This window comes from Clytia hemisphaerica, unplaced genomic scaffold (assembly GCF_902728285.1).
Source record: "Clytia hemisphaerica strain Z4C2 unplaced genomic scaffold, Clytia hemisphaerica genome assembly, whole genome shotgun sequence".
Lineage (NCBI taxonomy): Eukaryota > Metazoa > Cnidaria > Hydrozoa > Leptothecata > Clytiidae > Clytia > Clytia hemisphaerica.
Window position 1 is genome coordinate 253450 of NW_027104591.1, and position 108039 is coordinate 361488.

The following is a 108039-nucleotide window of genomic DNA, read 5'->3' on the forward strand; positions in this document are numbered from 1 at the left end:
ATTTTGTATCTTCTGTGGAGACCTTGCAGTTACAAGTCTGAAGAATATGCTGCCGATCTAGCCGGAAGACCTGTTTAATCTGTACAGGCAAGAATGAGAAGAAATGAGAATTTTTCTTATAATAAAACACCTTATTTTCAACAAGACAGACCAATTGACAACAATTTCCCAACAGAGGAATTTCTGTCTTCCGTTTGAAGAAACAAGCAGACATCTTGATTCCGCTCAACTGTCTACATACAGAAATGCTGAATCAGCTAAATTCCAAAACTGTCTTCAGGCGACTCCAAAACAGGAAAGCGATTTTCGTGTTTATTTTGATACGCCTCAAAGTAGGTTGGAAACGAAGACGAAGACGGTATTTGCTAAACAGTGGAACCGAGGCAAACCAGACATTAGCGAGTTTATTCATCGGAGGATATCGAAGGCAACGGTAAGTGAAGTTGACGCAAAACAAAGTCGAAAGTTTATGTACGGCTCTAAATCGCCTTTGCTTTCCTAAACCGGCGACGGTATTTTGGTATTTTTACAGTCGTCGAGAAAAGTGGACGGCGATGTCAACTTTGCTTTATACCGTCTCCTTTGATTTACCTCAAATACAACTCGGTATTCACGTTATACAGGCATGCAAGTTATACAGTGAAATAGGTGAAGATTAGTCTTCCTATGAAATTGTAGACAACTAAACCAAAATCCGGAAAAATAATTCCAGCTCAAATAACAGCTCTCCCCTTCCGATCTGGCGCACAACTTCGACGCACGCGACCAAAATAAGTTTGATCAAAGAAATTGACCGCGCGCGCGATTTCTATTTTGGGTAGGCGATAACGGATACGATAATTAATGAAAAGCTCGTTACATTTTTAATGATGAAATATAAATTAGCAGCTCGTTAATTTTTGTTTGGTTACCACCATTTCCTTGTTTAAATGAAACACGTCTACCTTCAGAAACAATTCATATAGCTAATTATCTTGACTGGGATGAAAGAATCCGAAAAAATGACATCATATTGGACTGGAAGCATAAAATTTTCAAAAATATTGATGTTCCTGTCAAATACGTGTTGTGTTGTCTTCCAACTTCTGTGATAAATGACCTACTCCAAAATAGAAAACAAATGCTGTAGATATTGTTTGAAGATGTAAACGAGTGGGCGATTTTCACAACAGAGAGATCTTAGTCTTTTATTTCTTGACGTGCATTTATATCAATTTTATTTACAAAAGTTTCAATTAAATTAATATCTACAAAATAATTAAATAATTAAAAAAATTTACACTTACAGAAGTGCACTAAAAGGGCTAAAGATATACCTTATATTGCTCTACTCCCGATGCCCTAACTAATCCTTGTTTAGAACTATAAGGAAAGTACTTCAAATAGCTGAATGAATTTCTCAGCTGGCCCTGACCCTTTTATATTTTAATTTTCATCGGGAAATCGGGGAAATATTAATCGGAATCAGAAGAAGATGAAGAATCCGATTTTTTGAAAACGGAAGTGATTTTATTGAAGATAGATTTGTCTTTTTCATCACTGCTGCTTTGTTCATCTTGAGGTCGAGAATTTTTCTTCTCCTTTTTCGAATGTTTCTGTCCACTTTGTTTCGAAGAAGAACTTTTCAGCGAAGAACGTTCAGAGTGACGGCTACCGTTATTGTTTTTATCATCACTATGGCTACCTGAATCTGATTGGTTCGAATCTGAACTTGATTGACGGCGCGATTTCAAGGAGCCATTGAAACTACTATTAGGTCGACTGTTGGTTGATTTTTTGAAATATTGACCTATGGACGCATCTGATTCTAAAGAGTTTGTTCGGCGGCTTCTACTGCTTACACTAGCGCTTTTCGCGCGTCCACTCTTCGGAGGTCTGGGAGCCATAGATGGTGGTTTTTGATCACGTGGTACTGGAGATTTTTTGGTTGGCTTTTGTACAAGAAACACACCAGGTTGTGTTTTGTGTGTTGTGGAAGAAGGAGGGTGAGCGGTTCGAGGTCTGTTTTTCTTCTTCGCGTTGTTTAATGTGTGTTTTTCTTTTGTGGAAATAATCAACTGAAGTGGAATAAATGTTCAACTCAAACTAAGCACTAGTACCAGAATTTCAGCAAGCAAATTTCATTATTTTGATGTTACGCGCGCTATTTGGCAATACTTTTAGACTATTTGAAAAAGAAACAACGCAAAATTCTCTCCAAAAAGTCACTTTTTCTTTCATTCAGCAGACCATAATTTTTAATGATTTATTTTTCAAGTACAAATAAACAGAGACGCAGAAAAATAGGGTTGGCTCCGAACTACTTGTATGCGGATTCAAAAATTTCTTGTAAAGAAGGGGAATGGGTTGACAAACCTCGTCAACTTTACTGCGTTCATCTTCTAACTTGCGATGCAATTGGTGGATATGTAGTCTCATCTCGTCCAATTGCTGTTCCAGTTTTTCGCGCTTCAAACGCTCGTATTCGAGTTGTGATTCAAATTCACGAACAATCCTGTAACGAATACATCAAGAAATTAGGAGTATCTTCAACCACACCTTGATAATATTCAATTAACAAACCAAAAGATCTGACGTCAGAGCAAGAGCGGTGTTACAAAATGAACGCTGCACTGACAATTCATGATATAAATCACTGCATGTCTTCGACATCACACCGTAGACCCAACAGCTGATTGGTTGTAAGTGACGTAAAATCAGTCGATACGTCACTTGCAACCAATCAGCTGTTGGGTCCGCGACGTAATGTTAGAAGACATTGCAATGGTGCATATCATGAAAACATAATATGGAACATGTTAAGACCATGTTCACACGTTACGGTTCCTCGATCCGTAACGAAAATCATACCGAAGCGAAACGGAACAGTAACGTGTGAACATGGTCTAAGACGAAATAAGGTAAAACTTCAAAGGGCCAGGGATCCAGATCACTAACTTCGAGTGTTCTTTGTTTATCTTTGCTCTCTGAAGGTCATCATCTAAAACACCTCCAAGCTGAGTGAAATTCAATTTGGCGATCTCCAGTTGGTCGGTCAACTCTTTTAGTTTACGTCCAGCTCTCACTGAAGTGAAAAGAGAGGGAAAAACAACATTAGAAAGTAGAAACGAAGATTGCTACGATTGATTGGGGATTGTGCTTTTTCACTAATTCTCAGCTCCCGTCATAAAATCTCGTGAAATACCTTCTATAATTCGAATCTCTCTGCAATTCGAACTAATTATCGAGTTTACTCTATTATCCAGGGGCATCAAAAAATTTGTAAAAAACCTTCATAGCCATGCAGTAAATTTGCATTATCCAGGGGTAATTTTTAGAAGGTCGATTTAATGCTTGGTCTAACAGTAAAACAGTTGTCCCGGATTGAAAAATCGAGGGGTATGTCATTGGAAAAATCATACATCTCGTCCGTCCCCTCCCCCCATCAATGGACTTTTTCTGGAAAGGCCCATTCCTTGAATTTCCAGTTTTAGTGAAGTGCTTTAGCGATTGAAGGTCTTCGACTTAGACCTCTCCAACCTATACAAGTAAGAGAGAATAAGAAGAACAAAGCAGAGCTTGCGTGCTATATTGTATACGTCATCAATCAGTATCATGTAGATCTCAATATTTTCTTACATTTTGCATCGTTATCAATGAATTCTTTTCGGAACGTTTCGCTTTCTGTTGATTCATCTTCCATTTCTATGAAAGAAAACAGAAAATTGTTGTTTTAAACCAATAAGCCTCATTGTCTCTTCATGTGTCTCTTCACGTAGAAAAATCTAGTAAATCTGCCTTTCTCGCCTGTCGAAATACAGTCGACTCTCGCTAACTCGAGCTCGAAATCTCTCGAATTACAGAGAGATTTGAATAATAGAGAGTATTTCAAGACGCTTTCTCCTTGACGGGGATTGGAAACAAGTTTAAATTACAGAAAGATTCGAATAATAGAAGTTCGAATAAGCGAGAGTTTACTGTAGTATTCGAAGTGGTTGAGAAATGGATAACAGGGATTACATCCAATCTGACCAATCGGGGCAGATCTATCTACTGATATGAAAGGAACATGTAACTGCGTTTAGAAAACATTGTTTCGATTTTTTAGATTAAATTATCTAGCCATCAATATTACGGCCCGTCCCGAATAAAAAGTATTAAAAGGTATTCTTGGCTCCTTTTGAAGACTTCATTTCTAACCAATCAAATGACTTCATTTTGCTGTGAGAATTGGACCTACCGAAGACATCTTCGACGTCATGACCAAGTAACTTGGCGCATGCTAATTTCCCGAATCGCAATGCCACATCCTTCACTGTCTCTCCTGCTCGGTTTAATAACGATGCTGAGGAAAGAAAAATAATCATTTATTTGTGATCAAAAGATGAAAGTTTGATGGGAGAAAAATACCTTGTAGCAATAAGATTGATGCGGTATATTTTGCGAAAGCTAAAGAGATACAGATGTCTACATTGATATTAAAATAAAAACCGTCATCAGTCCTAGTTAATGCGTGTATTTAATGGATGGTAACATCCTGGCCTACTTAGTTGATTTTATTTTATTCTCTATCTTTACATGTAACCTTTCAATGTAAATGCAGGCAAATCAATTTCATCTGCATTTTCAAACATATATATGATGACTTTCGTTTTCCGGGGGTAAAACTTACTATCTGCCCCTTTATCGATCAGCCATTTCACAACTTCGATTTGTCCGCAACCTGCCGCTGAAAAGGAAGAGCAGTAGGTTCGTTGATAAAATCTTTGTCAAGTTTTGTAGCTGCTCCTACGCCAGGAAGGGAGGGGTAAAGTGCATTTTTTGCGTGATAGTGGACTGCAAAGTGAGAAAAACGAAGTTTTTCCAAAAGATACCGAAAATTATTTTAAAATTTGCACCTTAAAGGAATCAATCAACTAGCTCAACTTTGGCTGAAACATTGAGAACCTTTTTTTGTCAGCATATACGGTCGCCTCTTTGAGCCCTTCCAGATTGAAGCCATAGCCATATTTTGTATGGCAGAGTGGCAATAGCCAGTTCGGAAACACCAATTTTATTTCATGGCAATTTGATGCAGATGACTTTAAGGCCGGGTGGGTCATTGCTGTTAGTAAAATGTTGCAAGTTTTGATTTGAGTAAATTATTTATTAACCATAATATAACCAACCATTTAAACAGTGTTTTCAGTAACTTATTATGAAAGAAAAGCCGGAACTATCACAAATATCATGTTGTCGATTCTTGTTGCTTTTATCACCGGCAAACATGCTATTCTTGAAGATCAGGATTTCTAAATCGAGTATCCAATAAAATATGTTGTTTGTATTCTTCTCTACGGGATAAATAGCCATTTGCGAAGTAAGACTCCCCTGACCCTATGAGTTGCTTAGGTTTTTCTATCAGCAATGAGCGAATTTGAACACGATAAACGGAGGGCGAGAGTCTCGCAGTAGGCAACGACATATTGAATAATCTTTACATATGATAAATCAGAGGCTAACTGATTCACTCTCAAGCACAAAAACACCCCGAAATTTGTCCCTGTAAAAATACCCTAAAATTACAGCCCCGCTGGAGAGTTGACTTTTATTCAACCTTGGAACAATGGAATTTCTATATTCATTTTATCACCGCTGTGGAAAGTTCTACCGGGGCTGTGAGGCAGGGGTGTACGAAACAGCACCTGTTAAAAATAGAAAAATAGGCAATTTGGCTTTTTGTAAAGGTACAAGGTACAATATTGAGTGTTTTGGAGACAAAGTGGCGTGTAAGAAATTAAAAGAACATTCTATTTCAAATATTGATGTCAGAAGCTCTAGAGATGAATCAAAAGTTTCAATACCTCATTTATCAAACTGTGATTTCCCATTCAAATTCATTCTGCATGAAAATGAAATTTTGATTGATATGAGAAAAAGGTTTCTTCATTAGAAATTTATGAATTTGTAATCAATGTATATCACACTCCGTGAATCAAATCGCCATTCAAAAACTCCCTTTGTGTGAAAAAGAAAAAGAAAATGCGCAAAACCATGAAATATTTCTCCACTTGTGATGTAACAGTTTTTTATTGACAAAATGAAGAAGAAAATTTGAGGCAGCCTGTTAAAAAGCATCGTGAAACTTCGTAAAAGTTTGACACGAAGTAGACGAGTCAAGTGTGAACATTAATTGAATGTATTTAGAATGTCTTCATCAAGGAGCAGAAGTGAACAGCATTTGGATTTTGGACAATCATCAGACTCCAGTCATAGTATAGATTCAAAACGTAGCAACGAATCTTCAGGTGGGCGTTCCACCCATACCATAGAAAGCGCCCAAGAAACAGGGCGGCGGATTATTCTCCCGAAACTGATCGAGGAGCAGGTGTACTGGTTACGGTTGACAGGTCTCATCTTCTTTTTCTTGGAGGACATTTACAAAGACTTGTTACACAAAACTGGAAAACTTCCTACAAATCCAAAAGAGCTTTTCAACGTGCTGTGTAAAAACAAACATCGTGTTGAAGGTCTCTTAAAACGACAGAAGATCACGCAACAACAATATGACTTGATCTACCCAAGAAACAAGAAAACGGAGACGTGGAGATTCGATATTACCACCTTCGCTTTCATTGTTCGTTACTTCACGAACATCAAACCGCGTGGGGGCTGGAAACTAGTGAACAAGTTAGAAAGAGGTGACAAAAGCAAAGGAGCGCTTTTGATCGAAATCGAACATTTTGTGACAGAGAACATCGAGGGTAGCGAACCAATCAAAGGGTATTGTTTCGAAGAATTATGGTCACATATCATCTACTTCTTAAAAGCTTTTAAATGTAATATATCCGATGTTAAGGAATTAAAAACATTGACTTTCGAGAACGGAGTGGTCCCTGAAAAATATTGGAGATGCTTGATGAAGGCGCAAACATTGTATTTATCCGATCATCAAAAGAGAATCTACCAAGACATCTTAATTTTACAATTTGAAGATGAAAATTGCGAGAATAAAGAAGACATTGCAAAGTTGTTGGAAGAAAGCAAAATTACGAAAGAACTGGTCATTGATTTTGCAGAACAGGTTCAAAGTGGACATTTAATGGGAACAGATTTGTACTCTCGAATGAGTGACATCAACAAACGTTTAGAACAATCAGAGACGGAGAAGAAATTCTTGAAGCAGATGATCACATTTGAACGTACGGCGCATGCGTGCAAATCTCATTCGCATCCACATCACCATGGTGACAAGGCGACTGCAGAATTTGAAGATTCAGTAGATGCGTCTTTTGAACGGCCAGAAGTTGGTGAGTCTCTTCTTCTTTTCTCTATTCCCGTAAAACAACAATTACTCTTTAAAGTTTAAGTAATGTTAAAAATATGATTCATAACAAAAAAGAAACTTATTTGATGAGAATAGCGGTCTCGAAATGACCGAACGAAGAATAAAAGTGGATTCGGCATTTTAGGTCAATAATCACTTTCCCGCTCACTTTATAATATATCGAAAAAATCTCAGTACCCTTAAACTGTTTGACCAGAGATATTACAAATAACGCCAAGTCATATAGAATATTTTTAAAACATTTTCTCTTGATTCCACAGATATACGAGAGAAGAGCAAATACAGGGACGCTCAACGTAAACTGAAATCGTCTTATGCTTCGATGCTGTCACGTGACGATACAGATAACGACTTCGATTGTTGTTTACAAGCTTATGAAAACCTGGAAATGTTGGTCAAAACACAAAGTCGTGAAGCCAGGAAGGATGCTCAACCTTTTATTTCTTATAAAGAAGATTTCACGGATGAGAAAAATCTTTTTGCACAATCTAAAAGTGTTTTGTTAAGAGGTGTTCCGGGATGCGGGAAAAGTTATTTAATCCGGAAAGTCATCTCAGACTGGGTACATGGTTGTTTGTACACCGAAGTTCAGTTCATGTTTGTAATCGATTACAAAGAAATGCGAACGAAAGTGTACGATAGCATCTCTGATTTGGTGTCCATGATGTATCCTGCTATTTTCAAATTGCTGACGTGGCAAGAAATGACGGCCGTTCCGAACCAAGTAAGTAAGCTTTTATATCTAAGAAGGTTTATCAAAAAGACCAAGGGGAGGGGAAGTTTATTACTCGCTATTATCTTAAGCTTGCAGTAAGCTCTAGTTAACTCTCGCGAATTCAAAATCGAACGAGAAGCCTAATTTGTTTGAACTACAAAAAGATTCGAATTATAGAGAGTCTTTTACTGGGGTTTCCCTTGACGGCAACTAAGGATTAGTTCGAATTATACAAAGATTTACAATAATAGAAGTTCGAATTAGCAAGAGTCCGTTGTTTTTTTGTAGAGTATTGTCAACAATGCATTTTTGTTTATTCTTAGGTCATGGTTTTGATTGACAACTGGGAGTTGTATTGCAATTACGGGTATATCCAGCCCGAAGAATCCGAGTTCATCCGGTGCATGAACGCCGCGTTAGAGCCAAAAGGTGTTTTGAGTTCACACCGAGTGCTGATCGCTACACGACCCGAATCTATGGATGTCATCACAGACAACATGGCGCAAGTGAATTTCAGTATAGTTGACATACTTGGTTTTAGTGAGAACACAGTTGCAACGTACATTTCCAACTTCTACTGCTATAACCGGAAAATGCATAAAATTGTCAAGCAGAAACTTCAAGGGAATGAGCTGATGAGAAACGCAGTCAAACTACCCATCAATTTGTGGTCCTTCTGTTGCGTACATCAACACAACCCCAATGTAGGTGCCGTGACCTCACTCACTGAGTTATATTTCAACAAATTGGTGATGATGTTACAAGAAAACATGCAGGAACCACGAAAAGCGTCAGGACAAGCTGGAACCCGGTTGTACGATAACGGGATCATTGCATCATCCATGGTAGAAGCTGCACAATGTTCGTACCAATCCATGACCACAACTACACACGTACAGAGTCCTATGAAACCCATCAAAGAACTGTTAACCAGCATATATCTCTTCATGCTGAACGCTTCACCTCTGGACATTTTGCTGGATTCTAAATTCAAAGGTTGTTTACCAACACTGGCTGCTCTTCATGGTGCGTCCGTGTCAAACCCGACTCCTTCCACCACCCTCACATCATGCTTCGTGCAACGGTTGGACGTTCCGCACAATGCTGATTTCCTGAACCAATTATTTGTCACGTTCATGGCTCCGTACAAACGCGTCCGCGAATATCACCTTGGGAACGAATTCCTTCTTTTTTTGCAAACGTATTATGAATACCAAGGATATTTGGTTCAAAACCCACAACTGAAGAACAAAACGGTTCACATGAAGTTCCATGATATGCATCTGTTGGACGTCAGCTACTTGATCCATTTTTTAAACCATGAGCAATACCAACTGAACGTACAATCCATAGAAATACACACCCATGAACCAATCACTAAGAAACAGTTGGAACAATTAACCATCCATCTCCTGACCATCCCTAAAGTCACCATTGATATCAAATCTTTCGGTCAATCATCAGAAACGCTGTACCACGTTTTTGAAAATTACCATGATACCAGGGAATTCGAAGTTCGAACAAAAGAGTTACAAATCACTCAAGCGTATCAATATGATTTCCAATACGCCGTCAATTTTGATTGGTTGGTATTCCTCAACCATTTTCATTTGTCACTCAAAACAATGGATACCTCGTACCTGATTGGTGGATTAGAAAACGTGCTCCCAAGAGGCATTGCGACACGGCAAGGCATCCATTTAACACACTTCAAACTGACATTACGTTCGCAGATTGAAGCCATTCCAAGCACCATTCCAAGCACCATTCTGACGCTCATCAAACATTTCATGTGTTTGAAAGATTTACAGTTGGTTTTCACACAAGCTGATAAAGACGAAGACTACCTCTACATCAGTATCGGAAAAGCACACCGGACATTGGAGGAGATCCGGAAAATTGAATTACCGGTTGTCAAGTATTCCATCTACAAAGCCTTGCATCAAGAAGATCAAATCATGCCGAATAATTTGCAAAGGATTGTCATCCGAGGTGATTATTGTTCCTTTGAGTTCATCATGAACGCTGAAGAGAAAAATAAGATCGCTCTCGTTGTTGATCGAGATGATGAGAATTTTGTGGATGTCGAACTCATGACTTTTTGAGCAATCTGATTGGTTTGCGATGAGATAAAGAGGTTTTGAATACACACTGAGAGGTAGCACTTTGTTTGGCTAAAAGTTAACATCGCTTTGATCAGATAGAGAGCTTTCCGAATTTCTTTTTTATAATTGACAAAAAAATCATTTCGATTGTATTGGACATAGGTCTTTGGATATTCAAGAAATGAAATATCCCAAAAGCAATTCAATTCGCTATATAATACATCGGTCAAAACTAAAATGGCGAGACATGAATTTAACGTGTACAAATATGAAAGTATTTTTCACACAAAGGAACAGTGAATACTGGAATACTGTCTGTTGTAACGCTTTCTCTTGACACGCGAGAAAAGTAAAGAAAAGTAAGCGAATCATAAGTATTGAGAGACAACACGAGGTTCCAAAGCTGACATTGTAAGGCTTTATTACTGATGGATTATTTATTTTATACTTTAAACTGATTTAAAAAAAATGTAAATATAATTTTAGAATGTACACAAAATGAATTTAATAAACCTTTCTCATTCTTTAGACTGAGAAACATCCACGACTTATGTATTTAGGCCACAGGTTTCTGTAAGGCCCAAAGGACTAAATGGCGCACTTTAAGCTTTTCCAAGGAACAAAGTGAATATCGCAAAAAAATATCTCGAAAATCCGCGTAGCTTCTGATTGGTCAAGCGCTGAAATTCTATTGTAATCTAACGTTACCTCGGAAGGATTTGCTACCAAACCACGGCACACTTTTCAACCAAAGAACGCCATCTACCCCTTCGGGGTTTACAGAAAGCTGTGCTTTAGACCAACTAACTAAGAATCAGCTTCGGTAGCGTACGAAGGAAAATACTTCTAAATAGCCCACAAGCTTTTCTCTAAATGTTTTCTCTTTGATTGAGTTTGATCCCGAACTATATTTTTTGAAGCAATCCTTTCCTCCTTCAACCTAAGAAATCCTATGTCAAAAATTTAAAAGTTAATTGAGTTTGGTCCCGAACCAAAGTTTGTTTGAAGCATTCCTTATAGTAAGGGGTTCAACCCTACGGTCTTAAAGGTTTTGTTTGAAAATGAGTTGATACCTTTTGCTTAATTGCTAAATTCTAAATTATAAGCTTTTTCAAATTGAATTGACATGGATGTGGAGCAAGATTGGTAAGAAAAGGGAAAGGAAAAATATCTTTTTGTCAATTCAGCACGAAATCGAACAGCGAACAATAATAGGAGATATTCGGCCTGATATAAAACACGTGTCTGATATGAAACGGAAACGCTAAACCTTTAAAGTCATCCAAACGAATGAAACCATACCTTTATGTAGAGGAGTGCTATTGCGATCGTCTCGCTCATTAATAGAGGCTACCCCAGTTTCAACAATCATTTGTAGGTAAGCGAGATCACCTTTGAATGCACTTGTATGTGCTGGGTACGAAAGATCTAAAAATGACAAAAAAAGTTACAAAAGAACATCATATTATAGGCTCAGAATGAGATAGGGGAAGCTATTGACTGGAACGAACACCCTAAATGATGAAAAAAAACTTTCGTTTCCAAAAAAGTATGATCGTTGCAAATATTCGAAAGTTTTTGTTAAGGTAGTAAACATATTGACAGTTATTGACAACATTATGAAGTATATCCTTTTCGAAAGTTTAAAGACAACGGAGACACACCTTCAGCAGTTTCAGGATTGTCGACGTCATATTCTAAACAGATAGAGGGAGGAAGAGATTATGAAAATCACCTAATATTGGATCGAAGTACAGCATTGTAAATGAGGATATTATGTGGAGTCTCCATAACTCGGGGAGTTATTCCTCTTTTCGAATTATGGAGCAAGGTTTATAAAAGGCATTGTTAACTAAAGGGACCATAAAACCTGTTCGAGTTAAGGAGACGTTCGAGTTGTAGAGGTTCGAGTTAAAGAGAGTCCACTGCATTTCGTGTATACACAAAACTTAAACAGACTTTCAGAAAATCCATATCGGAAGAGGGAACCCTGGGTTAACAAATGTTGAAGAGCAGCCATTCAAAGAACTTGAAGGCTTAATCATCCACAAAAGAATAGTTGGAACATAAAATGATTATTGAATGAATAATTGAAGTAGTGAATTTTATACCTATAACTTTGAGGTAGTCTACGCATTCTTTCTTGTAATATTGGATGGCGCAATCGATTGGCTTTTCACCCTACAAAGATGAGATGGTGATAGATTACAAGCATGGTGAGCATGATGTTATGAGAGATTTAGAGGGAACTCTTTTGTTGATTTCAAGGGACCTAACACCAACTTTGACTTTATCTTTCATTTTTTTTCTTCTAACTTTTCTTGAATCTTTTTATTCCATAATATCCCACTTATCTTTTCAACAAGCATCTATTTGATTCAAATTCTATCAAAAGTTAAAGCCTTTTTTGTCTCTGCTACAGATCATATTGAGAGATTTAGTTATATCTTTGAAATTACGAGACGGGGTAGTCTGGCATGCTAGACGATCAAATTTAAGAGAGTAGGTCTTGTTAAGGAAAGCTGAAGCAAAGTTTATTCAAACTAACATTTTCATGTAATATTCATCGTATTTTCAACAACTACATTACTATATCAAGAGGCAAGCGAGTAAATAAGTAATTCGGATACCATATCATTCCTGGCTTTGATGATTGCATTGATATTTTTACACGTGGCAATAATCAGCTTCAAGCAAAGCACGTGACCTTCTGATGCTGCCAAGTGTGCTAAAAAATGTTTTGTCCTTCATTAAGCTAAGCTTATTCCTCAAGTTATGCGTGTAAAAAGCCTCAAATGCGAATTAACGAGCCTCCGTAAAAAAAGTCAAATTCTATTAAATATTTTTCGCGAATTAGACCCTAGCCTAAATTTACAGCCAAGACAGCCTTACCTAGACTATTTCCATTAGGATCAAGACTTGTGATGTCACAACCCCATTTAACCAACAGCTGAAAATAAGAGAATACCTTAGAAGTGTCACTGACCACCAAACAAAAGCTATCTTTGCTTACCTGGGCTTGGGAAATGTTCACCTTTCCTTACCAGAAATAAAATTAGGAATTAATGCGAAGGATATGGTACGAATAAAACTCCAAACCCATTATATTAAAGGGAAAAGAGCAAACGGTTGACTGAAAAAGAATTTCCATCATCATTCTTTTTCCCCCTTAACCACACTTTGACAGATCTGAAAACAAATAAGAGGTGGTGGTGGCTTCCAAATAAAGAATAAGGATAAAGGATTCACCCCCTCTCTCATTTGGAGGTTTATCATTGTCTAATACCTGAAAACAAGCAGTTCTTCCGTGATAAGCTGCTGTGTGTGCCGCAGTCCATCCCATATTATCTCGGGCTTCAATGTTCTAATAAAGAAAAAGGTTTAGGTATGAGTTTAAAGTGTGGAAAAATGTAACTTTTAGAGACTAGAGTAGTGTTGTGCTGTGTCGAAAGAAGTTAATTAAAGAAATTTCAAATCTTAAGAGATGGAGGAAGACGAAATCAAAACGTATCGAAAACAAAGAACAATGCAAACATGATTATTTTGATTATTTTAAATGTCTTACAATTTTGTTTTGACACATGATATTTAAAAATTGCTTTGTTTAATTGAGTCTGATACATTAGGAAAACATTTGTGTACATTTTATGACTTTTATACATCTTCAAACATTATGAAAAGAGTGTGTTATGAAAACATACGATGCCTTTACGTAGGATTTCTTGAAGTGTCTGACTGTTTCCATGGGATGAAGCAAGGTGTGTTGGTGTTTTTTCTGAAAAAGAAAAGGTATAAAAATACTGTGTGATAAAAATATACACCTTGCCTTCTTCAACGACTCCTGCATAAACTAAAGATCAAAACAAAAACAAATGAGAAATTTTGAAATTTGAAATAAGAATACCCCTAGAATCAACCAAGTTTAAATCAGCTCCGTTTGCTGCCAATGCCTAAAATGTGAACAAATTGATATAAAAGATGATGATATATATATATGGTGAAGATCAGAGATCTGACCTCAAGGAGAGAAAGTGTTGAAAATACGAAATAAAATAAAGATGAAACATAAAAAGGCACTAATATTTTTATAATTATACGTTTTTTTTTCCATTTTTTTGAATTTTTCTAAATATATAAATCAAACCAATCAAACATCCTGTCAAGAAATGAGAATTTTATGCGAAAAAGAACCAACAAACCAATAGACATAAAGTTTAAAAAGCCAAGCAGAAAAACACAAACACCAAAACCCACTCAAAAACCCAACCAATGCAATCTGGAGTCCCTGACTTGCGACAGGTGCAGCGGCTTTAAACATGTTTTATGGACGTCCAACACTCAGCCTCCCCCAGATTGCATAACCCTGAACCGACCCGCAGTCCAAACAAACTAACAAACATAGAAAAATAAACAAAAACTCCCACACAAATACAAAGAAACAAAAAAGGGTAAACAACAGACAAGAACAAGAACAAGACTAACGACAAAAAACACAAATTTTTTAAAAAGTAGGCCCAGAAACCCGGTTCGACACCTAAAGTCCGTGCAGCCGTCTGTACGGGAAAGAACGAAAAAGAAATGACTGAGAAAACTAACATACAATATAAAAAAAAAAAAAAAAAAAAAAAAAAAAAAAAAAAAATGTTTCAATTTTTCAAAAATGCAGTTGCGCTAAAAAACCATTTAAAGATTCTCCGAATTTCATAAAAGTCTCTGGAAATCTATCAAAACACTTTACTATTTTGTTTTCGCAAGAAAGATCTTTCAGCTCCCTGATTGAGCATGCGCTTGAAAAGTTCTGAAATTCTGGGCAGAACATCTTCAAAAAGAAGAGTGCATCTAGCAATGCGTAGGACCTCAGAATATATAGAGCTGTAAAAGATGATTGATGGTAAATTACTATCTTTATGTGGCATTCTCACAATGAAAAAGGGAAAGGCGTCTCTCTTGTCAAACAATTTGTAGCGAAAGATGTTATTTTCAATGCTTATATCTAAATCCAAAAACGTTGCATGTGTTCCATGATGTTCAACTTTCAACTGTAGCTCTTCCGGATATATATCATTATAACATGAGAAAAAATCATCTCTATCATTAATAGCGCAAAGGTCATCAATAAATCTACCAACTGAATGAAAATTGTATGCTCTAGGAGAACTAGTAGATATCAAATTTTGTACATATTTAGATTCGTAATAATAAAGAAAAAGGTTAGCCCAAAATGGAGCTGGATCTATTCCCATCGGGATACCGATGTTTTGTCTGAGTATATGATTACCAACTTTGAAATAGCAATTCTTGATTAAAAATTCAACACACTCTGATAAGGAAATGTTGGTAAAAAATCTGTTATCTTTTCCTTTTGCTGTCCAATAGACTGAATTTGCAGAAAATCCAAGTTTATTGCGACATGCCCCATCAAAAACGAAATTAATGATATCTGTCAAAGTTTTTACAAGTAATTCATGAGGAAGAGTGGTATAAAGTGTAGCAAAATCGAAGGTAGAAATTCTTTGTGCTTTTTTCTTTGCATTTATCCGATTTAGATGTTCAATAACCGGTGAAGAATTTTGAACCACCCAAAATTTGCTAAACCCAGAAAAGAATCTTGATTTTCTGTGAAAACTTTCAACATGTTTGTAGAGAACTTTAAAAACATTTGAAACAACTGCGGTCAACGGTTTGGTGCTACAAGTTTTAGAGGCTACAATAAATCTGAAACCAATAGGATTTTTATGCATTTTTGGCATCCAATACATGATGGGAAGAGTTTTCATTTTTTCTATCAATCCTAAACCAAAGCGCTTACACATTTCCTCATTTGTATTGATGATGGTATTGAAGTCTATGTCACTAGGCAAGTATGTATTATTGCCTGAAACCTCAGCAATGAGTTAAGTTAGAATCGATTTGTTAAAACGATATGAGGGGGGGGTGTCAGTCATATGACAAAAAGAAATTATCAACCAACCTGCATACACTTGCTGCGACCTCTGATGGCTGCAATATGAGCTGCTGACCACCCATCTTTAGATCTTGCATTGATATTTGCACCGTGCCATAACAACCAATGCATACACTTAAATAAAAAGTTGTTTCAAAACATTTTCCAATCATCAGTTCGAAAATTTTAGACCTAGAAATTTTACAGATACTCCACATTTTTGAATGGTGAAAGCTATATACTTTTAATATGTATAACTATTTGACATAAGTCTTTTGAAAGATTTCAAAGGGTTTGTCTACGGATTGATATATTTAAAACCGCTTGTATTCTTATGAAAAAATCTGTACCTCAAGGGATCCGAAATGAGCAGCCCAATGCAGCGGTGTAAACTTGAACTTTTGGTCACAAACATCAATATCTTCAGCCCCTTGATGAATTAATCGTTGAAGTTCAATCACATAACTTTGTTGAATGGCATCCTTAGTGGACTTACAAATGGCTCTCTTTCCTAAAATAATAACAATAACAAAAATATATAATAAAAACATAAATCGCATTGATTCCAATACACCGATTTCGAATTAGATTTTTGCCATCCATATCATTTATAGATCTTAAAAGCCATCCAATTATAGATTGACTGGTCTCTGTACTTGATTTGACGCTTTTGTTCTTGCCTGTTTGAGTAATGTTATTCTTAAGATGCATAAGTTAATATTACATTACAGAAAAAAATTTGATCGCATTCCATTGGTTCGATTGCGATTTTTGTTCAAAGTTGTTCGATTGACACCGTCTGGAAATGGTTTACGCAGCTCCGCTCGCAGCTGTACTCTATCATTTTAGAATTTTGGTGATTTACTCGCTGACAGAATTACAGGTAAGTAAAACAGCCTGGTCCGATAATAAGAAATCATCCAAGATCATAAATTTCAGTTAGGGAAACCATCCAGGATCCTGCCATTCTATAAGCCAGCAAAAACTGAATGACACTTGTAAGCTAAAGTTCTTACCATTTCCCATCGAAAACAACCAAAAACATTCCTACTTCCCAAAGCCGGAGACCAAAACAATTTATCTTCTAAGATTATGGTGCCCTTTTGGATCTATTGTTTAGGCCATCTAAAATGGCGGAAATAGTTGCGGAAAGACAAAGGCGACCGCTGCTTCGAGGGTGGTAACGCCAAAACGTCCAATATGATCTTCCAATAGAAGGCAAGTTAGTTCCGCGTGAGTTACGTCATGCACTCCACCGCAGCGCACAACGAAGCGTGTTTCAATGAATATCATTAATTATAAGAATATCTTAAGTGCTTACCTTCAGTAAACTTTGAGTGCTTCATTGAAAATGAAGAAGGTAAGAAGGAAAAAATGCGCTGGATAATTTTCATTGTCTGTTACATTTGATCAATCATCGCTGAAAGTTTGAAAAAGTTTTTCCAACGCAAAACAAAATTTCAGCCAATTAAAAGCAAAGTGTGCTTATACTTACTATGTTTGTTACATCGACTAGGCTAAAAAAAGTGTGAAAAGACACAAACGTCATTCTTTAATGAGTGATGTTATAATTTTTTTGATTGCGGCCGCGTACAGGAACTCGCCAAATGTTCCTAACTGAATTTCAAGATGGCAGGAATTCAGACATTTCTTGATTGCTGCTGGACGTGTAACCTCAAAGTCAGGTTTATTTTGATTTAACTTTGTACTTTAATGACCAGCCAGGTCTTAATTTGAGGGCTATGCATGTTAGCCTCCACTGACGCAAGTTACCTGACCTCACGGTAGTCGGTGGCGTGGTACCGGGTGACCCACGAAAAAGTTCAGACGTTTCCCGACGTCTTGAGGCCGAACAAATGTCCCAAAGTGCTTGGAGTTTGATATTTAGAAAGTAGATATCCTAACTTAAAATTTGTACCATCACTAAATTTGACCAACTTGTTCTCTACTTATGAGCTTTTAAAGTCAAAATTCACTTTTCGAAAAGTGTAAAAAACACGTAAAAAAGAGGTATTAAATTCATGCAATCAATTAGAAAATCACTTACAAATTGACTTATTTAACGAGTTTTATGACATTAATAATTAATGAAAACACCTTTGAAAGTATTTTTGTTTAACACAAGACTAGTTTTTATAAAAATTGGCGCTTTCATAGATTCTTTTCAAAAACTGTATATCAAAAACATCTAAAAATACCAAATTTGATACCCCTTTTTTACGTGTTTTTTACACTTTCCGTAAAGTGATTTTGACTTTAAAAGCTCAAAAGCAGAGAACAAGCTGGTCAAATTTAGAAAGTGATAGCTCAAATTTTAAGTTAGGATATCTACTTTCTAAATATCAAAACTCCAAGCACTTTGGGACATTTGTTCGGCCTCAAGACGTCGGGAAACGTCTGAACTTTTTCGTGGGTCACCCGGTATGATATGAGATAGTACAGTCAAAACTACAACTGCTTAACTTGGGACTATCTGACAAAACATGGGATGGCAATTTGACTACTATTTCACCCAACCTCCAAAGTCATTTGATTTGAGTTAATATACAGCGTATTAAAAATTACACGATTTCTCTTTCGCACCAAGTAGGCTTTTAAATCGAAATATGAAAAAAATCTGTGGTGGAACACCACACATGAATGTCTGGAACGAAGAAGACCAAACTAGTGGCAAAACAATGGAGCGTTTGACGCCACTCGCGCAGCAAGTTACACACTTGTTATTTGTTAATCTCATCAGGCTATAGGCGGTTAGGTGGTGGGCGTTCTCTAATTTCTCCAATCAGCGTCCAATCACCAGACGGTGTCAATCGAACGAATCGAACACTGAATCAATTGAACGCAACCGTATAATTGCAATTCGATTGTCGACCGCAATTGAATCGCAATCGAATATTACCCAGGATTTTCTGTTCGATTGCTTCGATTACGTTCGATTGTATTCCATTACGTTCAATAATTGATTCAATTATATTAGATTTTATTCACTTTGGTAGAGAGCGGTATCAAATAATTTATACCTGGAACGTCATTGAAGGCAACGTCCCGAATTTCGATTATGACGAAAGTAAAGGAGGCATTTCCTGCCATATAAATCAGAGATTGGGGAGAATTTGCAATCTAAAAGCTGTCAATATCAAACACAAAAATATCTGGAAGGGAAGTCTTTCCCAAGAGGGCTCTCGATTATTCAACACCCTTCCCAGACCAATAAGACATTTGACAAACTGCCCCAAAGAAGTATTCAAAAAACACTGAGACACCTTCCTCACAACTGTTCCGAACGAACCTGCTTGCCCACTATTTTAACCTTAGGCAAGCTGACTCCAACAGCCGCATCGGACTCAACGAGTTGGATGAGCTGTTCAAGCAAAAGCAAAAAAGAGGTACAAAGAGGTAGGTAGGTAGGTACGGTACTTAAGCACTCGGCCGCCCGCTAAAAAGCCCTAACGGAGTGATCCAATTTAATTTAATCAAACTCATCAAACATAATCCTAAACGAACGAAATCAAAGATTATTCGAATGCAAATGACAATCGAACATAGTTCAACTATCAATCGAACCAATCTAACCTTACTCAAACGCAATCAAACACAATCGAATATTACCCAGGAATCGGCCGTTCGATTGACAATTGTATTGAGTGAGATTCCATTACGTTTGACAATCGAATCGCAATTATTCGATCGCGTTCGATTACGTTCGATTGGTTCGATTGCGATTTTTGTTTGAAGTTGTTCGCTTGACACCGTCTGGCAATCATTTTGAATGAAAACAAAAAAAGTTAAAAAGGGCGCGCTATGAGTGACAAGTTATCGTCGTGACATATGTTATGACAGAAAGTATGATTGATAAACTTGGTGGAGTTATCAAAAAAATTTGTTGTTGAGATTTAACAGTAGGTCGAAAAGGTAAAAAAAGTAAAAAGTAAGTGAAAATTTTGATTCTAAAAATTTCGGTCGCCAACTGGGCAGGGTTTAAGTGAAATTAAAAATACAGGCCAGATATCAACATGTCCCAAAAGTTAGAGCAGTTGACGGTAGAATTTTAGCAGTGAGGTAAGCCAGAGTGTTTTGAAGTTTTAAGATTCTTACCTGACATTACTACTTCCAATTGTTAACTGGAAACGTAACGATACGACGAAAAACTTTCAATTCAATTTCAAGCAGTTTAAAAAGTTCACAAGCTTAAAAATTCCATTTTCGAATACTTGGTGCCGCCATATTTGTTTACAAATTTTGATTTCTCATTACAGTCGGATGCTACGTGAATGTAAGTTCGCAGTCTGCTAAATCTTAGGGGTGGAGACAAAACGCAGAACGGCGGAATGCCGGAATGCCGGAACCGGAATAGCTGTTCCGGCCGGAATAGCTATTCCGCGGAATATGATTTTTTTTATTTTTTTTTATTTTTTGTAATACCTAATAGCTATTCCGCGGAATATGATTTTTTATTATAATAATAATCTTTCTCTTTTATCACCCCTGAGGGTATATCTATATATACATAATCATCCATAATCACCCATTACCACCCATAATCACCTATAATCAGCAATCGGCTACCTCATTGGCTGTTTTTCGTGTATGGTATATAAAGGAATGCACTCGTGCACTCGCTTGTGAAGTCATTCTAATACACCTTTCCCGGGGTGTTGTTTGGGATTTTATGTTTGAGTGTTTCCCTTAGATATAACTAAGATAGAACTAGATTAATTATACCTCACGGAAAATTTGACCGGCTAAAAACGCCGTACGACCCGGCAATCGTCCGTACGGGGACGTCCTGCAGCGCACCTTGCGCGGCCCGTAGCCCGGCGACCGGTAACAGTGGAGTGATGAAATCTCTCTTTCTCCAGAAAGTTTCAAGTCGTGAGACCTACCCAGTCCGGCGGTCATTCACGGTCCCGTACGGGTCCTTTACGGTCTCATAGCGCCCTTCCGTCAACTTTTCAGGACTTCAGACCTATTTTTTCGGAATCTGCACCCAAAAAAACATGAATCATCAAAACCTGGATAAAAATTTTAAAGGTGACTTTGACCCGCTTCGATCCGGGGATCCCTAATGCGTGAAACCAACGCTTTAAACCACTGGACCAACTTCTAGCCGAGTCTAGGTAATGTTCTAGTTGGTGAGTTGGGGAGTTGGGGAGTTGCTAGTTTCGAGTTGGGGAGTTCGTAAAACTTTACGGCGACCGAAAATTTTCTAATTTAAACAAAAGTAGCCCAAAAGTACAAATTTCAAATTAGCCAGTACCAAACATATTATTGACTTTAAGATCATGAAAATGGTAAGGTGCTGGCTAGCAAAGCCAAAATACTAAGTACTGTTATGTGATTGTCATAATGCTGACAACATGACACGTTCTTGTAAAAATATTGACAAATCTTTAATACAAGATTGTCAAACAAATTCCCCAAAAATATTGATCATACGCAAGTGATGCTTTGTATAAAAGGATATAAGTTGACAGTCTCTTCGCCTCAAAAATTCTTAGAGATAGCTCATAGAGCTAGAAAAATAATGACACTTTCTTTTGTCATTTTATCATTGGAATTGACACTTTTAATAAAAATTTTGATCACATTATAAAATACATGGTTCTAAGTCACTTTAATCAAGAATTATTTTATACTCAGTGATGCAGGAATAAAATGGATATGAATTGACAGTAGAAATATCTTCCAGCTCTCAGCGCACGTGTTTAAGGCAAATAAGCATATTACAGGTGGTATATGTATTATACGTATTATATGTGTTATATATTACTCTCATATTACATTTACTTTCAAAATCGTACTTTTGATGTATGTTATTCTTTTTCGGTAGCCGGTAATTTTTTAACTCCCCAACTCGAAACTAGCAACTCCCCAACTCGAAACCAGCAACTCCCTAACTCGCGACTAGAATAGTTTCCAAACTCCTTCTAGCCGTGCTTTACAGAAATTTTTCAGCGATGTCATACCTTCGTTAGCTTGACTTGGTCCAGATGGAAAAAAATATATATCATATTCCGCGGAATACAAAATATAAAAAAAAATCATTATTCCGCGGAATAGCTATTCCGGCCGGAACAGCTATTCCGGTTCCGGCATTCCGTCGTTCCGCCGTTCAGCGTTTTGTCTCTACCCAAATCTTAGGTCTTGTTAGACGGTAACATTTTTGTGTAACATTTGCTAACATTTCTAAAAATAGAAGATTTCAAAAATGTGCTCAAGAAATGTTAACATATGTTACACGCAAACATTTTGTGTGTAACATTTGATTTTTTTTATTAAAAAAGAGAGAAAAAGAGAGAAAAAGAGAGAAAAATCGGCGAAAAAACACGTGCGCACTTGAAGTATCCTTTTAAATTCCCTTTAAATGGCGGCATCCTTTGATTCAAAATGTTAACCATCGAGAGCAAATCATTTTTTTTTGATTTGCTATCTGCGCGTAACATTCGTTAACATTTGAATGTTTCTGAATGTTAATCGACGTTACACAGTAACATTTTGTACAACATTTGCTATTTTTAGAAAATGTTACACAAAAATGTTACCGAATGTTATCGTCTAACATTAACAAGACCTTAAGGATTTTAATCACAGATCTGTAAAGCCCGAAGGGCTAGATTTGCGGCTTTTATCGAAAAGTGAAGCCTAGGTTTGGATTTCCTACCAAAGTCACGTGACTAAAATATGCAATTTCACCGGTTTGAGAGATGTTTGCCGGCTACTTTTTTTGATCTTGCGCTCCGAAAACAATTAAAATGCTAGATCCTATCCATCGGCACGAAATTTAAAAAGTCAAATTTTTGCTTCACTTTTTTTTGCTGGAGAAAGCAAAATAGTGTATTAATGCTGAACCGGACTGAGACCTTAGCCTGTGAAGATGTGATCCGTGTGTGTACAGTTAACCTCCAGGTAGGTCCTGGTTACTTCGCAACAAAACTCACCAGGTTTCAAAACGGGGGCGGGGGCGGGCACTTAGGCAAAATTGGGTATGGGACGTGCCGCTGCCGCTGGCCAGGGTCCCTTTTTTAGGCTCTGAAGATATCTGACAGGGTCCCAAATCTACTAATTTTCAAGATGTGTATCTGACATAGGGTCCACTTTTGGTTGTTTGGACAATTTTTCAGGATAAAAATTAGAAAGTTTTTCAGCTTTTCGTCTACTTTAAGTCATTTTTGACACTTGTTGGGGTGGAAATTGGAGAAATTAGAGTTCACCTTATATTCTGGCTTTCTAATTTTTATGATGGCAATACCATCATTGAATTTGCTCGCCTAGCACCTATGGCGTACCATCAGTGCCAAAAAGATTATTCCGTATTCATTAGAAATTAACAATTTTTTTATTCTAGAACTTAATTGTGTATTCGAACAACCATTCAAAAAGAGTTTCTAGATTATCCAAAATACACTTCTGGAATAGAGAATTAGATGAACTAGTATGGGATACTTTTTTCTAGCAATCCTAGCATGGAAATCTTTTTTCTAGCATAAAAAAGCATTTTAGCATTAAAAAATATTGTGGAATAAAAAAAAATTTCTAGAATAAAAAAAACGTGTTTCCAGAAAAGAGAATGAGTTACACAGTGCCAAAAAGGGTTTCCTCTGACTCAAATTTCTAAGACTATATTTACACAACGAGCACATTGTTTTCTTCAAAAAATCGGAAAACCCATCTTCGATCCGACACGCGCGAAGGGGGGGGGGGTCACACTGGAAAATTAAAGCATGCTTTATTTCGTTGTCATAGAAACAAGTGATTAAAGCAGAAAATTTATATGTGACCGCTTCATGTTTTGTTTATTTCTTTTAAATTTCTTCAAAGTTTCGACCCCACTTTAATTTTACTTTAGCGGCTTGTAGAGGATTTTTATAATAGGTCCATTGTTTGTTGTGTAACAAACTAGGATTTTTTCCGCACATGCAGTATGGAAGAAAATCAATTTTTATTCTTTCCCGCCATTACGAATAGACGCTCTATTTATTTCTCAACTCTTTTTAAGTTGCCGCCTTCTGCTTTAATTTTTTTGACTCCGAGGAAACCAATATTTAAAGCATGCTTAAATTTTTCAGTTTGACCCCCCCCCCATTAAGTGTCTTCTCGAACTTGTATGCGTGCGTACACATGAGGGGGAGGGTAGGGGTCGAAAGAAAATGTACGTACGCAGAAAATAAATCCACAGCCCTTAAAAAGAGAATTATTATTCGCTTGTTCTTTACGAAATAAAATCAGCCTTTTCTCTCTCATAAAAAAAAGGGAAAACCCAAGCCTTTTGAAACTGATTTTCAGCCGGGGGGTGAATGAAAAAAGTACGTAATTACCAGGGGGTATAGCCATTTGCGTACGCTCATTCCGTGAAATATACATTACGAAAACATTACGTAGTGACAAAGCAAATGAAAACATTGAATTTTCCTATTCACCCAAAATGTAATTAAATTATTTAGTGTAGAAGGTGCTTTACAGTGGAAACCCCTTTTAGCCCTGCAATGCATCATTTTTGGCACTGTTGAAAAACTTCATTTTTGTCAATAATGCATTGCGATAAATATTGCAAAAAACTTTCCTGGAATAACAAAAATACTCCTCCCGTTTCTCTTTTCTAGAATAACGAAAAGCAATCTTCCAAAATAGAATTAAGTTTTAGAATATGAAATTTGAATTTTCAGGATAAAAGGCGTGTCTGGAATAAAACTTTCTTTCCACAGTAAGAAACATTTTGCTAGAATACAAAACGTCGTTCTAGAATAAGAAAATTACCATTTAGCAAATAATCTTTTTGGCACTGATGGTACGCCATAAGCACCTAGCACAGTTTTCTGTGAGCGTATTTTGATCGCTCGGCGTAGAAATGTCGAGAAGAGAAAGGAATTATTTTACGCGTATTAACTTTTGGGAATTCTCAATCAGAGATGAACAGATAAACATAAACATATAATTGTGTCACGTCATAACGTCTTGAGAAGGGGTGAGTAGGTGTAATCTGGCTTTCTCGCAAACAGTATATAGTAGAGAAGATTTAGCCGAAGTGCGATGCCAACGGTATCAGTCAATATTATAGTATAGCCCGAAGGGCTAGATAAGCGGCCTTGGTCAAAAAGTGAAGCTCATCTTTGGAAGGATTTCCTACCAGAGTCACTTGACATTACAATAGAATTTCAGCGATGGACCAATCAGAAGCTTCGCGGGTTTTGGAAAACAAAAGCAACAATATTTTTTCCGATATTCACTTTTTTTTGCTGAAGAAAGCTTAAAGTTGCCTATCTAGCCCTTCGGGCTTTACAGATATCTGTGGTATCACTCCCCTCACTCTCCTCCTCTCCACTATTCGTGCAGAGTCTCTTATATCAATTCTGATGCTTTATAGAATAGGATATCGGGAAACATGCAATTATTTTTAGCTTTCTACAGAATTATTTAAGACCGATGTCTGCACTATAAAGAAACAGTTAAGTCGTCCATAACCATCTTACATAACAAGTAGACTGGTGTATTTCAAGTATTAGATCTACACGACAAAATATAGGCCTTATTCTTTTTTACAAGTGTACACGTTTTTTTTTTTACTAGAACACCTAAAATTTGGCTGAGCCTGGATGTGCTTATTTTTTTAGCAATTTTCAGCCTAAAATGTTCTTAAATGCGTTCTTAATTTTTCAGACTACTCTAAATCGACAATATGATACAAAATAAAGAGCACTTAAATTTGGCAAAATTTGGACAATATTCGACTCTCGACTTTTGAAGATCCACCCCTAAATTCGGTTAAAAATGCTTAAAAAGAGGGAAAAATTGTAGTTTCTCGTCATTTTTTTCCAAACTGAGGCTGGGCATGTTCTTAAGATGTTCTTAATTTTTCGACGAATTTCAGCCTATATGTTCTTATAAACTAGGTTCTAATAAAAAAAAACGCGTAGAAGTGTTGTTTAAAGTAACTCAATGAAATGACACGCCAGTGAAATCTATACAAAATTCTCTATCTTTTATTTTTTTCTGAAATCAATAAAGCAAAAGACTAAAGGTTCAACCGGTCAATCCAAAAAAGTTCCCAAAATATTCAGCATCAATTTCGGAATAATCAATTGAAAGACCTAGAACAAATTAAAAATAAAACTTGCATTAAAATAATAAATATAAAGATAATAGACCTTAATAATATGTACAAAAAAAAAAATCTGAAACAGTCGCAAAACTCAATGCGATTTATGTAAAGGAAGTCCGATGTTTTTAGCTTCTCCAGTCGCACTGTATGCTCGCTCCTTCAGGTGAATGATATCGAAAGATACGGTGTTGAACAAATCACCGACTCGTCTGGTCTGTTCATTTACTTCATGTCTCAATTTCGAAATGTTCTCGTCACAAATGATGACGTCACCTTCAATGTTCTTTTCCCGCCAAAATTTAATATTTGGAACAATTTCGTTTAGCTGTTGTTTTTGAACCATGATTTTATTTTCAGATTTTTGAAGTTCATCTGTGACTGTATTCAGTTCTTTTAACTCGTTAGCTGTTTTAGCGTTGTTATTTTCTGTTTTGACTTCAGAGAGTGCAGCCTGGAAGTTCCCTTTGAGGCGATCCAAGGCTAGATGGTTCATTTTGACAGTCTTGAAACAATCATCACATTCCCACAATAAAGCGTTGACTTCGGATTTTAAGAGAGCGAATCGGAATTTATTATTTTCTTCTAGATCGCTTGTTCGTAAGGATTCGATTCGTGTTATATCATATTTGACATTTTTCAAGATCTGAATGACGTCATCCCAAATTTCATTGAAAGTCTCATCAGAATTGTTAATCTTTTTGACCAGTTTCTTATCTTTCAATATGTATTCAAATTTCGACATTTCTTGCAAAAATACGTTTCGCTCGTCATCCGAGTTTGCTGTTTCCGCATCAAGTCCTGCTCGGTCAAACATTTGTAACAATTTTTGGAAAAGCGGGAATGAGAATTCCTGAGAATAAGTCTCTTTCTTGCCAGCTGGGAAAATGGTTAGATACTCTCTTTCAGTGATTTGTCCTTTGGAGCGAAGGTCGTCAAATTCAGATTGATGTTTTTGTAGATGCTTGTAAAGTTTTTCCGGTTCTGTTGGAAGACCAAGACCACCGGGTAGTTCGTCCCTGTGATGGAACGCTTTGAAGTAGAGCTCAAGTCCGGCATGATTGATGGCTGTCATGATGCGGATGTAACTCTCGTGCGATTGAAGAGCACCACTGACTTGGAAAACCGTCATCTCTTCTTTTGATAACACAGCTTGGTGCAAATCTACAAAATAAAAAGCAACAAAATTTGACATTTTTATACAGTAGACAGTAGACTCCCTTATTCGAACTTATGTCCCAGTCCCAGACACAAGGAGAAACTTTCTACTATCCGAATATCTCTGTAATTCGAACAAATAAGATATCCCGTTCAAGTTCGAATTATAGAGTATCATTCGGCAAATCTTCCATAATTCGACTCCTTTAATATGGACATGAAGAGGCTCGAGTTTTACAACGTTATAACCCCTTACAGGGTGTATGTATCGAATTGCTTACTTCCCAAATGTATAATACAAGAGGAGTTATTTATCTCTTAAAGGAATAAAATTAAAAATATTGATTGAGCTTGTACCAAACACCTCACCTTAAGGATTTACAGAGGTCAAGTACACAACTTTTCTCATCAAAACTAAACTACCGTTCCACCACCGAAAACAAAAAACAACGTATTGACCTTACTGACAAAAATACAACACTTATTGTGGGTATCACCAAATTTCTTTCTTCCAGGAATTTAAAATGACATCAACAACTTTCAATTACCATAACTTAAATGGAAAGTGCAATTTTGACATAACCAGCAAAACTTTTCCTGTTTCTTAGCAAGTTTTCAGCATGAAATAACTTTCTCTTTCTCTTGATTTCAAAACATAACAAAAATTCAGCACAGTGAGTGAAGCCTTGAACTGATTTACAACAAAAATCCAATAAAGATTTTGACATCAACTTTCTCTCACACGCCGACTTAAGATTGATGATATGAACTGCTCTGTTCAAAATTGGTAGAGATTAAAAAAGTTTACAAATACGTCAGTTTGTAATAGCCTCGTTTATGCTGTTAATTTTGTTAATGAAAACGATATACGTATAATTGACAATTAGGTTTTTTAGAATGCTGATTTCAGTTATTTCGAAGGTGGAAGTAATTAACTTTGAAGTATTGTCCTGTTTATACAAGAAAGTGGGATATACATACAAAGAAAGTTTTTTATAAGAAACTGTGATATCTTTTGTTTCTTACATTTATATTCGTTTGCCAAAATAAAAGTAACAAATATTCGAATAAATGGACTTATACAACTCGACATGGAATACACGTTTTTTTAAAGCTTTGGGATGTTCTTGACTTTTTGGGTTTCAAGCCTAAAAATGTTCTTAAAATCACCATTTCGTAACCATTTTTACCCATTTTGCTCAGAAAACGGGTGTTTTTGAGTCCACAAAGCCTTATGTTCTCGTATAGTTTGCTCTATTATAAAAAAAACGTGTACTAATCACCACATACAACCAACTGAACCTTGTCAATGAAAGTCTTGATTATATTGAACAGAAAAAATTTTGTTCTTACAGTCAAAGAGGGAGGAGGGAGAAAATACTAGAAGATAGTCGAAATGGGATGTGCTTAGAACAGTTCATTCATAACAACACGATATCATCAAGAGCGCAATATACTTCTATAGAAATGACCAATCAACTGATATTTGTTATTTTCACATTTCCAAAGGGAAGAAGTATATTGGGAGGACGAATAAAAATTACTGAAGATGAGGTAATTTGGTACTGGGGCCTTTTATAAATCATCTATGCACATTGAATTTGTATTTTGTAGTGTACAGTACTATCTTTACTGAAAGATTACCAAAAGTATTGAGAACAAGATGTGAACATACCCTCGATGCTTCGCTCTCAATTATTCTATATAACACTCCCAGCAAACGACTCTATCTCGAAATCTTTCAGGTGCTTCCACGAAAAGCCAGGAAAGTCAAAACGCAAAAAATACAAACTTCTTTATGAAGCTGTTGTGGATTTCCTCAATAAAACCGTTTTAGTACTCTCAAATCTACAATAAAAACATTTTTGAATTCATTTTTGAATTGAATTAAAAACTTTTTGTATACTATTCTCCATAAATATTTAAACTAAAATTCTCTCATAAATCAACTTGTATAATGACGTCATCAATGTGTTACTATGGCAACCATTGATAAAGCTGAATCAGCATCTGAAAGATTTACACGTTTTTTTTTTTATTAGAACCTAGTTTATAAGAACATATAGGCTGAAATTCGTCGAAAATTAAGAACATCTTAAGAACATGCCCAGCCTCAGTTTGGAAAAAAATGACAAGAAACTACAATTTTTTCCTCTTTTTAAGCAGTTTTAACTGAATTTAGGGGTGGATCTTCAAAAGTCGAGAGTCAAATATTTTGCCAAATTTAAGTGCTCTTTATTTTGTATCATATTGTCGATTTAGAGTAGTCTGAAAAATTAAGAACGCATTTAAGAACATTCTAGGCTGAAAATTGATAAAAAAATAAGCACATCCAGGCTCAGCCAAATTTTAGGTGTTCTAATAAAAAAAAAAACGTGTACTTCAAAACACAACGGTCAAGAGACGAATTCATCGTTTTGTATGTTCACACAACTCTAAGCCAAGGAGGTCAAATTGATCATTTTAATCCAGTGATTTGAAGCTAGAAAGCATTAGTATCTCTACCGACGATCCAGACTTTTAAGCTCAAACAGACAGACAGACAGTTTTAAGCTCAGAGCAAAGGATACAAAGAGGGCATATTTGTTTAGTTTTTAGAAGGGACTAGGGGTCGGAAAATCATTAAAAAGCAGGCACTGAAGGTTCAAAAAAGAGTCAAAGATAATAGTTATTATAGTGAAAGTGTTCATTCGGATAGTCTTAATCTTCCCAGTCTCACTGGAACTTCGTTAGAGCTGTCGATAGTCGAAATCGTTACTGTACCTCGTCTCAGCGAATACCGAGTTTTTTGCATTTTCCCTACTCAGTGACCAACAGATTTCTTTCCTAGCTAATGAAACACAAAACTTCCACGAAAGACATGAATTCGTAAAACGATAGAGTTTCACCAAACTGTAATACAAGACTTTTACCAGATATTTTTCATTAGTATACGAAAACATGTATAATACTAGTTTCATGTTATTACCTGAAGATTTCCTAGCCATTATAATAAGTAAATCAAACACGTTTTTTTTGCTTAACAAACAAGAGTCTTTGAAGCCTGGTCTATACTACTCTTGGCAACTTTATTTGGCAAAGAATCATAAAAAGACAAAGTTTGTTTTTTTGAACGACGATATTTTCGAGCAATAATGAGAGTATAGAAAACATGCCGAAAGTTTCAAGTAATTCGTAAAAGCATTAACGTAAATTGTTTTCAATGAATGAAGCTGTAGGGTGGAGTGCAAGCAAGCAAAACAAAAGAATACAGTTCTTCCTTTTCCCGTACACTTCAACGTAGAGAGGCTTTTTCAAAAATCGAATTTCCTTTCCGAGAAGAAGGAAGATGACAAGAATTTCTTTTATTCATTTGTTCTTTTGCTTTTTTTCGAGTAAGAAGAGAATTTGTGTGAAACTGAAACATTCATATGCTCGCATTCAAGGAGACTGGACTCTAATATTTAGAGAATGGCCGGTAAAATTTATTTACTACCCGTAAGTTGGTCAAATGTCGACATCTGTCTTCTGATTTCGACACCCTTAATCCTTAGAGATAGGAATAATAGGAAGGTTGGAATCACTGATGGACAAAAGATTTTTTCCTCTCTGAACATTAAGCAAAGACAATTAGTCTCAATCAGCGATTCCAACGAAGGATGTCGAAATTAGAAGACAGATGTCGACATTAGACCAACTTACGGTAGCATTCAAAACAGAAGGAAAGTCAACACCTCCTCTCCCTACAAAATTACTGATCCATGATTTGTGAAACAAATACTTTTTTGGTGATTGATTCTGTAATGGATGGAATAAATCACTAGATTCTACACAAAGCATGAAGCCCCTCTACAGTATAATGGTGACGAAGTTAATTATTTTATTCCTTGTTGCAGAATACTTCTGAAGCTCTCTAACAAATCTTGTAATCGTAAAACTAAAAAGTGAGTGTACAAAGAAATGTCCGAGAGTCAAGACACGTTCTCACCTCTTCGACTTTTGAGCTTCAATCGATAATAACTCGAATAAAATTCTTCTCGATTGCCAGTCAAGAACTTCAAATAAAAGCCAAAACCTTTGGCGCACATTTCAATGAGGAGTAGTAACACAAGCTCTAATAAACATTCAAAAAACTAAATTGTAATACTTCTCTCAATGATATCATGAACAATTAATATAAATTAGGAACTGCATGATCACTTATTGTCAAATAGACAATAAAGTAATTATCTTCCTGCTATTTATAAGCATCTAAAATTATCGTTTATTTTAAGAAATATGGTGACTAACAACAAAAAGACGTGATAAAAGGTTCTATTTAGAGATTCAAAATCTAAATAAAGGTCGATACTCTTCAAGCAGCTGAAAGCTAAACCTCAAAACGAAATATACAGTAACTGTTTTGGTCGAAGAGGCGAACATATAATACGACATTTTCCCGAGATATTTACAAGAACAAATTACTTCTAATACAATCTCTACAACGACAATTCGTTACGAAACACGAATGGAAATCTCAGGAAAAGGATCGTGAAAGCCATTAACAGGATTACTAACTCGTTAACAAATGCGTAAAACTCATTAACTGTAATACCAATATAATACGGAAACAGATTCTATTCATCTTTTCCATGCTCAGAAACACACTTTTTATTGAATTTCCGCACTAAACACTTCCTGCGTACATGCGGGTAGGCGGAAACACCTTTGCCACCATTATTGTTCACCAGTTTCCATGGTAAAGAGGTTTTTTGTCAGCATGGGTAGGGTATCAATGTAGCCCTCCAATTAATTTTCGGAAAGGCTGATTGCAGAAACAAGACAAGAATGAAGAAATTGTAAAACTGACAGACTCGCTAGAAGTTCAACGAGATCATTCCAGTTTGAAAATTCGTAAAATGTCTGTTACGAAATTCGTTACATTGTTTGTTCATCCGGCACGAAAATTCAACCCGACAATATTCCACTCTAAAATTAGATAGACTTTGGAAAGAAGCTAAGAATTAGCAAATATGAATGGCTCCATATCCTCTCAAAGTTGAAATTTCGTAGGAAAGGCTTTTCCTTCATTATTGAAAAACCCTGAAGGATAAACAGATTTATTTTTAACTCAAAAAGTCATTTTCGCAAAATTCATATTTTGAGTTACCAAGATTTAATTCAATTTTACATTGACAGAGCTGATCTACCAAATGGTATGAAGAAAAGGGAAGAACAACCTACCTTCAAAACTCTCTGTTTGAAAAGCAGAAAAGCAGCTGGTTAGATAATACATTCTGACTCATAAAACCTCCTTATGATGCTCAGGTAATAAAATATCATGTAAATTTTAACGTAAAGAGCTTCCGTGGTGCAAGAGAGAGATGAAAAGTATCTTGTTAAGAAGAAAATATCAAAAATAATTATTCCTCTCAAGAATGTATTCATGTGTGGTTCAAATTTGGAAGAAACTTAATAAATCTTTGATGAGAACACACCTATAAAAGTGAACAGTGAGGAGTTTCACAGTTACATATTCAATGATTTGTGATTGATTTGAAATTGTTTGTTTGCAGGGTTTGAGCAACAGGTGGTCGCCCATGGATTGGAGTAGAAAAGGAAAAATAGCCCCTTGACTCTTTAAAGGTTTTAGTACTAAAATTGAAACAAACGTCGGCAAAATGTCTGAGGGTTCCGAAAATAAGGACTATTGAGAAAAACTATTGAGAAAAACTATTGAGAAAAACTGCTGAGAAAAAAAGATGCGTTTTCTGGGTTTCAGAAATTACAACAACCAGGCACGGCGGAACAACCGTTAAAATGGGGAGGCTGAAGGCTCAAAATGAGATAAAATTTGCTAGGATTTCAAGAAAAATCTCATTTCCCGCTTCCACCGGGCCTAAAAACAACCAAATAGCCATACAAATTTTTCGTAACAAGAAAATAAATGCCACCGCTCACCTCTTAACTTCCAAACAAAGTGTTTAATGACTTTTCCCTCTCTCATGACTTTGGTACTTTGATTCCAACTAAGAAAGTTTCACAAATTGTTTAATGGTGGTAGCAACAGAATTCACTTTTCGACGCGTCCACAACCTCTGCTGTTCAGTACAAGAAAATGTTGAACTAAATCAACTGGTTCTGCTTTATCTTGATTGTTGACCTCCTTTAAATTTCCTCTCAAATGGAAAAAAAAAAGATCAAAGTGAAGTAGCCTTTGTTCTTGGAATGTACCATGGAAACGAGGCTGGTTATATAAGGTGGTCATTATAAATGACGAAAGAAGAAGCTTTTAGTCTGACTGACGAAAAAAGAAAGAATTAAGATAATTAAGAGTATAGACCATTAATTGAAGTTAACGACCATGAAACTTATTAATTACTTTGAGTAGCCATTATATATTGGGCAATGAATGTTAAAAAAAGGACACTAGAAAAGACGTTATGTGAATATTCAACGGGATTTGAAGAAAAAGTTCGAAATATTTTGGAAATAAAGTCCAGAGGAAGACCTACATGTACAAAATGCTATCTAAAAAAAACTGTATAATCATAAAAATATTATTAGTCCCTCTATTTTTATGTTTCATTTTTATTTTGTTGAGCGCTTTCAACACTCTTTTCCCTTGAGCTCAGATCTCTGATCTTCACCGTATAATTATAAAAATATTAGTCCCTTTTTATGTTTCATCTTTATCTTATTTAGTATTTTCAACACTTTCTCTCCTTGAGGTCAGATCTCTGATCTTCACCATATATATATATTCATCAAAACAACTTTGTTAAAGACTACAAACACCTTGATAATACCATTGCAGCAAAATAACTCGACATTCAAAACTAGTTAGCACCGAATCGTTCCCATTCTCGAAGAAATTCGTGTTTTATGGTATTCTGACCAGATAAATGACGTCACTCATTTTCAGATAATGATCTAGCTCGTGGAGATAAGTTTAGAAGCATGATGGCCGTTGACAAATATTATAGGTATGCGTATAAGTAGAGCATGACTATTGTATACGTTGTGATGTAATATCTTCATGAAATTACGTCGGTAAAATGTGAGGAATTCAAAAGTTCGAACATCCATTTCAGTTCTTTAGAATGAGACATCTTGAAGAAAAAATGGTCGAATCAAAGTATTACGCTTGAGAAAAAAATTTTCTACAGTTTTCATACTTCGCTGCAAATTCGACAGAATTTCCTTGGCTTGCACTGAAAAGGTCTGCTGAGGAAGTTGTTGAACCAAAATTGTCATCTGAAGTCGTCTCTCCATAATTCGAGCAGAAGGGGACTCTGTACGAGATACGGAGGGTTAGAATCACAAAAAGGGAAATTAAACAAAAGATAATGACTTAAGACCAGAAAAATCATTTGAGTTACGGAGATATTCGAGTTTCGAGTGTTTGCGGCGGGTTGAGTTTGAAGATAGTTTGAAGATAGTTTCAATTTACACACTAAAGAAAGTACTAAACAACCTTTGAAAATTCGAATTTCTCGATAAAGCCAATACACGTTTTTTTTTTTATAAGGAACACGTTTATAAGGAACTCGAGGCTGAAAATCGTTCAAAAAATAAGGAATTGTTAAGGAACTGCTCAGGCTGAGAATAAGTGGATTTGAAAATAATGTACCTTATTGGGACTAATTTGACCAAATTTTGATCTTTCAAGGGGCAAAAAGTTCAAAATTTCCTATGTAGTAAGGAACTCGATAAGGAACTTTGAGACTGAAATTCTCTGTAAAAATAAGGAACGCCAGGCTCAGAGCAAAGTTAAGGTTCCTTATCAAATAAAAAACGTGTACATATACTAAATAACGATCTTACTTTTCTTTCAGCCAATCATTTATCAACCTTTCATCTCAGTCAAATTTAAAGCATAAAACAATTCATCATTTTTGAATACCAAACTAACCGTAATCATCCATTCGCATAATTTCAATTTTTTTGCGTAAGTGATTGAGATCTCGTCATCATCATCATTGACTATCATCAACTTCCCCTTTCAAACAAACATCTTGTTAACAGGCCAAACAGAATGATTCAAATTCTTTTAAATATATTATTTCTTGATGAATACAAACGCTTTCATAGGGACGCAAATTTAAGTTAAGTCTTGCTGTTGAATTAGCAGAAATATTTCTTTTTGGCTAAATATCCATCGAAGATGTTACCTATTGAAGTGAAGCTCTAACATTCAAACAGTAAAAATCAAGAACATTCAAAAACTTTTTGCATTCCTGGATATAGTACATTCACAGTGAATCTTTTGATATGCAAGAATTTCTTATATAAAAACTTGTATACTTCTCAAAGAAAACACAGACTAAAAATGACACCCGTAGAACAACAACAGTAAATCGAAATTAATTAGTGACGCAAAATATGAAACTTGGTTGATTACTAAGTATCTCGTAATTTGATCGAAGAATTTTAACTTGTAGACTTCACAAGAACGCAAATGATCGGTATGTGTTTACTGTGGATCCTAGATGAGTTAACCCAATCTCCCGCCCAATCCCTAGCAGATAAATTTTCTATATGAGCCTACCATATTTAACTCGTGTAAATGCAATCCTCAGAGATATATTTCCTACATACTAATACAAATTCAACAAACCTGATCTCGGACCCATAATGCAAATTTCAACTTCGACAACAATTCACAAACCAACAAAAAACAAATATCTTCAAATGGTTTTCTTACTTTCACCTCTCACCCAAGATTTAATTATTATTTCAAAAATTGCTCGACTCAACAAATTCAAACTACATATAACTACAAATGTAGCAATAAGGAACCAAATGTTAGTGCAATATAGCAGCAGTAGATAATATCTGTGATCTGTCATGTAATGTCAATGAATCACCCAGCGAATGACAAAATGTGTGATGACAAACAAACAGAAGAACGGATGACGTGATGACTTAATGACGTCAATATATCATTATTTATCTATTGTCATTCTTTATTACTTTTATTGTTTTCGTGTGATGGGGATATGTAACAAGTATGCTAAGCTAGCCAGTGTGAGCGGGCTTCCATTGACTACGTGCTCGCGTGTTTCTAAAGCACGCACACAGCGATTAGAGTAGGCTTTAAAGCTATCACGCTATCTTTTATGTAAACTACTACTTCCCGCCCGGAGAAAATATTTCTTCTTTTTAATACGAGGTATCTTTTTTATGTTGAAATACCACAGCAAGTCTCAATGAACTAAAAAGTTGATCCAAGAATCAATGAAATGGAGCTTATCATTATGCTACCGTATCCAAACCTAAAGCATCATACCCGTACTCACCCAATTTCCATTTCCAAACCAACTGAAAGAATTTCAATGTCAAATTTCATTCGATATTGGTAGGGTCATCACACATAGGCGACAAATAGATTGACATGTAATTGTTAAAAACCTAACTCAACTAAATATAGGAATTGAATTTGCAATAACTTTAATAATCAAAAGATGAAATGAGTCAAATTATAGCTGGACGATTTATAAATAGAACCATAATTTGCAAATACACCTACCTCAAACCTTGTTTAGATTCAATGCAGAAACGGATAAACGTTTTTTTATAGGAGCGTCCGCAATTTGTCTTAAAAAAATATTTGGCGACATTTTTACCCTTTACCCTTGCTAAAACGGCTGATGAATCACTATTTGCTTCGTTTGTTACAGGCAGAGAAATTATGGCTAAAAATAATATGCAAAACAAATCACTAGTACTGTCGGAGCATACTTTAGAAAAAAAGGACTGGAAATAATGAAGGAAATGGAAAAGATAGATCCCGGAACCTGAAAGTCTTTCCGTTTTATAAAGCAGAAAAAGTCATTATTTTAGTGGAAATCCCGCCATGGTTACACAAAGGTAGTGACAAATCGAAGAAGGATGGAAAGGGTTTAAAAAAAGACGTAGAAAAAAAAACATTTCCTCAATTTCCTTTAGCTCAAACTTAATTGGTGAAGTTTGCATTGAAAGTGGATTTCAGATACGATTATACAGGCGATTTTTTTTTTTATTAGTTCATGAAGAGACCTTTTTCAATTTTTGGCAGAATCTTCCACCTCACTCCCAATACCAAGGTATCGATAACCCTGTGTCACAGTGACCAGATGATAATTCTAATGTCAGTGGAAAGAAAGTGAAGAGGCTAGTACCTAATGGAAGTAGAAGATCATCCTTGAAAATTACAGCACGGCGATTATGGCTTACAATCCAATCGGAGATGGTGTAGTTGAATTTCAGAGTTGGTCCCGAACAAAGTGACTTTTAGCCCCCCGGACAACGGATTCGGACAAGCATCAGTTGACCCCCCAGACAACCCAAATTACCCCCGGAAAGAGCACATTTACCACCCGGACAAGGCAAATTTTGATGATTTTTTTCTAGCCCCGGACAATATATCCTCCACCCCCATATACGGACATTTTCTGGAAGAGCCCATTGGCTAGATGGAGTGCTTTAAAAGGTTTTCCAAGCAAAAAACATAAATATTGAAAAAAATAATGTCGGTATTGCTAAAGCACACCATCTACCCTTCTAAACCAAGTCTTTGAGTACAGGTTATACTTATGGGGATACATGAACTAAAAAGCCCTGGACAAGGTTATGTAACCATAGAGTCCATGAAAATGCCTTCAACTAGGTCACGCATACAAGATTACGTCATTCGAATAAAGATTATGAAATGGTTAGATTTAAAGGTAGACCGTCCCTTTAAAAACATCTATAGAGAGACCACGATAAATTTTAAACCTTGTTAAAATTCTTGCAGGATCAGTATGTTGAAACCTGATCGCACAAAGTGAGAAGTTGTTTTGAAGTATTTTGTCATCCATATCTTACAGTGGTTTTGTGGTCTTCAGCATAACAAAATGAGGTCATTTTTCTCGAAGTAGTAAGATTGAATCATTGGCCTTACAAAAACTACATACAATGAAACTTTTCGTTATCAGCAACTCATTTCCTGGCAATTAGTAATTCGAAATTAAAAGATGCACTAATGAATTGTGGTATAACAAATATTATAAAAAATTACAGTGTTTACAATGTGTTTGACCCTTGAGAAGTTTCAGTAATCTTCTACAGATACAAAAAAACTCTTGAGCTCCATTCGAATTGAGTCAAAGATGTTCATATGAATACGGATATACATAGTCCAGAAGCTGGAGCTCAACTAATTTTTGTCTTCAATGATTCTTATTGGGGAAAAAGTAGAGCCGTCATTCACAGCGCCATCATTCAAATCAGAAAGCGAAGATAGTATACGGCAGATTTTCTGACTGATTTTCTGATATACCTGAACTTAAAAAGGTTCAGAAACTAGAAGTAAATGAGGGGTAGTCTGAGTTTCCCGCAATAGCACATACTGTAAAAAGCAAAATTAGTATAACTGGATATAGGTTATTTTTAGGTTCATGAATAAATATAATGATCTCATAAACGTAACTGAATGGCTTGTAGCTTTTCAGGAACTTATAAGCTTACAACAAATCGAAAATTGGAAAAAGGATAAACCCCAGATCACGTACGACAGATTTGCAACAAAATGAACTTTTCGTCATAAAGGGCTCGCATTGTAATCCGATTTCTGTTGCGAAGAAATCTGATTTGCTGATTACGTTGTCTACATATAAAAATTGAACAAGAGAACTCTTTGATAGATATTGTATGTAGCTTACAGGAATCCCTGTCAAGAGGCGATCACTTTGAGAGAGAATGTTGGCGGAGGAGAAAGGAAAAAGGGTCTTGGTCTAAAAAGATGAAGGTTTCAAAATAGAAAATTTCAAGCAAGCTTACACATTTTGTTTCATAGAGAGAGAGAGAACAAACTATATAAGAACATAAGGCTTCTATTGCCAAAATATAAAGAACAAGTTAAGAACATTTTAAGGCCTTGCGGACTCTAAAACACCCGAATTCTTAGGAAACTTGACGAAAATACTAACGAAATAGTGAAAATACGAACATGTTAAGAAAATTTTTAGGCTTAAAAGTCAAATAGCATCCGGAGGCTTCAAAAATTTTGGATGTTCTTGTTTAAAAAACGTGTATTTCCTTAATAAGAGGTAAGCATTTTAAGGCTAAACTTCGAAATGAGTAATGCTTATGTTCATACACATCCAGACAAAATCAAAACAAAAAAGAATTTCCTTGTGTACTGTAAATGATTGTAGGAGGTGATTATGTGAAAGTAATACGCGTGTGAAGGTATACATGTCTTGTATGATTCATTATCGACCGAAAGCATTTGAGTAAAGTTGCAAAGTGAATGGTGAAAAGTAAACAAATATCCAATGTTCATTCAAAAGAATAATGACGGTCGGAAAAAAAAAACAAGGGCTTACTACGACAAAACCCACGTGGTATAGAATGACTTATCAACAAAAGAAGGAATACGCTGCTCCTAGGTTGTTAAAAGCGCGTAATGAAGAGGACAGTCAAACAAAAAATTCAGTTTTCACTTTCCATTAATGACGTCAAGACTTCTATCTCACTTTTAAATATCAGAGCTAACTAATACACTTTTTTGAGAATTCATGCAATGAACAAGGGTTTGGTCTAAAAAGCAGGGTAGCCAATAGGGGTAGCCAATTGGGCTAGGTTGTGGGATACCCCTATTTACCCAAAATTTTGAAGCCTAGTGATTTAATTTGTGAAAATACAATACTAGAACTTTATAACAGTTATTTAAAGAAATCAGGTTCAAATTTGCTCCATGGCTTTAGTTACTGTAGTCATTTTTGTAAAAAGTACTAAAATCTACTTTTGCTTATGGAGCATGGTCACTATCTTGTCTTCCTTCCAGTCACACTTTGAAAAATTACAGACCAGACCATTTTTATAGTTTAAAGGTACAGAATATTTTTGGAATCCCAACTTTCTAACAGAGACTCATAATGAAAAGCAGAACAATGGGTAATCTCATAACATCAAAGGATAATTTACTTCACACCTATGGTAACTTAGGGATTTTTAACTCGCAAGGAAATTACATTTGATAATTATATGTAATCAGAAAGTGTATGTTCAGATAGTCCTAGAGAAAACAAGCTTTGACCATGAGTTAAGTTTTTTTATCTTTGAATATCTTCAGTATCATAAATGAATAATGTGAATATTTTTTCAAAGTTTTACCCCCTGGCTCTAATGAAGACTCTCATCTAAAAAGTTTCTACTTTTTTACTCTGGTCTGCGAAATACATTGCTACCCTGCTTTTTAGACCAACCCATCAACAAGTTTATTTTCCTCATAAACAATTTTCTTATTGATGCCTTTACAGATAGTATATTTACAACTAAATACTCAGATGGAGTAGTAGTGCTTATAAGTACTAATTTCAAAGCAAAGCCCCTACAAAATTCTGAAAATATGTAAAAGGAAATCAGAGAGACTCACGGTAATCAGACGAAGCTGAAGAAGAAGAAGAAGAAGAAGATCCATTCCATTTCAATGCTGGTAACGCCCTCCTGGTTTGATGGAACCACTCCCTAAAGATGATTAATGCGCTTGCTTTCACAGTCTCCATCTTTGCTTGAACGACTGCCATTCAACCAATCAAAATGTAGTAAACAAAACCGAAGATTCGACTGTTTTCACAAGATGATACTTAACAGATCATAAGCTGAAATCTAGCCTTTGTAATAGTTGCAAGAGTTGGAAGCTGATCCTTTTTTAACGGTCAGTCTATGCGAGCGTTTGATTCTTACAATGTGATTACTATTACAAACTTCAATCCAATAATCCTTCAAAATCTTGTTAAACGACTTTACTCCCTAGTGAATGTAAGTGTGCGAAATCAATTATTTTTCTGCTAGCAATACACTAACAGAGGTATTTATCACTTTATCAATAGACGACACTTATCTTGGTCATCAAACAAAAACAAAAGAACTCGTTATACTCAGAACAATAGAAGAATACAGTCACATCATAAAACACTTAAAATGTTTACTTCTCTCACGTGTTCAGCCGCAAAACAGACGTCACTCCTTTATACGCACTCGTGGTCAATTTTCTCCAACAAATTCCTTATAACTCTTGATTAAAAAACCAGGAATTATGTCCCAATAAAATATATAATTTATAAACTCTTACCAAATTATATCTGAAAGATTCGTACGAAACACACACAGAAGACGTCAATGTTAGATAACCTTTATCAAGAATAAAATCTCTAATCTTTATCTTTCTGAAAGATATGATAAGGGTTTCAAATAAACCACGGCTATTCAAACCATATGGACTTTAAAAAATGTGTGTCAAATGACTGACCTTCGATCAAATTATAGTATCCTTTTTCATGACATCAAAATGAAGAAAAAAGGAAAATAGTTGCCCCTCCTATAGATGTAAGCACTACCACATTGACGAAAAGAGTTTGTAGTTCAAAACTCTTTGCAAAGAAATCTTTTAACATTGTCTTACTTAGCGTTTATATACCAGGTTATAATATATCTCTTTAGGTAGTAAAATTCGAGTAATTTCAAAGCGACTTTAGGGAGTACTGCGAATCGATTATAATTATTAAAGTACGGTAACTGACTTTCTTTAGGGCATGTGAAATGGGAATTTTGACCCGTTTAGCTTTTGAACAAGCGTAATCTTGTCATAAGTAAAATATTTAATCCTAATTGCAACAAAAATGAACAAAAATACTATTTTATCACTCTATTAGAATCTTTCAAATCCAAAAAGATACTTTTAACACCTCCTTAAAACATACTTGATGAGAGGAAAGACTTTTATCAAGTATTGCTGCAAGAAAAGGTACACGTTTTTTTATAAGAACATCCAAAATTTTTGAAACCTTAGGATGTTCTTAACTTGTTTTTAACATTTTGGCCGTCGAAGCCTTATGTTCTTATATAGTTTGTACATTGAATGAAAAAAAAACAATCCCATAAACTTACCATGGTCAGAAAGGCTTTCAATTGCCAGCAGTGAATCTTTGCTTTGTGATCTACCAGCTGTGGTCACAAATTTCTGCATTTTGAATAAGTTGATCCCTGTTGAAAGAAATTGTGAAAAGTCTGGATATTACCGTATAACCACCAATAAGATTCAACTTATAACAAAAATTTAAAAAGCCATGTGTGTTCAAAAAATACATCGACACTGATCAAATTGTGTAGAGACTTTCGCAAACATTGCAGTTTGGTATCATTAGACAAAATTGATACAGTAGTAAGATATTGTAGTTTATTATCAGTGAAATGAGGAAGAGGCACTTTTTATAATCAATTATTTTCATCAAACGTGGGTTGTTCTCTAGTGAGCTAATTGCAGTTGTCTATGTCAAGTAATGGTTGTGTGAATATAGAAACTTCATTTTCGCAGGTTATAATTTGAATGTGCAAGCTCTGTGAATTAATGGTATACTGAGTATCTGTCTATAGACAAGGGTCAAAGAAAACTTAAAAAATACTAGGTCAATTTCTTTAAAATGTTAAAAAAATACAAGATTTTAACCTTACTCAATGGGATTTTAGCTATCTTTCTTCTTCTTCAACAAAAAGTTTTTTCAACTCCAACATTTATCAATTGAAACTCAAAGAGCTTTCAACGAATTTCTTTGATTGTTGAAAAAGAGAGCAGGATTTCTTTGCTTTGAGAGCTTGAACACTCTCTGTGTTGACTCAGCAAACATAGTTCTGTTGTTATTTCAATAGTTGCTTGGAAAAAGATAAAACTTTCTTCGTGAAATATTTGGATAGTGAACATGGGATAACATTGCTCCATTTTCGTTTCATCTAGCTTCAGTTCTTTTAATTTTGATTTTGTTTACTCTGGAATAAAGTTGAATAAAAAGTATCAGTATTTAGTGCCCTATCAGTAAATAGATTTTTAGACTTTGATGTCTAGATTTAAAGGCAGTAGGGGGAAGAATCACATAGATACACGTTTTTATCATAAGAAAAAAACTGTACAAGGCTTTCATGGCAAAAAATTTTAAAAATAAGTTATCGAATAAATCGTTTTCGAAAAATGTAGGAATGCAGGAAGACTGAAAGTCTTCCAAGCAGATTTTCTCTGTCTGGTTATAATCGTTACAGTCTTTTTCTTGAGAAGAAAAAAAATGACTAGTTTTATAATGACGTCATAGACCACACAATGTAACTTAGGATTAAAAGAGTCACGTCAACTTTTTAAAGGAGAAACAGTCGACCTATTTGTTTCATTATATGGATGACTGGTAAAACAAATTCTTCATGAAAACCCAAAATCATTGCATCATATGTGAGCATTTCAAAATGTTTGCCAATATAAGTGAATCCTTAAAGTCAGAAAAGTAGATTTATAAACAATTGTAATCCCATGCATATTAAATTTATTAATTGTGTCAGAATGCGTGACTGTCAACTTTTCAAAAGCTCGATAGTTATTCTGGTAGTTATAAACAACAATACATGTTTTTTTTTTATAAGCATATAAAAATCCGAAAACAGGCTCAGAGATGCTTAGGTCGAAAGCTTAATAAGGCTGAAAAAATGCTTGAGGGATGCTTATATCCAAAGCAAAAATTTAGGGAAATACTAAAAAGCCTTAAAATTCCAGCCAAAAAAAAGCCAAAATCAGGAAAAAACATTTTTCGTAGGCTCAAGTAATGCTTGCCATATGCTTAATTTTTTTCCATATCTGAGCCTAGATATGCTTACAAGTGCAATGCTTATAAAAAAAACATATCAATAAAAAACTACAAAAACGTGAAAAAAAGTTATTTACAACAGATTGATAAATGTTCCTAAAATAAACCTAAGTATACTGCAGTCAAAGATCCCAGAAATCATCGAAACCAACAACATTTTTGGCAACACTTTTACTACTCTCCCATTGAGAAGAGCCGTCACTTTGAAGCTGTCTTTTGAAATTGCAAATGCATTGAGATTGCAGTTCACTGGAGGTCGAGGAGGTATGAGAATTAAAATAACTCTCCTCCAACGTATTGCTAAAGTTTATTGGCGGTGGAGGTTTATCACCAATGATCAAGCTTCCTTCAGTTTTATTACAAGCAAAGACATCATTATTCTCCTCGCTTAGGAATGGGTCCAAGTTTGTCAGACAGCTCTCTTCGTGCAATTTCATCAATACTGTTGATTTCTCATTGCTCTTTCCGCTCTCATAAGTTGTCTTTGGAATATTGCTATTTACAGAATCTTGTGTCTCCTCTTGAGTTTCACCAAAAAGATCGAGGTTGCTGAACATATTTTGCTCATGCAGTTTCTTGAGGAAATCTTTTTCTTTTTTATCATTGATGTTCAATTTTATTTCGTTCGTTATTGGAGTAAATTCATGCAATTTTTCTATTTGTTGACTTTCTTCATTGAAAGGCTCAAGATTGGTGAAACTTTTTTCATGCAACTGTTTCAAAAAATTTGATCTACTACCATGATTTTTAATTTCGATATTTTCTTCAAGATCATTTGAAGCTTGGAGGTCAGTGAAAGGATCCAAAAAACTTTGTTTGGGTCGATTTTGAAGATCTGGACACAAAGATTCTTCTTCAAATAATTTATGATCACAATTCTTTATTTTTGGATTTTCTGCACTCATGGATTTTGAACTTTTCGAAAACAAATCTTCAGAGTTGAAATCTTGAGGTGAGTCTTCTGATTGAGTAATTTCTTTTAGTCTGCTTTCGAATGAAGCTTTACAACGATTAGTCTCCTTGACTCCAAACTCTGGGGTTATTCTAATGTTAGCTGGGATACTTTTGTCATTTGCATCCGTAATTTCCGATTCATCATTGCAGGAAAATAAAGGGTCAAGATTAGTGTGGCAACTTTCCTCGTGCATCTCCCTCAAAAAAGTATTCTCTGCGAAATCAATATTTTTGCGTAAAGATGGTTCATGATTATTCACTGCTGTTGGGGATTCGTCAGAGCTTTCGTCAGAAGAGTGGAATTGCAGTAGTTTGGTGTCAAATGATTTCATATTTTGTGAGTTTCGTAACGATACGACTGGTATAGACAGTTCATTGTCTGATATATAAGAGTCATCCTCTTTTAGCTGAACGTCTGTGTTCAAATTTGGTGGGATATTTTCTTTTCCGGGGTAAACATGCTTCTTGCCCTTTTCTAAAGAATAAAATAAAGAAAATATTAGACTTGACAACGCTACACAAATCTCTGATCTGAATTAATAACAGGTAGTGATCCTTACTATTTGACTGAATCGGGGTCCCATAAGAAGTGTATCCAGTAATAAAGCTGACTAGTCCGTTATGTTGTTTTCGATTTTTGTTACCAACAGCAGAATTCGAATGTTTTACAAGCGAACCGTTTGAAATCTGACCTAAACACAAAACAACTTGGCAGACTAGTCAATTTTTAAGCCAATCTATGCATAAAAAAAGCTATTTGCTGATCTTGCAATTACAATGAACGTATTCCTATTTGAATCAAGCCATTCCTATATAGATTGTCATAAAAAAGATGACATATTATAAAAGATGTGCACATAGAAATGTGTCACTGGCGCTTTCTTGAGCTCTTTGGTCAAGCAATAGAGATAACAACATTGCATAGCCTTAAAACTTGCATAAAGACAAATTGATAACAGGGCTAAATTCAAAAAGTTTTTTATCAGAAAAAAGTGTAACCACAAGACAACTCTGTAAACAAACTAAAAAGCATATTATATGCGTTTATCGCCTGCATTTATTGCCAGAAACCAAGCACTCAAAAATGTTATGAATGTCAAAGAAGAGCTGACTTGGTGGTTGCCAAGCCACTTCAAATGAGTGTGACCACCTTCTTCCAGTGAAAACCAAAGAAGAAGTAAATTATGGACCAAATTTTTAGAAAAAAAAATTAATTTAAATTCTCTTGGCAAAACGGACTAGTGGAGTGCCGTGTCACCTGTGTCTTAGATATTATACCGGCTTGTTATCCAGAAGGTAGAGAAAGATCAAGTCCACTTTAACCACCTGAAAATGCGAACCTCTGATATGAATTGATAACAGGTAGTGATCACCAACTACTTCTATTGGCAAAATGGACTTGAAAAATCTAATCGAGCGCTGTATCACTTTAGCCACCAGAAAACGCCAATTGTCCGGGCGGGACCTACCCTTGCCATAGCTTTGTAGCGCCTTGAAATTTTCTCAGGGGTGTTATGGCTTAGCAAAGAGCTCAAAATGGACCTGTTAGAGTATTCTGTAGGCATGGCTAAAGGAACTAAAACTGTGCTCCACCACCAGGGGTTGTATTGGTTCCTTATTAGCTCAAGGTTTAAGTAAGAATAACCAGAGAATAGTAACTAAAGAAGCACAACCATGGTTTGCCTGACAGAAAAAATTCTGATTTTCAGCCCTTTCATTTTGCTAAAATCACTTTCTTTATTCTTATATCTTTGATGAGACAATCTTTATCATTTTTTATACACATCCATGTCATGGATCCATTTGGGTCGAGATGCCTTGGAGTTTTTACAAGATGCTTAACTGATTGGTTATTTTTAAACAATAGGGATGACGCGTTCTTTAGAAAATAAATAAAATCGTTTGTCTCAACATTTAACGACCAACAGAGTCATCAAAGAACTTGCAAAAAGTCTCGCTTGACCCTTTGGGTTCACTATCAAACTGGAAAAGAAGAAACATGTAATATATAGGCCTTTTGCTAGGCGTTATACCATTTAATTCTTAGTTATACCAGCTTCTGTGCACTAGGCTAAAAGTACATACATAATTGCTAGACTTTGTATTGTAACCCAATGTTTGTATGTGTACTTTAAAGGCCATCATATAGATGTTTAGTTATTAGTTATAATTTAGTTAAAAATTAAATGCACAATATTGGTAGAATCATTATGTAATGTTTTCACATTTTTACCACTGGAATCAAAATGGTATCGCATCTAGTAAAAGGTCTATTGAAGTGGAAAATTTTAATTGCGAGCAAAGCGTGCCAAAAATAATTGCTTTTCTGGGGGGGGGTATGAGGAACTAGAAGAATTCTAGTGTGGAAAGTTCGAGTCATAACATTCTTAATGGGTATGTTAGAATTCTTTTCATTCTCAATGGGCCATTTTTTAACTACAGCATTCCAGTGGGGTGAGTGGTTTGTCTAGTTGGGTGGAAAAATGGGCTATTTTTGGAAGAATCTTTCACTGGGGTGCCCAGTGGGGTGGATCCCAGTCACTGGGCCAGACACCCGGGGGGGAGGGGGGTACTAGGGTTGCGAGCTGACGGGGGGTGCCGCCCGACTTTCTAACTTTGAACCCTTACCAGGACTAAAAAGGAGAAAACAAAGGAAAATTTTGGGAATTTTACGACCCTTAGCGGGACTAATTTGACCAATTTTGAACAAATTTTGATTTTCAGGGGGGGGGGGAAGTTGAAATTTTCCTATTTTTCCGACCCTTACTGGGACTGAAATTTGATTTTCTGATTTTTCCGACCCTTAGCGGGACTTTGGAAGTCCAAAAAAGGTACCCTTAAGGGCGGCACATACTGTACCCTCCATTTGCTAAAGTACCCCCCCCCCCCGGGCCAGACATAATTAATCAAACAGTTCAACAATTTCCACAATAAACTCTTTTTGGAAAATTCCATGTTAAGGCAGATATCCACTCTGTGAGCAGGAGGGGTAAGACCATTAAAAGTGCTCAAAATAGAGCCTGGTTTTCTACTTTTAGGCAGAGAAATTTTGGTGCTGATTGCATAAACATTTTTTAAGAATCAAATAAACCTCCGATTGCTGCCTTTTTGCGCCCGCTGGCAGAGGCCTATTTCTATCCATTTATTTGCATAAGCCTAAAAAAGCTAACATTGCAAATAGCACCTAAAAAGCGTTGTCTTCAATAAAATTTGACTAATGTAATCAAACTAATGGAGCTATTCCCAAGGTCTCTTTAAAACAAAGTTTGATTAAGTTCCATTTTATTAATCCAACATAATCAAACTTTATACCGGGTGTCCCAGAAAAAAGTTCTCCTCTTTGAGATGATTTTTCTCGAAAAGTATTGGGAATTTCGGAAAAAATCTTTTTGCATCGTAAAGAGGAAAGGCTAGCTTAAATTTTGATGTATCATACATTAAATTCTGATCAATATTCAAAAAGTTACAAAGAAAAAACCTTTTTGTGATTTCTAAAAATCGTCAAAAAACGTCAAAAACAAGGGTATCAAATTAGGCCTTTTCTAATGTTTTTGCAGAATTTTTTAATGAAAAATTGCCAAAAATTGCCTTATTTTTTCAGCTCTTCATATCATTGTTTTACATTTTATGAAAATTATTTATCAAAACCATTATAACTATTGACAAAGTCATAAAACTCTTAAAAAGAGTGTCATTATCGAATTAATTGCTTAAAATTTGATACCTTCGTTTTTGACCATTTTTGACGATTTTCCAGGATTTTCTGAAATCACAAAAAAGTTTTTTCTTTGTAACCTTTTGAATAATGATCAGATTTTCATGTATGATACATCAAAATTTAAGTTAGCCTTTCCTCCTTACGATGCAAAAAGATTTTTTCCAAAATTCCCAATACTTTTCGAGAATATTCGTCTCAAAAAGGGGGACTTTTTTCTGGGACACCCGTTTTTTTAAAAAATTTGTGAGTATTCCATTAAAGTTCAACAACCAAACTTAGTCAAACAATAAATAAAAAAAAAGTTAAATTAAGTTTGACAAAGTTTGATTGGCTTGATTTATTATATTTGACAGTCTAGACTTAAAGTCCTATATCATGATTAGAAACTAGGCTAGTCCTACCCCTTTTATCTTTGCGTTTGTATCAATACAATGCTGACAAGTTGACACAATACATTGACAAATAATCCCTGTGAGAAGTTTATATCGAAATCAACAACAAAAACAAAAGTGATCTCTTCTACTGATTGCTTGGTGGCGCTCCTTCACAGACTATTCATTTAATTTCCACGAATAAGATTGTCACATTTCACACAACCCTTATTTTTGGCACCAGTCCCTTGCCTGGTGGATGGCTGTAAAATCCCAGCCTTCATAACACCTCTTTTATTTGTTTCAATCTGCGATCCAAACATGTAGACTATTTGTTGAATCTTCAATTCGCTGAAGAAAGCGGAAATTTAATGCGAGAGGTAGATTTTCAACAAAGTGCTGTAAGATTCATTGAATGAAAAAAGAACTTAAAGTCTCAAATATTTTCATTTTGAAGAATTGTATGTGCAAAAAAGTGAAACATGGAAAAAAATTTTTTTATTTTTTATTTGCTAAATTAATTTTTTTTTTTTTTTTTTTTTCTTTATTGAAACAAAAACACGTGTACACTACGAACATATATTACAAAACATTACTTAAACATAAAATATAGTCCCTCCCCCGGCTAGGAACTAACGTTATATCGCCAGAGGTACTAGACTATGTAAAAAATAAATAAATAAGTAAATAAAGGAAAAAAAAAAATCTTGGAGAAGGAAGCTACAGTTGTTAGGTAAGAGCCTAAAATAAAGCACCACTAAACCTTCCAGTTTCGTTAAGAAATTCAACAACAGAACAAAGAATAGATTTATTTAGATTTGAACTCAAACTTTCATCCCCATATAATAAAAGCCGACAGAAAAAAGGAGGGTTAAGCGGCGGATGAAAAATAATGCCTAAGGTCTGAAGTTTGTCGAACAAAGATTGTCTTGCATGGGAATATATAGAGCAGTGCAGAAGAAAGTGCTGAGTGTTTTCAACAGAGTTAGTTCGGCAACCACAGAAAGGGTCTAAAGTGTCGCGGAAGCCATGTCTAAATTTATGCTCGTTGAGATGGCTGAAACCGACCCGAAGTCGATTAAGAAAAATCACTCCTTGAATGTCAGGAACATCAAAAACATGAGATTGCTTGGGTCTCAAAAATTCATAGATTGCTTTTTTGAAAGTTTTAATTGAAGGTAGATCTCGTATATTACCTCCCAGAACATTCCACTGAGATATGCAGTACGGAAAAAAAGTGTTACGGAAACGCTCAGTTCGTATATTAAGAGGATAAATAGGATTTCTTGTTCTAAGGCCACCTGGTGCTGTAAGTCTTACCGGCAGGTAGTTACGTAAATACGAAGGGGCTAAATTATTGATAATTCCATAGAAGAATGTCATTCTTCTAGCAAAGCGCCTGTCAGCAAGGCTTTCAAGACCAAGTTCTGAATATAGTTTTTCTTGAGACGTTCCACGAAAACAATTGAAATTAATTGAAAGGGGGTATGTATTTAGACAATAAAAGAGCGGCTAGTTCGAAACACCGGTCACGGGTCACAGGGTACAGGTCATGGGCATACAAATTACAGAAGGCGTTGTGGTATAGTGGACATCAACCTTGATTCCTGTACAGGCGACCAAGGTTCGATTCCCACTCACAACGGTTCACTTGGCAAGTGAACAAACCTTCGCCTTTCCCCATGCCATGTGAGGGAAATTGGGTAGTCAGTTCAAGGTGCTGACGAGATGCTTACTCAAAGCATCTATAGTTGCGAGAATGGGCTCCAGAGCCTCCTACAACTCAACCACAATAGATAGATAGATAGATAGATAGATAGATAGACCGGAAAAAATATAAAGATACCATGATGTATAATTCATAACACGTAATACATAACACATATAATAGTACTAGTATAATATGTCTCAAATAATTATATATGAATAGTATTATCATGAAAATTTTTGAATAATATGTCACCCACAAATTTTGACAAAATGATATTAAATAACAAAAATATTGTCAAAATCATGAAATATAAGGCCTCTGAACCAAGGTCGAGCTGATTTTATTTTGGTTTTGAGTGGTTTCATTTTCAAGCCAACATCTTAGCAATGGGGTGCTTGCCCATAGTTACAGGGGTTTGTGCAAAAAACTAAACTTTTCTAGGTTTCCCTTTTTTGCACCTACAGTACGTATTTTCTTCAAAATGAAAATATTTAAGATTTTAGGTTCTTCTTTTATTCAATGATGTTTTACCGCACTTTGCTGACAATCAAACTCTCTCATCAAATTCCCGCTTTCTTCAGTAAATTGAATATGAGAAAAACATAAACCATGGACACGATCACAGATTGAAACAAATATATGAAGGGTGGGATTTTACAGCCAACCATCGTGCAAGGCACTGCGAGGCCACGGGTGCCAAAAAGAAGGGTTGTTTGAAATGCGGCAACTTCATTGGTGGAAATTTGATAAACAGCTGGGAAGGAGCGCTGGGAAGCAATCAGTAGAAGAGACCACTTTTGTTTTTGTTGCAGATTTCAATATAAACTTCTCTCAGGGATTTACTTGTCAATATACATGTACACATGTGTTGTCTCGACTTGTCAGCAAATGTATTGTTGTAAAGGGAAAGATAAAAGAGGTAAGACTAGCCTAGTTTCTAATCCTGATATAGGACAGTTAGTCACACTAGGAAATCTAGCTTTCAGAAAAAACAACATCAGTCATCTACAGGATACATTTCAACAACAAGAAGGAGAGTTACCTGAATCAAGTTCGCAAGACAATATTAATTAAAACTTGAAAGTTGGAAACAAAATAAAACGTGCAGCAGCCAAAATCAAACAACCAAGATTTGTCATTCAATTCCCAAGATAGCGCTTCGATTTTTAAGGCCTTGTCTTTACGCTAAAGTAAAAACAATTACGCACATGTAAATGGGTCATTGTTTGAGGTCAGGCAAAATTTCCGGGAGATAGCCTATCCGGCAGTGCACGGATCTAGGTGGGTTCTGCCTCCCCCGTAGATCTTTTTCTTGGGAAGTTGATCTTCAAATTAGTTTTCAAGGTTGGCTTGGCTCAAATTTTTTCATCTATGGCTCAAATTTTAGGCAATTTCTCAAAGTTTTTGAAAATGTTAATTTCATTAAAAAGCGCCGGGTTATTTTTTCATGAATCCCTTTAGAAGTTTTGCGGTGCATTTTTTTGCTTGAGAGTCAAGTAAACGATATAGCGTTTTTGCAGCATTAAGGTCCGAAATTTTCTAACTCCTAAGTTCTGGCTCTTCTTAGTGGCCAGCTCGGCTATATCGGGAGGTCCGCAACTTTGGCTCTCTTGAAGGATGGACCGGTTCCGAACACCGGATAGGCCCCGCTTATTATGACCGGTCCTTCTCCACAGAGGGCAAGCGGACATCCCATTCTTCAATTTCAGTGAGATCTTATTACTGCTACTCTCTGTTTTTAAATGAAATTTTAAATCAAAAACGAAAATATATATTATATTGTGTATATATTGTATTATATATATCATATATATCATTGTAAGGATGCCACATGCCGATAGTAACATCCCATCGTGCATTTTTTATGGATCCGTCTTTTCAGAAATTTTACGGATAGCACGTAGCACACTCATGTTTGAAGATCTGACTCCTAGAGTCACTGAGCTTTTCATTCGAATGCGAAACCAGGGTGCTTCAAACGCTTTCTTGAAGAAGCAAGTTGTCAAATGTTTTTCCAGGTTTCCTGACTGTTTTATGAAGTATGGGAAAACCGTCGAAGAATTTTTACATATTTTCAAATTGTGAAATTGTTTCTTGTGTATTGTATGTGTGTTTGGTTTTTTTTTCTTTTTTTTTTTTTTTTTTTTCTGTCTAAAGAATTAGCATTAGCATCGGAGGTATTCATTTCCTACTTTTCTTTGCCCTGTGCAGTCCTCCCGTCGCGGCACGCCGAACCGAGTTCTCGGCCAACTTACGATTCTATTCTTTTCAGTTTTTGTGTGATTTTTTCTATTTTTATGTAAGATTGTGTTTGTTACAAATGTTTGTTTCACCTGTAGTGTACGCGGGATAGTTGGTACAGTGTGTCTTTCTGCCCTTTTGTACTGTATTTTGTTGTAGTGTCTGTTTGTTGTCTGTTATTTATTTGGAAGCTGCTGGTCAGTTCCTTTTTCTACTATGTTTTCCGAAGGCGACTGAGTGTGGGCCCTTAAACACGTGGAAAGTCACTATGCCAGTCACAAGTCTGGGACTTCGGGTTTTGTTTTGTTTGTGTATCTCTTTTCTCTTTTTTTTAATTTATTTGATGTGTTTGCTTTTGTATTTGTCAGTGCGACACAAACAGCCATATAAACAAAACTCAACATTCTCACAAAAGTTGTCTTTTTGATTTCCCAAACATTCGTCTCAAGCGTTCCCTTCCACAATAATTTATGTAATTACAATTGCGGTCAGTCCACAGTCGGCTTCAACATATACACGTGTTTTTATTTACGTGACCGAAGTGCCTACTAAAACAATCCGGGGGTAAATAGCGAAGCAACACAGCAGATTATTTGTAAGTATCTTTTGGCATTGACAATCAAATACAATATATTATACTATATTTCCTTAATTCAAAAATCAAAAATTCATTTTTCATTCGCGAAAAATAAAAATAAAAGAATAATGAATTAATATTACATACTAAGACGCCCCCGTCTTTTACTCTCATTTAATTTCCAATCTCGGCACGTGCAAAACGCCCGTCCGCCCAATATCCACCCAATCAGCTTAAATTCACTTTAATTGTCCTTTGACATTCAAAAAATAGTATGTAAAAATTATGAATTTATAATAACTACAAAAAACAAAAAGTTTGATACTTCATTAGTGAAATATTCAATAAATTCCTGGTTTCAATTTTCAGTGGGCGTTTTTCTAGGACTTCGTTTATCGCGCAATTTTTGCGTCACACAAACTTTCTCGGCCGCTCGTAATAATTATACATTGCCAAATTTGGTTCTCCATTGTCGAGTCAGGATCAATGGTGACGTCACCTAAGCATAAAAAAGAAAGGATTTCGTCAGTTTTATGCATATATTAATTTGCGAGATATTCTATTCGCCGTGCGAGCGCACTTTTCGTAGACTAGTCGGAGTACTTTCTTTTACTCGCGGGATTGATGGTAACTTTTCATCTTCGTTATTTTTAAAATGAAGCACAACCGCAAAAAAACGAAACTTCAGAAAGTTGCGTATTTCCAGTGAGTAAACGACTCTGACAATTAACAAAATTGATGATGATGATTTTTTTTCGGTCAGGCCAATGTCTCGTATTGGGGGTTCTAGTCTTGAGCCCAAAGCCTACGCAGGATTGCAGCGTTTGGGTAAACGAGACAAAACTCTAAAAAAGCTGGTGTTTTGACGCGCTTCCGTGCTCTCGAAATATCGCGGTTTGAGACGCACTGTTTGTCCCCATTTTGTATGTATTTTGATGAACTTACGGAAGTGTGTTTATCAAAAAAGTTTTTTGCAATTCATTGTTTCTCCACTATTACTTTTCTTCTATCTTTATTTGGATTAGGTTTTTCTTTCACATACCACTATTTAAATTCCCTTTAACTTTTTGCTAAATTACCCTCTGTTTCGGAATGATTAAAAAATAAAAAATACCAAAAAAATCGTAAATACACACAATTAACAAAAATATTCTTAACTTTTTTCATTTTTATCAGTTTGAGTTATTTATATATCAATACTTTTCTTTTTCTAAAATGACAGATATTACATATCTTCACTATATATTTATTATATATAGCAGAGTAGAGGAACTTGTAAAATATATACCAACTGTTTTTTGGTGATAAAAGAGAATTAAAAAAAAAAAAATTAATCTTTGATACGCATTTTGGCGGGACGCTAGTGTGGCTAACTGTAGGAGTTTGTAAAGCTTAGACTGACTTCCACCAACAGTTATAGAATTTTCCATACCTTTAGCTTTAGATTTCTTTTTTAAGAAGCTGGAGATGCTTGTTTGTCTGTAGTTTGATGTATCCAAAAATGATATATTTTCATGAAAGAAAGGTGAAGAGGAAAAACTTGAAATGATACCACTGTTGTTTTTGTTGTTGACTTTCAGTAGCTTCTTTGTTGACTTCTTCTTTTCCCACTTTTTTTCTGGGATATTTGTAGCAACACTGAGCCATCCGTTTCCATGTCCTTTCATTTCATCAGATGATAATTTTGAACCAACAACCAACGCACCAAATTTTCCCTTGAGCGAAGCTACCATTTTGAAAATGAGCGCTTTCTATTTCAAAATAATTTCCCGCCAAATTATAATTCCAAGAAAAACGCTTGATTCGGGTCTGTAAAATAGCTTTTTCGTTGATTGCAATAACATTCGGGCAACGTGGAAAGTTGTACAGAAAGTGAAGACCAGAAATATTGCGAATCCAAAATGGCGTCCGATTAGGTAATCAAAATCAAAACAATCATCCTGAAAGTCGAAAATTGGAAAGTCTGAAAGTCTGAAGCTTGAAAATAAGATTTTTAAAATGGTAAGTTATTCTTTTTACTTTTTTTTCCTTGAACTTTTGGAAAATTTTGGAAGATACTGTAATAAAACAGGTAAAAATCATCAAATTGAATGAAAAAATAACTTAAAATCTCAAATATTTTCATTTTGAAGAATTGGTGCAAAAAAGTGAAACATGGAAAAGTTTCATTAACATTATTTATTGCTTTAATTGAAGTGCAGGATTTGGAAAATTTTCTATGTTTAGTTTTTTGCACAAACCCATGTTACTATGGGAAAACAAAATGAAACCACTGAAAACGAAAGCACACTCCAAATCTTGTAATCTTGGATATATAAGAGTTTATAAGTCTATACTGACGGCTGCAGTGGAGCAAACAGTTAGTCACACTAGCGTCCCTCCAAAATAAATGTGTATATATAAAAACTTAATACTGCAAAAGCGCTACCGTCAACTGTTCTAACTTGGGATAACTATCTGACAAAACATGGGATGGCAATTCGGCCACGATTTCACCGAACCTCCAAAGTCATTTGATTTGAGTTAATGAACGACATATTAAAAAATACACAATTTTTCTTTTGCACAGAGGAGGCTTTTAAGTCAAAATATGAAAAAAATCCGTAGTGGACAGTTAGTCACACTAGCTTCCCGCCAAAATGCGTATCAAAGATTAATGCTGCGAAAGCGCTATATCGTTTACTTGACTCTCAAGCAAAAAGATGCGCTGCAAAACTTCTAAAGGGATTCATGAAAAAATAACCCGGCGCTTTTTAATGAAAATAACATTTTCAAAAACTTTGAGAAATTGCCTAAAATTTGAGCCATAGATGAAAAAATTTAAGCCAAGCCAACCTTGAAAACTAATTTGAAGAGTAACTTCCCAAGAAAAAGATCTACGGGGGAGGCGGAACCCACCTAGATCCGCGCACCGCCGGATAGGCTTTTTCCCGGAAATTTTGCCGGACCTCAAACAATGACCCATTTACATGTGCGGAATTATTTTTACTTTAGCGTATAAACAAGGCCTTAAAAATCAAAGCGCTGTCTCGGGAATTGAATGACAAAATTTGGTTGGTTGATTTCTGGCTGCTGCACGTTCGCAATCGGTAATTTTGTCTCATTTTAAGTTTGCAAGTTTTAATTGATCGTTATGGGATCTTGAACTTGATTCAGGTAACTCTCATCCTTGTTGTTGAAATATATCCTGTAGATGACTGATGTTGTTTTTTCTGAAAGCTTAATTTCCTAGTGTGACTAACTGGTGGAACACACGCGATGAATGTCTGGAACAAAGAAAACCATATTAGTTGCAAAACAATGGAGCGCTTGATGTCACTCACGCGTCAACTTACACACTCGTTATTTGTTAATCAGCGGGCGTTCTCTAATTCTCCAATCGACGTTCGGTCATTTTGAATGAAAACAAAAAAGTTAAAAAGGGTGCGCTATCAGTGAAAGTTATCGTGACATGTTATGATAGAAAGTATATATGATTGATAAACTTGGTGGAGTTATCAAAACAAATTTGTTGTCAAAGAGATTTAACAGTAAGTGAAAATATAAGTATAAGTAAGTATATTCATCTGGTGGCTGTCGGCGGAGCCGGGAGTGAGGGAGTCTATCCCCTTTTCTATTTGCGCTAGACCTGGGAGATCGAATGCTGAGGTGGAGCGCCACACCTAATCTCAGCTCCCAGTAACTTACCGCCTAGATCAGATTACCCAATCTAAGCTACTCATCCGCTGAGTTGGCGGTGACCGGGGATCGAACCCACAACCCTTAGATTGTAAGGTGAATGCTCTACCGACTGAGCTACCCGGTCACGTGAAAATACAGGCCAGATATCAACAGTCCCATGTTTTGACCAATCGTTTCAAGTTAGAGCAGTTCACGGTATATCGTTCACTTGATTCCCAAGCAAAAATATGCGCCACAAATAAGACTTCTAAAGAAAAAGGGATTCATGAGAAAATAAACCAGCCTGCCCTTTCACAGTTTGCAGAGTATGGCAAGGCTGCACTCGAGAAAAGATTCTGAAATACCAAGTTAAGCACTGGAACAACGCACCTGATAAATTTTGGTCCGGACAAGGTGCACCTATACCTCGGAAATTCGCCCAAAAAGGCAAAAAAATGCTAAAATTAACTGTACTTGAGGAAAAAATAGCTGAACTCTGCACTTGAGATTAAAAAGCTGTCTGAACTTGCACCTGAAAATCTCAAATTTTGCACCTGCACTCGACTTTTTCCGAGCTGTGCACTCGAGATCTCGAGCAAACGTGCCACACTCTGCAAAACTTCTAAAGGGATTCATGAAAAAATAACTTGGCCCTTTCTAATGAAATAATTTTCAAAAACTTTGAGAAATTACCTAAATTTTAAGCCATAGATGAAATAATTTGAACCAAGCCAACCTTCACTAGATCTGTGCACTGCCGGGTAGACTATTTCTCCAATATTTTGCTGGACCTTGAACACTGACCCATTTACATGTGCAGAGTTATTTTTACTTTACGTAATCAAGGCCTAACAAATCAAAGCGCTGAAATTGAATGACAAAATTTGGTTGGTTGATTCTGGCTGCTGCACATTTAGCAATCAGCCATTTTGTTTCATTTCAAGTTTTTTTAATTAATTGTCGTGGGATCTTGTACTTGATTTAGGTAAGACCACAATCTTTCAAGTCGGACTAGAAAGTGTTGGACTGCTGAAAACTCCCTGGAAACTGTTCTCTTGGTTAGTGCTGGAAATAACAGCCTGTAATCAGTAATCACAGGACACTTTTTGGTTTTCATTTTGAAGGTTAAATTTTACTTTCCAGTGAAAACTTCAGATTGCTTGTTGAAAAAATGTAATAAAACACTTTTTGTCTCTGCTCTGTTTTATTTTTGTTTTTGTTTTTTGTTTTATCTTTTTATAATCATTAGGGGCACCCCCAGACCCCTAGCTCCTTTTTTCTATGCTTGAAAAATCAATGGCCAAGTCACAATTCCTTATTTGCAGCACTAATTGCATGAGAAATGTTTCAATTTAAATAATTTGATAATGAATTATTTTATGGTTTGATCGATTCAGTGCCTAATTTGGAAGTCAGCAACTTTAAAGGTTGTTTTGTCAGCAACTTAAGGTTGTTTTGTCAGTGGACTTTTAATTGATTACACTTTTGTCTCACTTTTTCAGGCTGAACCGGGTGGTACAATGCCAAAGACCCCAAGTAAACTTGAAAGTTTACCCAAAGAAGATTTACTGAAATTGTTGAAAAAGCAAGCAAGTAATTCTAAAGATTTGAAAAAGAGGATTGAAGGTAACTGACATTTTTTTGTAACATCGTTCAAGTGAAATTAACACTCATCAGCTCTAAGCAGTAGACTATTCTGGTTTGCAATTTGTAAATAATGCTAGTGCTGTAGATTCGTCTGATATCAATGCCTTCTGTATTTTCGTCATAGCTGTAGGCTGGTCTTCGAAACAAAAAATCAAACATAAACAAATACATAATAATTAATTGGTCAAAGATTGTTGATATATAAGAAATGTAAAGTGTCATTAACCCTTTCCGGACGCATGATTTCACGGCTATATGACGCAAACAAAAATTTGATTTTTGACTGGCTTCACTAAAATTACAATAGAAAGTGATTGATAAAAGATATCACGATAAGTAATACCTCATTTTTTTCACATGTAATAGGGGTTTTGAAATACCAAAAAAAAAAATTTTAAATATGGCTGACACCTGGTCACGTGACCGAAAAATCGGCAGATTTTTTTTCGGAAAGGCAAAATTTTTTACTTTGAATAAAGAAATAGAGTAAAAGGCATTTGCTTTACGCCTTGAACTTTGAATATGATTTAGAGAACTGAATTACTGACCGGGTAAAAAAAATTTCATGTCATAAGCTTTCCAAGAATCTGAGTAAAGTGATTTTTTGTCCAAATTTTTGAGCAATTTTTCCCTTACAGATTTAGCCTGAGTAAATTTGCAACAAACATTGAAAATTTATAATTCTTGTTGTAAACAAGATATCGAAAAGCGGTTTTTTGCAGGTTACGGGAAATTTATCTCAAAATCATTATTCAAAACCATGTTATTGTATTTTGGCGCAAAAACTTTTAAAATCTTTTACAAAGCTATGGGCCACCCGGTGGCCCGTGCGTCATATAGGAACACGATTCATGGGCCACCCAGTGGCCCGTGCGTCCGGAAAGGGTTAAATTCTTGAGAAAAAAAAACTTTAATTATGATACTCATCACTAAAAAACTAATTAGCATGCTTTCCACAAGAATATCAAGATGAAAACAAAAATGATAAGAAGAAACTGGTCCTTTTTGACCTCGACATTGAAAATGAAAAATAGGGAGTTGTATTTCTCAGCACCACAATAATGGGAAAACCATGTGTCCTAAGCATGCAAATTATTTTGATTACGTGACTTGAAGTGTAATAAAGTTTTAAAAATACAAAAGTTTGCACGCATTTCATGTGTTATATAAAATTGCAATGTTAACTGAACTTCTTGTTTACAGGAGGCATGTTGATATTAGACGAATCTTTGTAGAATGTTGTGACTTCTGACTATTTCCTACTTTTAAAGACCAAAAATTATTATGGTCTAGAAGTTATGAAAGTTTCCCCTGACTTGAGAAAGTAAGTTTTTAAGTACATAAACTTTAAAAACACCTCTATAGAAGCATTATATTTTATCCATTTTCAGAACTGAATTTTACTTTGAGAAATGAGCGGAAAGAATATGAAAGATTGGAGAGCGAGAAGAAGGACTGGATATCCCATGGTGTTTCTGCGGAATTCGAAAAGAAGAATAAGGTAGAAAATTTATTCTAAATTTGTTTTAAATTTGTTTTGGTTAGAAAATAATGTTTTTTGAAAGCTGTGTTCATTCTATTCATTTGTTTTTTTGCAGCTGACCAAAAAGGAGCAGGAATTGGAGCTAGCTGCACAGCTCGGGAAAGAAATGCTTACAGAAAATGATCAATTACAAAAAGAAAATCTTCAACTTAAAACTGATTTGCAGGAAACTGTAACGGTAAATTTATGTTGTTACCATACAACGATTCGTAAATGTTGGGCTCTCAAATAAAGTGGGAGACTCTGAATGTACCCTTGCTACATTTTTTGCTAGTATCAAGCCATTTAGAAGTTTTTATGCTTCCACTTCAGAATTAGCACAATTGTTGGAAAAACATTAAAAAACATTAATAAATTTTCCCTTAAACAACATAAAATATTAATTTTCAATATTACAGGGGTATGAGGATGACCTTGACAAGATGATGCAAGAGAAAGTTATTCTTGAAGAAACTTTACAATCTATGCAGCACGAGTACAAAACAGCCAAACAAGAAGCTCTGGTAAGTTTTTGTAGTATTGAAATGTCTGAAGCGGTACCCTGCTAGTTACTACATTTTAAACAATTGGTAGATGAAATTCTTTTTGCCATATTTGAGATTTTAACCATTCAGTCATCTTAAATTTTCTTTTTAACATCGTTTGTCAAAATAGAATGAGGTATTTAAATTAGGTTTAAATATCATCCATATGACTTCTGTTGAGAAGTTGTATTTTATTAAGTGTTTGAAAGAAAATTGAACCGAACTTCATAATCTGCTACCTTATTCTCAAATTCAAATTTTGATTTTTGGTATCTTATTGAAACGGTCATTGAACTCTCTTATGGTTGAACTTCATCTTCTCGAAACTATTATTAATAGGGTCACCATTCTTTCACTTTCATTGAACTTTTTGACCAAGTTTAAAACAAGCTTTTTCTTGGCTTCACCTAATCACTGAGTAGGATGAAGTGCAAAATGTATGTCTGTATGTTCGTTTTTTTCTAGGATAACAAAGAGGCATTAAAAGTTGAAAAGGAAGAAAACAAAAAATCATTGAGTGCTTTGCAACAAGAGTTCCGTGATTTGAAAGCCAAGAATAAAACTGTGACGGAGAATGCAAGCACTAATAATTCCTCATCAAATACCAAAATCAAGAAACTGAAAGAAAAATTGAATGAACTGACAACTGAAAATGAAACATTCAAGGTATTTTGTATTTCATTTATTGTGACACCTTGTTTTGAAATAATCAGAACATAAGTATTACCTTTTAATGGTCAAAATAGACAACTTAGCTGAACTAGGTTTTGTGTGATGACAAATGTATGTTTTCCATGAAAATGAAAAAAAAAAATCATTGTAAATTGTGCCTAAGAATCTTAATCAGTGCTTCCGAATAAGTTTCTTTTGTTATTTCTAATTTTGAATAATCGTTTTTATTTTCAGCACAATCTATCAACTCTGAAAAAAGACAATAAGGACAAATCAGAGAAGATGTTGATTTTGGATCAAGAATTGAAAACATTACGTAATGAAATACTGGTGAGTGTTTATATTGTTATGTGGAAACCATATACATGGCCATTAGACTAGTTCACTAGTTCCCTTGAGAGTGGTTTCCACATAGTAGAAATCTTTTTATATTGCTTTTTTATAAGCAACTCCAATTTTCAGGCCAGCCTTGGTGCTGCTTAGCATTCTAGCTCATTTTCTGAAAAATTTGCATTGATCACACTTGATATTAAACCATATATTTATGCTTGTTGGGCAAAGGGTTTGTTATGCTTAGATTATCTAAAATACTTTTAACTTACAGAATAGTGAAAAAATTTAATCCCTCGAGCCTTTGCCTTGGCTGCTTATAAAAAAGTGTATGGAGCTTAAACTTTCGAACGGACTTTGATTTATGTTGTTAATGAGAAATACATTTAGAAATCCCTCAAAATGACAAAAGCTGTCTTTCCTTTTTATCTGTTGTTATTCTTCATAGGACTACCAGCAACAAAACAAGGTTGATGTGACAGAGATTTCTGATCTTGTAAAAACTAAAGACGAACTTTTGCAGACCATTAAAGATTCTGAAAATAAGGCAAAGGTAAGGAATATAATTAATACTTTAAACCCTTTGAACGTATAGTAGTTTTGAAAATCTTGAAAATTTTCCATGATTAATTTTTTGAAACTCAAGACTCAAAAATGGCAATCTTAAATCTTAAAAGGTAATTTCAACCGTAGGAGGCTGGGACCCAAAGTTTAGGACTTGGAATTTTGACTGTTTCAATACGAAAAACGAGTTCCATGGAGCCTAAGGGTAATGCAACTTCTCCTTTTACTTTTATGCAAATTTTGTAAACTAACCTTTCAATTCAATGATTTGAGTATCTCGACTAATTGAAGTAAATGCAAGCTACACCATTTTTCTCAAACAGCAACTGGAAGAAAACTTGCAGAAAATGAAGACTGAAAAAGACAAAATGCAGAAATCAATGAAGACCTTGAAAACAAAAAATGAACGCTATGTGCAAGTCGAAGAGGTAAACCTTGCTAAAAGCTTGCTCTCTCTTTAAGATACCATTAAACAATGAAAATTTTTTTCATTTATCAGTTTGCTATAAAGGGGAAAGGTCAAATTTTATTCAATCCCTCTTAAAAACTTATTATTTATTAGGAGCTGAAGAAGCAATTAAGTACGATTGTTGGGGAGAGAGATGATTTGATGAAAAAATGGCAAAAAGCTTCCAAGAGTAACGTGAGTGTGTTATCATCGAGGCTTTGATTCTCAAGAAAAGTTTTCTTGAGCATAGAAATTGCAGTTCATATTGGATGAAGAATTAACTTTGAATGAGACCACGGAGAGCTTGTTTGGTGTTCTTTTTCAGCACATTTTGTATTAATGAAGTTCTTTAATGATAAGTTTGCCATAAGTCTTCCATAACTAAGTAAAACATTCACTTTTAGAAAGCCAAGAGCAAGCAAGCAAAAACACAACACAAGGAAGAGGAACCCTCAGCTGAACCTTCTAAGGTACCCCACACACGTTCCTCTGAAATTCACAGATATCGAACTTTTCCATTCTTCTAAGGTACCCCACGCACTTCCTCTGAAATTCACAGATATCGAACTTTTCCATTCTTCTAAGGTACCCCACACACTTCCTCTGAAATTCACAGATATCGAATTTTTCCATTCTTCTAAGGTACCCCACATACGTTCACTGAAATTCACAGATATCGAATTTTTCACTAGCTTATATTATGAAACAATGTGGCGACAGTAAGCCATGAATTCTCCCAAAGTATTAGTGCGTTGTTTGGCTTCATCTTTTATCTTCTTCCATCTGACTTCCACTCTTCAGGAACTTCAAGAGACCAGTGACTTACTGAAAGAAGAAAATGATAAACTGAAACAAAGTTTACGTGACGTCACACAAGAGTGGGAAGAGAAATACCAGGTAATAATAGAGAGACGAAATGAATTTTTACAGCCACTAGGGTTTCAAAGAAAGGTTTAATAATTTTAGTATAAGTTGATCCTATTGAAGGTTTTTAAAAGAAAATTCAAACACAGGAGATTCATTCTTGTTTTTTGTTAAACTCAAGATATTTTCTATATACTGATTGATGATGACACTCGGATGAGGCCGACACGTCTATAGAAAATATTTTAAGTTTCTGTCTTTTTTGTATGGATTTGGTCAGCTCTGGTTTAAGACGGCCGGTTAAAGTGGATAGAGGTTGGCTGTCTGAAGTCAATGCACCACCACTTGACGTCAATGCAATGACCGCCATATTTCCAAGCAAAGATTTTAACTACCTAATTTTTGCCTACAATACCTATCAACGCTATCATCAATCGTGGCTTTTTAGGGGACTGGTAATATATTTACAAGGAACATTTGTTCTCAGCGGAAGGCTACAAATAAATCAAGCCAAGCATATTCCTGCTGAAACTCTAGAGACATTTTCTCGAGTCTCTGGGTTGAAGTGCAAACCGTTTTTAGCATTCAAATACTATATTTACGTTATTTTAGCGCTTCATTGCAACATTTTCACAAGAGCACTCCTAAACTTGTGTTTTCGATACCGTCGTCTAGAAAACCTTTCCTTGTATTTTCGTTACCAGTCTCCTTAAAAGCTCGCCGTGTCGCTTAACTGTTGATAGGTTTCTCAGAATAGACGGAGCAGAAAGTTGACCGTCTAAATTATTGCTTAACTTCTTCTGAGGTCATCATGAGATCCTAAGTGAGTGAGTGTAAAATTGGTATTAAGACATTTGAATTTTGTTTCCAGGTTTTGTTGCAAGAAAAAGAGGACGTTGAGAAGCAATCGAATACATCTTTGGAGACAGAAGAACAAAAGACTTCTGAATTGTTGAATTCTTCCCAAGAAAAAGCGAGCAAACTTCAAAATGATTTAAGGGTAAAGTCAATTCCAAATATGGAACTTTCAAAAGTTTAAAAGAAGAGTTTATGAATTCAGGGATTTTCAGAAAAGTTAACCTGCATTTGGTTCAAAAAGTTTTCAGCAATTGTATCATTTTACATTGTGACAAATGAGTAGTTTATCGAGATTCTTCTCTTCGATTGTTCTCCATAATTTATACCGCGAAATCTATCGTTTGCAGGTCTTATCAATGCAAACTGAACACATACGAACACAAAAGGAAGAAATTGAAGCTCAAAGTAATCTCAATTCAGAGGTAAAATTTCATTTCAGTTTTCGCTTAAATAAACCTTTACCGTCACCTCTTTGGATAGGGCTCAAGATCTTTTGTGAATCTAATCGTAAAGTTTGTGTGATTTTTATTTATGGCTTCGGAAAAGAACAATTGATCAAAAATTTCAAAGATATCACTATCTGTACTCTATGTTATAAAGTGAGCTAAAATATTTTGGTAACTGCAGCCCTTATGGAAGTTGTAGAACTTTCACCATGTGAGATATTGTTATATTTTGGTTTTAGTGTCTAATCCAGGTTGTATGAAAACCGTTAATCTTTAAGAATTCAAAACACCTTGAATGAATTCTGTTATTTCTCTCTGTTGCGTAAGTCTAAAAAAATCGTTTTAGAAAGTTTAGCACATGTTGCATATTACTGTGAGAGAATCAACTTTAAGAGAAAATTTAAAATTATAAATACAACATGATTGACCTAGTCTAGAAATTGTAAATTGAACCAAAATATTGCCTATTTTGAGAGTTCGTTTATTTGGAGGTTTGGCTAAAAAGAGCAAGTGCAGTCTGTTTTTACGAGACGTACGTTACAAATTTAATCAACATTATTATAATATTTGGCCTAAAGCAAGACTCGTTTTGGTCTAAAACGCAGCACCAAACAAGTGGTTGCAATTTCATTGGAGTGATCCTTGAAGCCCGTACCTTTTTGGTTCACAATGACATTGAAATGTCTGCTAATACTTGGGCACAGAAAACATCGTCGGGTAGGTGTATTTTGAATTTCGAATGATTTTTATCAAATTGGAAAAGAGTCAAAAGATTCTCCAAGAGGCCTTGTCTAATGAAATGATTATCATGTCAGATTGGTTTGTTATTTTATGTTAAATGTCGTCTCATCACGCATCACGAAAAAACTCTCATATAGATCGATCTTAGGACATGTTAATACCGAAGTACACTTTTTTTTATTATAAGAACCAGTAAATTTTTGCTAAGGCTCGGCTGTTCTTATTTTTTTGGCACTTTGAGCCTTGAATTGTTCTTATTTTGTTCTTATTTTTTCTAAGGTAAAAAACAAGTTTTGGCTATTTACTTTACTATTTAGAGGATTTTAGAAACCAGTGGTTCTTTTTGCTATAACTCTCTAACTTCAGCCTCTCCACTGTTCTTAAATTGTTCTTATTTTTTGGCATTTTTGAGCCTCATTGTTCTTATAAAATTGTTCTTATAAAAAAAGTGTATAGATGGGTTCTGTTGATTCTTTCTTTAAAGTTTACCGGGTGAGTGGGTTCAAAGAATCTTTGTTGTTTTTGACAACTTGTTATGACGATAATCTTATGTTATTAATTGAGACCTTGTATAGACTAGTTCATCTTAGACACTTTATGTTTTCAGTTTGAAAGAGGATAGTAAAATCGTCTGGAGAAGGCTTTATATCTGAGACTCACGGATGAAGTTAGAGATCTTTGGATCGGCCTGAAAAACCATTGAAATGTATTTTTAAAACATTCTCTAGATTTTTGAAGGGATTCGAATCCTGGTTTTACTGGTCAGTTGCATAACTCAATAATGATAATATTAAAGTGGATGAATAAAAATGTTCTTTTGTGGATTTAATGGATTCTTTTTGCACATGAGCACGAATATCTTTTCTCACTACTAATGATGGTAACTTTTGCTAACCTTCTCCTGTTTTCTCTTTATTGAAACTGGATTGTGTTCTTTCTTCTAATGTAAAGGATTTCACTTTCATTTGTTAAGTCAGGGTCATGCCATTCTAACACATGATGTAAATAACGTCACTTCTTTCTCTTTTAAAGTGAGCGAGAGATGACGTCACTTCATGATTACATAATGTTGACCGTTGTATTTCCTCTGTTGATAATAGATCATGTTTGAGATTCAGAAATCACGACTTTTTTATTTTTCACTCATATTTTTATTCGGTACTTGCTTGTGTAAATATCAAAAGGTTTAACCCAGTTCAAGTTCATGTAAGGAGAAGCCAATGATAACATAACTGAAATTTAAATGAGCTTTATCTTCTGAATCAACCTGTTTTGTACTCACTCTCATAAGCGGAAATACATTAATTCTGTGTACATTTTTCAAAAAGAATTGTTTTGATAGAGATGGTGATGATGATGATGTATATTTTAGAATATAGCATCCAATAGCAATAGTTCTTTATAGTTTGGTTAATATATCTTTTTGGTCCAAGACTTTAGGACAGACAATTTGAGATGATTGAATGTAGTAGTGTTATTTTCGTAGTATATCCCTAAATTCAAATGGATTTCGATTTTAGAATCCGATTCTCAATGTGCTTATAACTGAAAAGTCTTAATACCTAATTAATGATGAGCTATTATCGAATATAAAGAAATATTTGTAAAATGACAGTTTATGATTTGTTAATGAGGCTATCTCTTCCTCGTATACTTTCCACATGTCACACAAAAAAGTTTTTTCTGATGATTGAATTAGAAAGTACGTAGGAAGTTCACAAAACGAAAGTTGCTTGCTTCAAAGATGAGATTTTGTTCATGTTGTTATGTGTGTGTGTTGGTGTTGTATTCGTGGCATTTTTTCATAACATTGAAATTATTTCTGCTCGAACTTGTTATGATTTCGAGTGTTGTTAGATATTGCTTCATCTTGTCGATTCGTAGTTTATAATAATTTGAGCAAATATAAGAGAAAAAGTTCTTCGATAGCCTAATCCAAAATCTGCTTCAAAGCTTTATTTTCCTTTTTCTCTGAAGAAGTCTCGTGGGCGATCAAATATTTGCTTCTTACACTCGAAGTGATCTTAAAAACAAATCAGTTAAGTGAAAGAAATTGAAGAATTTGAGAGAAGATATTTTGTTTTGGATTCATGGATAGAATCAGTAACAATCTAATGATAGGAGAAGACTGTTTTCAACAACCCATAACATCTGGTGGTATTTCAAGCTATATAGAAAATGAAACGTTGAGAAATTTTAACAACTTGAACATATTTTAATAATATCGATAAAAATGTTTCATCTCTTAGCAATAGTGTGCCAAATGTTTGTGCCAAACAAAACATGTTATATTATATGATATTAGAAGCATGGAAGATGGACAGGCTGGATTTGGCCATACAGTTAAGATAAGGGATCAAAATCATAAAAATCAAGATAAAGATTGGGGGTTTGGATGCAGAACTTGTCTCTATCTTTCGAAGTTAAATGTTAGCTCATATCAGTAAATTCGGTTGTAAAGCTTCTTAAAGAGAATGTTATCTTTTAGAAATGTATTTCAAGAATTTGATATTTTGTAAAAAGAGTGATGAATGATTTACAAATGATTTACTCCAGTATTACATTGATTTACTATCGAATTTTTTTGACCAATTCGAAAAAGATCGTGTGTGAACGCACCACTGAATGAATGAATGAATGAATGGATAAATGAATGAATGAGTGAATGAATGACTTGATTGCATTTTAGAAGAATTATAAGCAAAAATTAATAGAAATGGCCCTATGATGACTGGAATGAGTGCATTCAGATACAAACGTAATACCCCTGTATGTAGAATTGTAATATGTTGTGCCCTTCTGTCCTTTACAAACATTCTTTACGAACATACCACTCTCGAGTCTTTAAAATTATGGAGGGCAACTTGCCTTGTAACACAACAATAGCTCTCATAGTTTTTAAATTGTATATTTAAATTCTCTTTCTTCACCCTTCCAGGAATCGAAGACGACCATCTCGAAACTTGAGGGGAGGATTGAGGAACTTGTCAGTCAACTGCAACGATTAAATGAAGAGAAACTGGTAAGGTTTTTTACCTGAATGAAAAGTTTCTCTATTTTTTTTTGTACGAATGGAGAGAAATTGGTGAAAGGAGAGTGTTACCTTGACCAGTGTGATAGTCTTGTTTCCTGGGTCTGTGAATTGTGTGGATTGTGAATTGTGAATTACATGATTCAAAGGTCGCAATCATAGCTTTGTAAACTGCTTCAAACAAACATCGGTCTATTCAAAATTATTCTTTGGTCTATGTTGGCTTTGAAATTTCCTTTCAAAATATTCAAGTCCTTCAATAACTTCGCATTTCTGGCTCGTTAAACCTTATAATAAGCAGTCGTGGAACACTGGCATTACTTAAAATTCGAATCATAACTCAAATTTAAAATTTGAGCCTTCGAGTTATGGAGATAGGACAAAGGAGTACAACCTACTCTTTTGGATGTGACATTTCTAATCCTCTTCTATTTTTCAGAACCAAGAAACGGAGCTAGAAGAGCTGTTTCAATCTCAAGATGATCTTCTCAACAAATATGACTTCGAATGCAAGGAGCGAGAGGTAAGAATCAATCAATTAAAGGCCAAACGAAAAGATTTCACTGTTCTTTCTTACGAATTTGCAAATTCATTCAAAATAAGGCATCGATGTTCGTTCTTTTCTTACGAATGGACAAATTCATTATTTTGCAACTTAAAAATGCAACCAAAAAGGCTTCCATTTTGACCATTAGTTAAAAGTAGAGGTATGGCGACCTTTTAAGTCTTAATTACAGTCTTTCGGTAACACCTCTTTGGGTGGAGCCTCTATATTCATTCATTCTTCTACTTTCAGCGTTCAGAGAAGCAAGTGCGCGCTTTGGAGAAGAAAATGAACGAACTTCAACAAGCTGATGAAACTGACCATTCCAGCGGTGAAAGTCAAGAAAAGGTTAGTGTGACAACCTAAAGTTTGTCCTGAGTATTTGTTGAAATGTGAAATATTGTCTCGTTTGGTTAGGAAACAATTACGAGTTGGCTGAAGTTTATTTTGGTCTGATAAAGCTTCCTCCTGTTTTGCTAAAGTTTACCAGTTCGTTACAGTTGACTTACGTTAATTTTCTTTTTTATTTTTATAATTTTGCTTCTGCACAGACCCTCTCGACACTCAAAGATAACGTGCGCCATCTTGAAACGCAACTAAATGATGTCAACAAATCACGTGACCAATTAGAGCAGGAGATGTTCATCAAAGAAGAAATCATCCAACAATTACGTCACGAGATAGATGACATTGGTCGAAAGAACCTTGAAGTGAATTCGAGCAATAACCAAGAGTTCGAGAAAGTGTTACAGGAGGTCGCTCAGCTTGATCAGCAACTCAACGCAACAAGGTTCGTACTGCTCGTTAACTTTAAAAGCAGTTTACAATGAACTCTCTCGCATTTATCGACTTCTCACAGACGAGCTACAAAAATAGCCGGCTTAAATACACGTTTTATTTATGCCATTTGTTATGATTTCTTAGAGCGTCTTTAGTGGATACCTTTTTTATTCCTCTGTCCTGTGATTTTTATTAGCGAGCTTACATATCTGCAATTTTGAAGACAATAGAGTGACTGAAGCGATTTGGAATAACCCGCAATTTTTACCCTCAAAATTGAGGACGGTAAAAATGCTGAGTTACCGTCGTCCTTAGTCAATCAGGATCTAGACAAATCAAGAAGCTAACCGTCTCCGTTGCAGAAAAACACACATACACAAACTCGCTATTATTAAGGATAAGGCCTGGTATGTGTTTATAAGGACCCTTTGAAACGAGGTGTTGAACACAGCCTAACTAGTGAACAGTCTAAATTTCTATGTGATAAACTCGTAGATTTTAAGTGTTTTCTCACATTACAAGCCTGAATATGTATAATATTTCTTTCAATTTTGTTTACAGATCAGAGATCGAAGAATTAACACGAGATCGAGATGAACTCCAATCCATCAACAAAGACCTTCAAACGTCACTCATACAAACACAGAACACTAACAACTCACTTAAACGAGAATTAAACGATTTACAAGAGAATTCAATCGATAAACAATCGATTCAAAACGAACTCGATAATTTGGTCGATGAGAAGAATAAGTTGGAGGAAAATCTTACGAAGAGGTTAAATGAATTGGAGGGTTTGTTGCACGATAAAGAACTTGTGATCACGGAGTTGACTGAAAGAGTTAAAAACGATGACCAGACTACACCAAGTGAAAAAGACAACAAAGATAACTGGGAAACTCGGCTTTCTCAAAGATTTACCGATATCGAGAGCTTAGAAGCTGAGCTAGATACTATTTCATTTTTAAGAGATGAGTTAGCTTCCAAGACGAATGAAATCGAATTATTATCAAATCAAACCGAACGTTCATTGATGAAAGATTCGATTGATTGTTCGGTGATGACCGATTCAAGTTTCATGGATAAATATAAAGAAACTGTACATGAAAACGAGGCTTTGAAGTCTCAACTTGACGAGTTAGAGTACGAGAAACAAAAACTACATCAAGCCTATAAAGAGGTTCGTATCGAGTTAACTCGTTTCTCGTCCACCGAAGAAAATTACGTCAACGAAACTCACGAACAGAGAACCATTATCGAGCAGCTGAACATGCAAATTGCTGGTTTGCAAGGGAAAGAGAGACTAGCTGACCGGCTAGATGAAGAGAACCGCTCCTTGAAAGATGACATCGAGAAGTTGAACTCTGAAATTGCAACGTTACAAGAAAAGAGTGAGCAGATGAACCAGCTAGGTCGTGATAACCAGACTATGAAAGAGGAATTTGATAAATTGATCTCTGAAATCGCTATTTTACGAGAGAAAGAAAACTTGGTTGACCAGCTAGAGCAACAGAATAAATCTTTTCAGAACGACTTGGAACAAAAGAACTCAGAAATCACACTTTTGAAAGAAAAAGAGCAACTATTGAACGACATGAGCCAAGAAAATGAATCTTTGAAAGACGGACAAACGAGAATACATGAGCTTCACAATGAGGTTACCATTTTGAAAGATTCTCTAGATGAAACACGTGGTCTTTTAGATCAGTCACGTGGTTTGGTAGAAGAAAAGACACAGCAACTGGAAAGTCTTCAACGAGAATTTGATCAGAAGGAGACGTCGTTTGCGGTGATCACTGGGGAATGCAGTTCATTGAACATCTCTGTGGAAGAATCGAGGAGTGAGTTGAACGATCTGTCCAAATCTTACGAGCTCATTCAAGGTGAAAAACAATCTTTAGAACAGATTTTACAAGAGGTGAAAGAGGAAAATACGCGTCTAAGTGAAGTGTTTGCGACCAAAGAGCAAGAATTTTCGAACTTGAAATCTGTTTTGGAGGAGAAAACGCAATTAGTCGATTCGCTGAAAGATTCACTTGCAAACGAGGCTGATAAAGTTGACGTCATCGAGGAACTGGAACGAGTCAAGGTTGCTAATGAGAGGTCTGAGACTGAGTTACAATCTGCGCTTAATCGGTTGGAAGAGCTTGAGCAGGCGTTGAAAACACGGAATGAGGAATTGAAAGAGAAATCGGACAAAGCAGCTAAGCTACGTAACGTGGCATTGAAAGCGAAGAAGGAGCTAGAGAGCATGCGCGGAAAATATGCGGAAGAGAAGGCGAATAATGAAGAAAAGATGAAGGAGATGGTGGAAGAGGTGAAGTTGTTGAAGAACGAGTTGGTGCAACAGAAAACTCAATGCTCAAAACATGAGGAGGAATTCGAGGTAGGTTGGCGTCTCGGCTCTCTTTCCTCACAATCAGCTTCTCTTTACTTTCTTAATATCAGCTGACTGGTGCCATATAAATGTAAATTTAGAATTACCTTTAAGGGGAAATTTTGGTCAATTCAAAAAAATTTCCCACAACACCTTTTAAATTCCCCGGGAAAAGTTATGTGCCGTGGAATATCTCTTCACTTTTTCCACATCGCAATTCAGCCTTCAAAAAAACAATTTGCTAGACTCATAACTACAAGAGTACAAGCAGGGGACCATCATAAAGACAAACTTGACTCGTTTATGTCTTCTACTTTTTCCAGGAGATGCATAAAGAAATCGAAAATTTAAAAGAAAAACTTCAACAAGAGCAAAGATCAAGCACATCGAACGCAAGCAGCGTATCAGAACACATCGAAAAGATCAAGTCCTTAGTATCAGAAAATGATCAAAAAGAAAATCGTATCGCCGAACTGGAGAAATCTTTCTCCGAGAAAATTGATACGTTAACATTGAGTAACAGTCAGAAAGAAAACCGTATTTCGGAACTGGAACATTTGAATGCGGACTCCAAAACAACAATCGAGACTCTATCACGTGACTTGGAAAACATTCGAAAGAGTGTGGATGAGAAAACCACGGAGTGCTCAGAGATGAAGAAAAAGATGACTAACATGGAAACTGCCCTACAAAGTGCACATAAGGTATGTCATATGGCGTATTCATATGGTAAGAGCATAGTTGTGCAATCCATTCGTTTGCGAGAATTTCCGGTCACATGACCCCCTAAACCTAAGTTTTGATTTCATTCTAACTTGATGAGACCTGAGATATGATGGGTTTAAACTCATTTTGGATGGGATCTTTTAAATATTTTTCCCGTCCTGAAGTTCTGGTTGTAGGTAAAATATACTATATTTTTCTGATTCTTAGAATTATGGTTTTATATTAAGTCGATTGTGATTGTATCTTATCTTAGGAGACCACGCAAATGAACGTTATGAATCTTGAGATCGACGACTACTTGAAAACCATCGAAAATCTCAATCAAAAACTACAAACGAAAGATGCGGAATGCGAAGAACTAAAAAAAGCTAACGAAGAAATGGGTAAGAAAATTATATGCTTCTAGTCTCAAAAGAGATATTTTCAAAACTATCTACGAGTCCTTTGGTTTTCTCTTCTCATGTTCCGGTCAACGTATGTAGCTATAATTAAACTAGGCAAAGGCTCTGTGAAAATTTTTACTATTTACCGCATTACTTCGAATAAACGCCCAGTTTTTTTTTGATTTTAGGAGGAGCGTTTATTTTCGAAGTAATACGGTATATACCTCTTATATCCCTGTTGATTCTATGATTGTATTGCAAACTTTTATTTTATAAATGTCCTATAGAACTAAAAGGACTCTTATAATAAACCTCAATTCATGAACTCACGTAGAAGGCAATAAAGCTCGATAATAAGTTTTGTATGAAACTTTTCTTTCCAGCTTCTCTGAAGAAAGCAAAGCAGAGTGTGGACGAGAAAAATCGTAAAATGAAAAACCTGATCATGAAACTGAAGAAAGAGATTGAAGAAATGAAAAGCCAAGCCAATAAGAATGAAGAGGAACATAATGTGTCACGTGATCAAATTCAAGAGCTCTCATTGGCTATTGAAGATCTGAAAATGCAAGTGTCCGAAACTGTCCGAGAAAAAGAGAAAATCCAAACTGAGGTTAGTTTTAGCAAAATCTAGTTCTAGCTTTTTATTTCATGATCGTATTGATTTTCCAAGAAATATTTAAGATCAATAAGAATTCGTTAAATGCCCATTCTTAAAATTATATCATTTAATTATTTCCAATGACAAAATAAGACGCTCACTCCAAGTTCTTGGTATTAAATATTACTCGATAACTTGAATAACGAAGTCATCTCTATTTCATTAGCTTCAACAAAAGCTAGAGATCCAACAAAAATCATACCAAACATTGGAAGTGAAGTTCAATCGTAGTCATAGTGATATGACGTCATCCCACAATGCATTGGAGGAGTTGAAGACTGAGTACGAGAGTTACAAAGTGCGCGCGCATAATGTTTTGAAACAACAGAAAGAAAACAGCAGTAATACATTGGTGGAAAGACATGACGCTGAAATGTGAGTAAAAACAAAAAGTACTTAGGAGCTTTTTAGATCTTCTTCATTCGAAAGGGCATGTTAAAGCTTTTAATCTTTCAATATCTGAAACTAACTACACCCCCTTCTCAAGTCACTGACCCAGTAGTAGGATTTTTCAGCCAGCGGAGTTAAAAATAACGGACTGAAACTCGGTGGGGATTGATGTTTCCATTTATTTATTGCCATGGAGTTAATTTTACTGTTTTCAAGTCAGAAAATTCAGTGGGGATGGAAAGATTTAACAATATTTTGCAGTTTGGATTTGTTTAATTGATTATTTTCAGTGGGGACAAAAATCAGAGTTTAATTTTCCACTGGGGACGATATTTTGGCCTATTTTTTTCAGTGGGAGGGGTTCCCACCGGTTCTGTGAGAAGGGGTGTTTAACTGTTGGTGATTTTAAGCATTTTGTCTCTTAGGCATTGGAGGGCGCTCTCTAACATAGCCTAAGCCATCTCCACCTGCTGCTCGCTGCTTTTACCGTTCACCGAGCCAAGATAGTATCCAACTATTCAACTATAGGTTCAGCTCGCAAATAAAAAAAAAAGAGTTTCATTTTTTTGAATTTTCCTTTATAGAGCACGGTTAGAGTCTGTGATCAGTGAACTTCGCAACGAGCTATCAACGAACAAGGATGAATTGAACGTCACAAAGGATGAGCATGAACAATTGGAAATTGAATTCGAGAAACAACACGCTCTTCAAGCAGAATTTATGAAAGAGTTCAACGAGAAAGAAAACAGGTTCAAACACAAGTAAGTCACCATTTCCAACTTTCAACTGTATATTTTTGGAATAAATAACCCCTTGTGTCATTGAAAACATTTCAAATAGCAATCTCAAATCAGCCTCCGAACCATTTTATTACTAGTACAAATATGTCGTCGAAAACTGACAAAGTGGTCGCAGTCGAATTGAGTTTCAATCCATGTTTTACACGGAGCCTGTTTGATGACTATTTTAGGGCTCCACTACGATTAGCACCAATTCGACTATCATTATGATCATATAACGCCAATATCATAATCTAACAATGTTCATTATTATGATCGCATAACATACATATTATGATTAATTTATCCCCAATTAGTTTTCGTATTATAATAGTATATAACGTCAATATAATGATGAAAATGTTTGTATTATGGTCATATAACGCGTATATTATGATAAAATCATACTCGTACTATGATCCAATAACGCTTATATTATGATAAAATAATACTCGTCCTGTGATCAAATAACGCTTATATTATGTTCATACTATGGTCATATAACGGGTATATTATAAAAATGTTCGTATTATGATCACATGTAATAATGTTATTTCAGGTTTAAGCAAATGAAATCAGAAGCGGATGCAAAGGATGCTGATCATGAAAACAAAATCAAATTGCTCATCACTGAGAATAATAAGTTGTTACAATTCACTAAAGTAAGTACATGTTCGACCTGTTGTTTGAGATTGTAAATTTGAAGGTCGAGAGACTATTCTCTCCACCAGTGCGCTTTATTTTTAATCGGAAGTCAGTGAATTGGTGACGTGATGATTGCCGAAAATTAAATTTAGAAATTAGAACAAGGCAAATTTTTTGCTAAAATTTGGGATTTTATTTTTGGCAGATGAGAAATACTTTATAAAAATCAATAAACGGGGATGCAGTTCCTCATAAGACCAGACCCGATCAATCGAGCTTGTCGAACCAATCGAACAATCGAACTAATCGAACTAATCGAACTCTATCGATAAGTTAGATTGTTTGATTGGTTCGACAAGTTCGATTGATTGGGTCTGGGTAAGAGAATTTACCAATGAGGAGAGAGTGAGAACCTCACTTCAGTCCTCAGTTTAGTATTTCGCTGTTATCAAACTAAGGTCAATGGCACCGTTATACATATTGGCACAATGAGGATTGGCAATGACGTTATTTGCCACTTATGAAAGACTATTTCATGATATGTACCATTGCAATGTTTTCTGACAGTACATCACGGACCCAACAATTGATTAGTTGTGAGTGACGTAAAATAATCAATAGGTCACTTTCAACCAGTCAGTTGTTAAGTCCGTGGAAGATATTGCAATGGTGCATATCATGAATAGTGTGCTACTGTAGAGAGGACTGGAATAATTCTCCCGCTCGTTCTAACCGTTCACCAACTTACTTGCTTCAGGGGCAGATGGAGGATGTGAAACTCGAGAATGAAGACCATCTCAAGGAGATCGAATCGTTGAAAAAACAAATCGGACACTTGAAATCTACGGCAGCCGAAAACACATCACGTGACATCAAACGCGAAGATGGATTGGCAGAAAACAAAGGCAGCCATTTATCGTTAGATTTCGCGGGAAATAAATCACTCATGGAGAGACAAGAAGGCGAGGTAGGGTGAATTGAAAATGGAGCCCTTCTATGGAGCTTTCCTAAAACAAAGCAAGCATGAGATCGCTCTAAAACACTTAGGGGGAAATCATTTTACTTCTCTTTCCTACTCTTCAGTACGTTCAGCAGAAAACACGTATCAGCCCTTTGCGGTGCGGTCAGCTTTTGATGAGAGATTGGTTTACAAGTAAGGAAGGAAGGTAGGCTGGAATGTCTATGTCATTTCAACTTTGTTTGATTGTTTATTTGTAGGGGATGGACCAGACGGAATTGGAAATCATCGACTCCATCAGCCACCATGTTAGTATCTTTCAACTTCTTTGTTTTATGATACAGAGCTGAAATATAATCTAGTGGACTTGTATTCAGTCAAGAAAAGACTCCACTCGGCAATGTTCATGTGCTTTTACTTGACTTAATGTAATAGTTTACGATTCTGTCACGGAGGTGGTGACTTTCCAATCCTTTTTTGTTTGTTTCAGTCATCTTCGTCAGTCCCTCAAACACCTCTTTCACCAAGTGCGACCTCCATACTGGAAAATATTTTACAACACGACTCACCTCAAAGTAAGTTTAAACCGAGTGTGACCTCTATACTGGAAATTATTTCAAGGCCATTCGACTTGGCGTGTGCTTTCTACAAATTTAAGCATGCACGTGTTCGATATATTGGTTATGCATTGCGATCATTTCAATCGTAGACGTTTCTATTTTACCAGCATATTGAGCCTTCTTCAAAAATTTTGAGAATCTATTGAAAACCTTTAAAAGTCCAAAAAAAAATTTTTGTCCAAAAATACACGTGGATTTTCGCGGAATCGCTGAAGGTCGAAATTTGTTTCTTTAATACGTATATCATCCTTTTCAGCACCCCTGGCTATGAAAGATGAGTTGACACGCTTAAAGTCATCGCTCCAAACCTCCTTGAAGAAGAATGATCATATGACAGCTGTAAGAAATAGTTATCGGACAGTTGCGAGTACAATATGAGAAATATTTTACGAATTCCGAGATTTTTCCGTCCAATATTTTCCAAACCTTTATATTGTACGAGCAAATGTCTGATTTTGTACATGTAAAATACAAGATATATTGTACTATTCTTTTTAACGAATGAAATTGCAGATATTTTTTGGATCGCCGACAATTTTCATTATTTTCAAATCTAAATGAAAAAAAAAAAGTTTATCTGGCTATTCACCAACAAATTCCTTTTTGAAGCCTAAAAGGCTGGTCTTTAAGAATTCTGTCGTTTTTTTCTAGTGTTCTTTATACAGTTGTCTCTTGAACTTCTATTATTCAAACCTTTCTATAATTCGAACTAAATCTCTGTTCTCGTCACAGGGAAAACCCCGTGGGATATTTTTTTAAATTCAAATCTTACTGAAATTCGAACAAATTAGAATCCTCGTTCAATTTTGAATTACCGAGGGCCGACTGTATGTTAGACTTTTCTTAATTCATGCTTTTCTTTCAGTTATTGCGGGAAAGCGAGGCAAACGCATCACGTCATTACGAGCAAGCCATTGTCTTGAAAGAAGAAATTCGACGGTAAGTAGACTTTCTTTTACAGGGATTTGTCAATATCATCCACTCTAAATTGTCATTCTAACGAGTTATCAAAATTATTCCTTATCTCAGTAGAATCTTTTGAGCAGTGTTTAAAGAACTTCTTCTTACCTTAGACTAATTTCTTAGAGAGTATTAAATAAACTACAATATCCGCAATGTCGTTCGAAGTCTATTTCCTTCCAAAAACAATTTAACATTGTCACACGGTTTTTCAGGTGATATTCTAAGGACAGAATGTTGATCCTTCAACTTGATTTGTGGCAACCCTCTGTATGTTATGTCACAAATTTTTCTCTTTAGTTTGGAGCGAAACGAGAAACGTGAACAAGACTTGTTGAACATGGAATACCTCAAAAATATTATCGTAAAAGTGAGTAATTATATTGATAAAGGTGGGATGGGCGGACAATGGCCAGCTTCTTTGACATGCCTGGTTTCCTACTCGTTTCTGTGTCGAGTTCTAATGCTAATGTAGGCTGCTGGCATCCACTAACGGATTCGTGCTCCTTATCACTACCTGCGAACGAAATTTGTAGAGGTCTGCGATTCAACTAATGCTAAAGTAACGCAATGTAATACGAATAAAAATAGCTGTGTAGAGTATGTAAGATCATTAGATTTCTGAAAGGAGGGAACAAAACTTGACACAAACTACCCATTTCATCGTGATTCTTTCAAGCCACAATGGAAATATCATTTAGCTTGTCCAAGAAAGGAATCGACTCAGAATTATGATTTTCACACGACTTTCTTTGTTTCAGTTCATCAGAGTTGGATCAACAGAGAAGGAACAGCTGATACCAGTCCTGTGCACTATGCTCAAGTTGAGCGATGATGAACGAAATGACATCACTGAATTCGCTAGAGGTACATAAACACGCTTGTAAAGATTCGTTTTAGAAGTTTAGATAAGCTATCAATGATTTTCATATCATCTCTTATGAGTTTCTAATCTATTTTCGAAAATGTTTTCCCAATCTGATTTATCCTGGATATTCGGTTTCGGCCCAATGGTCTCGGCAGAATCAGTCCCCTACATCATTTTGCAATACACGCGAAATGATCAGATGATTATCTTCATTCAACCGTATTAATGTCGAGAAGTTCACTACCAGTTCAAATTCTTAATATGATACTAATCGTTTTACTGGCGTCACTAAGTACCTTATCGGCAAAACTTAGTCGGCCCTAAGTGACTAAATTTTGGCTTGGTGACTAAAATTAGGGCCGACTAATAATTAAGGCCGACTAAGTTTTGGCCGATAAGGAATGACTGAGAAATAACAAAAGGTCTTTCCGTTGATCTTTCTCTTCAGGTGACAGAGACGGCGAAGAAGACGATCATAACAAAACTTGGTCAAGTTATCTTTACCGATGGACCTAAATCACATTTGTAAGACTTCGTTACTGTATCTCTGGAGATGTATATTCAATGAAAATTCATCTTGAATTTTATATCTATAAATTCACAGATGTGCTAGAGTTTTTGTAACAGATTTTCCCCTCCGCCATCGGTCAGACTTCGTTTTTTCGCATTTAAACAAATCTTTATGGACATATTATTTTACTATTTATTTATTATATATTGAATTGAATTGATTTATATTTTTTACAAAATTTTGCTGCTTATCCTTTTGAGAGGTGGGTGGAATCTCAAAGAGATTAAATTATGAGGAATGGTTTCCTTTCTATAACTTGGTGAATTTCTTTTTGGATGTAAATAATTTTTCTAAAGGGTGTATAAGTGGAATTGCTTAATTAAAAGAGAAATTTATATGAATTTGAAATCATGATGATTAATTATTGCTTCTTCGATGAACAATGTGTTTGGTTTACGTCACAGTGGATTCCTACTTTTTGAAACTAGAAAATTAAAAAAGTCGTATGAAGCTATCAGACCTGTTTTGTGCAAAGGATAGTATGTCAAGCATTAGCAATTTTTGATATTTTTTTCTCCATTGAAAATAACTTAAAAAACTTAAAATACTTTTAAATGATAATATAATAAATAATTCTTTATATCTATAATAATAATTAATTATAATATCAATATATTTTTTAATAAATCTAAATTTTATTTACATAAGAATTAGAAAATGAATTTTAAACCATTCCTGTGCTCTCCCACTTTAAAGTGATTTTATTCATGAGTTATAATGATCCGTCTGATAACCTAAAACATGAATTTTATCAATCTAACTCCAGGTTAGGTTTCCAGACACACTTTTTCTCAACATCATCAAATTCATGTTCATCAGGACACTCGTAACATCCGAAGTTTCGCTCGAAATAGCAATTAACATAAATATTCTTCAGGTGGACGTGCAGGAATAACCCATTGCTCTTTCCCTTGCACAGATCTTTTGGACCTGAAAAAATAGGAGAAGTAAATTAAAAATTGAAAAGGTCAACATATTTATCCTATTGTAAACCTAATTATCTTAACTTTAATTATTGTATGTATGCTTGCCGAAAACGTAGCTACCCGATGAGATTCAATATAGACATGAATCTTTTTGCTGAATTTGCTTTTTTTTTAACCAGAGTTCTTCCAGGATGGGTCAGAAAATAATACAATGCTTACAATTTTGCTCCACTTTGCAATTTTCTAAAAAAAGAAAAAAGTCAGAAATTGATTAGTGTCTGTCAAGGCTCCCTAGTACTACCTTTGTTGTGAATGAATAATAATGTGATGACTGAAGATCTTTTTGCCAATATCAGCATCAAAAGCTTTCTGCTTAAAAAATAGTAATTCTAACCTGCTTTATTCGCCATACATATTCCACAACGTTTAACAAAAACGAAATTGGTTGGATAACAGGGTTGACAGGACGGCTTCTGATTGGTGCATTTAATATACATGTGACTGTTCGTGTGGTGAGGATAAAAACCATCTGCTTTACCGACACAAAAAGATGGTAGACCTAGAAATGAAAGTTGATAGTTCAGTCAACGTTCGTTTCGGTTATTTCAGTAAACTATACCATGTTATTATTATTTGAAAGAATGTCTTTTATATCCATCACATTTGACATGCTCCAGTCATCGTTGGAAATATATTTCAAAGTTGATACTTACATAATTCTTCTTGATCTATAAAAAAGAAAAGGTAAAAAAATTAAAATCCACTTAACCGATCAGCAAATTATAAATTCAAATTAATAAACAAATCGATCAATAAAATGGAAAGAAGGCTCTAAATTTATTCGTATTAATCCCCATTTCGCACAACTAGTATGTGGCTACCAAACTCATCTTCCCAAACTTCTCCAAGAATCTAATTTCTATTTCTTAAATATACCACTAACCTGCATAAGGTTTCAATGTGGGTACATTTGGACATTTGTAATAAGTGTTCAGTTTGATGATATCTTGCTTTGACAATTCATCTCCACCGAGTTCCAACGTCTCATCCTCTTTCCATACCATTGTGTTTTTACCATTCTTCGAAAACTCTTTACTGAAAAACGATGGGAAAACGTAGAAATACTTTAAGGGAAGAAATTTCTTTCCGCCAAATTTAATTTTCTTTCAATTTGGTCTCTATTTTTCCTTCCTAAAAGCCCTTTTTTCTCTTATTTCAGCTAAAATACTGAAGAAAAATGGGTCGTTCGCCAAAATTAATTCTCGCCAAATTTAGAAATTTTATTAAATCGCCAAAATAAATTCAGCAAAATTGCACTAAACTTTCATGCGCCAAAATTTCTTTTCTTAAGGTATATATTTCCTGGGTAACTTTATACACGTTATTTTAAAAGAACAAACTATATAGAAATATAAGGCTTCGATGACCAAAATATTAAGGCTAAGTTTAGAATATCTTGTGGCTTTGCAGACTTCAAAACACTCGTTTTCTTAGGGAAATTGTAATTAGTACTCCGTCAAAAATGGTGAAAATAAGAACATTTTTAGGCTTTTAGTAAAGGGTTAATCAACTGCTTTTTTTTTCTCTCCCTGCTCTTCAACTTTTATTACTAAGGCAAAAAAAATGAATTGAAGCCAGATCTTTCTTCTGCTCCTATAACGTCTTTTCATAAGACGAAAAGTTGAACTGACAGATAAACCTCCCTTCCAAAAGGAATTGCAAGCAAATGCTCTTTCTGGCTTACTTTTTATATTGCATGATTGATTTTCTGTCGTATGAGCCAAGATTTCTTGATTTTCGAATTTCTTTTCGAACCAGGAATTCGTCTTTGTGTTCTGAAGTTAAAAGAATTGTAGACCGTGTGATTACTTTTTCATTTTTTACTGGACTGTCATCGATCGGCTGACGGAGCTTGAAAAACCGAGATATTATTTTTCTACGCTTTTGCAATATTTTTGCGTCCTCTTCAAAATTCTACTTTACATGTTTTTTTGGTTCAAAGTAGTACGAGTTTCGGTGTTTATACTCAGTTTACTAACAAACGCTGATCAATAGTCTTTGTTTCTAGTCAGTTCCTTCCTGGGATTAATTTTAATCCTAGGAAATCCTTGTCATACCTTCCTCGATATTCTCCGTCAACACTTTCACAAACAGTTGCGAATCATCTCTTTGATGTTCGTGTAAAAAACCAAACACGTGAAAAAGTTCGTGCAGAATTACACGAGTCGACATGCAGTGCTCGTCGTCGCTTGAGTTGAGGTCGATATCTTTCAAGAATACTGCAGAACCCAATCCATAACCTGGTGATACAGTCCTGCACCTGTGCAATGGAATAAATAATAGAATTCACTGGCTGTGTTCAGTCACATAACCTTCATTCAATCCCTGTCACGTGGTTCTTTGGTAGTACAGTGCTGAAAAAGTCTTTGCTTGCATTTTAATAGACTAGTAAACCACGTCGTTGTATTTCGCTGCAGATTACCCATTCAATGGACTCACTGCACGTTCGCTTTCCAAACCACTCTCCCGCGGCAATTTCTATTTTTTTATGAGAACTCTTTATTATAAGCACTATTCATGCGTTCCTGTGTCCAAGGAAAGGCAGATGTTTGCTAGTCTAGCATTTTTTTCTGAGGATCGCGAATTTCTGGGGATAAATATTTCCTAACTTTGCCAGAACTAATTTATTGATAAATATGTTGGTTGTAGAACACCTAAATACTGAAATGAAAGATTGTTACCGTGAAAAGCACATCTCAAAATCATATATTTACGCTGTGCCGACGAATCGAGATTCTATTCATCGCGCAATCAGCGAAGACAAAAGTAACCATGACGACCATCCAAGATCTTGGATGAGCGTCATAGTCGATATTTTTATTCCCGTCGTTGAAAACACAACTTACAAAAAGTCATCAATGCTTTGTAAAAAGAGTCAGTGATAGAGAATCATAACATAAAGTCTGTCTATTATTTCGATTCAATTAAAGTGACATTTCCATAATTAAAAGTTTAGTAATTACTGTTATACATTTGGGGATCATGTAAAAGATTTCTTTCGAAATAAACTCATTTCAACTACACTTGGAGGTTTCTGGGGAATTCGTAAATAGTAAACTGCATACTGATACAGTCTGCTAGACATTAATATGGTAATATTTGCTCTTCATCTTTGATTTTTTCTACAATGATTAGATTGACACATGCGCGATAAAATTTCTATTATTTGTCTTCAGAGGTTACTATTTTCTTTGAAAACTTAACCTCTGATACTCAGGGTAAAAGATTGTCTCTTGAGAAAGAGACTTGTTCTATTTACTTACTCAGAATCTTGTGCTGCGAATATTTTGAGGTAACTTTGTTCTTCCATCTTATTGATTTGTTGGTAGGATAATTCCTTGAACTTTAAACAACTGACGTCTTCAATGCTCTTCATCACCTCTCTGATCTTGTTGTAAGAATCACCGTTAGCTTCTGAATGAGAAAGAATGAATTATTTGTGTGGTGAACAAGGACTGTTGGTGGCTGGATGAAATATACTCGTTGTTCTAACGATTATAACTAGGCAGTTTTGAGGTTCTTTGGTTGTTCGAGAAGATATGTTCTGAGATCATCCTTACTACCTAAACAGCTCAGAGACTATTATACCCATTAAATCATATAGTTATTCCAAATCCACAACCTCGCCCCCAACCTCATGATAACTTTAGTAGCATATAGAACTACAAATTTCCTAAAATCGTAGTGACATTTCAATTACTTACGAAATGATCCTTTTCCTGGTTGTGTCCATATATGGTATGGTATGAGTTTGTTTGGCCAGCGATGCACTTGCTCCAAGACATGCCTTTTGGAACGTCTAAGTTCTCTTTGTTCCACACTCTGGTATTCTCGTGTGGTTGCAATCTCTAAAATGTTGAGAAAGATTGGTAATTCAATATTAGACCACCCATTGCTGACCTCAAAAAATTGATGGCTCTAGGGTTTTCGACCGATTCTATACAGGAGCTCGAATCTCTATCAATAGAATGGTGCCTAAATGTTTGAAGCATAACTGTATAACTGTCACACATTTTCAAGCTGACTCGGATGTATTGGAGCCTGATTTTCAGGATTTTCCTGTATATATTTTAGGGTTTGAGGATTTTGCACATGATGACTTAGCATGGTTAACACTTTCTTAATTTGGAACTCATAACCGTCTCTTCTCATTCAATTAATGTGAATGGCGATGCTAGTGATTCCTTGCACGAAAGTTTGTTTACATTATGCAAAACCACATTTTCCGGTCTGCAAAATTAATGATTTTTATGACGCGAAAAATACATCTTATTCCTCATTTAGAATATTTGTTCCTTTCCTGTAATTACATATTTCGACGTATTTTTATTTACGCAGTTTTGGCGCTAAATGTGTATAGAACACCAAAATTATGTCAAGACAAGTGTTTTAATATTAGAAAGCTCTGGGTGTTTTGAAAGAATTTAATTTTTACGAATCAACACAAATATGTTCTAATAAATATGGCCAAATCGTTCAAAGTCGTCTCCCCTGATTATAACATCCGAGAAAAGTTTTCTCTATAAAGCAGCTAATATTTTTCGTGGATAGCCCAGTAACCTAGGACTTTTATACAGTCTTTTTCTTTTCGATCGAGTGGGAATTCAAACCATAAATGGTTTGTGTAATGCTGACCTGTCAGACCTTTTCTTACCTAAATACCGTTTGATTCTGTCGATTGGGAATGAAAGTTGCGAGTCTTGAAATCGTGGTAAACCATCTGTTGTTAATACTTAAAAAAGAGGAAAAGATTGATGCTCTGTTTAGTCTTTGTGATGGCGTGGTAGGGCGGGATAATGGCGTGACTTATATGATAGACAGAAGCAAAAGGTTCACACTCTCTAAGCCTTCTCCTTGATCATAGATACAACTACAGCGTATTGGAAGGTCAGCTCTTTAATATTTTTACGGACATTACAGGAATTTTCGATATTTCCGAAATCAAGAGAGTGACCGGATTAATATGACAGACAACACATTGACCTTGGAAAAGTGATTAGGCATGTTTACAAAAAAATTGAAAAGAGACTCGCGCCATGCATTTAATTATTGGGAGGAGAAGTTGTTTGATCTTTTCCGCTCTTTAATCACTTTTTAATGACATGATGTCATGTATGTTCGACGCGAAATTAAAACATTGTCTTCGTTTGTGAAAAGCACACGATCGGCTTCCGTAACTTGTGACGTACCTCCATAAATAACCACAAGTAATCATTCACTCTCCTATTTATGACATCTTGAAATAATTTGGAATCTGTTCTTCAAAAAGAGGCCACTTCAACCCGCAAGCACCCTATAAGGCGTTATTTATAGCTTTTGATGTTCGTTTATAGCCTAGAAATGAGTTATCTCTTCCTTTGGTCTATTTCTGAAGGAAAAATAGCGGTCGGACACTCGTGAGATGGGTGTTGCCCCTTATTAAGATATTGCAGCTGTTTCTCGGTTCTGCCCTAGTCTGTTAGACGACTAAATTTAAAAGAAATAAGGCATGCTAAGGAAAACTGAATAATATTGTTGAAATAGCGGGGAAATACTTTTTGCATTTCGCTCTTCAACGATCTCTAATATTTCAACATCTCATAGATTCTTACAAAATTTGCTCAAGAATTTAGAAAATCTTTCCACTTTTTGAAATGAAAACTGGTCTGCAATATATGTCATATATTCTTCAAGAAATGTTCAATACAATATCAATTTTGTTTGTTTTTCAGTTGCCAAAATATCAATTCAAAATGTTTGGATGTTAGCCAGTGTAAGAATCACAGCTGACGTCATATTTAGTACTTCTGATAAATGATATTATATTTTTTGATTTTACTGATGATCGTGAGCGCTTTCAGAAATATCAAAAAGCAATCTAAGGGACTGGATACGAGTTTGGCGTTAACTTAAATGACGTTCAAAACAAATGAGTTCGAGAACTGCGTTCATATCACAATTAAATTCTCGTAGCTCGGCCATCTTATTTCTTGGGAGTTCCGGCACGACGATTTTTACTTGTATATTAGTGTCGTTGTTTTAGCTCAACATCTTTGTTTCCATTTTTATTGTAGGAAAAATAAAATCTTCAGAACTCTTCTCTCCGTCAATTCATTTTCACTGTCATATTTTCTTTTTCGATTGTTTGTCAGAGGTATTTTCATATGTTGATGGAAATTCATATCACAATTAAATTCTCATATCCTCGGCAGAAATTCTCCCTTCTAGAAGTGGTAACCTTATATGTGGGATGTTTAAAGTCAAATTTATGATCGATATCCTATGATCTTCCTATTCGTAGCTCGGCCATCTCATTTTTGTCCATTTTGATATTACTTTTGGACCTGGTTATTCACCCTTGTGTCACATACCCGCTGAAAAATTTGACCAAATTTTCGTGCCCGGTGAGGAAGATTTCCTAGAATTTCAGCATCACTGCGAAATTGAATTTGACTTCATCTCGATTTGAAATTCAATGAAAGAAATTGCACTTCAAAACAAACCCAAATGCATTTTTAAGCTGGAAACAATGGAATCTCTAGATCCCCGTTGGGATTTTGATAGAGATTTTCATCCCCATTGTGGGAAAACGTTCCACCGGGACTGAGAGACAGGGGTGTGTGGTTACAATGAGGTAATTATCAGAATCGTCCCAAAATACGAGGAACCATGTTCATGGAGGAACTGAAACGGTACTGAGAAAACTTCCTTTTTTCCAAGGAAGAATAAACAATAAATCTTACCGAGCATATATATAGTACAGAACCAAGGAATTGCGGTTTTCATTATCATCGTAAAATCAATAGGTAATCAATAAATAAATCAATAATCAATTAAAAGCCTCATTAAGAAAAATCTCTCGTCTCACGTCTCAAAAAACGAAGAGCACCTCATTCAAGTTCTATGTGAGAATTACTCTTTCCCAAAAGGTTGCATATTTCTAACAAATCAGACCGAATATTTGAAAGCTTTTTATGACAACGACATATCAAGTTACCATGGTAACTAGGGGGATGGTAATTACAGAGTCATTAGTGGTTTCCGTAACATTTCTTTGACCTTCTTTTACAATAACTGTTCCGCTTATTTCTTGGGAGTTCCGGCACGACGATTTTTACTTGTATATTAGTGTCGTTGTTTTAGCTCAACATCTTTGTTTCCATTTTCATTTTTATTTTTAAAATAAAATCTTCAGAACTCTTCTCTCCGTCAATTCATTTTCACTGTCATATTTTCTTTTTCGATTGTTTGTCAGAGGTATTTTCATATGTTGATGGAAATTCGTCTATCTATTGCATGTCGTCACGATCTTTAATCGTACACAAAGTCATTTTAAATAGCTATTTTTTCTTGTCATTTAACATTGGCAAAGAAAAAAACTTTTTCAAATTTTATACGGTCTTTTCTCTCCTCAAGCTTCCCTATTTTTCGACTAATTTAAAACTATATTCTCTATAACTCGAACCCGCGCAGGGAACACAAAATCGCTCGAGTGAACCAATTTCGAGTTATTATGGAGTGAGGTTTTGTTAACTGCAAGTATATTTGATTCATAGAGGTTCGAGTTAAAGAGACTACACTGTGCTTTAGAGGTCACATAATCCAGAATCTGAAAGACATCTCAGACGAGGAAAAAGTTAATGATGATAAATTTGAAACAAGTCAGAACCACAAAAAATATGATTTGGATTTTATAATTTCAGCTGAAATGAAAAACGTGTAAGTCGATTTTATAGGCTCAGTTGAGCATCAGTGGTAGCTTCAAACGTTTATCTTATAAAAACACTTCTTGACAGCGGATCTGAGTATTCCTTCTTGTAATATTTTCGCGATTGTGACGTCACATGTTCACATTGGATATTATGAAAAACAGCCTTCCATTTTTCTTACTGCATTCCCGACACAAATCTGATGTCGAAAAAATGTGTCAATAAGAATGAACTGTTTTTTTTCTTGTTTTTTTTTATATATAAGTCTTTGCGATAATAACTTAGCCTGAATAATATACACAATGGAAATATTAATGATAACGATTTAAAATAAAAAAATCCTAAGAGCTAAAAACATTCGCAGTAGACAAAAGAAAACATTGCTGTCTTTTCACCCATCCCCTTTTTCAGCGATGTTTACTTATGTACATTTAAATTTACGGAAAAAAATAAAAGTGAAATGAATTTTACACAAAATTATTTACAGTATTTAAACTTGTAATAATATTTTTCAATGTCTACATTGATAATGTAGTTTTTGACAAATTTTAAGAAACAAAGCTTTGACTTTTTTGTACATGTTTCCTTTAAGTCATTGTTTAAAACATTATTTCACATACCGGGGGGGGGTACTTAGGCAAAAATAGGTGCTGGGTATGTGCGGACGGTAAGGGTCGGGGTTTTCACCTTCAAAGTCTCTCTAAGGGTTATAAAAATCAGGAAATTTCAAAGTAGTCTCTCTAAGGGTGGGAAAAATCACGAATTTTTGAAAAAAAATTTGATTTTGATAGAAAAAATTACAAAAAAGTCTCACTAAGGGTATTTTTGAAAATCAGGGAAAATTTTTCGAAAAAGTCTCTCTAAGGGTCACTTTTTCACTAAAATTTGGTCTCTCTAAGGGTCGGTTTTCGGAGGTCCCGTCCGCACATACCCCTCATTCACCAACCCTAGTACCCTCCCCCCCCCCGGGTCCACATAAAAGGCCCTCTATAGTTAATAGCAAATCTCTTGGTCTTCAATCTAGCATCTTGTATTTTAAATGAATTTCTCGAATAGCGCGTTCGATATTTGTGATTGATTTCAGGAAATTTATTTGTAAATAAATCTGGACAAATCATAGAAAAAACTATGACAAAAATGTCAGCAGATACAATTCGACTTAAACACACACAAGCTACAAAATCAAATCCCCGGATGGGGGCACTGATCTGGACGGCCGACGGGAACATACCGCTTGAGTTTGAAAAGTGGACCCTGTCAGGTATGAATGTTTGGTAAATTTGGGACCCTGTCAGAAGAAAAAGTGAAAAAAAATTCCCGCGTTTTCATCCTGAAAAGTGGCAAAAATGACGAAAAGCAGTGAACGTGTTCTGGATAGGAACTAAATGGAAATAACTTTCTCATTTCATTTACTCTATCTTCGTAGAAGATACAAAGATTATTTTCAATGAGGCAGTTCTATCTTCGAAACCCACCTTCTCTCTTCACCCAAAGTATAGAAAAACTCAAAACTACCCACACCTATGGGCAACCTCGTCCCCGTGTATCCCAGGCTTTATTTACGTTACTAATTGACGCCAGAGAATTATCTAGCGCTATCAGTAAGAATCAAAAAGCTAATAATACGCAGGGATCGAGGTTGACCTATGGGTTTATACTCATTTTATTAAGCTTAGTAGGCAGGTTACATCATTAACATATATCTATTTTTTTTACGATTCCTCTAAGACCTTATAAATATTTGTAAATGAGTTTCCTTTAAAACGAAAGGAATCTTTTCCCCGACTCCCTTGTGTGCAACACGGTAACTATTCAGTCATTAATAATATTCAATCTTGATCGATTGGATACGGAGCTTTCATCCAAGATAGATGATTGTCATAGTTATTTTGTATGCGCTGAACTGCGTGCTGAGAATAAAATCCTAATTTGTTAATCACTACACAGTGCATTATTCATTCAGGTCAAAAAATTTGTCTGTACACAGACCCAGTACCTGCGGCTACTAATTTCAAAATTCATTACCGTATATTGCCATACATACTACGAAGCGATAAACTTGAGATACACTCTGGTACATAGGCGTAGCGAGATACCCTGCAAAATTTATGAGGGAGTGCAGACGTTTATGACACATTTATTATCTTTTGATAAAACAAAGACAATAATTACAGGGTCGTGAAAATCGCTCTCATCCATAAATTTTGCAGGGTATCTCGCTACGCCTATGGGCACAGAGTACTCAAAAACCCGTTTTTGCATTTTTCTCTTGATTACCCAACCCTAGACGATCCTATCGTCTACACAAGATCACTAAAAAAGGGAATAGTTTAGGAGAGGCGTGATAAATTCGGGTGGAGTAAGCAATGGCGGAGATGTTTACAGTACTAGCTAATAGCTAACTCGAAAACTTGTGAACGAAAAATAAATTCCGAGTTAGCTAACTCGAAAAAAGGTTTTGTGATAAAGAAATTCGAGTTAGCTAACTCGAAAAGGTTTTTTCTCGAAATATATTTTTTGAAAATGAAAAATCGAGTTAGAGTCGAGTGACGTCATAATTCGCACTTTTATGACGTCATAATTTAGCTAACTCGAAAATTGCTAACTCGAAGTTTTCTAACTCGAAGATTCCGGGCCTCCTTTTGGCGGGATAACTTGGTGGATAAATGGCGATGTTGCCAGAGGGCTAGCCCGGGGTCCACTTAGAGCTTTTTTATGGACTTTTTGGCGCTGATAAGTGGCCCGGTAGTATATGGTAATATGCTTTTGCCTAGGCGGACTGTAAAACAGTCCGCCAGATTTTAGTTGTTTTTGGAAGGTAAAAACAGTATGAAGCAATATTTTTATTTGAGAATAAGGGATTGCAAATCTGTTAATCGTGTTTGTTTCTCATTTTTGATTATATCCTTCAACTCCAAGTAGTTTTATTGTTATCTTGATTTTTAATTTTTTTTTTCAAAATGGCGACCTCGCCAAATGCTCCTAGTCTACTTCTATCAGGGGGGATCGGGTTCAATAATCCGAAATGATAAGCTGTCGTCGAACATAGAGGTCGTCGTCGCCGCGTATAGAGGCCGTGGTCGGACATAGAGGTCGTCGCCGGACATAGAGGTCGTGGTCGGACATAGAAGTCGTCGTCGTTCATAGAGGTCTCAGCCCAATTTTTTTCGGTCTTTATTTTATAAGTTCTGGTCTGGAAATTTGACAACACAGTCTTCAAAATAACACCTTATCGTATTTGTGTATAGCAAAGTCACGGCAGAACGTCGTCTTCTTCGATAACATAGAGGTCTTGGCCGGACATAGAAGTCGTCGTCGAACATAGAGGTCTTGGCCGGACATAGAGGTCGTCGTCGAATATAGAGGTCTTGGCTGGACATAGAGGTCGTCGTCGAACATAGAGGTCTTGGCCGGACATAGAGGTCTTGGCCGGACATAGAGGTCGTCGTCGAACATAGAGGTCTTGGCCGGACATAGAGGTCGTCGTCGAACATAGAGGTCTTGGCCGGACATAGAGGTCTTGGCCGGACATAGAGGTCGTCGTCGAACATAGAGGTCTTGAGTAGTATGTATATGATAGTTCTACTCCAGCATGCTCAAAGTGAGTGACTCAATGTGTGAAAAACGACTCAATGTGTGAAAAATGACTCAATGTGTGAAAAACGACTCAATGTGTGAAAAACGACTCAATGTGTGAAAAACAACTCAATGTGTGTGAAAAACAACTCAGGTGTGAAAAACGACTCAATGTGTGAAAAACGACTCATTGTGTGAAAAATGACTCAATGTGTGAAAAATAATTCTGAAAATGTGCTCCCAGAAATCTAATTTAAGCTATGGGTAAATATTTCACCTTATTCATTAGCGAGAAAAATGAGCTTCGTTCGAGTTTGCTCTAAGATCTGGACTTGGTTCACTACTAGAGGATTTCTTTACTCCCTTGGATTTATCTTTTTTACACTATCTCTCTGTTAAACAATGGCAACACCAAATCAAAAAAGAAGTTTATCCTGTCCAGATGCTCCAAAAAAGAAACGGTGTTTCAAGAGCAGAATTTCAAGGTGGAAGAATGACAGAACCTTAAATTTCAATGTTGTAAACTACTTTGATCAAGAAGAGGAATTCTTTATCATAACTCAAAAACTTAGTGGGCAACATACCAACTCGATCATTTTCTCTCCTGACAAAGCTGATCTTCTCATCGCTAATGTCACTGGTTATCTTTTGGAATGGAAACGAAAGAAGTTCAAAAATGAAATGCAAAACGTGTTTTTTAAGATCATGCGAGAAAAAGTCTTGCAAGTGCGGCGAGAAATGTGTGAAGGATGTTTGGAGGACTACCCAAGTCAACTTCATCACTACTGTCTCACAACGGAGACTAAGCAATTTGTAGAAGATGCATTTTCGAATCTCCTTAAAGTGGTCGATGAAGAGGAAGCCAACGAAATTTGCAACAAGACGCTACAGATGAATGGTGAAATCAAATATTCCAAACAAGAACTCTTAGTTGATGAACAATGGGTCAGAAATTTGAAACAATTAATTTTAAAATATTTAAATTGTTAAATTATTTTATTACTCATAATATACCGTTACATAAAATTAGAAAATAAATAAATAAAGCTATAAATGAAATAATCAAATTGTTGTCTTTACATCTGTATTGATCTCTTATAGAAAAATGAATGTCATCAATATAATAAATCAGCGTGTTAATATAATCCACGTGTTCGATTTTCTTTTGTTGGGTACAGTTCTTTACACCTTTTGCTTTCTTTGATTGAATTGAGACCAGTCTCTTTTTATCTTTGTAGTGAGCGTGATGGTACATTGAGTACATCTTCGCTTTTAACTTGATAATACTCTCATTCAGCAAAGCCTTAAAAATAACTCACTTTCGTCTTACTTACATTAAGGCAGCTGAGCTTGACGAAAACCTCAAATAACTTCAATAAAATACCTTGAAGACTTTCAAAAAGCGAACGTTCCCAAATTCATTCTTTACAATTAAAAATAAGACGTCATTGTTTTCTTTAATCTGAATTACTGATGCCTTGGTCATTTTTTTATTACAATACTCCATTTCATTTATATTTATACATTTCTTCTAGCTTTTGTTAGTGCTAACATCCTTGTCCTGTTACTTTTATTCTTAAACAACGTAGCTGAAACTTAAAGCATCATATATATTATCATGATGTTTCAGTAACCCTACCTTACGCTAAATGCTTGACCTCGGGTGAAATGATTGACCCAAAGAATAAAAGAAATAAAATACAAGTATAATCTAATCAGAGAGCAATATATTCAGAGCTTTAATGAAAATACAAGTGTCCATTACAGAGATCGATTCGTTTCATTCTTTCATTTCATCATTTGAAAATTGAATTATTTGTCGATGAATCAAAAACCGACGTTTTTCAATGGCAAAATCCAATGCTTCCTCAAAGTCCATATCTTCTTCGTCTCTAACTCTTTGCAAAGTTTGCATGGGGTTTGCATGATGGCTTTATGAGTTATATTCTTTTTCATTGCCCGGAGAAAAAGGATCTTGTATTTATAAATTTCATTAATTGATAAACCAGTCTCTTCGCATTCGTTGAACATGGTCTCCCAGATATTTATCGTCTCTTCATCACCTTGAGATTGTTCACTGTCATCAGAATCTTCATCATTGGACATTGACTCACTGTCTGGATAATCCTCATCTTCTTCCTCTTCAGATTCTTCAGGGTGGGCTTTTGCAACATGGCGATTGTAGTTGCTTTTTGTGGAAAAGGTCTTTTCGCAATCGTCACATTCGTACATCGTCGCCCTTGGTTTTAAACATTATGAAGAAATGGAATCTTTTCTTGCCAATTTATAGGTCAAATGCAAGAGGAATCCGATAAAGGGTTTCTCTTTAGGATCTTGGATTCTTCTTCTTCAATTGAATACGCTCATGTCTTTTTTTTCTTTTCTTTACAATCGATTTTGGGACTAAGCTAGCTTGATCGTATTCTACATTTCCTAGTCTATTTTATTAATTATTTTGGGATTATTACCTAGTTTTTGTTTGGGATTACCTTATCCCTATTAAAGATTACCTAATCCCTCTTTGGGATTACCTAATCTAAGGCAATCCTTTTTGAGATCACCTAATCCATGTTTAAGATTACCTAATCTTTAATTGGGATTATACTGAATCCATGTTAATATGTTTTGGAGATCACCTAATCCCTGTTTAAGATTACCTAATCCTTCACTTAATCTCTCTTTGGGATTACCTAATCTCTGTTTGGGTTTACCTAATTCAAGCTAATCCTTATCTCAGATCACCTAACCCCTATTATAAGATTTCCTAACCCCTCTTTGTAATTACCTGATTCAAGTAAATCTTTTAGAGATCACCCAATCCCTTTATTACTAGATTACCTAATCCCTCTTTGGGACCAACTAATCCTCATTTGAGATTATATAATCCCTTGGATTTTTTCTTCCAATTCACATCAATAACTGAAATCGCTGGGCGGGGAACGCCTCCGGCGTTCCCTGTACCACTACTTACCAAAGGTTTTCCTTTTTGTTAAAAAGGAACGCCGGAGGCGTTCCCCGCCCAGCGATTTCAGTTATTGATGTGAATTGGAAGAAAAAAACCAAGGGATTATATAATCTCAAATGAGGATTAGTTGGTCCCAAAGAAAGGTCTCATTTTGTCCCAGTCTTCTTGATAAGCTCTTGATCTATCGTGCCAGGACTTTTTTTTCTTTTTAGATTTCACAAACTTTTTGAGTGTCTCAAACCAGCTGTTAATCTGATTTGCTGAAATTAAGGTTGTGAATAATAATATAATAATTGAATTTGAACTCTTAAAACAAATAAAAAAATCTTCAGATTGAATAAAACGATGGAAAAATCCTTTTCTTGCCATATTTCAGAAGAGGGTCACTACCCCCAAGCCTAAAGCAACAGTTTTACGCTACCTTTCCCTCAAAATTTTCCCACTGTCAAGGCATTATTCACTACCCATATTAAGTAAAAGGTTAGCAAATAACCCCTTGGTAGTAGTCATTTGATTTTATTTAATGTATTCCAGAAAAGAAGTTGGGACCACTTTAATCCAATATAAGGCTAAAAAAGTAGAATTTTACAGGAAGATGTGTACAGTACTGTTCAAAGAACTTTGTTGATATGCTAACATCTATTGAAAAACTCCCTTTTTTACGAGAAGTTCTCTTACCCCTCGTCTTTTTGCAATTTTCAGCATATCCCTCTCTTTATAAATGGGGTGCAAACTATATTTGGGGTTAAGGTTTTGTTGATTCAACATTGCCTGATATCAACTATTGTGACATCAATTTGACTTTTTATCACTAAGAAGATATGTTATGGTGTAAGGTCAATCTTTCTATATTAGTGACATAACAATTGATTTTATATTTAGCCAAAAGAACCCTATCTCCATCAAATCCTTTACTGCAAATCAAAAACTACACCAGAATAAGCATAGGTTTCAGCTTATACAAAAGAGATGCCATCAAATCTGAGCCCCCCTCCCTTAAATATGAAAATTGTATTTCTTCAACTTACTCATTGGTTCAACATTATCTTCAATATCGTTGGCATCATTCCCAGAGTCAGTGCCATCTAGTTGCTCCTCCATAAATTCATCTTGAAAGGATACTTCATTTGAAGGTTCTGGAAATGAAGTATTCAAAGATACTAGGAGGAATGAGATAATAATTTTGATGTGTAATAACAGTCAGTATAGTCTAGTTCTACATCTATTTATCATCATTGTGATTTGTCAGCTTCCATTATTAAGATGAAGATGATTTTAATCAAAAAAAATAAAATATGTTTCAACTCAAACCTGGGATTTTATTATTTGATTTTTTGTTTTCAGTGTTTAGTCTTTGTCTTTTTGGTTTGTAGATTCTTTCACCTAAGAAAAATCAAACTAATGTATTTAGGTGATTCATGTCATTAGATATTTCAATCAGATAATCATTTTGAGATTAAATTAATTTTGGATTTGTAAACAAGACAAATCAAGGCAATAATGACACAAATAAATTAGGAGCTAAAATCACCAGTATTAAGTCTGTATATAAAAATTGACAATGGAAACAAATGATCTTGTTAATTTGAGTTTATAAGATGTGTTTTTGTGCTTGTTTAAATGATATTTGCAAGTAATTTGATCACATAAAAATTTTGCAGAAAAGATTTCGAGAAATGAAAAAAGAAGAAGAAATATCAACTTTTGGTAAAATTACCATATGTTCAGAACATTGAATCTTCAATCTTAGAAAATTCTCACTGGGTAAAAGTTTCTAAATATATTTATAAAAAAATACAGCTCAATATTGACAACTGATCATTGGAGTACAAAAAAACATCCAATAACAACAAAAAGCAACCTTTAAGTCAACCTGATATAAGGTCATTAAGAAATTTTGACTGAATATATATGTTTTTCAAAGAAATTTTCCTAGTGATCAGAGAGAATTGAGATTGAAGATTCATTGATAAGAAAATGGCAATTAAGAAATAGTTCTATTAGAAGTCTACTTTATTTCTTTATTTTTCATCTTTATTTTCAAAAATTGTTACAGAAAAATTCAAGAATAATTCTCACTGACAAATATCTTATTATACAAACAAGCTTGGGATTGTAATCTAATATCAAACGTTTTAGTTGTTTACACTACCAGTTTTAGAACATCTTTTGACTTCAACAAAACAAATCTTTGATGTCTTCTTCTTTGTTCTTTGTTTTGCTTTGAGTGCCTTATTTGTAGATAATATCTTTTGCATTAAACCAAGACCTAAGGAAAAAAAATCATACCTAAATCTAACAAACCAAAACATCAATGAAAAGAATTAACTTCAGAAAAAGAAAAGTCAATTAGAGATAAATATATTTTGATGCTTTAAATTTATATAAAATTGATATTCACAATTTAAACAACAATTTACTTAAATCCGGAAACTATAACTCCAAACTCAACTCTATAATTTACAAATACCTTTATCAAGATAACTTCAGCTCCAGATGAATAATCAAGTGATTATGTTCATCAGGTAGTTGTTAACAGAGTCAGGATTGAAGAACCCTATCCCCTTTGCTTTTGGCGCTAGGCATGGTTTTAGGTGGAGCACCAAATCAACTCTCGGCTCCCAGCTACTCAAGGCTTAGATCAGAGTACCTGATCTAATCTATGCATTTGCTGAATTGGCAATGGTGACAGCTGATCAAAGCTAACATTCTTAGATTAAAAGGTGAATGCCCGGACAGAGCTACCCAGTTGTAACTGATTTGTAAGCTTCCTCTGCAGTAAGAGATTTAAAAATCCTACATATTACGTTTAACATAAAAACCATAATATTTTATATATAAAACCTCCTTCCTATGTGATTTTTTTTAGCTTTACTGTGTGCTTTACAATGTTCATAGTTCGGACCACCCCTCCTTTCTTAATGGGAGAAGAGGGGGATCAGAAATTTTCGTCAAAAAGGGGAGAATTGCAAGGAAGGGGGGCTTACATATATAATGTAGATTTTTTGCAAGCTGTTATAAAATTTGATCTTCATGAAAGGAAGTTTTCTGTTTGAGTAGTAGTAGTCAAAAAGAAGCACTATGTATGAGTGGTTAGGTAGACAAAACACTCAATATTTTCCAAACTTAAAAAGCGCGAAAACCTTGGGGGATCGGCATTGTTCAAGCTTGGCGGGGGATGCCAAGAAGGGGAATCAGACCCCCTTCCGCACTGATGTTAGTTTGCAGAGGGGTATGAAACCCCTAGGTTTATTTCACACCCCCTATATACCCATCCTCTTTCTAAAATGAAACCTTACCCCCTCCTTTTTGCAGAAAATCTAAACTCGCTCTATGCGCTATCAAAGTGATCAAAGAGTACCAAATGCATACAGTCATGAGTTAAAAAGTTTATAGTATAAAATTATAACTAGCAGCTTAGCATTTTTATTAACATGATATACTTTTGTGTTTTGATGGTACATATTTTTACTTTAATACAGACTGTAACCATTTGTACATGATAAAGTTGACCAAACTCTCTGACCCCCTTTCTTATTTGATCCCCCTACAATCCCATCCCCTAGTTTTTTTTGGCAAATCCTTGTACGGCCCTGAAAAGGGTCCCAAAAAAATTGACATCCCCAACATTGAAAAGGGGGTCAATCTATGTGTTATCAAGCGAATCCAAACAAAGCTCATTTAAAGTTGTGTATTTTCCAGCTGGTTTTACTTGCATCCACTGAAGTATGGAGAAATTAGTTAGGATGCGGTCAAGAAAATTGTTCTGTTTACGTCACCTGCCCACATAATATTTTCCACTGATTTTCCAATGTGAAGAAGTGAAAAAAATCTGGAAAAAGCAAATTGTGCTTTTAATGTACGTGTAAAGCTCTTTTTTGTCTCTCTTCTAAAAAAAAAACGCCCTAATGAATAATTCAGAAATTATGTAATGAAAATACCTTAAAGCAGATGACCAGCCGTTATAAACCTGGTGCTGTGGTATAGTGGTAGTCGACCTTGGCTTCTGTGCAGGGGGCCAGGGTTCGATTCCCACTCACAGCAGTTCACTTGGCAAGTGAACGTTCCTTCGCCTGGGTCAACCCATGCCATGTGAGGGGAAATGGGTAGTCAGTTCAAGGTGCTGACAGGACGCTCATCAGTAAGCGTCTATAGTTGCGAGAATAAGCCTCTAAAGCCTCCTGTAACTCAACCAGAAAGAAATAGAAATACCTATGCAGTGTCCCTGCCACAACTAGAAAGTACACAATGCAATCATTAGGTTGCAAAGTCTGATGATTGCATCTCTTTCTAGCTTGCTGCACGGACACTTTTATAGGTAACAGCTGTAAGGAAAAAACTTAGCTAACCCTAACCCTAACCCTAACCCTAACCCTAACTCTAACCCGTTTATTTTCTCCTTAAAAAAGGAGTCTTATTGTACAGGAACAAGATCTGCTGTCTTAAAGATAGCTTGGATATCCAAGCTCTACAAAGTTCTGAAATTCAGAGCTTGGTGTACCTAGTTAAGTCTATAAACCCAGGGTCGACGAATCTTTAGCTGCGTGCAATCATTGTTGTGACTTGTGTGCATGCGTTGCATTCAAAAATTTGAATGCAAATCGAGTTAGGTAAACCAGGCGGTGAACATATAAACATCAAAATCAATAAAAAAGTTCACAGACTGGATGTCCAGGCTATCTTAAAGACAGCCAAGACAGCATAGTGACACAGTGAAATTTCTTCAAAAGTTTGAGGAAAATAAAAACTTGTTTAACATATGGGTGCTTTTTCTTCTTAACAAAATTGCACTTTCAAGCGTGGATGTTGTCTGATGTCCAGACGGTGTCAATCGAACAACTTCGAACAAAAATCGCAATCGAACCAATCGAACGTAATCGAATGCGATCGAATAATTGCGATTCGATTGTCGAACGTAATCGAATCTCAATCGAACGGCCGATTCCTGGGTAATATTCGATTGCGTTCGAGTAAGGTTAGATTGGTTCGATTGATTGTTGACTATGTTCGATTGGTTCGATTGATTGTCAATTACATTGAATTAATCTTCGATTTCGTTCGATTACGATTATGCTCGATGAGTTTGATTGCGATTAAATTAAATTGGATCACTCTGTTAGAGCTTCTTAGCGTGGGCGGCTGAGCGCTTAAGTACCATACTAATGACTAAAGCGAATAAAATCTAATACAATTGAATACAATCGAACGTAATTGAAGCAATCGAACAGAAATCCTGAGTAATATTCGATTGCGATTCGATTGCGTTCGACAATCGAATTGCAATTATTCGATTGCGTTCAATTGCGTTCGATTGATTCGGCATTCGATTCGTTCGATTGACAACGTCTGGTGATGTCTGACCCATTTTCAATTTCCTCCATGATATTTCAAACATTTCAAATTTTCCAGGCAACCAGGGAAAGGCCTGTGCAGGGAAGGTTAGTTAAACCCAATCTCAAACTTCCATACTATTATGCTAATGCCATAACTACCTAGTTAGTGTTGTAGACGTAGTACTCTGGTACTAAAAGTAGGCAAGTAGTAGGGTACGTTGTTAGCTATAAAGTAGTAGGTAGCTAGCTACAGAAAATCGAATTTAATTTTTAAAAAATTTTTCACTTACTTGTCTTTTTAGGTTGTCTACTTGTTGTCTTGGTTGTTGAGGAACATTGATGCTGTCTACTTTCACTAAAATCTTTTGATTCTTTTTTGGCTTCTTCCATGTCCATTTTCTGGCTTTTCTGACAAAGCCGAATACTAAAATACTACCATTGGTGGACAGTACCGGATTTCGTTTCCTCCGTATAATGTATATTTTGACCTAGTTCCGTATACTATGTTATTAAATCAATGATATCAATGTATTTTACGGCAAAATCCATAACCATGATAATCATTGATTTAAAGATCGCGCCTATGTTGGTAAAAGATATAGCATCTTGAAGGTCAACCAGTATTTTGGAGCCCTAGAATCAGCATGGACAAAAGCGAAAATTCTAAATATGAGAAAAAGCAAAAAATCTTGGAATTCTATTACTATCACCTTGAGTTTATAGTTTATAACAAAAAATTAACATTATATATAAAATTTTTCGCTGAATCAGCAAAAACGGCAAATTCTGTCATTTTTTTGCAAAATATAGGAGAAAAATATCTTTAAAGCTTAATATTTTCAGTTTCAGTTAAGCTTTTTTTCTAAAATTTTCACAGCTTATTCCATACATGAATGGAACTATTTTCAAAAGAGATTTGTTTTCAAAAACTTGATTAAGACGTTGTTAAATCAAATTTGTCATTTTGAAAATTTCTAAATTTTCAGTTTGGACTTTGTAATATCGAAAATCCTGAAATATTTCATAAAAAAACATAAATTTTACATCCATCGGGTCGTAAATTTAAGGAAAAACAAAAATATGTTCATAGTTTTTCCTTATATTACCACTGGGCTTAATAAGTTGATTTTAGCTACACCTCCGTTTTGGGGGCCCCAAACCTGCATTTTGACAACCAGGGGTATACTGTAAAGATTTTATCAAATAAATTTATGCCCAAAACCCTCTAAATCATATTTCAAAACTATGGTCAAAATTTTGTATTCATATCTTAAAGATATCTCGAGAAATCGCTAAAATTTCAAACCTCCGTTTTGGGGGCCATTAGAAAAAAGCTACCTATCTTTAAGCGATTGAAAAATATTGTTGAAATTGAAAATTTTGAAAAAGAACTTCCAGGAAATAAAGTAGAGATGTTAAAGGTTTTCATGCAGCAAAAACTTTTGTAAAATCTCTTTTCCTCTAGATTTGAGAGAAATTTCAAATTTGATCGCCGTTTTGGGGGCCACATACTGTAGAGGCTAAATGTCTAAATCTGCGAGAACAGATTTTAAAGAGTATCATATAAAAAATGAACATTCCAACCACAGGGATTTCCCCAGAGACAAGATGTTTACTTTTCGAATTCAAAATTCGAATGAAAGGAAAACATTCGAATCGACAACAAAGGGTTACACGTTACACCATCAGCATGAATAATAAAAGTATCCACATTGTTCACGTGAAAGGGAAAACCCGTGAGGTGAAACATACACGTGGCGCCCAAAAACTTCTTTCATCAAGGGGAAAGCCCTTTATTACAATTAGAATGTTTTCTTTTCATTCGAATTCAAAATCGTGTTTCTGGGGAAACCCCTCTGATTCGAATGATTACTTTGTTATTCTCAATAAATATAAACTCTTCGAAATATAGTCAGGCTGCTGCTGGACCACTTTTGTAAAAACCTTAGTGTGAAGAATCTAAAACCTATTGAAACCTGTTATATATGATTAAAGGGGGTAAAAAAGTTTTACTGGCCATTAGGTTTTCCCAGATTTAGCCTAGACAAAGTTGCAAAGGATTGAAAGTGTTGGAAAATAATAAAATTGTTCTATAAATTAGACAATATGAGCCTGAAGATAAGGAGCCAGAAATTGATTACACATTTTCCGGTGTTTATTTCTGACTCGCACGCATATTGCTTGGTAGCTTTTCGATCAAACATCCAATTTGAATATTATTATCATTCGTTTATCATCCACTATATGATAAAAAAAATCAATATATATATTTTGGCCGAAATCCTGTGTAGGTTGAAAACTGAAGAACAGATCATGTATATGTGTTTTGTGAAAGTATTCATTTACTCATATTGAGTTCTTTTTTACTCGTACATAATTATCAGAGAAGCAAAAATACAAAAGCCTTACGAGAGAGCGTCCCACTACCGTCCCACCTGAGCGTCCCACCTGAGCGTCCCACTACCGTCCCACCTGAGCGTCCCACTACCGTCCCACCTTAGCGTCCCACTACAGTCCCACCTGAGCGTTCCACTACCGTCCCACCTTAGCGTCCCACTAACGTCCCACCTTAGCGTCCCACTACCGTCCCACCTTAGCGTCCCAACTGAGCGTCCCACCTTAGCGTCCCACTACCGTCCCACCTTAGCGTCCCACCTTAGCGTCCCACTACCGTCCCACCTTAGCGTCCCACGTGAGCGTCCCACTCGAGCGTCCCACCTGAGCGTCCCACCGTCCCACGTCCCACTTCTCCAGTATGCCGTGTTCTTTCCAAAGCAAAAATCCCAAATGAAACTATTTGTTATGTTATGATTGCAACATTTTCGAATCTTTCAGTATAAAATAGAACGCGCGCGGAAAAACAATGCAATGACTTCTTTTTCGAAATGACAAAAAAAACACCCATTCATCCATCCAGGGCTATATAAAGGTCAGTGATTCAGACGCTTGATGCAATGATGGTCTAAAAAAATATTTCTTTACTTACCGTCAAAATATACCGTATTTCTGCAAAATAAAGACAATACTCAAACTGCAAAAATGCGAAATTCATGTAACTAAGAAAGTACGAAAACAAAATTTGATTTCAACTCTCGATTTGAATTTTCAACTCGCACTTTTGATTTTTCAACTCGCGATTTTAATTTGCAACTCGCGATTTTAATTTGCAACTCGCGATTTTAATTTGCAACTCGCATTTTTAATTTTTCAACTCGCGATTTTAATTTGCAACTCGCACTTTTGATTTTTCAACTCGCGATTTTAATTTGCAACTCGCACTTTTGATTTTTCAACTCGCGATTTAAATTTGCAACTCGCGATTTTAATCTGCAACTCGTGATTTTGATGTCTTAACGTGAAGTTTTCAACTCGCAACTCGCACTTTTATTTGGTTAAAATAGCAACTCGTAACTCGCAACTCGCATATTTGATAGCAACTCGCAACTCGTATGTTAAAAATCCACCTCTATTTACATTATTAGAATATTTAAATCAATTTTAATTATTTACATAAATGTTAGAACATCATTTGTCTTTTGGAGTAACTTTACCACACTTGCACTTGGAATAAATATCGAAATAATCCATGATAATCAATGCAAAATAAATGAAAAGTTCGAAGAACGACAAAATGGAGGCTCCAGTCATCAATCCAACACAATCACTGAAATTTGCGAATAAATCCTGCCAGGTATAAGCAGGTACTTCGTCAATATGTTCAACCAAGGAGGTTTGAAATGTCAAAACAAATTCCAGAAAATTTGGGTCTTTTGTCCAATGGTAATCCAATGACATCTTAATATCTTGTAACAAGGTTGTAAATGACATGTTTTTCTATCTCTATATCTTTCTCGCAACTTGAAACGTCATAACGACATATAATTAGCAATTATTTTGATGCGTTCGCCTCTCTAAGGAAAACTTAATTTTCATTTGGGAATTGAAATGACTGTGTTAAATTAAAAAGATGATTAAATTGATATGAAAAATGGTTTATTGAAGGAAGGAGAGTGAACAATAATGTCATTACTGCGGACATAGCTAGAACATGAGAAATCAATGAAAATTTTGCTCGTTGTCTATCCAGTGTCTATAATAAATTCTTGGTTTAAACAGATTTGGCTCAAATTTACTTTAACTACCAAAATTGACCGATAAAATCGAAAAATTGTCCGAAAAATTGTTTATATGGTGATACAATATAATATAGAATAGTAGGAGTGGTATCTCCATCTATATTTTTATTACCTTCATGTTTTAATCAATACATCTTATTACTAGCCATAGCTTTCACTAACTGCCACCCGCTAGTACAAATGCTTGTAAAAACTAATTAAGGGAGCGGTCATAAAGTATCTACTAGAGGGGGGTGGAGGATATTTTGAAAAATCCAAAAAAATTTCGCACCCCCCCCCTAAGCCCTCAAAAAAAATTTCGAACCCCCCCTCATAAGGCCCATATTTTTTCGCCCCCCCCCCCCCCAACTAAGAAAATCTTTACGTGAAAAAGAATTCATCCAGATGCGGTACAAAGAGTATTATTTGTTTGTATGACAGTTTTTTATGTCAAAATAAGGTAAGGGAGATAGTAGTTTAGCCCTGTTAAGTTAAAGTATAACAGGGTTAAGACAAGAATCATCAAGTGGTTTTCTCTGAGCTTCTGTAAAATTTGGAAAAAAATATTACTTATGCTTATTTTCCCCAGTAGCGACCTGGCTTAATTTTCTGGGGGTGCAAACTATGAAATTGGCGCCCCTGGTATTTTCTGTCCTTACTTGCGCCCTCCATTATTAAGTGAAAATATTAAACTGTAAGAGCAGTATGGTTGAAAGTAACGCCCGGAATCTTTGAGTCAAGAAACTTGGAATTTGTTTTTTGTAATTTGAAATGTTAAGGTGTTTTGACATTAGCAGATGCTAAGGAGGCGCAACCATGGTTTGCGCCGACGGGCGAAAATTTCAATATTTTTTACCACTATTTTAGCTAAAAGACACTTCGTTTTGACAAATTTCTTTTAAGAAGTACTTTTTCAAACCACCCTAATGAGCTGTGAGAGCCACTAATCTACTTCCGTCGCCTAGCTCAATGTTACAAACCAAAAGGGCAAGGCGATGATGCCCAAATAATGCCATTAGGAAATGTACATATATCCAATAAGATAAATTATGAGTTGTCGGCCGCAAGGCCGAAAAATTTTTGAAATCTTCAAACGTAAAACTATGAAATTAGACTTCCTACATTTTCTCTTGAGTTTCCCAAAAAAATTTGGAACCCCCCCCTAAGCCCTAAAAAAAATTTTGGAACCCCCCCTAAGCCCTCGAAAAAAATTTCGAACCCCCCCTAGAATCCTCCACCCCCCCCCCCCTAGTAGATACTTTATGACCGCTCCCTAATGCTGGTTAAGGCTTTTTAATGCTTTATAGCAAAAGTTTGGAAATGATTTGGAATAGCTAGAATGATTCTTCTCAACAGCATTTTCTAGATATCAATGAATAAGCTAACATAAATGAAACATATTTTTTTTCTAAAAATGTGAATTACTTTTTACAAAGAATAAAATACGAATCTTAAAATATTCATTAGGAAAAGTGTCCAGGTAGAATCAATTACAGATACTAAACCAGTCAAAAGACATGCAACTATATTTATTTCAACCATTTGAAATTTAAAATGAAACATAGTAACCAAACAGACAGAACCAACAGCCAGAAACATAAACGAACAGGAAAAAATTGACGACAGAACAACATTGACACAGTACTTAGGAGTTTTTCCAACGGTTTAACAAAGGATATCGTGATCCAAAATTGTTTATACATTAAATGGATTTAGAAGCTGTAACAGCGTCGTGTAAAGGATGGAAGATGATAGGACGTAACGTGGTAATAGTATCAGTAACGAGGCAATATTGATGAGCAGGAAGCAGGTATTAACAGGAAATAGCGTACATTCAGGACTTTTTCCAACGGCATGATCTCATGGACAAAATTGTCTACATTAAAAAGATATGCCAGTTATCTTGCAGTTGTAACACAGCAATATCGTGTAGAAGGATGGAAAATCATGACGTAACGTGGTAATAGTAGCAGTAACGAGGTAATATTGCGTTGTCAAGGTAAACGAATCCACATTCATAAAATAAGCTTAAATGGAAAATAAGAAACATGAAATTAGATTCTATATAATGAGTGTACTGAAATTTCCTCAAAATAGTACACAAAAGGTTCTTTCAATTTCCGATAATAATTTCCCAAATAGTGCCTGGTAAGTGTCAACAAGAAAAAACGCTAAACATAAAACTGCATAAATAGATTAATAGATCTATAAAAGCACACTTTTAATGAAAAAAAAAAGTATATACTGTCAAAGTACTATAATACAGGATTTTTATGTATTCTTGTTGGGAGTAGAGTATGCTGAATGACGATTGTTGAATTATTTAGTTACAGCGGAATTTTCGATGACCGCTATATGGTGAGTGTACCTGAAATTTCCTCAAAAATAGTTCACTAAAGTTTCTTTCAATCTTTGATAATAATTTCCCAAATAGTGCCTGGTAAGTATCAACAAGAACACAGGTTAAACATAAAAGATTAATAAAACCAAGTCTTATAAAAAAAGTACACAAAGAAAAAAATATTTGTACTTACTGTCGAAGTACCATAACACAGGATCTTTAAGCATTCTTGTTGGGAGTATGTTGAATGACGATTGTCAAATAAATTTAGTTACAGCGGAATTTTGTTGCCAATTCAATTTCCAACAATAATCACTTTTGTCCATATTCATTCATTGTTCTACTATTATCATTTTAATCATTGTTCATTATTGTTCTGTGGTAAAAATTAAACATCAATTCGTTCACATTATTGTAATCACTTAGAACTTGGAAGTAATAAATGTAAATTCAAATCAATAAAATAAAATTTGTACAAAATCATTAAGTATCTCAAAGTCACCAATAATAATAAGTCTTGACTGCAGGAGAGACTACTTGTTTTTAAATTCTTCCAGAAATTTCCACGCATCTACATCTTCTTCCTTTCCTGAATGTTAACCAATCGGACAAATTTTATTGCCCCCGCAAGGAGCGCAGCGACTGAGGAGGCATTCATAGCTTCACGCAATATACTGGACTGGAATCTCGATTCTTTGCGAATTGTTTTTGTTTGTCGTAATCGGCTTTCCGGCCAATTAAGTGTTCCGCAAAAATATGGCGGAAAATTATACAGCGGTAGATGTTATACATATTTTCATGTTACGTTATATGTTATATGTTACATGTTTATTAGTTTTGATTTAGCATTGAAAAGCTGAAGCGAGTGTTATAAATGCAAATTATAGAAAAAGTATAGTGATTACACCATAACACGAATTACAACTGATTACAATCTGCAAA

At 35.3% G+C, this 108039-nt stretch overlaps 6 protein-coding genes and 1 long non-coding RNA gene across 18 annotated transcripts; 2 read left to right on the forward strand and 5 right to left on the reverse strand.

The window, feature by feature from the left end:
- Window positions 1-1160: 1160 nt before the first annotated feature.
- LOC136823662 (ankyrin repeat domain-containing protein 42-like) lies at window positions 1161-20222 on the reverse strand. Of its 2 annotated transcripts, none has more exons than XM_067079835.1 (17): window positions 20166-20222; window positions 16421-16581; window positions 16098-16205; window positions 14031-14076; window positions 13828-13901; window positions 13413-13490; window positions 13019-13076; window positions 12757-12854; window positions 12238-12307; window positions 11791-11823; window positions 11429-11554; window positions 4652-4708; window positions 4220-4324; window positions 3619-3684; window positions 2938-3064; window positions 2356-2494; window positions 1161-2057 (listed from the first exon to the last, which is right to left on the reverse strand). In XM_067079835.1, the coding sequence occupies exons 1-17, from the start codon at window positions 20170-20172 to the stop codon at window positions 1455-1457; spliced, it is 1956 nt and encodes a 651-aa protein (XP_066935936.1). In that variant the 5' UTR covers window positions 20173-20222; the 3' UTR covers window positions 1161-1454. The 2 variants fall into 2 exon arrangements, with proteins under 2 accessions (XP_066935936.1, XP_066935935.1); XM_067079834.1 differs by lacking the exon at window positions 20166-20222 and adding an exon at window positions 17087-17202.
- On the forward strand, window positions 6005-10629 carry LOC136823660 (uncharacterized). Its single transcript, XM_067079833.1, has 3 exons — window positions 6005-7268; window positions 7567-8030; window positions 8345-10629. Exons 1-3 carry the CDS (start codon window positions 6167-6169, stop codon window positions 10124-10126), a joined length of 3348 nt encoding a protein of 1115 aa, XP_066935934.1. The 5' UTR covers window positions 6005-6166; the 3' UTR covers window positions 10127-10629.
- Window positions 20223-26025: 5803 nt separating the features above from the next.
- LOC136823708 (putative leucine-rich repeat-containing protein DDB_G0290503) lies at window positions 26026-43076 on the reverse strand. Of its 11 annotated transcripts, XM_067079878.1 has the most exons (3): window positions 42763-43076; window positions 42199-42294; window positions 26026-27327 (listed from the first exon to the last, which is right to left on the reverse strand). In XM_067079878.1, exons 2-3 carry the CDS (start codon window positions 42275-42277, stop codon window positions 26258-26260), a joined length of 1149 nt encoding a protein of 382 aa, XP_066935979.1. In that variant the 5' UTR covers window positions 42278-42294; window positions 42763-43076; the 3' UTR covers window positions 26026-26257. The 11 variants fall into 11 exon arrangements, with proteins under 11 accessions (XP_066935979.1, XP_066935976.1, XP_066935983.1 ...); XM_067079875.1 differs by lacking the exons at window positions 42199-42294; window positions 42763-43076 and adding an exon at window positions 40685-41100; XM_067079882.1 differs by lacking the exons at window positions 42199-42294; window positions 42763-43076 and adding an exon at window positions 35900-36141.
- Window positions 43077-43599: 523 nt separating this feature from the next.
- LOC136823705 (uncharacterized) lies at window positions 43600-55189 on the reverse strand. Its single transcript, XM_067079872.1, has 2 exons — window positions 54939-55189; window positions 43600-45363 (listed from the first exon to the last, which is right to left on the reverse strand). The coding sequence occupies exons 1-2, from the start codon at window positions 55171-55173 to the stop codon at window positions 44057-44059; spliced, it is 1542 nt and encodes a 513-aa protein (XP_066935973.1). The 5' UTR covers window positions 55174-55189; the 3' UTR covers window positions 43600-44056.
- Window positions 55190-55338: 149 nt separating this feature from the next.
- On the forward strand, window positions 55339-80441 carry LOC136823698 (GRIP and coiled-coil domain-containing protein 2-like). Its single transcript, XM_067079865.1, has 33 exons — window positions 55339-55507; window positions 58669-58792; window positions 60205-60314; window positions 60412-60534; window positions 60755-60859; window positions 61346-61546; window positions 61787-61882; window positions 62331-62435; window positions 62770-62874; window positions 63009-63089; window positions 63299-63364; window positions 63696-63791; window positions 64630-64758; window positions 64964-65038; window positions 68742-68825; window positions 69274-69357; window positions 69631-69726; window positions 69930-70168; window positions 70720-72544; window positions 72859-73239; window positions 73515-73644; window positions 74028-74254; window positions 74469-74677; window positions 75277-75453; window positions 76031-76133; window positions 76874-77083; window positions 77335-77382; window positions 77565-77649; window positions 77951-78033; window positions 78560-78633; window positions 78955-79024; window positions 79416-79521; window positions 79971-80441. Exons 1-33 carry the CDS (start codon window positions 55505-55507, stop codon window positions 80036-80038), a joined length of 5718 nt encoding a protein of 1905 aa, XP_066935966.1. The 5' UTR covers window positions 55339-55504; the 3' UTR covers window positions 80039-80441.
- Window positions 80442-80690: 249 nt separating this feature from the next.
- Window positions 80691-101076, reverse strand: LOC136823681 (tolloid-like protein 1). The gene is made up of 14 exons (XM_067079849.1): window positions 100932-101076; window positions 97461-97577; window positions 96620-96691; window positions 96337-96444; window positions 85734-85811; window positions 84784-84927; window positions 84343-84493; window positions 83137-83339; window positions 82764-82854; window positions 81963-82114; window positions 81733-81747; window positions 81414-81578; window positions 81239-81262; window positions 80691-81023 (listed from the first exon to the last, which is right to left on the reverse strand). Exons 1-14 carry the CDS (start codon window positions 101035-101037, stop codon window positions 80845-80847), a joined length of 1605 nt encoding a protein of 534 aa, XP_066935950.1. The 5' UTR covers window positions 101038-101076; the 3' UTR covers window positions 80691-80844.
- A 5622-nt stretch (window positions 101077-106698) lies between these two features.
- Window positions 106699-107093, reverse strand: LOC136823716 (uncharacterized). The gene is made up of 2 exons (XR_010849063.1): window positions 107002-107093; window positions 106699-106783 (listed from the first exon to the last, which is right to left on the reverse strand). It is a non-coding gene; the product is annotated as an uncharacterized lncRNA (long non-coding RNA).
- Window positions 107094-108039: the final 946 nt, after the last annotated feature.

Excerpts from the sequence above, each read along its gene's own strand:
- LOC136823660 (XM_067079833.1), top strand. The coding sequence starts at position 6,167 with ATGTCTTCATCAAGGAGCAGAAGTGAACAGCATTTGGATTTTGGACAA. Across the intron at positions 7,269-7,566 it reads TTTTGAACGGCCAGAAGTTG|ATATACGAGAGAAGAGCAAA; the intron begins GTGAGTCTCTTC and ends TTGATTCCACAG. Across the intron at positions 8,031-8,344 it reads TGACGGCCGTTCCGAACCAA|GTCATGGTTTTGATTGACAA; the intron begins GTAAGTAAGCTT and ends GTTTATTCTTAG.
- LOC136823681 (XM_067079849.1), bottom strand. The coding sequence starts at position 101,037 with ATGGACATGGAAGAAGCCAAAAAAGAATCAAAAGATTTTAGTGAAAGT. Across the intron at positions 85,812-96,336 it reads AGATAATGTTGAACCAATGA|TATTAACAACAGATGGTTTA; the intron begins GTAAGTTGAAGA and ends CTCTTTTTTAAG. Across the intron at positions 84,494-84,783 it reads ACCAGGAAAAGGATCATTTC|AAGCTAACGGTGATTCTTAC; the intron begins GTAAGTAATTGA and ends TTTCTCATTCAG.
- LOC136823662 (XM_067079834.1), bottom strand. Across the intron at positions 14,077-16,097 it reads GTCGCAGCAAGTGTATGCAG|GCATTGGCAGCAAACGGAGC; the intron begins GTTGGTTGATAA and ends TTCACATTTTAG. Across the intron at positions 11,824-12,237 it reads AGACTACCTCAAAGTTATAG|AATATGACGTCGACAATCCT; the intron begins GTATAAAATTCA and ends CTATCTGTTTAG.
- LOC136823698 (XM_067079865.1), top strand. Across the intron at positions 60,860-61,345 it reads CAGCCAAACAAGAAGCTCTG|GATAACAAAGAGGCATTAAA; the intron begins GTAAGTTTTTGT and ends GTTTTTTTCTAG. Across the intron at positions 74,678-75,276 it reads GAAAGACATGACGCTGAAAT|AGCACGGTTAGAGTCTGTGA; the intron begins GTGAGTAAAAAC and ends TTTCCTTTATAG.
- LOC136823708 (XM_067079875.1), bottom strand. The coding sequence starts at position 40,835 with ATGGCAGTCGTTCAAGCAAAGATGGAGACTGTGAAAGCAAGCGCATTA. Across the intron at positions 27,328-40,684 it reads TTCAGCTTCGTCTGATTACC|ATTTGCACCAAGCTGTGTTA; the intron begins GTGAGTCTCTCT and ends TTTATTTTGTAG.
- LOC136823705 (XM_067079872.1), bottom strand. The coding sequence starts at position 55,173 with ATGAAAGGACATGGAAACGGATGGCTCAGTGTTGCTACAAATATCCCA. Across the intron at positions 45,364-54,938 it reads AAAGAAATCTAAAGCTAAAG|AAAAGGGCAAGAAGCATGTT; the intron begins GTATGGAAAATT and ends TTTATTCTTTAG.